The 142,732-nt window shown below is 34.1% G+C and overlaps 17 protein-coding genes across 24 annotated transcripts in view; 9 read left to right on the top strand and 8 right to left on the bottom strand.

Annotated features, from left to right (window-relative positions):
* Nucleotides 1–5,819: 5,819 nt before the first annotated feature.
* LOC109002635 (ubiquitin-conjugating enzyme E2 7) lies at nt 5,820–10,791 on the top strand. The gene is made up of 6 exons (XM_018980476.2): nt 5,820–6,003; nt 6,085–6,187; nt 6,935–7,032; nt 7,128–7,228; nt 9,579–9,656; nt 10,252–10,791. The coding sequence occupies exons 1-6, from the start codon at nt 5,961–5,963 to the stop codon at nt 10,327–10,329; spliced, it is 501 nt and encodes a 166-aa protein (XP_018836021.1). The 5' UTR covers nt 5,820–5,960; the 3' UTR covers nt 10,330–10,791.
* Nucleotides 10,792–14,636: 3,845 nt separating this feature from the next.
* Nucleotides 14,637–19,047, top strand: LOC109002604. The gene is made up of 3 exons (XM_018980432.1): nt 14,637–15,194; nt 17,016–17,183; nt 17,287–19,047. The coding sequence occupies exons 1-3, from the start codon at nt 14,637–14,639 to the stop codon at nt 19,045–19,047; spliced, it is 2,487 nt and encodes an 828-aa protein (XP_018835977.1).
* Nucleotides 19,048–22,683: 3,636 nt separating this feature from the next.
* Nucleotides 22,684–24,456, bottom strand: LOC109002634. 2 transcript variants are annotated; one of them, XR_001998031.2, is made up of 3 exons: nt 24,262–24,440; nt 24,113–24,155; nt 22,684–23,066 (listed from the first exon to the last, which is right to left on the bottom strand). XR_001998031.2 is itself a non-coding variant. In XM_018980475.2 (2 exons), the coding sequence occupies exons 1-2, from the start codon at nt 24,380–24,382 to the stop codon at nt 24,109–24,111; spliced, it is 168 nt and encodes a 55-aa protein (XP_018836020.1). In that variant the 5' UTR covers nt 24,383–24,456. The 2 variants fall into 2 exon arrangements, 1 of the variants encoding a protein (XP_018836020.1); XM_018980475.2 differs by lacking the exon at nt 22,684–23,066 and having other exon boundaries at nt 24,109–24,155; nt 24,262–24,456.
* Nucleotides 24,457–26,128: 1,672 nt separating this feature from the next.
* On the top strand, nt 26,129–31,368 carry LOC109002614 (putative 12-oxophytodienoate reductase 11). The gene is made up of 5 exons (XM_018980442.2): nt 26,129–26,310; nt 28,132–28,272; nt 28,461–28,591; nt 29,633–29,809; nt 30,669–31,368. The coding sequence occupies exons 1-5, from the start codon at nt 26,240–26,242 to the stop codon at nt 31,262–31,264; spliced, it is 1,116 nt and encodes a 371-aa protein (XP_018835987.1). The 5' UTR covers nt 26,129–26,239; the 3' UTR covers nt 31,265–31,368.
* Nucleotides 31,369–38,242: 6,874 nt separating this feature from the next.
* LOC109002633 (histone H4) lies at nt 38,243–38,998 on the top strand. The gene has a single exon (XM_018980474.2). The coding sequence runs from the start codon at nt 38,327–38,329 to the stop codon at nt 38,636–38,638; it is 312 nt and encodes a 103-aa protein (XP_018836019.1). The 5' UTR covers nt 38,243–38,326; the 3' UTR covers nt 38,639–38,998.
* A 9,059-nt stretch (nt 38,999–48,057) lies between these two features.
* On the top strand, nt 48,058–52,178 carry LOC109002632 (ACT domain-containing protein ACR9-like). The gene is made up of 6 exons (XM_018980473.2): nt 48,058–48,373; nt 48,878–49,096; nt 49,187–49,292; nt 49,985–50,336; nt 51,228–51,512; nt 51,875–52,178. Exons 1-6 carry the CDS (start codon nt 48,220–48,222, stop codon nt 52,019–52,021), a joined length of 1,263 nt encoding a protein of 420 aa, XP_018836018.1. The 5' UTR covers nt 48,058–48,219; the 3' UTR covers nt 52,022–52,178.
* A 3,221-nt stretch (nt 52,179–55,399) lies between these two features.
* LOC109002631 (THO complex subunit 4A-like) lies at nt 55,400–64,965 on the bottom strand. Its single transcript, XM_018980472.2, has 5 exons — nt 64,678–64,965; nt 64,370–64,498; nt 62,780–62,848; nt 62,514–62,695; nt 55,400–55,861 (listed from the first exon to the last, which is right to left on the bottom strand). The coding sequence occupies exons 1-5, from the start codon at nt 64,846–64,848 to the stop codon at nt 55,690–55,692; spliced, it is 723 nt and encodes a 240-aa protein (XP_018836017.1). The 5' UTR covers nt 64,849–64,965; the 3' UTR covers nt 55,400–55,689.
* Nucleotides 64,966–70,626: 5,661 nt separating this feature from the next.
* LOC109002627 (probable histone H2B.1) lies at nt 70,627–71,573 on the bottom strand. The gene has a single exon (XM_018980465.2). The coding sequence runs from the start codon at nt 71,484–71,486 to the stop codon at nt 71,040–71,042; it is 447 nt and encodes a 148-aa protein (XP_018836010.1). The 5' UTR covers nt 71,487–71,573; the 3' UTR covers nt 70,627–71,039.
* A 3,855-nt stretch (nt 71,574–75,428) lies between these two features.
* Nucleotides 75,429–79,083, top strand: LOC109002624 (putative pentatricopeptide repeat-containing protein At5g59900). The gene has a single exon (XM_018980460.2). The coding sequence runs from the start codon at nt 75,499–75,501 to the stop codon at nt 78,208–78,210; it is 2,712 nt and encodes a 903-aa protein (XP_018836005.1). The 5' UTR covers nt 75,429–75,498; the 3' UTR covers nt 78,211–79,083.
* A 1,112-nt stretch (nt 79,084–80,195) lies between these two features.
* LOC109002628 (actin-depolymerizing factor 1) lies at nt 80,196–83,027 on the bottom strand. 3 transcript variants are annotated; one of them, XM_035690165.1, is made up of 5 exons: nt 82,910–83,027; nt 82,727–82,801; nt 81,352–81,417; nt 80,880–81,145; nt 80,196–80,783 (listed from the first exon to the last, which is right to left on the bottom strand). In XM_035690165.1, exons 3-5 carry the CDS (start codon nt 81,367–81,369, stop codon nt 80,633–80,635), a joined length of 435 nt encoding a protein of 144 aa, XP_035546058.1. In that variant the 5' UTR covers nt 81,370–81,417; nt 82,727–82,801; nt 82,910–83,027; the 3' UTR covers nt 80,196–80,632. The 3 variants fall into 3 exon arrangements, with proteins under 3 accessions (XP_035546058.1, XP_018836013.1, XP_018836012.1); XM_018980468.2 differs by lacking the exon at nt 81,352–81,417 and having other exon boundaries at nt 82,910–83,026; XM_018980467.2 differs by lacking the exon at nt 81,352–81,417 and having other exon boundaries at nt 82,727–82,943.
* A 4,715-nt stretch (nt 83,028–87,742) lies between these two features.
* On the top strand, nt 87,743–88,696 carry LOC109002625 (probable histone H2A.4). The gene is made up of 2 exons (XM_018980463.2): nt 87,743–87,940; nt 88,430–88,696. Exons 1-2 carry the CDS (start codon nt 87,743–87,745, stop codon nt 88,694–88,696), a joined length of 465 nt encoding a protein of 154 aa, XP_018836008.2.
* Nucleotides 88,697–95,614: 6,918 nt separating this feature from the next.
* Nucleotides 95,615–98,584, bottom strand: LOC109002629 (protein yippee-like At4g27740). The gene is made up of 6 exons (XM_018980469.2): nt 98,473–98,584; nt 98,199–98,374; nt 97,347–97,375; nt 96,195–96,303; nt 96,067–96,122; nt 95,615–95,979 (listed from the first exon to the last, which is right to left on the bottom strand). The coding sequence occupies exons 2-6, from the start codon at nt 98,304–98,306 to the stop codon at nt 95,904–95,906; spliced, it is 378 nt and encodes a 125-aa protein (XP_018836014.1). The 5' UTR covers nt 98,307–98,374; nt 98,473–98,584; the 3' UTR covers nt 95,615–95,903.
* Nucleotides 98,585–106,750: 8,166 nt separating this feature from the next.
* LOC109002626 (probable histone H2B.1) lies at nt 106,751–107,484 on the bottom strand. Its single transcript, XM_018980464.2, has one exon. The coding sequence runs from the start codon at nt 107,405–107,407 to the stop codon at nt 106,958–106,960; it is 450 nt and encodes a 149-aa protein (XP_018836009.1). The 5' UTR covers nt 107,408–107,484; the 3' UTR covers nt 106,751–106,957.
* A 10,790-nt stretch (nt 107,485–118,274) lies between these two features.
* Nucleotides 118,275–120,231, top strand: LOC109002623 (40S ribosomal protein S15a-1). The gene is made up of 4 exons (XM_018980459.2): nt 118,275–118,385; nt 118,815–118,962; nt 119,053–119,213; nt 119,834–120,231. The coding sequence occupies exons 2-4, from the start codon at nt 118,830–118,832 to the stop codon at nt 119,930–119,932; spliced, it is 393 nt and encodes a 130-aa protein (XP_018836004.1). The 5' UTR covers nt 118,275–118,385; nt 118,815–118,829; the 3' UTR covers nt 119,933–120,231.
* An 8,560-nt stretch (nt 120,232–128,791) lies between these two features.
* Nucleotides 128,792–133,206, top strand: LOC109002622 (ras-related protein RABE1c). The gene is made up of 9 exons (XM_018980458.2): nt 128,792–128,999; nt 129,105–129,237; nt 130,448–130,520; nt 130,618–130,718; nt 131,970–132,035; nt 132,151–132,248; nt 132,475–132,537; nt 132,610–132,702; nt 132,816–133,206. Exons 2-9 carry the CDS (start codon nt 129,165–129,167, stop codon nt 132,897–132,899), a joined length of 651 nt encoding a protein of 216 aa, XP_018836003.1. The 5' UTR covers nt 128,792–128,999; nt 129,105–129,164; the 3' UTR covers nt 132,900–133,206.
* Nucleotides 133,207–134,122: 916 nt separating this feature from the next.
* LOC109002620 lies at nt 134,123–137,979 on the bottom strand. Of its 5 annotated transcripts, none has more exons than XM_018980456.2 (6): nt 137,840–137,979; nt 137,410–137,507; nt 134,977–136,044; nt 134,829–134,894; nt 134,541–134,739; nt 134,123–134,393 (listed from the first exon to the last, which is right to left on the bottom strand). In XM_018980456.2, exons 2-6 carry the CDS (start codon nt 137,410–137,412, stop codon nt 134,329–134,331), a joined length of 1,401 nt encoding a protein of 466 aa, XP_018836001.1. In that variant the 5' UTR covers nt 137,413–137,507; nt 137,840–137,979; the 3' UTR covers nt 134,123–134,328. The 5 variants fall into 5 exon arrangements, with proteins under 5 accessions (XP_018836001.1, XP_018836002.1, XP_018835999.1 ...); XM_018980457.2 differs by having other exon boundaries at nt 137,410–137,543; XM_018980454.2 differs by having other exon boundaries at nt 134,977–136,053; nt 137,840–137,978.
* A 4,057-nt stretch (nt 137,980–142,036) lies between these two features.
* Nucleotides 142,037–142,732, bottom strand: part of LOC109002613 (zinc finger protein ZAT11-like) — a 754-nt gene continuing 58 nt past the window's right edge. The window contains exon 1 of the mRNA XM_018980441.2: nt 142,037–142,732. This exon is cut by the window's right edge and continues 58 nt beyond it. Within this exon, the coding sequence (XP_018835986.1) occupies nt 142,104–142,595 (492 nt within the window). The 5' untranslated portion in view covers nt 142,596–142,732 and the 3' untranslated portion in view covers nt 142,037–142,103.

Genomic DNA, 142,732 nt, shown 5'->3' on the forward strand with positions numbered 1-142,732 from the left:
TTAATAATCATCAAGGGAGAAAGTCACCCACGACATGATTAGGTTATAACTTAACTCATTTCAAATCAATTATTAATAAAGTTCAGTACTTTTTTAACTTTACGTAAAAAAGTTAAACTCATCTCAATCTACTTCATACATTTTAATCTAAAAAATTAAAGTACTCATCTCAACTTAAAAAAGTTAAATTCATCTCAATAAAATTTACAAAATATTAATATTCACGACTTGACTCAACTCAACTCAACTCATATCAAAGTCTAAACGTAACTCAAAGTTTTTGTAATCAATTTGTTAACATAGATATGTTATGCAGAGATGGGACAGAGGCTGATCATCTTGGTAATGATGAACAGGAAGAGTGAGACAGCCGAACCACCATGGATTTGGTAATTTTACTTTTAAACTCTGATGATCTTCTTCTGAACTTGCCTTGACGGCATTACTTTAGCTAGGCCACAAACTGGTTTAGCATGTGCATGGGTCTGTGATAAATCTTTAGATGAGGAAAGAGTCTAGCTCTGTAATAAAACTTTGGAAAAATTGTAGAAAAATGCAAAATGTACTTAAAGAAAATTTTATAAAAAATTTATTTTTCTACGTGTCAGTTATTGATATGCTGAAAATTATAAAATTTAAAATTCAAAAAAAACTAACAAAATAAATCTTGTAAGTAAAATTATAAGTAAAAGTGCTCAAAATTGTATTATGCATCCAACTTTAACCTATTTTTAAAGCGAAGTGTTAAGTTTATATTGAGAATTTATGAAAATAAATTTATAAATTGACGTAATTTAATGTGAAACGTTAAATCTATTTTATAAAAAAAAAAAAAGTTTTACAATATAACCTCTCGTATCAAATAATATTAGTTTATAAATTCACATACTTCTTTGTAAACCAAGTATTTCTCATTCTCAATTTGCTATACCAAGCAAATCTACGAAGAAGAGGCATAGTGGCAGACGGAGATGGCTTGCGTGGATTAGGTAGAAAAGAACAAGAAGACCAGTCCTCACGTGCAACATAAGACTCCAAATTAAACAGCGGCGGCACTATGAAGGGGTCAACTTTTATAAAATAAAAAGAAATTAAAAATTATAAAAATATAATTATACATAAAATTAAATCTCACTAATTTGTTACATATACATAGAAATAAAATTCTAAAAAACATAATTTAATATATGTTTCAATTTTCTAACCATAATATTTCATAGAATAATATTAATTCATTATTATTTTTGTAATGAAATATTTAGAATTTATTTTCTTCATAAAAACTATCAAGTGATCTTTTAGAATATCATCTTTCAGTCTAATATATAAGTTAGTTTATTAAGTTTCATGCAAAATCTAGATATTTTCTTGTCACATTAAGCATATAATGATATAATTGAGACCTTAAATTTTTGTTTTTTACTAAATGAAGTGATCTACAGAATAAAATATCTCCAACTATTTTTCATGTAAATCATTAACCTTAAATGATTTTCATGTATTTTCACTTTGGATTCCAATATTCTTTTCTATATATTTTCCTTTTCAATGTTCTTTTGTGCCTTCAACTTTATATACATGCTTTTATAAAGAATAGCCACACATTTTAGACTTGAGGTTAAACAAAGCATGAGAAATGTTAATTTGGGAAGACAAGTAAAATCTCACGCCTAGGAATCATAGGCTTGCCTATTTGGTTGAAGCATGTTTTGTGAAAAGTAGACAAGTAATTAAACATAATCGAGTAAGAGAAATTTTATTTGTAATCTTTAAATAAAGACTGTATATCCTTCATTAAATAGAAAAAATTATTATTTTAATAAGAATATTATTGTAATTTTTAAAAAATTTAAAGATAAAATTAACTAGGCTTATAATGCAGTCCATATTTAAAGATTGTACGTAGCATTGCTCATCGAATAATGTTAAGTATAAATTTTAAATAGACAAGTCTCATATAAACTTTTTATAAAAAAAATAAATAGATCTAATTAAAAAATAATAGATATTTTTATACTTTTTAGATGGAGTCTATTATTTTAAAAAAAATTATGTAAAATTTATTTATTTAAAATTTATACAAATAAGTGTGGCTAGAATCTCTATAGAATATGGGATGTCTATAGCCTAATGAGAGAGCTGTCAAATTGCAAAGATTAGTCAGGAATCTATGGCTGTTTTTTCACCGTCGAAGACTCGAACGGGGAGTACGGTGTTTTAAGAACACTTCAAATTTAGAAAAATATTATATACCATATTTTTGTCATTATCCTTTCGTCGTTCTGTCATTAAATAATTGCAAAATTATTTTTTATTTATCATTTATTATTCAATCATTGACTACTAAATAAAATGATGTTAAGTTTAAGATAATTAAGAGAATAGTAGATAGAATTTTTATAAAAGAAATTTTATTTGTAGTTTTGAGTGGAGATTACATGGTCTCTACTCTCACGGATGAATGAAGATAAAAGAAAAAAAAAATCATTTTAAAAAGAATATTATTATAATTTTAAAATTTATTTAAACATAACTGTATAGATTTATATAAATGATCTTCATTTAAAGATTGTATATAAATTAATTATTTTCATAATCTATATATTAGATTATTAGGTGAAATTGGTGAGATTGGACTTTTTGCTTTAGTAATTGCAAGTTCATATTCTTATCCTCAACCATCTGTAGGCTACTATTGAAGATACTAGGCCCCAAAATAGTATAAAATGAATATAAACAATGAAAAAGAATATATGTAAGTTGGTGTGAACGATACATCTTCCAGATTATTAAAATTACAAAATTTTATTTATAAAAAAATTTAAATGGTACAGATCAAATTATATAATGTGAATAATAAAATAAATAAATCTAATTTACAAACAAAATAACTGCATATATCTAATTCTACTCTCCTTCTCATGAAGTTGCTTTTCCCAGCAATGCAATTGATTAATTTATTTGTTATAATGAATTCCAATGCATATGATATGATATGGCAATCACAAAACGTATTTTGGAAGGCAATCAAATATAATTGCACTCAACTGGAAAATCTTTACTTTGAGTATGAATGGGAAGATGGTATTTATACCTAGGCTTAACGTTAGAAATACTCAAGAATAACTTCAATTAAAAGCTGGGAATGATTAAAGAAAATCGTGATCATAGTACCAAATTATAGTAATTGTGAAAATAACAACAATAATACTTGCTTAAGATATAATGTATCTATGCACACACGGTGTGGCCTAATTGGCATAACCACAGCTTACAAAATAGAAGTCTGGAGTTCGAAACCTCCTCTCCCAATCAAAAGAGAAAAAAAAAGATATAATGTATTTGTAAAAAACATTCGTTTATACTTTAATATTTTAGAATACAGATGATATGATACTTCTAATAAGGAACACATTGTACAATACATTGTACAACAATATGTTAAATAAGGAATATATTTATAAAATCATCTTACTTTTAATTAAATGCTCGACAAGCTGTTCAAGATTAGTTCAATCAAACTTGAGTTTGACTTGAATTGTTTAGTACTAGATTAGTCGTTCATTAATTTAGAATTATGGGTAGTTATTAACTGATACGACTCATATAAAACTCGACTAAAATTGTTTATTAATTTTATAGTATCGTTTTTAAGTCTCTAATGAACTTATTTTTAATATTTAAAAGGTTTAATTGCAAAATTAGTACCTATATTTTTATGTGTGTGTACATCGAGACCTAGGTTTTCAACTTTTACATACAAAATTGATAATTGAATTTTAAAAAACTCTCAATTAGATATTTCTATCAATTCGACTGACATTTGTGAGAGCCAATCAAATACAGACATGTGTCATTTCGGTCTAGTTTGGTTATTCAGTTAAGATGAGATAAAATAAAATATTTTAAATAATAGTGAGATTTTTTAATTAAGATGAAATAAGATGGTTTGTAAAAAAATATATGTTTAGACAGTGATATGAGATGATATAAGATAGTTTTAACTTTTTGAAAATTTGATAAAGTGGTGGGTCTCACCAATTATTGAAAAGTATTTTTAATTGTTGGGTGGAAAATATTATAAATATATTAAAAATAAGTAATATCTATTATTAATTTAAAAACCCATAAATATTTTGACTTTTCCGAAATATATTTTTTTGTAGTTGGCACTAATTATTTCAATATTCTCAAATATAATCGCATTTCTTTGTTAAATAAAATTATTCTAATTATGACCTATTTATTATATTATATTTTATGAAATTCGAAATATATTTTTTTAATTATATATTAAAATAAAATAAAAAATTCTAACAGATAATTATATATATTAAAAATGTGGTACTTATTTTTTTTTCCCAAATTATTAGTTTCGAATTTTCAAATAAAACCCTATACTGCAGCCACCTTCAATACTCCCAAAAACATCAATAGCATTTGTTAATTTTTATTATTCTAATTATAACCAGGTCTAATTTTCTAACGAGAGACTAGTGGAGGTACCTAATTGTAAATTTTCTAAAGTTCCGAGTTGGTGGCTGATTGGATTTTTTCCTTGGATCAAATCACATCAGCTAACCTTCTAGTCCAGATATTAATTTTGCCAAAGTTAAAAAACCTAGGTTTTGATTTGTAAAACGTAAAATCACAGGTACTAAGTTTTCAATTAACCTTATTTAAAATGATTAAAGGTAATCATGTTCCTAATACGATAATCGTTGCTTGAATCCTTAATATAATCATTAATATATGGATATATACTATATAAGATTAATGATATATATAAGTTTCAAATATACAAATCTCGTATAATCATTAACTCACGAGCCGTTTCATATTAGAATAAACAAATTGTTCATGAATATAAAATATAAGTTAGAGATAACTTCAAATGGACTTGTTTGAAAAAAGTTTTTTATCTCAAAATTTTCATCTCATATCATCTAATCTCAGTCATAAACATTATTTAAATACAAAAAATTTCAAACTAATCATTACAATATTTTCAAACTAATTATTGTAATTTTTTCAAACTTTTAAATAAAAATAAAAAATAATTCAATTTTTTCAAATTTTTAAATAAAAATTATATTAAAAAATTATATTTTAATAATATTTTAACTTTATAATATTATTTATTCAAACTTTTTTTTAAAATTTTATAAAATATTAATTTAAACTATTTTATTACTATTTATAAATTATTTTATTACTATTCGTGAGATTCCAACGTCATCTCAGAAAATTCACAAAAAGTATTTGATAATAATTGAATCAACAAGAATTGACTACTTCCTATTCTTTTTAACTTCACTATACTTTTACATCCTAAATTCTGATATTAATAGGGCTGATATGGTGACTAGATATTTTCATACAGATACATAAAGACCAATGTTAGGTATAAATTTAAAATAAATAAATTTTGTATAATTTTTTTATAAAATAAATAATTTCATTAATAAAAAATAATTTTTTTATATATATTTTAAAATATAATTTATTATTTTATAAAAATTTACATAAGACTTGCTATAAAATATTTTTTGGTCACAAATCCAAATAGTAACGCATGAAGAGGTGATAGATTGCCACTCGGTCCCACTTGTAACGTGCGAGAGGACATAACCGACGGCGGTAGCTTTCCCTTAGCCGGACGTGGACCCCAGCCTGAAACGGAAAATGCACAGTAAAGCGTTAGAAGCCTATACGTGGCAAAGGGCTATTGGCCAACATACCGACTGTAACGAAACTGACTGTAGAAATCCGAATAGACTACCCACACACACACACACATAAAGCCTCAACCGCGCACGCATAGGTCATTTCGGCAGAGTCCGTAAATTCGTAATCCGAACCTTCTACTCATATCTCTCTCTCTCTCTCTCTCCCTCTCCCTCTCGACTAATAATAGGCTCTCTCGTTCCTCTTTCTCCGTCTCTGGCGCCGGCTCCCTCATGGCGTCCCAAGCTAGCCTCCTCCTTCAAAAGCAGCTCAAAGGTATAGAAATTTTATTTCTTTCATTTATTGGGGGATTAAGTATGAGCGGGGGGTATGATTTATCTTTTTTGTGCGGTGCAGATCTTTGCAAGAATCCGGTAGATGGGTTCTCGGCCGGCCTGGTCGATGAGACCAATATCTTTGAATGGAGTGTAACGATTATTGGACCTCCAGATACTCTTTAGTACGTTCTTTAAATTGTTTTCTAACCAAGAAATCTTCTTGTTTCCACTTTTGGGGATCACCGATTGGGTTTTAAGGTTGAGTTATTATGGGTGAAGTAGTAAATTTTTTGTGATATGATTGGATCAAGGGTTGCGATTGTTTCTTTGGGGAAAACTTATGTATTTATGCAATTATTGGGATTTGGTATTTGATTGCATTAGTCGGGTCTTTGGATGCCATGGATTCTTTTCTGTTTGTTGTATTGTCTAAGGGAGATAGGCTAATGCTTGAATTGACATATCTCTTCAAATTTTAACTCCAGGGAACAGAATTGAAACAGTTCTCAGCCTCTATTTTTGTTTCTGACAATTCTTTGTCGATCGGTTTGGGCCTATAATTGTTGAAAGTTGCATCTTTTGAAATTATCCTTCTGTTACGCATTGGTTCTTTTATTATTTTTATTATCTTCATTATTACCATTTGATAGTATGACTTAATGACAGAGCTCCTAACTCGAGGGATGTATCAAATGTTACCGTTTGGTCGTTTAACTTGTTTAGTTGGCTACTTTTGGCAATAAGACATACAGGGCCATGATCGGTCAAGGGTTTGGTTCCCTGGATGCTGCTTTTGAGATATTTGCCTAATGTTTGGTATCAAATAGAACAAATCGATGGGCAGTAGTCATCTTCTTCAGATTCAGCCTGGGGTTTAAAACAATGAATTGCTTTCTTATTATGATGTTTTGGGCATTATACAATTGCAGTGAGGGGGGATTTTTCAATGCCATTATGACCTTCCCATCCAACTACCCAAACAGCCCTCCGACAGTGAAGTTTACATCAGAGATATGGCATCCTAATGGTTGGTTATTTTTCTAAGTATAATCTGTTTGATATTTTTTCCATTGTTAGTGGCATGCTTTTTGAAACAGATTTTGGTTGCTGCATCAATTGCAGTTTATCCTGATGGCCGCGTATGCATATCAATTCTTCATCCTCCTGGTGAGGACCCAAATGGATATGAGCTTGCAAGTGAGCGCTGGACGCCGGTCCATACGGTATGTCATTAACACTTCAATTTTACTTTTTTTCTCTCATGTTTCCATCATATGTAGGTGAATTTGAAGTTAGAAGTCTTCACTTTCCAACTTCAGGGTCAGAAAAATGTAGGGTCAGGGAAGATTCTACTAAGTCGATATTCTGAAGTTAATGTTGAGCTTTGCCTTTTAATGAATTTTAAATTAATAAAAAAATATAATTTTGGAAAGTGGTTTAAATATGAAAAAAACTGTAAGGGGTTAAGTATGTTCTTCAATGAAGATGGGAATGCACTAGTCAAAGTCCCTTCTTTTTCCTTTTTCCTTTTCCTTTTTTGGTGGTTGGGGGGCAGGGGTTGTTTGGTTGGAGACACAAAGTATAAAGAGGAAAACTTATAATGTTAAATGCACTAGTCAAAGTCCCTTCTTTTTTCCTTTTTTCTTTTCTTTTTTTGGTGGTTGGGCTGTTGGGGGATGGGGGGTTGTTTGGTTGGAGACACAAAGTATAAAGAGGAAAAACTTATAACGTTCAATAAATTAATATAGCTATACTTAGTGTGACATATAATGTCATGCATTCCTGAGCCTTTGCCTATTCTTATGGTCAATAAAGTTTCGTTTACCGAGAAAAAAAATGTCACACCTCGGACTTGGAGGGTTAAGGTTTGTCATTGTATCAAAAATTAATAATAATAAAATGGAAACTAAATAAAATCCTCGGTAAGATGTAATCACTGTTTAATAAAATTCTTCCAAAGAAATGTAAACTAAACATTACTAAAATCCTCACAAGCTCATTGGTGCCCCCTGACACTTATTACACTACTGTCTTCTGTCCTCACCGTTGTGCTATCTTTTCCTAGTACTTGACATCTCCTCAGAACCATTTGAAAATAAGAATATAAACAGGTGAGTTCGACAAACAGGCCATACAACAACGTCAAGCAAAATCTATCGAAACTTAAACAAATTAGCACAATCTTTAAATTATAGAAATAGGCCAGCGCCCCTTAGAAATAAGACAAATCATATCAAATAATTCCATGTCAATCACTTGTGGCCCAAATGCATTAAAGACACTTAAAGGCCAAAATACATAGGGCCCAAATGTTATAAGACCCATATATCCTGTTCTATCTCTTCTGAATAATTTCAATTAAGCCAAAAGTGACACACTAGCAAAACCCAAAATGTCTCCCCCAGAACATGCAGGATAATATAGCTATGCAGAAGTCAACCTCGTCTGCATGAAAAGCTCTACACTGTTTTAACAGCAAACTGACAACCAAAGTATGCCCAATGTACTCAAACTCCAACTGCACTTAACATCCGGTAGAAACCAACCGCTAGGGTCAATGTTTTTACCTGATTGTGAAGTGCAGGTCCAGAGTTGAACTTCACTAGGCTTGGTATTGCATGGGTTATGCCTAGGAGGGTATTGGATTTATTGTCGTGTTGGAGAGAGATTAGTGGCCACCATCACATTGCAGCTGTTTGGAAGATGGTGCCCCTATGCTTAATGTGGTCCACATGGATTGAAAGAAATTATCGATGTTTTGAAAATAGGGAACGCTCTCCGGATAGTTTTAGGGCTTTTTTCTATAACACTTTGTTGCTTTGAGCTTCTTCTATTGTATGGAATGGAGTGAGTTTTAATTACTTTTATGCTACTTTCCGCAGCGTGTAGTTTGTAACTAGGCTTTTTCTTGTATACTTCATGTGTACTTGGACATTGCCTTTTTACGTGGATTAATAAAACTTCTTACTTATAAAAAAAAAAACATGTTGAAAAAAGCTTGTTGCCCGACTTCAAAGGTTTGAGGCATCCTTTCAATCTTACCTGGAAAATTATTAGATACTCCTAGAGTATGGATGACATGGTACTCCTATCCTATCACAACCTGCCATTATGCAAACATTAATTTTAATTGACATGGCATCCTATGATACGATGGGAGTACTACATGTCCGTACTCCAGGAGTACCATTGCTCCTCTTACCGTGAATGCCCTATAGTGCCAAGTTAGGCTCACCTGTGTTTGTTTCACTGAGAAAAAACTTAATGGTCCTTGTGGAATATAATTGTAGTTCCACAAAAATAGATGTTTATAAATATGCCTATTAATAAAATTTCTTTTACCTATAAAAAAATCATTTGATGCGTCTGGGGATTTTAAAAGGCTTATGAGTAACATTTCTCTTTTTATTAACTCAAAAAGTTAAGCCACTTAAAGTTTACCCTGGATTCAATAGACAGCCAAGGCTCTATTTACTGAGTCCCTACTCCCAGAAATCTATGGTTACTGCGAGTGATTGGTATTTACTATATTCTTGCATTTACAGATGTCTTTTTTTTTTTTGGTTGTTTCAGGTTGAAAGTATAGTTTTGAGTATAATATCAATGCTTTCCGGTCCTAATGACGAATCCCCTGCAAATGTTGAAGCAGCAGTGAGTGATCATTGGCTATTGAATTTTTTCTTTATATTGATAAATGAAAGAATAATGTGTAGCATGTGAATATCCAAATGTTGAAGTCAACGTATTTGTAACAGTAAATTAAGTTGACAGATTATAGGCATGGTTGCAGCATATGTAGTTATATTTTTTTGTTAGATAAATCTCTTCTATTCTTTTGGATCCATAATGTTGATAGCCTTGTGATTTATTACTTTTTGTGGAACAGCTAAAAAAAAAAAGAACATGCTAAATCTTGTCATACCTGAGTCAAAGAAGGGATTTATAGGAGTTTCATGGAAAATGGGGATAGAATCTAGTTGAGGGGACATGATTCTCTTCTGTAGATCTTACCCAATGCATAATGAATATCATTTATTGAATTAAGAATGCAATTGGGTCTCTCTCTCTCTCTCCCTCCTGGTCGATTGTTAGTAACTTGTTGCTGCTCTTTTGATCTGCATCTCCTGCACCCATTATTGGCAGAACATCATTTTGAAAGAGATACAGACAGCCAGAAGAATTTATTATAAGTGTTGTCATATTCAACCTGTGCTCTAAGATCCATGTTTGCATCTTGTATTTGCAGAAGGAATGGAGAGATAGGAGAGATGATTTCAAGAAGAAGGTCAGCAGGTGTGTAAGAAAATCACAAGAAATGTTATAATCCATCCGTCATGCCACCAATGCTGTTCTATCTGGCTTATGGGTGCCAGAGAGGTCCTAAGTTATTTTGTTGGGGGGAGGGGGCGGAACTGGTAACTGGTTCACCAATATGTCGGTCCCTGTCACATGCTGTTGAAGTTATCACACTCATTTCTTTATTTTTTTTTCTGCTCTCTCAGCATGGTCAATTGTATGAGTTGGAACATATGTGTATTCAAAATGCTTTGGTTGGTATTTGGTGACCAGCAGTCTGGGTGGGTACTTTTATGTCGTCATTTTGAGAAACTTGGGATTAATCCTAGGCATGGACTTCGATTTCTGATCAAATTTGGAGTGTGTTTTGGTTTAGTTGTGAATGTCCCCATGCAACATGGAAAAATTTGTAGACTAAGCTAACAGAAGTGAGTCGTCGGATGCCTCCTCCCTAATGTTTGAAGTATGGAATTTCTCAGTTTGATTCTTCTTTTTCCCTTTTGCCCTGATAATAATTGTTAGTTTGCAAACTGAGCAAATACTCCTCAACGTCATGGTGATTGGGTTGGAAATTTACAGGTTGAAAGGCCTCTACTCTCTCTACCTTATAAAGACATGCACGAGTTCATGAAACATAACGAATAATTTTTTTTCATGAGTAATTAATTTTATATATAATTGTGAAGCATGTAAATATTACGTAATTATTTAAAATATATATATAATTTATTGTTAAAAAAATATTTTTTTTTCAAGTGAATTTTATATTTAATTTATTTTTTTTTAAATAATTATACGACAGTTATATAATTACGATTGAAAATATATTTTATCTTTTTTTATCGAGGCAGCCACGGTCGAAGTTCGAACAATCTGAGCAATGGCTAGGTTGCACCCCAAGCAAGAAGATGCCTAGGTGGTTGTGGTGACTCAACTGCCGATGTGACCATTTTATTCTTAAAATAAATAAATAAAAATTATATTGATAAAAAAAAATAATATTTACAGTCTTAAATTGTATAAGTTTTACACATTCTTTTTAAAAATAAAATAAATAAATTTAAAATTTATATGAAAAAATTATTTTTATAATAATAAATTATTATTTTTTATACACTTTAATACTATAACTAGCCTTACTCATAAATTACGTTAGGTCTTCACGACTCTTTATGCACACAAGACAAAATCGCTATTCTTATGGGTATAGGGAAAGAGAAAATATTATAGTAAGCATATGATCATTTGACAGCGAGATTCCAACTTAATTGATCAAATTGAATAATTATTTTTTAAAATTTTTGTAATTATTTTTTTAATGAAAAATGACTTTCTACTTTCACAATTTTGAAAAAAAAAATGAAAAGATAAGTTTTATGTCGTTTTAAAAGAATCCATAAGATAGAAAATCAATAATAATTAAATCCATATATGGGTATGCTTTTTTTAGGTTTAATAATAATAATAATAATAATACTTTTACGGAAAGCTAGGGATCCATAGAGAAGCTGCAATAATAATATTAGTGACTTACATGAGTTAATGCACTCTTTCCACTACTTTTCTAGTGAGTGACCTTTCAGATTGTGAACAGCTAGAGGCTGCTTACAGTGGAATATGATAAAAAGCTGTGATCAGAGGGTTAAAAACTTATCATATCTTTGCAGCATGCGTGTTTAACATGTTCACGTACGTTGGTTGAATTCGGTCAATGTCGGGAGTCCGCCGTTTATCTTTGAATTAATTTAAATGAGCTTGCATATATACATATATATGCTTTTGCATGCAAGTCGGTGATCTAAATCCAACTATTCAGATGGCTGGCTGATCACTGATATTGATCAGGACGATATTATATATAGTTTGATCGAATAGGAAGCTGGTAAATAAGACTTTGGCTGCATGTGATGATGATCATGAATATCATGAGCTAAAACAACCAAGTTGATACGTACATATATATATATATATATATATATATTGCCATCTAAAATGCATATATGGCAGATTCAATGAAATTTGATTTATATATAGTAGAGTACTTGGTCATTTCAAATCGACTGTGTAATATTGTTTTGCTCCCACAAATCCATTGCATAAAGGCAAGCTAGACTATGTATGTAGAAGACGATCATGTAGTGTAATCATAAGTTTTTTAAATTTTAGTTGCATTACACCCATAAAAAAAGTTAAAAAAAAAAAAGAAAAAAAGAAAAGCCTTTTCTGAAATTTTGGGTTGTTGAGGCCGTGGTGGCCTCTTATCTAACAATTAGTTTCACCCTTTTTCAAAATGAGTATGCGGGACTTGCATACTAGAAGATTGAATCTGGCTTTGATGCAGTATATGTATAGTACTATTTGGATTAGAATAATACTACCTTGAGTCTCTTTTTCTATAAATATATCCTCCTACTTTACATAATATTTTCATCTAGAGAAATACTTTAGCTCCAAATAGATTATATAAAAATAATCTCACAAAATGATCATGTAGCTTTATGTGATTCTTTAAATTGTAAAATTATTTTTATTATAAAATTGATATAACAGATCACATGAAACTACGTCAATTTATAAAATTATTTTTATATAATCTCCTTATGACTATATATATAGCAGTCATTTTTCATCTATATATCGGTACTCTCTCATGCATATTCGAATATACCCATAATAAGATCCTCTATAAGTGAATTTTGAGTAGTACTACATATAATAAGCGATCATATACACAAGTCTATGCATGTCATGACCTGAATATATATTATTATTATATATAATATAGTGGCCAGACAAACTAAGGCCACGTCTTTCTTACATAGAATCCCACTATATATGGCCGTAGAACTAGGAGATTTAGTACTACGTACGTACTGAATATATTTTAATTTCGAGAAAGCCCTGTTCTTATGGTCAGCTTTTACAGAAAAAAAATGATTGTCAGTGCTTGTGCTTATGGTCCTTAATTCACTCAGATCCCCCATGGCATGATCAGCTGCTTTCAGCTTTGTTAATTGCATTAAGTACATGTAATCAAATTCGGTCATTGACGTACCCAAAGCCCCACCTGACCATTCCTTATCCTCAAGGGACATTCTAAATTAGAAGTGCAGTACTGTGACACCTATATCCATTCCTGTTTAATTAGTGGAAATCTAGAGAACCCCCACTTTTACTACTCTAGATCAATATGTATACGCAATACTTTATTACTAATAATTACTTGTTTGGAAAGTTAGTTCAAAACTGTGGCTTAAGTTTCCCTTTTCTCTTTTCTTTTTTCTATTTTCATCCCCAACTAATTTTAATTCCACTTTGGATAATGAGAAGTGCTCTTAACTTTAAAGATATTTCATAAAAATAAATTTATAAATTAATATATCATATTAAGTTATGTTAATTTGTGAATTTATTTTTATAGAATCTTTTAGAGCATTAATATTGGATTATGCATTTGCATAGGCATCTACATGTATATTTGTATAATATGACCTTAAATTAGTTAGGCTGCATATGTACATGCATGTCCAAAAATTTTCATAATTATGAACATTGTTTCTATAAATTTTAAGATGTAATGTTCATTCTCTAAATCTTATTTTATTATTTTTTTCTCTCTCCTCCCCCCTCTCTCTCTCTCTCTCCACCAACTGATAAAATTTTAGAAAAAAATTTTTAGTGAGAGTTAAATGATAGAATTTGCAATGGTGCTAATTGCAAAATATTAAAAAAAAATTAGAAAAAATTAGATATTTGACTCAAATATGCATGTATAATTTAATGTGAAATTTTTTTTTAATATTTAAAATTAATTTTTAAAAGATGTAATTTTACATATGCATATTGAGAAACCAATGTTAGCTGTGCTAAGTGACTAAACCATTTCTCTAATTAGAAATTTTTGCACTCGGCTAGCTTGTGATCATCAGCTCGATCGGCTTATAAAGTCATGTATTGATCATGTCTATATATATATATATATATATATATATATATATATATTGGCATTAATGCAGAGTACGTACTTGTCGATGAATTGGCTGGCCTTGTCAAGCTGAGCCACTGCTCTTGACTGATTGTCATCGTCATTACCCATTTTTTAGTTCCCAATAAAAATAAATAAATCCCCGGCCACCCCCCACTATATCAGCCATTAATTGGGTCCCATCATGGAGTATTCCACGTGCTCCATTAAATTGCTTAGATCTCCTTCCTCTACAAAACCCCAAGCCCCTCTGCAGTTCGTATCCTTAACAACGTTTTCATTCTCGATCGGTCTTTCTGATCAACATGTATACCAAACTATACAATAGCCTTTCGGCATTAATGCTTACCATGATTCCCCACCAATATTCCATTATTGTTAATGGAGCTGGCGCAAGGCAGCGGCGTGCGTGCCTCGCCTCCGCTTTTCGTACTGCATTCGCCTGCACTATTGTGGGCTGCACCACCCTCTACGGCCCTGCCTTCCTCCATCGCCAAATAGCCTTCCCAGCATTTTCCTACGTAACTGTAATTCTAATCATTGTCGCCGATGCAACATTAGGTGACGCATTGCGTGGCTGCTGGCTCGCGCTCTACGCCACGGTCCAGAGCCTCGGTCCAGCCATCTTCTGCCTGTGGGTGATCGGACCCGCCCGGTTGTCGAGCTTAACCACTGCTCTTGCGGTGGCGCTAGGCTCATTTGTGGTGGTCCTTCCCGAGTCCACTCACTTGGTAGCAAAGCGCATAGCGTTGGGTCAGATTGTGATTGTGTACGTGGTTGCTTTTATCAATGGGGAGCACACTCAGCCCGTCATGCATCCTGTCCATCTAGCGGCAAGTACGGCACTTGGAGTCTTGGCTTGTGTTCTGTCCTTGTTGCTTCCTTACCCACGGCTAGCCTGTTACGAGGTAAGCACCATCAATCCTATGTTTTGATGCAGACGCATGCATGTTTAGCACATTTTTAACATCATCCAGAAAAAAAAATAATATATTGGTCAAAAAAGAAAGTGATCATTTTGGAGCCAATCGCTATATATATATATATATATATATGCTGGAAATTTCTTGGTACGTGAAAATGGCGCACGTCGTGGCGCATATCTCATCATGATTCATGTGTATGCGAATATTAATGTGACATATATTGCAGTAGGGATCGAGCTAATCGTGGCCTCTTCTAGGAAAGCTCATGATCATTTCAACCCACTGTAATAAAATAATTTTAAAGAGATGTTTGGATTCAAAACTCACCTCAACCCACATCAATTCATCTCATCTCATCATTATAATTTTTTTAAATTTTCACACAAAATATAATAAACAATTCAACTTTTTCAAATTCTAAAACAACTTTTTCAAATTCTCACACTAAATATAATAAATAATTTAACTTTTATTCTATTATTCACAAACCATCTTAACTCATCTTTGATTTCAAAATAATTTTGGGTCGTATAGCACCGCTCCTTAAAACATGGGTGCACTTATTGCATCATGCACATGTGGCAGGAGAACGTACGACAGGTGATCGTACGTCTAGTACTTTATCTTGGTCTAAATCCACACGTTTGAGTGGTCAAATAATATCTATACTTATTATATAAGTGGCTATGAAACGGCCACTAAACGGAAATTCTTGTTTTCCGTTATCTCTCCGTTAACTCAACGTTAGATCACGGTAGCAGCTTTGAAAACAGTAACTTTCTTGTCTTTTGTGTGCTCTGAATTGAAATCGTAAGATCATTGTTCACGAATGTGGCCAGACTTGTAGAGCATCCTCACGTTTCTTCACTGCAGCATTACATATAGGGAGATGTTTTTCTTGGGTTGCGAGCAAACTAGCTGGCCATTAAAGCATGGTATATCTACGAGACACAGCACCACTACCAACATGGTTTTTTTTTTTTCCTTCAAGACCACCCTTATCAAGCACTTACATGAACATGCTCAAGCCTATAATGGCCAAAAAAGCAGTACGGGTCAAGAAAAAAAAAGAGAATATTTTAAGTCAATTAATTGTTTTACAAATACTTCTTTTTTAGCAATATTTTAAGGTAATTAGACTTTTAACTTCTTCATTACCAATATATATAATGACTAAATTATCAATTAATACGGATAATATGATTTCATAAAAATCTATCCAATAAAAAAACTCATGCAATATCTAGAAATACATAAATAATTAGTTAGTTATTAGCATAATTCTAAAATTATGAAATGTATGTTATAATAAGTATTGTTATTGTTATTGCTAAAAAATGTAAAATATATACTAAAAAATATAACAAGCTGGTCCTTGCTTATAATTTTTATTTGCCACTTGCTTTGAAGAACAAATAAATTTTAGTAAATATTTTATTTAAGAATTCTCATATGTGATGATATTTTTTGATTTGATAATTATTTTGTTATATTCGTTTCATTTTTATTTAAAGTATAGATAATTTGATTGCTTGTATTGTTCAGTGTAGAAATCAATGAAATTATTTATTGATTGTTTATTGAAATTAAAATTGTTTATTGATTAAAATTTATATTTTTTTTAAGAATTACATTATTTTTTAAAATTAACCATTTCAGTAAACTAGGCAAACGTGCTTAGCACGTTTCTCCTGCACTAGTATATTTATATATATTTACAGACACAATGAATAATAGCTATTAATATATGATAGATCAACATTTATCATGTAACTTATCGTATCTTTTCTTATGATATTGCAGGTGAAACAGAACTGCAAGCTACTCTCTGAGAATGCTTCAGAGAGGCTAAAGCTCTTTGTGAGAGCATTCTGTGCCGAGAACAGCACGTCCGCTCTTGCATCAATCTCTCAAGCTAAGTCCTTAGATGGGACAGGAACCAAACTTCTTTCAAGTATCAAAAGGCACCAGGTAATGATAAACTTTAGCATTATTATTTTTCCTAATGTTTAAATTAACATATCCCCGAGGGTTGGCTAATTAATCTTCCCTTGTTCGATCTTCATTATAACAGGGAAGCATGCAGTGGGAGGGACTTTCAGTCAAAGGTTTTGAACTCGGATGGCACATGATCAAGGCAGGAGACAGATTGCAAGATTTAGAGATACCTTTCAAAGGGATGGAAATGGCTTTAACAAGTATTTCGTCATATCCAGTTGAAATATTGCTGGATAGAGAGCTCAAAGATCATGGTTTGCTTCGACTAGAGGAAATCTTGAGTCTACTTATAAAACAAGGCGAGTGCTTTTTGCCCTACAGTCATCCACTAACCGTTCCCGAGTCCAGTGCAGAAGAGATAATGAAATCGCTTCAAACCCTTCAAACCATTCCAACAGCCCAAGAAGATTTACCCCCATATTTCTTCATATTCTGCATGAAATTCCTTCATAGCAAATTGTTGACTAAACCATCTGATTCCAAAAGAAACAACCCAGTTCAGAAAAATGAAAATTCTACTGATCCATGTCAAATAAATGTGTTCTCCTTAAAAGGGGTTTGGAACAATTGGCCCATGAAGGTAAGCAGAGAAAGGTTATTGGCAGCATTTAAATGTTCACTTTCTCTGGGCCTTGCAGTGCTATTTGGGTTGCTGTATAGCAAGGGGAATGGATACTGGTCAGGACTCCCTGTGGCGATCAGTCTGGCATCAGCCAGGGAGGCAATATTCATAGTTGCCAACGTTAAAGCACAGGGGACGGTCTTAGGAACCGTGTATGGAGTATTGGTTTGTTCTGTTTTTGGAAGGTTCTTGTCATTAAGATTCTTATCTCTTCTTCCATGGTTCGTGTTCGCGAGCTTTCTACAGCGTAGCCAAATGTATGGGCAGGCGGGAGGAATTTCTGCAGTTATTGGAGCAGTAATGATACTGGGAAGGAAAAATTATGGTCCTCCAAGTCAATTTGCGATAGCAAGAATTACCGAAACATTCATTGGATTGTCCTGTTCAATAATGGTTGAACTTATCTTGCAGCGCACTAGAGCTTCAACCCTAGCAAAAGCTCAACTCTCAAAAAGCCTCGGGTTATTGCACGAGTGTGTCACCTCAGTAAGCATTATTAATGAAGACAGCAAATCCAAATTGGAAAGGAATCAGAAGAGGCTGAAAATCCAAGTAAGCGAGCTAGGGAAGGTCATTACAGAAGCTGAGGTGGAACCCAATTTCTGGTTTTTACCTTTCCATAGTGCTAGCTATAGTAAGATATTAAATTCCTTGTCAAAAATGGAGGACCTCTTGCTTTTTAGTGCTCATGCAATTAGTTTCCTTCAAGAAGATCAATCACAAGGAGTGCTTGATCAGGATTCATGGAAGGAATTTGTCGACAAGCTAGAAGATGACCTTAAACTCATCAAGGAAATCATTGGCTCGTCAATAAAATGTTTTGAACAATTCATTTTGATGAAATCGCTGACATTACTTGAAAAGGAGCTAGCACAGAATAAGGTTTCTTGTGATCTTGAGCTGGGAAAATCACGAAACCCAAACATTATTTTGGATTCCAGTTTACATGAACATGAGATAGAGAAGATAATAGATTCATATCTCCAACATTCGAAAGAACTTGACAAAATATTACATATTGAAAGTGATCAGTACGAGCTGCTTAAGTGCCATAAGGTTCTAAGCTTGACTGCCCTAGGGTTTTGCATCAGTAGTTTAGTGAGAGAAACGGCTGAGATGGAAAAGAAAATCATAGAACTTGTTCGGTGGGAGAATCCTTCAAGCCACATCGATATGTATGAATTATCATGTAAGCTACGTTCTTTATACAAATAAATCACAGTACTGCATGTAACAATTCGCATTAATATATTTTATTAGAACACCCCAAGGCTGTCAAATCGTTTTCGGATCATGTGCATATCGTGAACATTTCACCATATAAGTCAACCTAAACCTGACATGCTAAGCTAAACATATCAAAACGTTCAAACCCTATTTCCTTGTATGGTGGGTGTAAATCAAGCCTTCGCTGGGAATCGGACGTGTGAGAATGCTTGATTTACACCCACCAATAAACGTATAACACATACGGGTTTTAGTCAAAAGATAAATGGAGCTGCAATTCTCCCATGTACCTCCTCTTCCTCCAATCTCTTTTCTCCTCTCTCTCTCTCTCTCTCTCTCTTTGGGTTTGAAGCTTTTCCCCTGAAACTAACACCAGAGAAAATGGTTTGAGAAAGTGGCTCTCATTGATGAAAAATCTCACCAAAGGATCAAAACAACGTCGAATGACATAAGATGGGTTTTCTTTGCCAGCTCTTAACATTCATTCTTTTTTTTTTTTTTTGGCAACGTGTTGAAAAGAAGGGGAGAAATGGGAGGAGGGAGAGGGGGGATGCGAGCAAAGCCTTGCAAGGTGTTCGAAATTGAAGTAATAATGAACTAAAAATCTTGTTCGCTCAGCATCAGGTGTTCGCAACTTCACAATTTCACTCTCTTCATTATAATGGGTATCTCAACAAAATCTAACAACGTTATCAGGCAATTGAGAATAAAAAGTACCAAGAGGAGTGTCAATATTCTGACTAAAATTGTTACTAAAAATAGTATTAAAAAAATTATATATTTTAATAATATTGTATTTAATTTTTAATTTTAATCTCAATTTATCTATAAAAATAAATCAGACGTAAATTTTACTCTAGAGACTGGGCATTGATCCCTTACGATTAGATCTAATCGTAAGGGATCAATGCCCAATCACTAATTAACGTAGAATATATATGATTCTCTTAATCTCAAGTATTCTTTATTATAAAATGTACGTAGATAGTATTTTAAATTTAGTGATCATCATCACTTCTCAACATAATATAAAATGAACAAATGATATTCAAATTTTACACTAAATTAAATATGATCTACTGTCCATTTTATTCTATTTTATAAATGGAGGGATAAATTCTTTCCTAGAATCATAATATCAAAATATATTAGTGGGCCGCGAGCAATTTTAGTCCACGTGGCAGCACCCCAGCCAGATTTGTAAAAGCCTATAAAGATAGGAAAAGTTTTATTCAGCACTACACTGTACATTCGTTGAGAAAAAAAAATTAAAAAAAAAAATTCTAAGTCAACATGTGTGTAGTATAGAGCTAGTAAGTAAAAGAACTCATGATATTTTATACATGACAACTTCAACTAGCTAGGCTAGTTTAGCCGTCATCTCGCTACAAAAAAAAAATAAATAAATAATATTTAAGATGAATTATTTATGATAAAAATTATAATTTATGATGATAATAAATTTATTTTAAAATAAAATAATAATTTTTATAAAAAATAAGTTACAGCAAATAAACAATTTTCTTAAACTAATCAGTTCCGCGATTCCCAATTTCACACATAGAATCATGATTCCCATATATAATTTGTAGTAGCTAGCTTTGTATGCGACGTCGACATTGATAATAAACGCGACCTGCCAAAGCGTCTCAATATTCTTATATATATATATTTTCTTGTTGGAGAAGATCGAACTGTTTTTATAAGTTAATCAACAAATTGACGTGATTTTATAAGATCCGTTAGATCTATTTAACAATAAAAATAACTTTATAATATGACGTATAACATCAAGAAAAATTCTAAACATAAACCTCACTCTGCACACCCATTTAAAAACATGTTATTTTATTTTTATGTAAAGTAATATTAAACTACGTCGATTTATAAATTTACTTTTATATAATCTCTTTGTAACTAAATTCTTTCTCACAAGTGTATACGAAGTTTTGTCTCGGGCCTTCTGACCATTTTGTAAGTACGTACATGCAATGTTCTTTCCACGTGTAGACTACGTACACGAGACATGTCAATATTCTAGTACTAGCCTTAACGCAAAGGGTCATCGAGGATCGTTTGCTTCATTTGTAGCAAGAGTGTGTGCATTGATCAGGCCGTGGTCCACGAAAATCACCTCTCCCTTGGAGAGGTGAGGATGGGGATCTTGGAGGGACGAGTCGGAATCTGGACATTGTAAAATAGGGCGACGCACGAGACTCGAGCGCCCATGTGTTAGAGCATGGGCCTCATGTGTGATGCGCCAAGAGTACTGGCTATTTGGCAGTCTTCTCACGTACAATAGATTGGGAGTCGGGAAGGACCAATGGAGGGGCACATGGTTGAAATGGATGGGATATAGCTTTTATAACTTTTCATGAAGAAGAAGAAGAAACAAAGATCACCGTATTTTTGTCATGAAGAAGATGCAAGGCTTATGGCCATAATAATAATACATTTGCCATGGTAGCTTATTTTGGATACTAGTTTACCTTACAAAATGTGGCACTTAGATCTCTCTATCCCAAAAATTCGATCAAAGAAGAAACAAAGATCACCCAAAATTGAAGAAAAATCATTATTTTGTTTTTGTTTAACGACCACTTCACCATTCACCCCGATCGTAAGATTCAAAAAATCATTATTAGAATGCTGGTCTTTATCCTAAATTTTGTCATTACATTGACTGATATGACACATTTTAAATGACTGTCAATTTATATGTTAGACATGAAATCACCCTAAATATAACATATTAGCAAAGATGACAAAATTGGAGAGGAAGACTAGCATTGCTCTAATTAACCTCTTCCTAACAATCAAGGGGATAACAAGGTTATTAACCATCAAAGAATTCGGTGATTCATTGACCCCTGCATGCAGTCCAATCTTAACGACAAACCTGCTGCACCGATCTTTGAACAGAATGCATTTTTAAATAAAACATGAGGTCCATATCAAAAAATCTAGTACTGGAGGTAATTCAACCAAAGGACAAGAATTAAGCTTGGTTGGTAAAGCATGTTTGAAGAGAGCCCGCTTAAAACTCACCCATTGTATTAAAGTAGACTTTATAGCTATATACAGTATGGCCTATATGCATGGCCAAAACAAAACATGTGGCATTATTCCTCCAAGTTCCACAGGTGTTCAAGCATACCTGTTCTGAACTGCTTTGCATGCACATCCACTCAACTTAGTGCACGATATTCCATTCTCCACAAGGAATGTACTGGAGACAGAAAAAGAATCAACATAATAGAGGAGAGGTGTCCCTTTTGTTGGCTTGGTGATTTGTTGCTCAGTTTTCTAACCCTAAGAACAGTGGTTTGGGGTCTGCATTAAAAACAAAAGGGTGGGGGTGGAGGGTGATCAACATTTTCCTCATTGTTACTCTTTCTTACTCCTTTTCTTCTTACTCTTTTTATTCATTTTAGCAGGAAGCTCAACATCTTCCCATATGTTGATGATAATAAAGAAAGCGTTAAGAAGCATCTATGCAAGTGGTAAATCAACAAACCAGGCACAACAGGATGATCGCAAGAAGATCGCTAAATGAGAGGATTCTGTCAGCACAAATCTATATGCTCTATAGAAATGCTAGGATGCTGCGACTCAAACCACAAATAAATTAACATCGATTATATATATATATATTCCCAAATGAGACAACTACAAATAGATTCTGCAGTTTTGACCCAAGCCAAACGGCCAAGTGAATCCAAATGAAATTTACCTCACAAAAAAACATATATATATGAAGCCACTCGAGTTTAATTTGACGTAAACAATAGTCAGTTCAAGTGCAAAGGGTGCATGACCATAGACCAATCAACAGGAGTCGTTCACTATTATTCATGCCAAAAACAACAGCTGATGAGAAAATAAAATTAGAGTATCCCGAACATCTCTAATCTGTTATTTAAACCCATGGAAACGAAAGCAAGAAAAACACCCTTCTCACAATATGACTGTCCTTCCTAGCAGCTGCGCTGTCATTCGTAGGTCACCTAAAGAATTTAGGAAAATTTTGAATCACGTTATTTACCATAATAATTGGGAATATTTCCAATCAATGCCCTTACACTGAACATTTAAAAAAAAATGCCATAAATAAATAATCCTACTTGACAACTATGACCCGATCCAATCGCATTAACGATAAGAATTATGTTGACAAAGAAAATAGATGACAAAGTGATTATTAAAAAGTATGGATCCCAAATTATACATGCCACTAGATCCCACATCAAGCTTTATGCCACTCAGACAGTTAATTATTCAGAGCTAATTATCTCAGAAAAGAGTTGTGCCATTGATCATGTTATTCAAAAAGAAACTCGTCATACCATCATAATAGCTGCGGATTGAAGTGGAGAGTTCAACATGAATAATCATTGAATCAATTTCCAACAATAGTCGACATTATTGTATACAAGCAAAAGACACAACTAAATGACATAAGTAGCAACATTTATAATTCAATCACTTGATGTCACCTGCATGTTTCCTATTTCAATCACTTGATGAATATGCGTAATGTTAAAACATAGCAAGCTGTAATGAGAGAGAGGGGAAGAAGCCAATGTGGGTGTCTGGCAACCATGGTTAATAATTGGTATGATTGGAAAATTAAAAACATCTCTTCTAGGGTAAGCCAGAATGAGCAACATAGAAAGTATTGATCAAATACTATGCTAAGATGTTCTCCTATGATAAGGTTCCTAAAATTTTTGTTTGATAACAAATATGTTTTACAAATTGGGAAACTATAACCCACTACTGCGTGGTTTTAATTTTCCAATTTCAATCTGTGTAGATGAAGATCATTATAATCAAACCTAATCTAAGCCTAAAACTCACTTGTAAGCAATATAAATTGAGCTACATGGCTAGTTCAATTTGTGTATATGAAGATCTTGGATTTCCAATACGTCATTTCAGTTTCAAATCATCACTGAGATTAGGTTTTCAAAATTAATGGGCAAAACAAACAGAAGCAAACAAACACGAGGATAGAAGATGGCATCTAGGGTTTGGTGATTAGAAAGGTTACCTCTTGTGCCTCTGAACGAAGGCAGAGTTCTTCGCATCTTCCTCTGCGGGTTATTAAATAAAAAATAAAAAATAAAAAAATCAAATCAGTGATTTAAAATAGGGAATGAGAAAAATGGAGGCGGAGAAAGATTGAGAGGAGGCTAGTACCAGTGAGACCAAGAGACAACTTGGTGATGATGGCTCCAGTAATGGCGAAACCCACCAGGAAAGGCCAGTTCCGATTCCACTCTCTCTTGAAGAACACCGGCCACGGATCGAACTTCGGCATCTTCTCTTCGCTCTCTCTTTCTCAAATTCTACTCTCTCTCTCTCTCTCTCTCCCTCTCTCTCCCCAGTGGTTGGCTATTTGTAGTCACGGTCCTGAGTAGAGCCCATGGGCGGAAAGCTCCTGCGAGCCGCATGAGACCGTCGGATTTGGCAAACAAATGAAATCCAGCGGTCATGACGGTCTGCTTTTAGTGGGCCTTAATTTCCCATTGCCCAAGCCATGACCCAGGGTTTAAGTGGCTACTTAAAGCAATCTCGAATTCGTTCTTAGCCCAATTCAATAGTGAAAGACTTTATTTTTAGACTTCGAGTTTCATGCCATTGGACTTTGGCCCAATGTCACGACTCAAATCTTGAGGATCAAATCCGAGAGTCCAGTCCTTCCTTTAGTTGTTTTCATGCAAGTTTTCTTTTCGACAAATGTTTTAGCCACAAGAAAATTTCATATATATAAACCCATAAATTAATGTGAGTTGATCTAATACGTTTGATTGTAAAATTATTTTATTATAAAATAAATTTAACATATCATATGAAATTATATCTATTTATAAGTTTACTTTTGTAATATCTTTTTGTGACTGTAATATTTTTTTTATTTTTTTTTTTAATTTTTCTAAGTAATTTGAGCCTAGTAGAAGAATTCCTCCTTGGGACAGAAGACATTTCTCATAATTGATTGATTATTTTTCAGTAATTCAATTTGTAATTTGACAGTCTTGGATCATGGATGAGCCAAATGAACTTGTGTCATTGCTGAATATACAATGTCACCTTTTTTTTTAGCATGAGTTTGCAGTAATTATAGAATATATAATATTGAGGATCGAAAATATAAGTTGATTAAATTATCTTGGTTCCCAAGAAGTCTCTGGTTAAGATGTAGAAAATGCTAGTATGCCACATGAGTTTGCCTCCTCACTTTGATCGCTCATATATTTAAAATTTTTTTAAATTTTTTTACTTAATAATTAAAGAAGCAGCTTTTAGTATATTGATGTATTTTTTTTCTTATTTTTAAAGATATTTAAATATATTAAAAAATATGAAAATAAAAAATAAAAATATAAATTTGTGCTACGTGGCACACCCAGCGGTCATTATTGGGCGGCAACCTAGCATGAGTCTTAAGATATATCCCTTTAGATAAATGAAAAATAAGTGACGCGTCATGATCACAACGGTCATATTTAATGTTGTATAAATAGATAATTAGTTTGTATATTTTTGCAGAACATATTTTTTAATATTATTTTTATTTTAGGATTTGAAAAAGTTGAATTGTTTATTTTATTTTTTGTGAAAATTAAAAAAAAATTATAATGATTAGATAAGTTGAGATAAATTATAAAAACAAACGAGGCTAAGTTTATTTAGGAATTGGTTTGAGATTTTTGTAACTTCCCAATTCTTTTTTTGTACATGGTATTCCTCCTTCAAAAAAAAAAGAAGACAAATTGCAATATAATATTTTTTAAATTGGAGATAAAGTGTACTTTTCTTAAGAAATAAATAAACTTTATATTTGGATAGATTGATATAGCAATAATACATAATATTGTTATAATTATTACTGTTAGCTGTTTCAATCAAATTAAAATATTTATTAAAGAAACAGAGCTAAGGAAGATTGATAAAAATAAACGCAAGTGGTTATAGGTGAAAATTAGGTAGAATTTCATTGTTGAAGTACTTGAAAGTTTTGTCTAAAATTAAAAACTTTTAAGCACGTGCCCTCGATCGCTTATTGAAGCCAATAAAGTCAACTCTTTGATACAGCCATTACTCCTGGACTAGAAAGTAGCAGACAAGAAAACAAGAAAAGAAGATCGTGGAAAGAGGAAGAAGAAGAAGAACAATGACTGCTCAGACTCCCATCATCCCTCTTCTTACTCCTTACAAGATGGGAAACTTCAATCTTTCTCACAGGTATTTATATGTTCGATCTTAAGCTTTTATTATAAGTCCGTATTTTATGAGTTTGAGAGTGCAGCTTAATTCCTAATTTGGCCTCCTCGTCAATCAAAGCCCAACCATGCTTGCATCTGTGTATATATAAATCATCACGCAAAATGAATGAATATACATGAGAAGCTTGTTTAGTGGCGCTTGATTCTGGAGTACTAGGAGGGACTTGACCAGTTTAACTTTTTTGTCTGTATTAAGCCAAGCTCGGACTCTAGTGAACCAAGTGCTAGCTAGCTCTTAGGCTCTTAGCCTCAGCTTCGTAATGGTTGAAAGAGGTCATTAATTTTCACTACTGTTAAAAAAGAGAGTCAAAACCAGCGTAGGCACTGAACTTGAAAAGAAATATATGCAAATTTGTATATCAATGGATTTGTTGATGTCTTGTTTCACAATATGAACAATTTTGTCGTTTTGGATTGGTCTGCTCTTGTGTACAGAGGAAGTAAAGGCTCAGGATCATGGGAGATATCTTTAATGCCTAAATTAGTTATATTTTGAACTTGTAATCTGTGTGAACTTTCAATCAATGTATATGTATGTTTTTGCCTCCAAGGGGAAGATCTTTATACCTGGTAGGGGCGATCCCTTGCCAAACTGATCGTGGTGGTGCCAATTCGTACCCAAGTCGCGTCCTCTACCAACTCGTTGCCACGTGATAGGCCATCCATGCCTAATCGTGGTGACCGCTGACAACTCTAGCTGCTTGTCGTGGCGTGCCCACTTCTGTCCTTCATTAAATGTGGCATAGCCTCGGTCAAGCACTCCCACCTTTCAGTCTTGTCCAACCGTCGACGCTCAAGGACTTGGGTTGTCCCTGACCTTGTGCATGCAACTTGTCAGTCAGTAGATGTGTCAGGCCTCCTGACTTAGTTCCCATGCCCCGCACATGTTGCCTTGCAGCTTTCTTGTGGGCTCCATGGGCCGACCTTGCCCTTCATGGCCCAACCTGGACCATCCTATTCTCTTACCGGGCTGTCCTTAGGCCTACCCATACCGTGTGGGCTAGGCTCGTTCGGTCGGACCCATCATTGGAAACAACTCCCCTCACAACAATAATAGGTTTGTATAAAGCAATATCATGAGAACTTAAAACATGATCTGCAATATTACTACTGCATCTTTGAAACTAAGAGCACTAGCATTAAATTATGCATCTACATATGCATTTATATATTTGTATAATATGACCTTAAATTAGACTGTATTAGATTATGCATATCTAAAAATTTGCATAGCTATCAACATTGTTTCTACAAATTTAAAGATGTATTATTCACTCATCAAATCTTATTATTACTTTTTCTCTCTCCTCCCCCTCTCTCTCAACACCAACAAAAACAAACACTCTTTCGAAACATTTCTTTTTCCTTTCTTTCTCTCGACACCAATGAAAAGAAATCCAAAAAAAAAATAGAAAAAAAAATAATTCAATATGAAAATTTTTAATATGCAAAATTAATCTCTAAAAAATATAATTCTGTATATGAGAAATCAATACTAATGATATAATATATATATATATATATATATATATGCTAAAAGTGCATCTTCGCTTACATATTGGTAAAGGCATTAATTATGTTACTGTACAAACTTTCTGTTTTTTTCTTTCTAGTTCTTATTATTTTTTGTTTTATATTGTTTTTCCTCTTCAGTTTCTCGAACCTTACACCTTTTCTTTTTTCTTTTTTTCCCACAACGAACCATATATGCATGTTAAATTTTGTGGATAAGAAATGGATCTATTTTTAGTAATATATCATTTTCTAAATCTGTTTTCAGAATAGTTTTGGCACCATTGACCAGAATGAGGTCGTATGGCCATATTCCCCAGCCACATGCTGCCATATATTATTCGCAGAGAGCCACCAATGGCGGTCTCCTAATAACTGAAGCGACTGGAGTTTCTGAAACTGCTCCTGGGTAATTGATTTTTTATGTCATTCTCATAGTATTTTTTCTTTTTTTTCCTTCTGCAAATGGTGGGGATGAAACCCCATTAATACAGACAACAAAGCAAAATACAAGAAAAAAATAGTCTTTGTCAGCCTCGATCAAGCTGATCAGGGTGTCGGCCTTCTTTGGTATGTATATCATGATGATTGCGAAAGGCTCCCTCACACGCCGGGGATATGGACAAAGGAGCAAGTTGAGTCGTGGAAACCAATCGTAGATGCTGTTCATGACAAGGGTGGAATCTTCTTTTGTCAACTTTGGCATGCAGGGAGGGTTTCATATCGAGGTAATTAATTTGTAATCTCCTTTATTTCTCGCTCTTTCCACTTCACATAAATTTGATTTTTATAAGTGGTTATTGAGTATAGATATTTTTAGAATATTTTATTATTATTTTTTACTACTATTTACAGAATATTTAAAAATACTTTATTTTCCAAACACAACTTATCTCCCATAAATTGGATCAAATAAAAAATAAAGGTGATTCTTTTTTTTTCAAAAAATAAGATGAGAAAATAAAAGTAGAGACTTTGTTGAAAATAATGGAGTTTGGGTATTTTTTAAATTTGATTTAATTTCTAGAAAAAAAAATCACTTATTGTGATCACCAAACAAACCAAAAAAAAAAAAAAGGCTATTCCTAGTCCTTTAAAACGATCATTTTGAGTACTTAAGTTTTTAGGATTGTGTCATGCTTATACTCTTCCTTCATCTTAACGGAGTAAATGAACTTTGATCGTCATTGGAAAATTACCTTTTACAGAAATGCTTCACTTACAAAGGAATTTCATAAAATAATCTCACAAATTGATGTAATTTGATGTGATACATCAGATTGTAAAAAAAATATATTATTATAAAGTAACTACAACATACTACATTAAGTTATATTAATTTATGAAATTAATATTTTTAGATTCCTTTGTAAATCTATAACTACCCTACCTATTAGATAGCAAATTATAAGTCTTATTTTTCTACTCTTGAGGTGGTGGGTGATGTTTTCATATAGAAAACATGAGATGGACGCTCTTGCATGCATTAAATATTAAAGAGCAGTGCTACAGTCACCGCACGAGACCCGTCTCGATAAGAGTAAAAATACTTTTTAATTTTTAATTTTAATTTTTTTCATTAATTTTTTTTTTATATTCTTAAACATTTTTAAAAAAAAAATTCACAACATCACTAAAAAATACTTTATTAATTACTAACTAAAAAAAAAAAATTATCGGGACCCAACATTCGATAAATCTAGCCTTTTTTAATATTAAAAATAATTGTTAATTTGGATCTTCTTGATCATATATAGTTTTGTTTACAGGCTTACAGCCAAATGAGCAAGCTCCAATCTCTTCTACCAACAAGCCTTTAACTGTTAAATATGAACCTGATGGAGTTGATGTTTCACAGTTCACCCCACCAAGGCAGCTAAGGGTAGATGAAATTCCTCAAATTGTTAATGACTTTAGAATTGCTGCGAGGAACGCTATTGAGGCTGGTAAGCTCTAGCTTCTCATAAATTAAACATGAATTTTGTGAGAAGTCAGAATTGGTCATGTTCAAGCAAAATAAAATGCAATTTAGGGAATGTTTGAAAATAATTTCAATCTCATTTTAGATCATCTCATATCATTTCCAATTAATATCATTTAAACACAAACACTTTAAAACTAATCATTACAAATTTTTCAAATTAATTATTACGACTTTCTCAATTTTCAAACAAAAAATAAGTCAACTTTTTCAAATCTCAAAACAAAAATAATATCAAAAATATATATATTCTTTCAAATTTTTCTCTCCTTTCCCAAAACTCAATAAATACTTAATTCAAACAATCTTACTGTTATTCACAAATCATTTTAGGAAAATGCTACTCTTCTTGCTTGTGGCTCCCGTGGAAGTTACTAATGAGAATTTTTTATTTTTTTTACTTAATGATTAAGTAAGTACTTTTTAACACTTTTAAATATTTTTTAAAAATAAAAAATTATAATATTATTAAAAAATACATGAAAAAAAAACTAAAAAAAAAATTAAAAAACAACTAACGGGAGCCCCCACCGGAGCTCCCAACGGTGGGAGTAGCACCGCCCATCATTTTATTCCTATTCACAATTTTCATTTCATTTCATTTTCCAAACATCCCTTAATTTAGTTGGTCAAAGTTACAAAGAAATCAATGCTGACAAAGGTTACTTGAGATAGAAAACTATTCACATCATGTCATGCGGAATTATTTATTTTTTCAAAAACAGAAATAATTAATATTCATCATCTTTTAATTTTAGTACTAGTACTTCGGGCTCTTTTTTGAACGATATATATAATTAATTAATTGTTTACTTTGTTTTTAGGTTTTGATGGAGTTGAGATCCATGGGGCTCATGGTTACCTAATTGACCAGTTTCTGAAAGATCATGTAAATGATCGAACAGACCAATATGGTGGATCCCTTAAAAATCGTTGCAAATTTGCATTGGAAGTAGTCGAAGCTGTTTCTAGTGAGATAGGAGCAGACAAGGTTGGAATAAGGTTGTCTCCTTTTATAGACTATATGGAATCTGGAGACTCAAACCCAACATCATTAGGCATATACATGGCTGAATCCTTAAATAAATATGGGATTGTTTACTGCCACATGGTTGAGCCTAGAATGAACACAGCTGAAGAAAAATATGAAGGTCCTTACAGTCTTCTACCAATGAAAAAAGCTTTTATGGGTACCTTTATGGCTGCCGGGGGCTATGACAGGGAAGGTGGGAACAATGCCATCACTGAAAATCACACAGATCTTGTTGCTTATGGTCGGTTATTTTTAGCCAATCCAGATTTACCCACAAGATTTCAACTCGATGCCTCTCTCAACAAATATAAGAGAGAGACATTCTACATTCCTGATTCTGTTGTTGGTTATACTGATTATCCGTTTCTTGATGAGAATGTTGCTTAGGTTGTCAAAGGATAATGGGAGAATCCAGATCGAGTTTGGAATCCAATGGTTTTTTAGTAATTCATTATAAATACAACAAAAAAAGAAAAATATATTGGAAGATATCTTATTAGAAAAAATATATTCATCATCCCATGATATGGCATTAAATGATAGATTCACGAGTAAAATATAATAAATAGTCTACAATCATCTAATGACACATCATGGAATGATGAGTAGCATTACTCATCTTATTATTTATTTATTTTTACCAAATTTCATATTCTATCTCTTGCAAATATTCATAATCCAAAAAATCTAACTGGGATTATGGGGATTTGATCATTGGACATCCTTCATGAGAGAGGAGCATATAGCATTAGACCATAAAAGGCAATAATTAACAAAATTAGTAAAAGTTTAATCAAATATTTATCTGGAACCACATAACATCATCATTATTGTATTTCAATTATCTAAGACTTTATTTACACCACTGGGAGTGAATTAGGGTGGGACTAGATGAATATTAAAATTAGATAACCTATTAAAATTTTGAATATTATATAACCTATTTAACATAAACCAGTATTACAAATCCAATAATAACGAATTTGAGAATAGGTTTAAAATTACAATCTTAATAATAAAAATATAAGTATATTGAGAAATACCATATTACTAATATTACAATTCAACAATAATAAGTTGTAATTTTGAAATAAAATTTAAACGGGTTATTGCCGGTTGATTTCGGATTAAGCGGGTTAACCCATTATTAACATGTATATTAATTGTGTCTTAATGGGTCAACTCGTTTTGACTTGAACTCATTCACATCAAACTCAATTCTGCGAATTTTGTGTCATGTTCATATTGAATTTATGGGTCGTGTCACATATTGACAACCCTACATGAATGGTTGCTCTTGCACTAAAGACATTAAGGTGCTTTTATTTGGTGAGATGATCAACCTGCTGATTAAGTTTTGTCGACAATTAATTAAGGTGTTACCTTTACATATGGTAAAACTTGTCTCAAATCAAATTGGGCGGATTAAGTTAATAGTTATTTTTTAGAACAAGACAATTTCATTCATAATAATGACAGAATCAGTTACAATGATAAAATCATAGAATTACAAATTAGCAACTAGTAAGACTCTAGACTGAATAAAATGTGGGCATTGAGACCACAACTGAACTGTATTATCCACAAGGCGAGCATGCTTTGCAAGCAAATTAACTGCTTCATTTCCTTGCCTCCCAATATAAAGTACATCAGATTTCTCAAAAGTAGAAATAAATCTTTGTATCTCAGATATTATATTTCCCTGCTCGAAAAAGTTAGGTTTCCTTAGAGCCAATAGCTTCAATCATAGACATGAAAGAATTCTCTTCCAATAACAAACTGGAAAAACCTAAATGCAAGATCATCTATAAACCCCTCAGAGCAGCCAAAGCCTCAATGTCATCCACCTTAAACAACCCAAACTCTTTCTAACATAGAGCAATATAAAACATATCATTTATCAATCCTTAAAATAGCCCCCACACCCCTAGAGTAAGAAGAATGGAATAAAGCACTATCAAAATTAAGCCTCACCGTACCCAAATCAGAATAATTACCAATAGACTCCTTAAAAAGTAGAACAAAATGAGAACATATAGTCAGCGACTTTTTCACATCTGGATAGCCCCAAAAAGTATGACAACAATTTTTCACTACCAATGTACAAAGAGGACAACCCACATTAGAAAGAACAACCATCTTTAGCAAATTTAATTTTGTAGGGGGTTATCTTTACAAGCACGCTACCCAAAATTTTTAACTTTATTAAGAAGATTTAGATTCGAGGATTGATGCCAAAAGGGAGAAGAATCATTAAAATAAGAACTTTCAGCACCAACAATAGAATCAAATAATGTCATAAACAATAGAATCAAATAATGTCATAGCAAGATGATATCCAGGCTTTACTAAATCTTAGTGTATATCCATACAAACTTATCTTCCAATCATCTTGAAAGTAAAGGAGTACAATAGCATTAGCAATAAAAGGAGGAATATAGATTGCATCAAATCCACATCCCAAGAGCCATTAAACTGATGTACAAACATATTAACTTTCGAATCATGTTGAATGACATAATTAGGTGGAAGAGATTGAGGTATCCAAAAAATTGGGACCCATATATCTTGATTTATCCTAACACTATCACCCTTCCCTATCCTCCAAATGCTCCCAGTTATCAAAAGAGATTTAGCGATACAAATACTCCTCCATACATATAAGGTCTTACTATCCAACTGTGAATATAGAAAATCTGTATTAGGAAAATACTTAGCTTTATAAATTCGAGATAGTAAGGAATCAGGATTTTGAATTAATCGATAACCTTGTTTTGCTAACAAAGCCAAATTAAAAAGTTCAAGATTCTTAAAATCCATACCATCTCGCATTTTTTAAGAACATATCTTTGACTAACTAAGCCAATATATATTTCGTTCAAATTGTTGTTGCCCCACCAGAATTTAGCAAACAATCATTCTACGTCTTTACAAAAGGATCTCAGTTATAGAAAATAGCTCATAGTGTAGGTAAGTAAAGCCTACACAACCACCTTTATTAATACTTCTCTACTTGCTTGGGAAAGCAATTGTTCCTTCCAACCTTGTAACTTGCTCCAAACTTTGTCTTTTAACTCCTTAAATGTATTACATTTCGACTATCCAATAAAAGAAGAAAGACCCAAATACCAATCATGATGTTATAGAGAATGCACATCCCAAATGGCCATAATTGCATCAACTTCCTCATTTTTTGTGTTAGGACTAATTAAAAGTTCAGATTTGTCCGTATTTATCTGTTGTCCCAAAGACAACCCATAAACTTGTAATAACTGTTTCAAACATTCATTTTGAGACCGAATGCCTGGCAAAATAATAAATTGTCATATGCAAAAAACAAATGAGTAATAATAGGAGATCTAGGACAAATTCTAACATCTCTCATTAATTTCTTGTGGTCAACAACCTTAAGAAGAGAAGATAACCCCTTAGCACATAGAACAAACAAGTAAGGAGATAATGGATCACCTTGATGCAAACCCCGAGATGCAGCATGTGAAGAAGTAGGCACCCCTTTAATAAGCATCTTATAAGAGACTGAATTAATGCAAAATAATACAAGAGTCGCCCCATCTTCGATCAAAACGAAGTTTCAACATAATTTTCTCAAAAAAACTTCATCCTACTTGATCATAGGCTTTACTCATATCCAATTTCAATGACATCACACCATTACGCCCTAAGTTTCAAACGCCACAAGAACATTATCCATTATAAGCCTACTCGGGACAAAAGCATTTCGACTATCTGACACCACTTGGGGCAAAATGGTTTTGAGCTTATTAATATTAACTTTTGCAATAATTTTGTAGATCATATTGCATAAGCTAAGATGCCTAAATTTTCTAATTGTTTTAGGCATTTTCTTCTTTGGTACAAGAATAATAAAAGTCTCATTTAGAGTAGGTGGAACTACACAATTGTTTAAAGAATTTAAAATTGTCTATGTAACCAAACTCCTTACAATGTGCCAATATTTTTGAAAAAAAATTAGACACAAACCATCTGGCCCCTGTGCCTTTATAGGGTGTATTTGAAATAAAACACGTCATACCTCTTCAGTTGAATAGGGCTTTAAAAGATCATCATTCGTTGTTGCCGTGACCTTTGAATTGATAGGCTCAAGCACAATCTCCATACATGTTGGATTAGAAGTTGCAAATAAGTGCTGAAAATATGATTATACCAGAATCCAATGCCCTACCTTCTGTCCCGCACCCAGAGTCATCTTGAAAGTGAGAAACAAAATTTCTTGACCGCCTTTGAGAAGCCTCTTGATGAAAGAACTTATAATTCTGATAACCTGAATGTAACCATAAAGCCTTAGACCTTTATGTCCACATCAACTCCTCATGTTCCAATAAAAGATTAATGCTATGTCTAAGGGAGTTCAAACAGATTTGGAAAATAAAGATGGAGGGCCCTCTAATAAGCGATTTAATTCATTTTACTTCGATCGTAATTGAGATTATCAAATTGACTACCTTGCCAAAGCTTTTAGTGTTGGTTACAGGAAGAGATAGCACTCCTCAATTCTGTAATCGAATCAACATGTTCTATTGATTGCCAAGAATTCTTAATAATGTCTTCAACCTTTAGCCCCTACCCATATAGCCTCAACCCAAAAATGTTTACTATCTCGTCTCCAATATTTAACTAAACCATTAGTACTGAGAATCAGACAATTATGGTCAGAATAAGTAGTAAAATTTTGAATCTTAAACTCCTGGAATAAAGATAGCCAATCTACATTAGCTAGAAATCAATCAACTCTTTCTTGGTTATGAGCTACCTTATCCTGCATATTAGACTAGGTAAACAAAGATCCATCAGTATCCAGGCCTTTAAAACCACAATAATCGACAACTTCTCTAAAAGTAGTAAATTGTTCATTTGCGCAATTACGACCTCCTTGATTTTTAGAGTGAATCAAAATTTCATTAAAGTCTCCAAAACATAACCATAGACCAGTAACGAGGCTTGAATAAATTTCAATAATTTCCACACATCATTTTAGGGATCATTCTAGGTATCATTTTCACGATTGGCCTTAGCCAAGTTCTTTTATGAAGATTAGAACCACCACCCGAAACCCTCAACCATGCACCAAAAGAAAATCCATTTTTCTCATATTCAAACTGATTAGGCCCCCACAAATCACAATCTTGATATCCATGACCAAATTTGCCACAATAATAGTAAAAATTAGACAACTTTTCATACTTGAACTAGACCCATATAATAGTAGAATCACCTAGTACCACTTGTTTTACTCTTGGCAAGGGCTTGTTAACGTCTAGAGAAACATGAACTCTCGAGAAAATCCCTTAACTTGGAGAATATTCCGGCAAGTCAATATCTTCAACAACGCCAATGGAAGCACCAATTCGTTTAACAATTTCACCGGTCATTCCTTTCAATGGTAAATGGTAAATCTGAACCCAAAATGAGGCAAAACTCATTTTAATATAAGATGGTTTAAGATCACCATCATAATTCTGGAGAAGTACTAAACTCTTATCAAAAGTCCACAGGCTATTGTGAAAAACCTTATATTTATCACCCGAATCAGAGAATTGTGCTAAGAAGAGATTATCACCCAAGTAAAAGGATTTGACCCCTCACACTGGATTCCAAACTTTACACATCATGAATTTAAAGGCTTTTTTTGTTGTAAATTTTTCGTGAACAGAGTTTAAACATGAGGCAATAATCACTAGGATTAATAGGGAACTCCAGACTAGAATCCTACATTAAGACCTCTGCATTCTCAACTTCAGATAGAGAAAAACGTTGCCACTGATCAAACAATTCCTCATCCATTGTAGGATGAAATCCCAAAACTACCCTATGAAAGGGATACACACTTGCAAGAAACAAGAAATTAGACTCCCAAGTAGCAAGTAATGGAATGCAAACTGAGAGAATCAGAATCTCCAAAATTCAAAAATAATTGTGTTTCCTTGATCGCCGAAGTAGAAATAACCATTTCAAAAATTCATAGCTTGGCTTTTGGTAATAAGTTTCTTAGTTTACTTCAATTTGGTAAACATATGGTTGATCTTTTACTTATCGTGCATGTATCTCTAGTCCCAGGCTTTAAGTTCTCTTCTTTTATTTCCATATGTACCCAGACTGTTTTGGGTTATTAATAATGGTGCTTTTATATTTTCAAATGAACTTGGTTTTGAGAATTTTTTATTGTAACCTCCAAGTCCAAGTTATATTTTATATAAAGTATTCTTCTAAGTGAAGGTTTATTAATTAAATTTATATATAGTTCTCTTCTAATATATATATATATATATATGAATAATTATTCTTATCAGCCATTATTCATCTCCACACCCCACACTCTATGGAGGAAAAAAAAAATTATCAAGTATGGAGTGTGAGGGTGAATAGTAGTTAATGCATAGTAAATCTATATATATATATAATATCTTTAAATTGAATCATCCAATTCTATAAAAATGTAAGGATATCTATTCTCTATTAAATCATTATAAAAGTTATTCTTATAAGAATAATTGTGTATGTTAAACAAAAGGAGCAATAATATTTGTGCCATCATTATATATAACATTCACAATTTTATATAAGAGAAAGGCTACATTTATTAAGAGATATTATAAAATTAAACTTATAAATTGACATGAATTTATTTGTTTTATAATTTGATTTATCATATCAAGACACATTAATTTATAAATTTATTTTTATTAAAGTTTTTAGTGATTAAAGCATTTCTCTTGTCATAATATGTTATAGTTCATATATGTCTGCCGTATCAATGGTACTACTTTGGTGGTATCATTGTCAAATTTACAAGGTAAGGCTTGATATAGATGCAAGAAGCGTTTTGCTTCATTTCATTTTATTATTATAATTTTTTTAATTAAAAAAATAATATTATTAAAAAATAATATTATAATAATATTTTATTTAATTTTGATCTCAACTTAACTCACCATCAAACAACACTTGAAAAAAAAAAGCTTCAAAAAATAGTTCGCAAAATAAAAACAAGCAATTTTCATGTTCTGCGCGCCTAATCTATAATTTCTCAAATTTTCATCTGGAACTGCAATTTCAAATTTGGAACTCAAATCCAAGGTTTTGATGTCGTTTTGGCTCCGCCTTGTCTGCATGCCGCCAAAAGAAACACAACTTATATTTAAGAAGCCACGCTCCCAGCACTCCCCCCCGTCGATTCACATCCTATCAACGGCTCTTATTTTATTCTACAAACGTCACGCGGATCGGTACTCTTAGCCGTCGATAAGATCCATTATCGAACGACTCGTATTAAGCCCCGCCAGAACTCCAATTACAAACCACCCTTTATAAATACCCCCACAATTTCTCCCAATTCTCATTGCAGTTTGATTCAATTTTTTACTTCGAGCTTGATTTTCCCTCTAATTTGTTCTTCTATTTTCCGGGAAAATGTCGGGACGTGGTAAGGGAGGTAAGGGTTTGGGCAAGGGAGGAGCAAAGCGTCACCGTAAGGTCCTCCGGGACAACATCCAAGGCATCACCAAGCCTGCGATACGCCGTTTAGCTCGTAGGGGTGGTGTGAAGCGTATCAGCGGACTGATCTACGAGGAGACTAGAGGTGTCCTCAAGATCTTCTTGGAGAACGTCATTCGTGATGCCGTGACATACACCGAGCACGCAAGGAGAAAGACTGTGACAGCCATGGACGTGGTTTACGCTTTGAAGAGGCAGGGAAGGACTCTCTATGGATTTGGTGGTTAGACTGTATAATTTGGGCCTTAAAATGTTAAGTTCGTACTAGTGGTTGTAGATCTTGGCTATAGATCTGGTTTGTGTTCGTTTTTGTTATTTCCTTGTGTTTCTGCAGACTGTAATTTGGACTCGCAGTTTGAAGTAATATAATTTTGTTTTAATTCAAGTTTAGAATCGTTGATTCTCTAATTTGCCCAAGTTGATTGTACGGTGATCTTCAGCAGATCTAGGTTGGGTAGGTCTTCATCTGTTTTCTGACGATGGTATTAGGAAGTGTTTTGAATCCATATGCTCTCATTAGTAATTTGCAGTGAGTGATTTCGAGATTTTACAGATAAATAAGAGAATCTTAGGTTGTCATTCTTCAAATTCAGATTTTGGAATGCTTACTGCGACAATGAACTTGTCCCTTTTGCAAGATTAATCTTGGGGTGTTTTATTTAATAATTAATTTTTTTTATTCAAAGATTGTCCGTAGTATCAATTCATTATTATTGATGGGTAGTGAATTAACTGTGAAATAAAGGCAAATTTAAAATAAAGCAACGGTATCTTAATATTCGATAATAGTTACTTTATTGTCCTAGGATGACGAATTCATTATCATATGATTGAAGATTGATTGTAAGTGGATTTATGTACCAATATGTACACTAATGCTAAGTGAAAATGTAGATTTTAATAAAATGATACGAATTTGAAAATGAATATTTGGCAAAATAGTTCATGTCAATATTGATATACAATTGGTCTATAAATTTGTTGATACATAAAAGAGCTCTTTATTTTAGGGTGGATGCTAACTGTTACTTGGAATTCTCTTCATGACTTGTATGATAGTGAATGCAATAAGAAGAAAAAGAGTGTATTTACGTAATTTGACACTAAAATTTAACTTTATGGACCTTTTAGGAACCTAATTTACTATGATCGAATTAGCTTTTCGAAAAGATGAAATTGCAAAGGGTAATGAGAATATTTTGAACAACAAACTCGACATAAGAGTTCTAGCTCGCTCACTCAGAGCAATTTCTCGAACGGGGAAAAGCGGCACTCGGCATCTATTAAACAAGAACAAAATCATACTATGCCCCCTCGTAAGTAGATTCACCCATGTTTACTTCCTACTCAGAAGTGTTTTGTCTACTTTTCATGCATTTTTTTTTTTGTGTTTTTAACCTAATGCCTGTAGAGATCATCTCAACCCTACAGGAAGCTCTATGTAGTGTGCAGAACGAGCTCATGACCTTAGAATGGTTTGCTACTTGGGATTGGGTACAAGCAAGAAAACGGATGTGCAAAGGAACAAGCAATAGTAGAAGAGGGGATGGAAAAGATGAATATAGCTTAGTGCTTGTTTGAGAAGTGAGATAATATAAGAATTTTGTGAATAATAACAAGATAGTTTATGAATAATAGTGACATTGTTTAAGTTGAGTATTTTTTAGATTTTTGAAAAGAATAGAGAAAAAGTTGAATAAAAATATTATAAAATTAAATATTATAATAATATTATTTTTGTTTGTTGATTTGAAAAAGTAAGAATTATTTTTTATTTAAAAATTTAAAAAATTATAACGATTAGTTTAAAAATTTTATATTTAAAAATAATATATAATAAGATAAAATGACATCAAAATTTTATATCTTATCTAAGGCTCCCAAACCTGCATAATTTTATTCAATTATTCAACAAAAGTCCCCTGTTGTTGTCGGCTTCTTCCTTCCTTTATATCAGTTTTATTCAATTATTGCTCTTGATTAGCTTTATGTCTAATTTTGAGATCTCGTTTGTCTCTTTCTTGTTCTCTGTTTGCTTGTTATGCACATTGATTGGCTGAACTTAATTTTTTTTTACCTTATGATTAAAAAAATTATGTTGAAATGAATGTGTAATTTTTTTTTAAAGATAAATAAATTATATTATTAGTACAATGCAAGAGTCACGAGTGGCCCTAGCATTGTCCTCGTTATAGACATTAATGTCGGTATAAAAGTGGTCTCTTTAAAGTGCTTTTTGAATAGTGAATGAGAATTGACAACTCCGCTTTGGTCGTAAAACATTGTAGGCCTTTTAAATTCTTTCTGAGAGGGCAATTTCATTCACATTCTTTATCTTAGATTCTTAATCTTTAAAATATATTATTAAAATATTTTTTTTTATTTTATATATTAATTAATTTATTTTTTATTTATATCATTTAAATATTATAATTTTTAATCTTTTTTATTTATTTCAAATATTATATTCTCTACACATCACATATTTTAAATATTTTTCTATACATTATATATTTTAGAATTTATAATATTTCTTTATATATAATGTAATATTTTAAATTACTTAAAAAAATAAAAAAACACATACTTAAAGTCAAAAGGACTGTAAATAGAGTGTTAGAGAGTAGATGAAATAAGACAGTAGGACCTGTGCAAAAGTAATAAAAGAATTAAAATAAAAATAAGATAAAAAGAAAAGAGGATGAAATGAAAGATAAATAATAAAAAATTATTTAGAGGAATGAATAGTAATCTCTATATGTAGATGATTTACTGTAGTTAAATAAAAATAAAAATATAATAGATGATCTAATGGAAAGAATTTTTGACCATCTTTCTTTATATTTTAAAAAAATATATATTTTACAAGAGTCATCGAGAGTGCTCTAAAGATTGGCCAATGAAGGGTGTGAGGTCTTGTTTATTTTTACTGATAAGATAAATTGAAATTAAAGTTAAAAATTAAATAAAATATTATTAAGATATATATTTTTAATATTATTTTTATTGATCAGATTTGAAAAAATTAAATTGTTTATTTTATTTTGTGAGGAGATTTGAAAAAATTATAATAATTAAATAAAATGAGATAAATTAAATTGAGAGGAGTTGTGAAAGCAAACGAATTAAATGTTTATTTGGAGCGCGAGATATAATTATTTATGAATACTAGTAAAATTTTGACTTAAAGATATTTTATTACAAGAAAAAAATAATTGAATAAAAAGATTATAAAATTAAATTATTATTAGAATATAATGTTTTAATATAATTTTTATTTTAAAATTTAAAAGAGTTTATTATTTTTTTGAGTATTGTTATTTATCAACTCCCACATCATACATCACACTTATTTTTATTCTATTTTTTTATTTTTTTATTTTATTCTTCCTAAACTAATCGAGTTTAAGAAGAAATAATTGAATAAAAAATTATAAAATTAAATTATTATTCGTCGTCCGTCCATCCCGCATGGGATCCCATTAATTTGCCCAGAAAACTTTGCTACTTCTGCAGCATTATTTTCATCTCCAAATCCAATCTATGAGACTCGCGTTTACGTAACCGTAAGTTGAGATTTCTTTACCAAAATTTTCTTTTCTGGAGTGGAGCAGAGGAAATTAAAAAAGAAGAAAGATATTTATAACTGTAAATTATGCAACCACTGCATAATCATTTTGAAAAAATTGAATAGAATATGAGACTCATATAAAAAAATTATTTTTTTAATAGTAAACCTCACACTTTTTTACAGCGAGTATGCGACGTTTATGTACTTTTCAATTGTATGTAGAATTACTATAAAAAAAATCTTAAAAGAAATAACAGATTTCCTGCTCAGAAAGAAATGACCATCTAATTTGGATTAATTTCATTATATAATCTTTTATTTTTTTATTTTTTGAATTAATTTATATTTTAATTTTACTTATAAATTTGAATTAATTTATAATAGAACATAATTATATAACATTGTACATGGGGAGAGCGTATCATTGATAGTTTAGAGAAAATATTTGAAATGAATAAAAAATATAATATTTAAATGATATGAAGAAAAAATAGATAAATTGATGTATGATATATTGTAAAAGTCATTATGTAAAATAGAAAAAGAGAGTTTTGATGATGTATTTTAAAGAATAGGATAAAGAATCCATTGGGAGTGCTCAGTGCCTTATTTTGCACAACAGGCCGAGAGGGAGGAAAAAATCATCATAAGCTCACGACAGTGATTCGGGCATCGATACAATGCTCTTCGCATTCATCCATATGATAAATAGGAAATAAGCGAATAAAAGTAAATAAAGAAAGACACATAGATTTACGTGGTTCGACATAATGTTTATGTTCACAAATTGTTTGGGAGGTGAAATCCACTATAATAGGTGATTTTATAATCTCTCATGACTCACACATCTCAAATTACAATTGAGGAATTTAGGAGTGATCTTTTGGAGTTGCTATGTGTGGTGGAGTTTGGGCGTAAGGAGCTTCTGTGGAAAGATTGTGTAGAAAGCTTCATTCGATTTGTGGGGGACCTGCACCTTATATAGAGATTTATTTCTTTGGAGTGATTGAGTCCAACTTCCCTTGTGAAACCTTTTTTTTTTAGAAGTCTGGGTCTCTTTCATTTTAGGAGTCTGTGTGTCTTTCCTCTTATGTGTCTGGGTCAACTTGTCATATCTCTAATTGGTTTTATCTCTTAACTTGATTTTTATCCTTATCTCGAGACTAAATTATAGGCTGCTGATTTGACCCATACAGATGCCCATAATTCTTAAGGTCGATTTGCTAGACAAGAAGGCCTCGAGAATCTTCAAGTCAATAATATGCAAAATAAGTTTTGAAAATTGGTCACTAGTTTCCTATTTTATCTCTGATTTTCTATTTGTTTTGTGCTAAGTGGTGAAGAACTCAGCTTGGAGAGATAGTCGAAAGATGTACACGACTTCATTAGGTGCGAGCACAGAGCTCTGCTTTGGCAATTGACGTGAGATGTAACAGACCATATTAACTCTACGTGGGCATGAGGTGTACTCGACCACATTAGGTGTGAGAGTAGAGCTGGATTTTGAGTTTGTTTATTTGTGTAGATGTTTGCCATGTGAGATTGTTTATTGTCGTCAAAGAGTGCATATTTCCATGATTGGTTTTTTGTGTACATTTTGGTGATCATTTTTGCTTTTGTTGGTAGTAGTGGATTTTCTGCCCCTTGGTATAAATTATTGTTGGTGTTCTCATTTTGTTGTTTATTGGTAGTAATTTGCACTTAAGTGGTCAGGGAGCCCGTCCACTCCCTAGGTCCACATTAGGCGATTGCCGAGCTCATCGACTTGTTCCCGATGAAACTCACACGATGCGATTGTGGAGGTCAGTGGCTCGTTCTTGAAGGTAACCGGCTGGTGGCGGTTGTGGCGTGACCATAAACACTCAGCGTATGCTAGAAAAGATTATGTGCTTGTATTGCTATCCATGTGAGAGAGGTCGGGCAGTCCAGAAATTTCTCTGCCTATTAAGCTCCTGGGAGATTAGGCGGTCCTTGACCTTTCCCACCTGATGGCTCGTCACGAGGGAGGTCGAGCAGTTTGATAACTTGTCCTGTCTGTTGACCCTCGACGAGAGATGAGTAGGATCGGGTGGTCCCTGACCTTTCCCTTTTTCGTGGGCACAGCGAGTTTTTTGACTCATCATTGGTGTTTAAGGATCGTGAGGTCTCTTGACTTCCATGCCATTTTTCATGGGCACAATGAGTATTTTGATTTGTCATTGGTGTTCAAGAGTTGGGTGGTCTTCTGATCTCTACGCCCTTTTCCTTGGGCACCGTGAGTCTTTTAACTCGTCATTGGTGTTTAAAGGTTGCATAGTCTCATGACTTTCGTGCCCTTTTTCGTGGGCATCGCGAGTTTTTAAACACTTCATTAGTGTTTAAGGGTCGCATGATCTGTACATCATTTTTCCTAGGCACTACAAGTTTTTGGACTTGTCATTAGTGTTTAAGGGTCTCTTGGCCATCACGCCTTTTTTCCTAGGCACCGCGAGTTTTTGGACTCGTCATTGGTGTATGGGGGGATGTTTGAACGCACTGTTGTGGCAGGAGGTTGAGTTCGACTGCCTTGAAAGGTTTTCACCAAAAACCAAATAGGTTAGTGTAATACAAATTACAAGTTTGAGATTTGTAAACTTACGCCATTCTGCTAGAGTGCGGTGAAGGTTGGTGCCACACGGGCGATGCCCGCAGATAGCCATGCTATAGCATTAATGAAGGCCCGGGATGCTTGCGATATTGAACTATCTATTCTGTTGACGACAAATTGAGATGCCCAAGATGGGCTTCGTAGTTGGTGTTCTGTGCCACGCGGGTGATTTCTAATTAAGTATATTCCCAGGGCATGTAGCTACTGGGCTTCTTTTGAAACCACGATGAGTTTTGTAAGGCAATCTCCCTGCTTTCCATTTTTCCCAACTAGAATTGTTCATTGATGAATAATTTTTTCCTATGGAAGTTGTCTGTTCTTGAGCAGTTTTGTAGCAAAGGACATTGTCTGTTTCTGTGTGTGGCGAGAGGGACTATTGTGGTCGGGTAGAATACTTTGGGTGAGGAAACATAATGGGACCAAGGTGTCACGAGCAAGCACCATATGACTGGAGTAGCGACTTGGTGCCACTGTTGTCATTGCTCGGGAAGACCTGGCGACAGTTTCTCAAAGGCAGAGTGTGGCTTCTCGACGATAACTATACTTGCGATAAATGCGTGAGGCACAATTGAAGAGCTCACTTGGACTGGATGAGGTACACGGTGACAGCATGGTTTGGCAATGGTGAAACTACTTTTATTGCATGCTAAGAAGTGTTGCCCGCCATGTATGTAGCTAACAGCCGGGAGATGCTATCTGCACTTGTGTGAGTCTGGTAAGGTGTTGCCCGCCATGGGGGTGGCGAGATACTACCCCTGAGCAACGCTGGTGAGACATTGGCGAGGCTGGGAGATATTGTCAGCACGATCGGTTGCTCGCCATATTTGCTCGCCACAATCAGTTGCCTGTCATGGAATGGTTGTCCACCCGTTCGTTGCTCGCCATGCTCCATCACATAATAAATCTTGCATCTGAACACTTTCTCGCCAAGGTTGTCTACTCGCCACCTTTGCTCGCCATGGAGCTAGTGGTATGTCCCAATATGCGTATATTGTTGCTTGCCACATTCAGTTGTGTGGTCTATCAGTGTGTTTTTGTTCGCCTCCTTTTGGTTGACCACCCCCATGGGTTGCTTGAGGTTGTCTTCGTGGGCGATGAAGCATCCAGGATGTGCTAAGTTTCTGCGATGTTGGCGAAGAGCTTCTTCAGCGGGTAAAGCGTCCATGTTGTTGGCGAGGGACAACATCATGGTCGGGAGCCATCATGCCAATGGTAAAAGAAGCTGGCGAGCTAGGTGATGACTATCGTTTACCTCATCAGCTCACAATCATCACAGGTCTCGTATAGAACTGTGCTTGGTGACTAGGGAATGGCGAGGAACATCCTGTGGGGCAAGTATTGGGGGTGAGGAACTTCGATGGCGAGTACGTGCTTGGGGACAACCTTGCCTGCAACAGAATAAGTTGGCAAGCTGGGTGTGCTCGAGCTGGTTCTCTTAGGGTGCTCGCACCGTGCATAGTGCGCTATTGCAGCGAGTATCGGTGGCGAGGAACGCCGCTGCGGTCAGGAACCATGTTGACAATAGAAGAAGCCGACGTCTCAGGTGGTGGCTGGCGACGGTTCTGCTAGCACACAGACACTTGGCTTCTGGCTTTCATCATCGTACATGGTGCGGTCGATGACAACTTGTGGGGTGACACGGCGGGCAGAGCTACGGGGAAGAGGGCCACTGTGCTAGAGACAGAAGTTTTCGGTGAGCCATGTGGTAGTTTGCTGACTGGCTCTCTGGCTAGCGAGTTGCCAGCGATTGGCGCTGCCTGTAGCATGTGCTGATCCATGCCTCCATTCGTCGAATCCGACCGTGCCACTGGGCGTGAAGCACCTCTCCAATGACATAAAACACCGGTGGGCTCAGTCGTGGCCACTAGCACTCTTGAAATTCCTTGGGCAACTGATGAGTGGTTTACCGCATGCTCCTGGGTTCCTGGAGGCGAGATACCGATGGGGAGACCCCCGTCAACTTTGTTCTGATGCTCGGCCTAGTGGCCAGGACTGTGGCGCACCACTCACGAGGCCATGCACATTACTTGCCTGTGCATGGCGTACATCACAGATGTACCCAGTGCTTGGTGCACATTCACAGTGCATGCCCCCCTTTTCTTGGGTCCCTCGTAAATATATATATCCGATCTGTTCTAAAAGTACTTTCGAAATCAAATAATAAATGAAAGGTAGAGGAACTTATCTGATATTTTCGAGAGACGATCTCATGAGTCGGAGAATCATCCTCCTACCGTTATTAGAAATAATGAAAAGTTAGATCCTATAGATAGCGTCAACTGTTAGTGCCTTATTTTGCACAACAAACCAGAAGAGAGGAAATAATCATCCCCGGCTCACGACTTACGACTATGATTCGGGAGTCAATACGATGCTCTTCACGTTCATGCATATGATAAATAATAAATAAGCGAATAAAAATAAATAAATAGAGACACAATGATTTACGTGGTTCGGCATAATGCCTATATACACAGGTTGTTTGGTGGTGAAATCCACTATTATAGGTGATTTTACAATCTCTCATGGCTTACACATCTCACAATACAATTGAGAAATTTATGAGAGATCATTTGGAGTTGCTATGTTTGGTGGAGTTTGGACGTAGAAAGCTTTTGTGTAGAGAACTTCGTTAGATTTGTGGGAAATCTGCTCCTTATATAGATGTCTATTTCTTTAGAATAATTGAGTCCAACTTGTCTTGTGAAATCTTTTCATTTTAGAAGTCTGAGTCTCTTTCCTTTTAAAAGTCTATGTGTATTTTTCTTAAGAGTTTGAGTCAACTTGTCCTATTTATTCTTGGTTTTATCTCTTAAATTGATTTTCAATCTTATCTCGAAGTTAAATTATAGGCTGTTGATTGAATCCATACACTAACATTTGGTTAAACAATTAAAAGAAATGAATAATGCTAAGTATAAGCTTAAATAAATAAGCCTACTTCATTAATAGATAATCCTACTTCGTACAAATCTTTTATATTTCAAATATATATATATATATATATATATTTTTACATTTTTACAAAGTAGGATACACTTTTTATAAAAATTTACACAAATTTTAAATAATAATATTAGATACAAGTTTTAAATAAAGAAATTTTATATAAATTTTTTATAAAATAATAGATATTATTAATAAAAAATAATTTTTTATATATATTTTAAAAATAAAATCTATTATTTTATAAAAAAATTATATGAAATTTATACAAATCATTACACAAATTCAAATCATTCAACTTTAGCTCTGGATTTCACAAAGAAAGGGAGACTCGACAAGCTTAATGACAGCAGGATGGCGACATCTGTACTACCCGCAGGGAAAAAGCGATAACTCTAATCAACCAACACTGTTCTGAAACCTGTGTGTCTCTCATGCTGACGTGGATTTCTCCACCGCTTCCATCCACAACTAATATATAGCTAGCGTTTTCACCTTGTCGGTCTCCACTCTCCAGTCCCACCCTCTCTCGATGATGGTACATCCTTAACCACCGCCTCAACCACACCTCGCCTATCCATTCTGATTCACAGCTGACCCCAGGCTTGATTGAGCTCTCTGCTTTAGGATTGCTGCATTTCCGGCTCTCTTTCTCCGCTTTCCAGTATGGGAGCCCCGTGCGACGACGTTGTTGTTATCCAGAAGGGTAAGAATCCAGGCGAGCCCTGCGTCATCACCATCAATTGCCCCGATAAAACCGGACTCGGATGTGATATTTGCAGAGTCATTCTCGAATTCGGTCTCTACATAAGTAAAGCAGGTATGGTAATATATGCTATAATCTCGACTTTCGGACTCAAGTCGCTTACATTCTTTTCTGGCAAAACTCATGATTTTAATATTTGCTGTACTTTTTAAGGCTTTATGTGTTGGATATCTGAGAATTGACTATCTTTTTCTTATCGTTTGATTTATTTCTATTCCCAATTGATTGATTTTAATGCATTTGTTTTTTTCCCGCAATTTCGTTAATTTGTTCAATTTTTGTTTTCTAAAATCTAACCTTTTCTATTTCCTGAACCAGTAATTAATTCATGACTTTTTTTCGTTGCTGTTTTTGGTAACTGACCAACTCCAACCAGCACTGACTTGTTCAGTTCTAACATTTTCATCCATTTATTTTCACGCAACTCTTTTTCTGGGAAATCTAATAGAACTTTTAAGGTTCTGCTTTTGCCATGTGGTGGCTCGGAAGATCTTTTCAATGAATGAGGTTGTTGAGAGCGTAAATTGTTGTAAATTTGATATGATGTAATGGTTTTAGATGTTTCCACTGATGGGAGATGGTGCTACATAGTATTATGGGTAGTTCCTCGTTCCAGCTCGCTCATCCTGCGATGGTCGAATATAAAAAACCGCCTCCAATCCATAAGCCCATCATGTTCACCGTCCTTTTACTTTAACCAACCGTCTACGCATTCGATGTCTCCTGCGGTTTACCTATTGAAGTTTTTCTGCCTTGACCGAAAAGGATTACTACACGGTAATAGCTACTCTCTTCAGTTCTGGAGTGTTCTCTGGTTACTTTATGTCCGTGTGTCAGGTTCTAATGCAGCTCTAAAAACTTCATCAGATGTTACGCATGTTCTCTCCGAGCTTGAGCTTTCAATTCAGAGGGTAAAAGTGACGACAACTCCAGATGATCGAGTCCTCGACCTCTTCTTCATAACAGATAACATGTGAGTTTTCTAGTTGATCTTTTCGATTGATAACTCGTGAAATTTTGCTTTGATATGCATTTGGATTTTAATGTACTTGACTGCATTTGCAGCCTCGTATCACATGGTAAAACAAGATGTCTTGCTTCTTGAATTTTCTTGCTTTGGACCATTTAATAAGTAATCCCCTTCTAGCCACAGGAAAATAAGTGTCACCTGGTTTGTTATTTTAATTTGTCTTTTACATTTAACTCATCTGACTTGCCTCAACTTGGATTTTTTAAATTTTGTTGTATGCTCACTTTTCTGATTCTCATTTTCTTACATGCTTCTTATGTAAGCGTACCAGCATTTTCTTAATAAATAGTAATAATTACTCCTATATAAGCATGCAAACATTTGTTTTATTAAATGGTATTAATTGTTTTCCCATTTCACATCTATAGATTAGACCCAAGTACCCTCATGTTGGTGGAATTCCAATTTTGGTTACCGAGGGGTTCTGTTATCAGGGAACCAGAGGTTATTTTTTCTTTTTTCTGGGTAAGGCAACTGGAAACTGATAGGTCATCATATCTATCAGTGAAACTATGGAACAAAGAAGAACTGACTGGACCTTTCTAGTAATCATGAGGTTTTTATTTATAGATGTTACCAGTTGGTTAGGGTGGAACTGGTTATCTATTTATTATATCTTCAGCAACTCATTTCAGGGAGCTTCTACACACAAAGGCACGACAAGATGAGACGTTGGAACAATTGCATTCTGTCTTGGGTGAATCATGTATCAGCTGTGAACTCCAGTTGGCAGGCCCCGAGTATGAATGCCATCAGGGAATTTCTTCTCTTTCTCCTGTAGTAGCCGAGGAACTATTTAGAACTGAGTTATCAGACAAGGAAATCCGCTCTCAAGCACTGAGTCCAGATATGACAATATTGAAGAAAGCTAGTGTGACCATAGACAATTCATTGAGTCCAGCTCATACATTACTTCAAATACACTCTGTTGATCATAAGGGTCTATTGTATGACATCTTGAGAACTTTGAAAGACTACAATATCCAGGTAGACATTTAATATTATATTAATCATGATTACTTTGACAGGCAACTTTTATTAATTCAAATCTGTTTTGGGGTTTCTTAATGTCTTGGCTCATTTTTTTATAGAATTCTAGCTGTCTTGGAATGGGAGTCCTCCCATGTTGTATTTGCGTTTTTCTGAACAACTACAACATCACTTGTTTTGATCTTTTCCAAGTTGGGTGGTTTCCCAATGTGGTTTGGGACCCCTTCCGCTCCAAAATGATATTCTATCAATTTTTGATGGAGAGCAAATTATGCTGCTCATCTCCTTAACCAGTTATTGCCTAATTGCTACCATTAGTTTTGTGATCTCACAGTCATTGTCTCTGAAAGATTAGGTCACCCTGCTTTGCCAACTAAGGTTGGCTACAAATGCAGGTATTCCATGTGGCTTTAGCATTCCATGAATGAATTATGATGGTTCCGCACTTGTTCTCATGAGCCAGCTTGCTGCCCCTCTTGCCTCTAGGGGTCACTATTCTTAGACAAATTAACGGAAAAAAAAAATCTTGCCTCTAGGAGTCACTATTCTCAGACAAATTAACGGGGAAAAAAAAAAACCCATTATGTTCTGATTCTGAAAATATCTTTGATGGCTGAGAGGATGAGGTCCACAAGTTGTAGGGGACTCCTCGGTGGTTTCTTTTCTTGACCTTAACACAAATCGATCATATACAATATAACTTATAGACCTTAATACACATCAGTGGTAGATTGAAATTGAATGACCAAAGAATTCAAATGCTGGACCGATTTATATTCTCTGACTACGACCACAATATATCTATGCATGTCAATGTGTTCTGACAAATAATAACATGTTTTCAGTTGTCTGATATCTGTTGTGTTGGGATTGTTTCTGATTATTTAGATAGCTTATGGTCGATTCTCACCAAATACAAAGGGTCATCGTGACTTGGACTTATTTATTCAGCAAAAGGATGGGAAAAAGATTCTGGATCCTGAGAAGCAGAGTGCATTGTGTTCTCGGTTGAAGGTGGAAATGCTTCATCCATTGCGTGTCATCATTGCAAACCGAGGGCCAGACACTGAATTGCTGGTTGCTAATCCAGTTGAGTTATCTGGAAAGGGAAGACCTCTTGTTTTCTATGATGTTACTCTTGCTCTGAAATCACTTGGGATCTGCATTTTCTCGGTAAGAACACTTGGCATCGGAAATTAAATGATTAAAAATAAAAATTGCCACACTCCGACTTCCCTGATTTCACCCTTTAGGATGAAAGGGCTTTTTTTTAAGGATTGCGGTGCTAGACTAGAGGTCGATTTGAATCTCCAAGTTATGGTATTTGGGTGCTGTCTTTTCTATGTTTCTAATTCTCTTTCCTTACACAGTGGGATGGAAATTGACTGTCCCCAACCTTCACTAGGGTAATAGTTTTTATCCTTCAACTAAGGCAGTGCAGATGGGATTCTTGAATCATTTCTCAAATCATAAATTTTAAACTCATATCTTGATGTACTCATCAGTTCATGACACTTTCCTGTCTTGATTTGTAGGCTGAAATAGGAAGGCATTTAACATCCGATCGTGAATGGGAGGTCTACAGTTTTCTTTTGGATGAGAACTGCAAATTTCAGTTGTCTAATATGGCAGCTAGGAGTCAGATTGTAGACAGAGTAAGAAGAACATTGATGGGTTGGTGAGTAGGTTTATTTTCCTCTTATGCCGGGATCCTGAGTCTCACTCATCTTTGTGCTCTCTCTCTCTTGACCCATGTCTATGGTGTATTAGTTGCCCAACATCTAATGCGTATAGCTGTATTCTCGAATCTCCAAGTCATGACTGTCTGTTGAGCTTGCATTTTCCAGCATTCAGATTGAGTCATTGACCATGTATTTATTAGGGCTGTACAAAAACCCGGGGAAACCAGAGCCGACTCAGACCGGCCGCCGGAGCAAGGAACTGGCCGAAACCGGTAGGGAACCGGTTGGCGGGCGGCAGTATTTTATCAAAACCAGTTCGACGCCGGTTTGAACTAGGGATAAACTGTTGTTGGCCAGTTCAGCGATTTTCCTTTTTTTTTTTTTAATACCTATACAAAAATGATGTCGTTTCAATTAAATGAGTGAAACAACGTCGTTTAAGGACTTGGAAACAAAGGGGGAAAAAAAAAATTTAATGGAACGGCGTCGTTTCAAAATGGGATTAATAAAACACCCCCTCCCCCTTTTTCTTCTTCTTCTTCCCTATCTTCTTCTTCCCCATTCCTCTGTTTTCTCCTTTGCAACTCTTCTTCCCAAACTTATGACAGACGACACGGCTTCCCTCTTCCATCACAAAGACGCCGATGGCAGACCAAAGAACCGCACCGATGCACGTCAAGACCAAGACTATCAGTCTTCTCTCTCCCAAGCAATTGTTTTTGACTAGTTCTGAGTATAACCCAACAATGTTGGTCCGGTGTTAGTTTGGCACCAAAACCGCATCGATCCCATTGGTTTTCACCCCTAGTATTTGTGCATAGCACTTTCTTTTGTTGGCTTGTGAGGTTATCAACTTTACGTTCAACATACAAAGTAAGGGTTCTCTTAATAATTTGTAGTCGGAATAATGCACTCAGAATGACTTTTTACCTAATCGTGCACTCTTGGAAGCATTTTGATGTCCATTCGTCCTGGTTTTGCTCCAAAAAATATCTTTAATTCTAAAAACAAATGAATAAAGATCTGTACTAATCTTTAAAATTTTTAGAAAAATGGTCATTCCATTGTATTTCCCGTCAAGAACCCTAACGTAGCTGTTTGTGGTATGACATCATATAGTATAGTAGAGTTATACATCACACACTTGTTGAAGAAAAAAAATAAAAAATAAAAGTATGTTGGGGTAGAGATATTGACTAGAATTTTTCTATGGTAGTGATTGACACGTAGCATACCTATACTCTATTTGCTTGATTTTCTCTTATTTCCTCTAGTGATCAAGGCTTTACCTTAATCAATCAAATGAATAGATGTGTTGTTATTTCAATTGCGAAAAAGAAAAGGGAAAAATGTATTGAAGACGTTTTGGTTCTGGATTGTGACACGGGCATGCATAATAATTCCCAAGTCGAATTAGAGAGTTTTTGGGTCCAGCCATAAAACTGTGTAATATATGTACCTATGGCTTTGGGATGAATTAGAGGAAACGGCCTAATGCAGTGGGTTCATCGGTTTCACGGTTTCGACTGAAAAATATTCGGAGCCGAGATTCAATTTAATTTTGAACCGATGAAACCGACTTTTGTGGGATGGGACAAATCGGGTTGAGCGGGTCATCCGGCTTCTTGTACAGGCTTAAGCGCAATAGCGAGACAGATGTCTGGCTGTCTTTGGCTCTCACAGGAAATGGAGATAAAAGAGTAATGATAAGTTATAGTATAAGTACTGCACATTCATTTTGAAAAAGATTGAAATGTGTGGCACTTGCAAATATCATTCTTCAACAAATAAATAAGCTGGGACCTGCAAATGGTGCAATTACTATGTAGTGCAGCAGCCTGCCATTGTGATAAACATAATCTCCAGACGCACAGAAGCCCACCGGACAATTCAAACTCTATGGTTGTAGAACCTGCAAACAATCCATATGATATGGACAACTTAATTTTAAAAAGCGACTCTTTAGAGATCATCTGAGCTATCCTCAATTGATAAGAATCACTCCCATTGTAAAGACATCAATATATGGAAGGGAAATGCTTCTCCCACGGCTAATGTCCGGCACCGAAATCATTTTCGGAAAATCAACGGGAGGATGACATATCATATGGCATCAGTGGTTCTGTTTGTTTTCAGATAATTGGACACAGACAAGAAGTTTTATGGTCTATGACAACAACTAAACGAAAACAAACTAAAACTGATGTCATTTAAAAAAAAAAAAAAAAAAAAAGGAGGTTTAACATAGCAGGCAATTGAACTCAATCAATCATCCGATAATTAAACTAAAGTCAAACCGATGTAGCCGACACAACAAAGCTTGCAGCCTCACCGTGCAGCCGCAATCCCCCCAAAATTCCCAGAACTACAATATGATGCCAAAAATATGCAGCAATTAGAGGGGGAGATGAAGCCGGGATCAAGCAGCAGCAGAGAAACAACTAAGCAGGCCCATGCTGTCATCTGAGTCTGGAATCATCAACAAGAGGAGATTTGTACAATGCTCTAATATTTGCACAATAATTGGACTCCCTCCACCAAAAAGCAATATTAATATGCATATATTTCACTGAGATTTCACTATCAAACAGCAAATTATTGACTCTTGCTTAGAGAAACAGAGCTGACTCTGATCCCTGATATCAATGTAAACAGAGCTGGTTTCTTGAGAACTATTTACTTTCACAAAGTAGACATGCACACCTTCAGTCCAGAAGGAATATAAGAAACTCCTTCCACAGACAAAGCAGCCTTAGGGCTTGTTTGTTTTCCAAAAACATCTCATCTCATCTCACCTCATTATTACAACTTTCTCAAATCCCCACACAAAATAAAATAAACAATTCAACTTTTTCAAATTCAAAAACAACAATAATATTAAAAAATATATTTTAACAATATTTTATTCAACTTTTTAACTTTAATCTCAACTCATCTCATCTCATCTCATCTCTGAAAACAAACGGGCCCTTAGTGTAGCGAATTATTCTGATGATCAATGTAATTCATACATGTAAACCTCACAACTTAACCCAGGTTCCCTACAGATGCCAAACCTGCTTGTGTTGACACCCATGTCTCCCACCAACAAGGCATCAAAGATCCATACTAATAAACAGGGGAACTAACATTTCCCTGGGCAAAGTTTAGAGAAGACATAACTCAACCAAACCAAAACCCAAAACAGCTAAATCTACAGCATCATAAGAACATGGGATAAAACTTTAACATTATAAGAGTGCACAAAAAGGAGAAAATAGAAAGAGATCTACCTCAATTGAAGTCTCCCAAGTTTTACGAGCAATTGCAAGGAAAAGACGTTGCAGCCACAGTTTTCTTTTAACTGGAGAGAAAATAGTTCCTGCTTGCAAACCCCGATTTGTTGGATGAAGAAAAAGAAGGCGCTAAAGAAGTGAATAAAGTATTGGTTCTGAATACATACTGACAACTATCCATCAACCCACGTATAATTGTATCGAGTCAAAGGAAAAACTCACAATAAACACCCACACCCCTTAGATTCCAACAGCTCTCTACGGGTAGTTGGCGTCTTTTCTCTATGCATGATTTTTAAGAGATACACAAGATAGATGAGGTTGCTGCATAACCATACAGGAAATTGACACAGGAGATTGTATAGTCCAAGCAATAAAACATGATAAATGGCTTCAATTATTCTGCTTTGCTTCCTCATGATACTTCTCCAAATCAGCATCAAGATCTTCTTGAGATAACTTTTCACCACGGCCTCTTCCCTGACTGTGTCCACGACCCCTTCCAAAACCACGTCCACCTCTGCTGCCACGTGGCCGTCCTGGTGCACCAGCTCGACCTTGTCCACTGTTCATTAATTGAAAAAAATCAATCAAGGCTGCCACATATATTCCATAAGCGGCACAGTAGACATACTCGAAGTAGATGTAAATAATCATTTTGAAGTGTAGCTTAACCCTTTAAAAAATTGGTGTATGCCACAATTTTTTTTTAATGACGAGGAATCCCAGAGACTGCAAATGCAAGTCTTCTACCCTGCTAATCTCCGACCCATGTAAGCCACAAAAACTTATTATGTAATTGCTTTATAGTTAATAAACAGTACTTTGATATAATTACTTCAAATTTCATACATTTTCCATCAAGTTCGTACATAGGCAAAACTCATGCTCAACTACCTAAAATAAAACTCTTGTACACCAACCACAGAATCTAAATTTTATATAAGCAACAGCAGAATCCAAATAATGAATACTTTAAAAAATTAAAAGATGCTGCTAAAAAAATTATCATAATAATTTTCGTCCATAATGACAGTCTTGGTCACAATCATACTGCACATGCCACCCTGGGAATGCTTTTTCAATATAAGTAAACAAGTACTATTAATTAAAAATGGGCACCAACTGCCAGTTACAGAAATTATGCCCTATCTACGTAGGCGCATTAGAAACTAAAAAATCATGAAGATTCATGCCATTAAAGTCCACAGCAATTGCCAAAGTACAAAGAGTCCTAAAAAAGAAAATTTTAAGCTCCACCATATAGATCTCTCTGTCTTCAAATGTCCGCTCATTGCGCTCCTGCCACAAGCACCACATGATACAAATCGGAATCATTTTCCAAACCGCTTTAATCTATTGTACCCCTCGAATGGAGGTCCAGCACGCCAACATCTCCACCACAGATTCTGGCATCACCCATTCTAGATCCATTCTTTGAAACATCTCATGCCAGAGAGACCTAGCAACCTCACAATGTAAAAGTAGATGATTCACCAACTCTCCCCCACTTTTACACATGCAACACCAGTCTGTAATGATTATCCTCCTCTTTGACAGATTATCCGTAGTGAAAATCTTGTCTAAGGCAGCTGTCCACACAAAGAAAGAAGCTTTGGGTGGAGTCTTGTTCTTCCAAAACCTTCTTCAAGGAAACTGTGTCTCAGGTTCTTGTGAGAGAACCTTATAAAAGGAACGAACTGTGAAAACCCCTCCCTACAGGAGTCCACCACAAACCATCTTCATGCTGAATATCCGGATGCCACGAATACAACAGACTATACAAATCTACAAGACACTCCACCTCCCAATCTTGTGCCGCCCGGATGAAATTGATATTCCAGTGTATACTCCCACCCGAGATGCACATAACCTCTGCCACTATGGCATCTTTGTCTCTAGCGATCAGGAACAGTATAGGAAACAAATCTTGAAGCGCACTATTACCACACCAAGCATCCTTCCAAAATCTGATCCTGGACCCAGTTCCCAACTGAAAGCGAGTATGAAGATGGAAAGCCTCCCACCCTCTTCTTATATGTTTCCATAGCCCCACTCCATTGGTACCTCTTAACTTCTCTAGTACACCAACCCTCCCCTACACCACCATATTTGTTCTCGATCACAACTTTCTATAAGGCTTCTGGTTCCTTAATATATCGCCACAACCATTTTCCAAGTAACGCCCGATTAAACAATCTCAAATTTCTAATACCCAACCCTCCACTAGAGATAGGACGGCAAACATTCTCCCACTTGACTAAATGAAATTTAAATTCCTCTTTGTAACTTCTCAAGTCTTCCTGCCACACTTGCCGATATAGGAAATAAGGATAAGAAATAAGTAGGTAGATTAGAAAGTGTACTCTTGATCAACGTAATCCGGTCCCCTTTCGACAAATACATTCTCTTCCAGCCTGCCAGTCTCATCTCTATTTTTTCAACTACCGTATCCCAAATCGAGCACGACCTCGAATTTGTACCCAACGGGAGTCCCAGGTACGTCATAGGAAGAGATACTATCTTACACCCCAATATCCCAACCAACTCTTGGGCATTCTGGACTCCCCCAATCAGCATCAACTCAGATTTATCATAGTTCACTTTTAAGCTAGAAACCACTTCAAAACAAAGAAGCAACGCCTTCACAGCACGCAACTGATCTAAATTAGCCTCACACATAATAAGCATATCATCTGCAAACACCAAATGAGAAATAGTAGTAATACCCCTACTCGAGGATCCCACCTGAAAACCTCCTACAAAACCATTAGCCACCAACGCCAAGATCATCCTGCTTAATGCCTCCATAACAATAACAAAAAGTAAATGAGATAACGGATCCCCTTGTCTCAAACCTTGAGAACTCGGAAAGTAACCCTCTAGACTGCCATTGATCAACATAGAGAATCTTGCCGTGGAAATACACCAACTGATCCAAGACCTTCACCTCTCCCCAAAACCACACCTACCGAGTAGATATAGGAGAAAATCCCAATTAACATGATCATACGCCTCCCTGTACTCCCAGCCTTCAATCTATTGTTCAGACATTCATTAGCAATTAGAACCGCATCAAGAATCTGTCTACCCTTTACAAATGCATTTTGAGGCTTAGTTACAATCTTCCTCAACACCACACTTAACCGATTAGCAAGTACTTTAGAAATAATCATGTAAACTCCATTCACCAAGCTAATAGGCCAATAATCCATAATCTCACTAGCTCCCACTTTTTTAGGTATCAAGGCAAAGAAAGTAGTGTTAAGACTTTTCTCAAATTTTCCAACCGAGTACAACTCCTGAAACACCTTCATAAGATCTTCTTTTATCACCTCTCAACATTCCTGAAAAAAATCCCATAGAGAAACCATCGGGTCCGGGAGCCTTGTCTTTTACCATATTTCTTACTACCTCATACACATCTTCCTCCTCAAAAACCCTCTCCAACCTATTTACATCCCCCGTCTCAATAGTGTCAAAAACCATACCATCAAGAGTAGGCCTCCACCCCACTTGCTCAGTAAGGAGCTTCTTAAAGAAATCAACAACATGATCTTTAATAATCTCCTCTTCCCTGCACTCCACCCCCTCAATTTTCAGACCTCAACGTTATTGTTTCTTCTATGCGAGTTTGCGATTTGATGGAAGAACTTCGTACTCCAATCTCCTTCCCTTAACCATAGTGCTCTCGACTTTTGTCGCCAAGAAATTTCTTCTTGTAAAATAATCCTCTCAAGATCTGCAACCAATACAGCCCGTTGTGATTGCTCCTCCTCAGAAAGTGATCTCCCTACTTGGAGTCTTTCTAATTCCTGAATTTCCATCCACTTGGAATTTTTGTTCTCCCTTACGTTTCCAAAAAACTGTTTATTCCACTCCTTTAGGTTCCTTTTTAAGGCTTTCAATTTGTTGGCAAAAATGAAACTGGGCGTACCATTGAACTGATAAGAAATCCACCATTGTTTAACCCTATCCACAAAGCCTTCTGATTTCAGCCACATATTTTCGAATTTAAAGTAACGTCTACCACTATGAATGCCTCCACAATCTAGCAGAGGCCAATGATCCGAATTTAATCGTACCAAACGCTTTTGCCAAATCTTCGGAAAATGACTTTCCCAATCAGGGGAAATTAGAAAGCGACCCAAGCAAACCAAGTCTGGTTATTAGACCATGTGGTTGGGCTCCCTACGAGAGGAAGGTCAACCAAATTCATATCAAAGATACACTCTGAGAACTCCACACTTGCAGGCCTCAATCTTCTTCTTCCTCCTAAGCTTTCACTTGGGAATCTCACAACATTAAACCCCCCCCCCCCCAATACACCATGGAAGATCCCACCAGCTATGCACCCTGCTAATTCATCCCACAATAGTCTTCTGTCAACGTCTAGATTTGGTCCATATACACCTGCAAAAGCCTATAAGAAATCATCGGACACATTTTTTAAAGAACACGCTATCATATATCTCCCTATATATTCCTCCACTTTCTCCACTACCCGCCTATCCCACATCACCACAATTCCTCCCGATGCCCCTATTGATGCCAAATATACCCAATCCACATGAATACCGCTCCATAAACTTCGCACAATCTTCCTATTTATCATTTTCATCTTCATCTCCTGTAAACAAACAATGTCTGCTTTCTACTCACGAAGCAAGTTCTGAACTCAGTGGCACTTATCTACCTCGTTAAGCCCACGCACATTCCAAGACACAATCTTAGGCTTCATTTGGGAACAGCTAGCCCCTTCCCTTTTACCCTACTCCTACTAGAGCTTCCCTCTGAATTCATCGACCATGCCAATTTTTTGAGCTCCCGAATTTTCTTCAAATCCCCCTTTCTTTTTTGTTGATGTCCAGCATCCATAGCAGCTAATAATGCTATGAACTGCTCTTCATACCCCTCACAATTAATCCCCAAATAATGTTCAATTTCTTTCACCTTATTAATGACCCAATTTGATGCTTGGTTTGAATAACAGTAGTTCAAAGGAATAGGAATCCCCCTCCTGTTAATATGATAATTTTGAAACTCCTCACCCACCGAAATCCCATCCTAGCCCACCTGATCTCTTGCCTCAGAGATAAAAAATTCATCCTCCACCAAATGCATAAGCATCTGATCACAAGCCTCAGGGAGAAAAAACTCATCCTCCACCAAGTGCATAAAGTCGACCGAATCATCATCCTCCCCAGCCACCTCGAAATCCATGTTTTTAATTTCGTACCGTACCGGCCGGTACGGCCGAAATTTTTCGTTTCGGCCGTCCGGCCGGTACAGGTACTAGATATATACCGTACCGGCCAAAATACCGGCCGATACCTGCCGTTTCGGCTTAAATTTCGGCCTGTACCAGCCTATATTTCGGCCGGTACCGGCCGATATTTCGGCCTGTGTTTTTTTTTTTTCGTTTTTTCAAACTACAAGTTTATTTTTTGACCCCCAATTTAGATTAGACTATTTATAATTTATATGTATGTATGTATTTATATATAATTTATTCATATATAAACTATTATTTTAGAATATAATTGTTATATATATTTATATATATAATTTATTCATATATCGACTATCCCGAAACGGTACCGGTACCGAAATATTTCGTTCCAGTGTCTTGACCGGTACGCCATCCGGTACGGTATTCAAAACATTGCTCGAAATCCTCATACAACTTGACAGACAAGTTCGCCGAAGCCACACCCACATCTCCTCTAGTCATCAGCGACGTCTGAGCTTCCTTCAGGGGAGAGAAACGCGTTCCAAACTCCACCATCGCCTTTTGTGCTCAGTACACCGGCGGACCATCATCAGCGACCTCCATCACATCCGTCAGCGACGTCTGTGCCCCCTCCCCTTGGGCCTCCGCCGAGGCAAGCTTTCCGCCACGAAGCCTAGACTGTGCAACTCGGCGGAACACGTTGGGTTAGGGTTCACAAAGCAACTTGAATTTGCCATGGGCTGAGGCAAGCTTGACCCGATCCCAAGCCCATCACAACGGGCCCTGGGCTTAGACGACCCAGCCCCTGACGCTTGCTGCTTGGCCTTAGATTGAATAGGCCCACCCTTTTGACGCCACACAGCCCTTCCCAAGCTTAATTTTCTGCCAGGCCTCCCTCTGGGCTCTTCTAAGCCCATCTCCCGTTGCCTTCTTCTTTTCATTTAAGTCCCCATTTTCATCCCTTACCTTAAACAGACCGACAACATCGAGTATTTTAGCCATACCCCTCTGCAGAAGCCATAACTGCCCTTGCACCTCCAACAGCATCCTACGGACCTCCCATGCCTCCTGACATGCCACAGGACTTCTGCCATTGGAATGGCTCATCGCACCATATGGCTCGCAACGCCCATGTCCCCTAACAGAGCCCCTCACACCTTCGTCTCCTTTCCTCGCCACCTTCGGCAGTGACAACACCTCCTTATGCGACTGAGATTGGAGCCTCATCTCCCCTTTAAAAACATTCGACTGACCTCCAACAGAATACTCCTTTCTCTGTTCTAACAAAGCCTCCCTCATCTTCCTCTATCCCCACTCATTCTCACCCTCTAGAATGCATAAGACATTTCTTCTCCCCCCCCCTGGTTGTACTCTGCAACCTCAAGGTATCTCCCTCTACGATTTGAGCATCGCTGAGCAATAAGACTACAATAACCTTCTCTTGTTGCTTGATACACCTCCTTTCTTCCTCCTTACAAGCTCTCCTCTAACACCATCCCCAACCACTGCAATGAAGATGGACCTAAAAGAACCGCATGTTCTGTCTTCCATTTTCTTTCGGTAAGTCGCAGCAGTCCACCCCCAACCTTTGACAGAATAAAACGTTTGGATTCAATCACCACCTCTTCATGACCACCCATTTTAGTCACCACAAGAACTCAAAGATAAAGCAACACCATCAACGGAAAAAAAAACGATGTAGTACTTAGCACGAAAAAAAATCCATGTGTACGGAGAGAGAATTTTAGGTGAGAGAAAATGGTTGAAGCTACTCACCACCCTGGGAATGCTACGAAACTAATAATCATCACAAGTAAGCATAGACCCAAAGCATTGCAAACACAACCAAAAAAAAAAACTTCTTTTTATTAGCACCACTGGGACAAAGTCCTAACTAACCCAGGGACATGACCAAAAAACACTCGCACCATTAAAATAAAATTTATGAGCAAAACAGTTCACAAATTTGTCAGATGGTGCATACCCTCTGGGGATTGCATTTGAATTTCCAAAAGTCCCATTAGTTGCTGGAGGTGCAGCAGGTGTTGCAATGTTTGTTCCCACAATCTCTATCTTCATCGGTTTCCCATCAAGCTGTACATTGTTGTATCTCTTGACAGCAGCCACAGCATCTCCTCGTCTCGAGAATACTACTTCAGCAGTTCCCTAAGAAAAAGAGTTTTTCTAAACTACAGCGGGACGAAAAGAATCCATCATCAGGACCTACTTATGCCAAACTTGACTAGATACCTTCGATCTCCCGCTTCTATCATAATGGATTGAATACCGTTTAAGGTCACCAACTTCAGCAAACAGTTCCTGCACAAGTTTAAATTACACATAAATGTCAAGAGACTCGGAACATATAAAAAACAGGAGGCAACTCCCACTACCTCAAATAAATAATTAGAAATAAAATTATAACATTTAGGATGAGAGTAATTCCCCTGGAGGGATAAAGACCTGCTAGATTTCATAGGGCAATGTACTGGGCGGATTTCTCTACCATAATAATCATATTAAATTAGAATTTGAAAGCAATAAAATGCTGATGAGATTTTATGAACATCTCATTTAAGAAAATGTTTAAAATGTTTAATGAGTGGCTTTATCTGTTTTTATTCTATTGCACAATTTTATGAATATGCAGAAACAGACATACAAATTCCATGAAGAAATAAACAAATGAGAAGTTAAAAAAAACAAAACATAGGCGGCATCTCGCAAGGGTCAAAACCTTGAGAGATCTACCTCCAGTGCAAACATTGACCCACTAAATATTGCCAACAAAATCTGTCCTAAAAGATGTCCACCGAAGCAGGACACTTAAACGAGAAATGTGAACCCAAGAAAGAAAAGAATTAAATAAGTGCGAAAGGTTGGCTCAGATATGCAGGATAAATTTGAGGACACCATAGAAACAAAATTTGGTATCCAGTCCAAATTCTATCAAGAATGATCATCTTGATTCTTAACAGACATTGATACCAAACCAAAAACCTTCTTTAACATGTACGATGCACGCAAGAATGAGGTTTATAGAACCAAACAAAAATAAAGTTTTCTGCCAATCCTTCCAAAATAAAAATACCACAGAATACCCTATGCCCATGTTTCTGACATAATAAACAACATCATTAGAAGGAAGCTTTCCTAAAAACCAAACCGTCCAACTATGACTTAAAATTCTCGCCACTAACTGTTGCCCAACTAAACAAAATGTCAAACACAAACAATAGAATCACAAGTAGTTAAATTATACTCTGTCAACTATTAAGTCATATGATAAACCAAATCATCCACCTGGACAGCACGCTCCCACACAACATAAACACACAAGTACTGCTATTTTTGTATTAAGTAACGCCAAAAGATATTGAACAAACACAAATTAAAAACAGAACTCTGTGTCTCTATATTACACCTTCATTCAATCAATCTCCTAAGCAAACATTTCTTTTGGATAGTTACGCTAGCCAGTTTTCGGTTCGGGGTGAGTTTTGTTTGCCAACCTATGGCAACATAATGGCATTTTAATCACCTGAGACTCGGTGAAAATTACCCGCTTAGCACATCTATCGAAATCTGCCGTCAAATACGTGGAGAAAAAGTTGAGATTTTTACTTCTTAGGGATTTGTAAAAATTATAACGGATGTAAATAGATCGGATGGTATTACTATTAACATACCACAGGTATGAAAAAAAGCGCAAGTTACCATTTTTTTTTCGATTGAACCAATCAAACAGACAAGACTACGAAAGAGAAAACTGAAGGAGAGCAAGAGCACATTTTAGCACCAACAATTGAAATTCCAAATTAAAAAATAAATAAAAGATACCTTAAGGTCCTCGTTCGAAACACCGTAATCAAGATTGGATAAAAAGAGCTTGGTCCCAGTCTCTATAGCAGAAGATCGACCCAAATTCTCTTCCCTATACAAATCGTGCTGCCACGTCGTCTCAGGTGCCTAATTTCACCAAAGGAAGAATCTTAAGAACAAGTCGTAGCGACGACGGAATGAAAGAAAAAATCAAATTTTATGAAAATTCAGATATATGGGAAGAAACTATGAGCAAATTACAGGCAGAGGAATCGAAGCATGAGAAGAGAGAAATAAAGGGAACAGATCGGAACCCTAAGTCACACCTTAACGGCGGCATAAGGAGCCGTACGGTTGGCAACGCGGTTAGGGAAGCGGCGGGCGGGTCCAGGACCAGGACTGGATGCTCGGTTACGGCCTCTGCCGCTGCCGCTGCCGGACTTTTTGTTGGTCTTGATGATGTCGTCAAGGGCCATGTCTAAAGCTGTCGACGACATTTTTCCACAGAGAGAGAGAGAGAGAGAGAGGTAACGAAGAAGTGGAAAGATTGGAGGAGAGATGATGGAGTCGATGGACACTCAAAAATCAAAATGTATACAATCTAGTATTAGGTCGTCGCAGTAAAGTCTTCGCTGTAACAAAATTGTTTCGTGGGGATGAGGCTGAGCCTTCGACAACAAGCTGTTGCCGTTTTGTAGTTGGGTACTTTGATTTTACATTTAATTAATGAAATTGGGCTGTGCTGCGCATAAGCCGGAAGCCGCAGCACACCACAGCTAAATTTTTTTTTTTTTTTTTTTTCACTCAATACATTGAGTGTGCGGTGGCTGATGTATACAGTAGGCTGATATTTATATTTTCTCAATAAAATTATACCATAATATTAAAAATATCTTTCTATTACTTAAAAGTTTCTATGTTTATTATTATTTATTACTGTTCATAAACAGTAATATACTGTTCATCAACAGTAATAAACAATAAAGCAGATTTTTTTTTCTTCGTATATTTTTTTCATATATCTTATTACTGTTCATCATACTGTTTATGAACAGTAAAGAATTTTTTTTTCTGTTTTTTTTTTGTTTGTCTATGTAAATGCCAATGTGTGACGTAATACCGCAATCGTGCGTAGGGAATGAGAGAGAGGAAGAAAGAAAAAATGGAAAAAAAATAATGATTTTTGAGTTTTAAATGAATAGTAAATAAGTTATTTTTTTTTTCTTCGCATGTTTTTTTTCGCATATCCTATTACTGTTTATTACTGTTTATCAACAGTATGATAAACAGTAATGAACACAAATTTTTTTTTTTTTTTGTTCGTGTGAATGCCAATGTGCGACGTAATACTACAATCGTGCGTGGGGAATGAGAGAGAAGGAAAAAGAAAAAGTGGGGAAAAATATTAGTTTTTGAGTTTTAAATTCCAATCCTTCATCTAATCTTTAGATTTAATCTAACGGTAAAAGTTTAAATATCGATTTAAACTAACATAAAATAGATAATTAAAATATAAATATTCTATCATACATTTAAAATTAATTTCAATTTATAAAATATTAATTTTTCATTATTAAATAAAAGATAAAATTTTACTGAATATTTTTAAGAGAATAATATTATATCATACACTAAAAATCAATTTTAATTTATAAAATACTAATTTTTCATCATTAAATAAATGATGAAATTTTATTGTATATTTTGAAGAGAAATTAACAATAAAGCAGCTTTTTTTTTTTCTTCGCATGTTTTTTTCGCATATCTTATTATTGTTCATCAATAGTATGATGAACAGTAAAGAGATTTTTTTTTTTGTTTTTTTTGTTTATCCGTGTGAATGTCAATGTGCGACATAATACAGCAATCGTGCGTAGGGAATGAGAGAGAGGAAGAAAGAAAAAGTATGAAAAAATATTAATTTTTGAGTTTTAAATGAACAGTAAAGAAGCTTTTTTTTTTCTTCGCATGTTTTTTTCCGTATATTATATTACTGTTCATCAATAAGTATGATGAACAATAATAAACAGTAATTTTTTTTTTTTTTTGGTTTGTCCGTGTGAATGTCAATGTGCGACGTAATACCACAATCGTGCGTGGGGATAAGAGAGAGAGAAAAAAAAGAAAAGTGAGGAAAAATATTGGTTTATGAGTTTTAAATTTCAACACTTCATTTTTAATCTTCAGATTTAATCTAACGGTAGAAGTTTAAATATCGATTTAAACTAACATAAAATTGATAATTAAAATATAAATATTCTATCATACACTAAAAATCAACTTTAATTTATAAAATACTAATTTTTCATCATTAAATAAATGATGAAATTTTACTATATATTTTTAAGAGAAAAAAACTATCTAATTAATTTGAATTTTTAATATAATTTAAATTTCATAATAAATGATGAACATAAATAAATAATAATTTGATTCTTATACATTAGACTATTTTAATATTCGAAATTACACTTTATTTTTTTCTTCAATTTGACAGATGTGGCAACCGTGTTTTTTTTTATCAATTAGAAAATCCTACGTCATATAGGATTTTACACAAGTACCACTAATTTCAAAGTAACCAAGTCCATTCTAAAGATCAGCGCAATCACTGAATCAAATAAATAGCAAAAACAGAAAAAAAAAATATATATGAACTAATTAATTACTGTCGTCTGGCTGATCTGACGCTTCTGTCATTGCTGATCTTACTATACTAGGATGCCAATTAACCTTTTATATATGTGTACGTATATATATCTCTTTATATTTAAAAGTATGTATTGTCTGATGAATAGTAAGATGAACAGTAATAAACAATGATAAACAATATTTTTATTTTACGCTTCCCTTCTTCGTCCATCTCTACATCTTCAAAGCAATCCTCTTTACAAAATCACCACAAAATATCACAAAAATTATTACAAGAGAACTGCTAGAGCTACCGAAAAAGTAGTCCGAAAATATGTCCTGAATGTGTATTTCACTTTTTTATTTTTATTTTTATTTTTATTTTTTTTCATGTATTTTTTTAATCATCATAAACATTTTTAAAAAAAATAAAAAATTCACAACATCATTAAAAAACAATTCTTTAATCACTAGGTAAAAAAAAAATGTGAGAGAGGGAGAAAGAGAAAGTGAGACCAAAATGAAACTTTTGAGGATTTAAATCTAATCCTTCATCATAACTCTCCAAATTTGATCAAATGGTAAAAATTTAAATACTGATTTAAATTAATTTAAAATAGATAATTAACATATAAATATCATATCGTAAATAAATTATCAAATTTAATTTATAAAATACTAATATTTCATCATTAAATAAATGATGAAATTTTGTTAAATATTTTTTAAAAAATATAACTATATAAATAATTAGAGTTTTAACATAATTTAAATATAATAATATTCCTAATTAACTAAATAGAACTGCTATAACTAAATAAAAATTAGCCTGAAAATATATCCTGAATGTGTATTTCATTTTTTTATTTTTATTTTTTTTCATGTATTTTTTTAATCATCATAAACATTTTTAAAAAAATAAAAAATTTACAACATCATTAAAAAAATATTTCCTCAATCACTAGATTAAAAAAGATTAAAAAAGATTTTTCAAATCTAAAAATAAAAATAATATGAAAAAAATATATTCTAACAATATTTTATTCAATATTTAATTTTTATCTCAATTTATCTTATTTTATCTTAATTCAAATTATCTTACTATTATTTACAAATTTTATTAATATTATTCTCAAAATTTTTATTCCATCTCAACTCTCGAGCTTATCCTTAAATAGATAAGTTTCACCTAAAACACAGTAAGCTTTTTATATACTCAGCTAGCCTCGTATAATCTCCTGGTGCTCACCTACATGGCCATCACTTTAATAACCTCACCAAGACGGTAAATTATAAATTTATTATTTTAAAATTTTTTTAAAATGAAAAGGTAATTAAGTAAAATTTATGGAAAAATAAAAATAAACCTACAACACTTTTTTCAATAGTTAAGTTATTAGGATCGGGTGACGGGTGGCCCTCCTCAATAGGACGGTCGAACGCGAAAGATTGCCAGCCGAAGGTTGCTGAGGGAAATCCTTACGAGATTAACTTCAAACGGGGGTGTAAAAGTAAAACTCCTTTTTACACCATCCAATACAAAACTGCGTCATAACTCCACCAAAAAGAATTTCCAGGCCTGCCTCTCACAATCTTACCTCCCGTCCCCTTTACAGTAATTCTTTGCTTGGATTTGAGAATCTGGAGTAGGAGGTAGGAATTATTTAGACAGTGAGGTGATATGAGATAATTTTAGATAAATTGAAAAAAATATTATTATAATATTATTATTTTTTTAAGATTTAAAAAAAATTATTTATTATATTTTATATAAAAATTTAAAAAAATTATAATAATGATATGAATTAAGATAATTTCTGTATCCAAACGAGTTAAATTTCAAAAAACCGGTCTACTCTTATTTGAGAGAGGGAGAGAGAGGGAGATTTGGCTTCATGGATTTTTCTTTATTAGCTACATGGTTTTAGTGATTGATCTTATTTAGATCTCGTTTGAATAGTGAGATGAAATAAAATAATTTTAAATTAAAATTAAAAATTAAATAAAATATTATTAAAATATTTTTATTTAGATATTTAAAAAAATTAAATTATTTATTATATTTTACATGAAATTTTAAAAAAATTATAATGAAACCTTCTGTTCAAACCCTAATCTCATTGTTTCTTTGGATTGGCTGTCAACTGATGATCTCTAAGAAAATATGTGCATTAATTATTTTGCAGTTTCCAAGATGAAAACCAGATCTAGAACCACTTTGGCTGTTCTTCTTCTCTTGTTCCTTCCGGCTTGCTGGACAAATTGACTCAAAGGAACGGCGATCTACTGTCAGAAAATATTATCTCCATGGTAACTCTGAGTTAAGGACACCAGTAATAGTATTGTCGCACTAAAGAACTACATGGATGCTCATTAGTATTTTGGTGAGATTGGAATCGGTACTCCTTCTCAAAAGTTCACTTTGATATTCAACGCTGGAAGTTCTTATCTTTGGGTGCCCTCTTCCAAGTGTTATTTCTCAGTAAGCATCTTTAATATTTTTTCTCAATGGATTTTCATTGCGATTGGTTGGGAAGGACCAAAGTTGACACTATTGTGTTTTGGTCCAGGTTGCTTGCTTTTTTCACTCAAGCATTGCATGTAAGCATCTTTGGTGCTTTTTTCACACGCTCTTGAAAATGGATACCTCATGGAGCAGTTCATAGCCTTGCATTTTCTATAAACATCATCAGTACGTGCCACAAATATAATTTTGCTTTCATCTACACTTAAAACATTTTTTTACTTTTACTTGGAAGAGTCAGAGAGAGAGAGCCTCCAGATTCAGTAGAGCAACTTTCTGTGGGTGTGGGTATTGAAAATTTGGCTCTCAAGTGTCCAACATAACTAAGACATGAAGGAGAAGAGATGATGAGCAACAGAAGGAAACAAAGCATATCCAAGCATTGCAGTTTGAAGGAGTAACACAAAACACATTTTTGGCTGAAAATCTGAAACCACTCCATCCTGCATTACTTTCAAGAACATTCGTGGAAGATGCTATAGACATGAGAAACATACGTTCAATTGCAAACATAATCCAGAATGTGATAAAGAAGCCCAGCACAACCTTCACCTGTCTTACGACTTAGGTTTTGTTTCCAACGCCACGCAGATCATAGAATTTGGACCAAAACTGCTTCTTTTAACCTAGGAGCGACAGAAACTTCACAAACAAGAAAGAAAGTGGCTTTCAAAAAGACATTTAAGTTCATTGTGATCCCAGAATGAAATACCAACTAGAAAAGTACAGCATACAAAGTATCCATTTTGGGCCATATCTATGGCTCTCATCATAACTCTCATCATAAATTACTAAATATCATTTGTAAAAATGCATCATCCTCATCCAACTGAACAAAAAACACAGATTCCGGAGTATTATTCTAGAGTTCTACTCTGCACGATGCCCTACTTCAACACCATTATTTATCCTTAAACCTGAGGAAGCAAATGGCGTCCACAATTCACCTACTCATCAAAGTATTGCACATTCCGACTGCTGTGGTAACTCAGAGAACTTTGTAAATATATATATACACATATAGTCACTTCAACACATCTCATAGAAACTCCATTCATCATTCCCCGAAACCCCATCATGGACATCCAAACAATGTTTCCAGAAAGATTAACAAAAGCCAAAAATCAAACGAACAATGCTTACATTGAACAGCACCGATAGAACGATACAATTATGACATTGTCCCCCGCTCAAACAAACCAAGCTTACAATGATATCCCGATTAGTCCCCGCTTACGAGAAAAACACACAGCGGGAGAATTTTAGAGAAGTTATAGTCTCACTGAAATTACCATAAAAAATAAATAAACTAAAAGAAAAACAGATAATTTGGTAAAAACATAAGCTTTTCCATTCCATCTTAAAGCATATAAGGTACTTACATCCCCACGTACATCTTCTACTTCAAAGCAAAAGATTAAAAGAAAAAAAAAAAGGGGGATGAAGGCATAGAGAATAATGCGAAACCCTATCCCTAACCCTAACTTTCACCCCCCAATTTCGCCACAAACCCTAACCTTACAACCGTACAATTCAAGAGCTAGTGAATTTGGTGACGGCCTTGGTCCCTTCAGAGACGGCGTGCTTAGCCAACTCACCAGGCAGCACGAGGCGCACTGCGGTCTGGATCTCCCGGGAGGTGATCGTAGGCTTCTTGTTGTATCTGGCCAGCCGCGAAGCCTCCTGGGCGAGCTTCTCGAAGATGTCGTTAATGAAACTGTTCATGATCCCCATAGCCTTGCTTGAGATCCCAATGTCGGGATGGACCTGCTTGAGCACCTTGAATATGTAGATCTTATACGTCTCAACGCTCTTCTTGGTCCGCTTCTTCTTTTTATCACCGGCAACGGCTCCGCCTTCCTTCGGGAGCTTCTTTCCGGCTTTTGGCTTCTTCTCGGCCGGAGCCTTCTCCGCAACCGTGGATTTCTTCTCCTCCGCTGGCTTCTTCTCCGCTGGCTTCTTGTCGGCTTTAGGGGCCATCGGAAATTTCCTTCTTTTTTCTCTTGAAACAAACCAAAACTTCAAACTTCAGAGAGGGGAGAGCGAGTTAGTTGAGATACGTGAGATGGAAATGACTGTAAGTTGTTCTTTCGTATTTATAAAGATGTAAGGTCGGTTCTGAATGGACAATTGGAGAAGCCACGGATCGATGACATGGCAAGACGAGGAATGTCGATTTATATCCGTACAAATTGGGAATCGACGGTTGAAATGAGATGTGCGAAGCGGTTTATTGTTGTTCTGATTGGGGGAGAGCTAACTGCGCAGATAGATGACGTGGTACATATTGGCCGTCCGATTCGCTGAAATAGAAATGTGGATCGGCGGTTAGGAAAGATCATAGTCTTCATTTCGATCACCATCCTTCTAGTTTGTTTCACATACTCATTGATAAATTTTACGAAGGCTACATTGTTAGAAAAAAAAATATATATTACATTAAAGTTTAGATTCAGATATAAGATAATATAGTTTAAGATTAAAGATAAAATTTTAAAAAAATATTATTTTAATATTATTTTAAAATTTAAAAAAATTGAATTGTTTATTAAATTTTTTGTAAAATTTTAATAAAATTATAATAACGAGATAAAATGAGATAAAATATTTTTTGAATTCAAACAGAGTCTAAGATTATTGTCATAAAAAATGAATTTTACATTAAAAAAAATGATCGGATAAAGTAATAGATAAGATTGAAAGTTGAGACTTTTGAATATGTAAAACAAAAAATAATAAAAATACTATTTGAATGGTTTAACCAAACTTATAGATAATCTAATGTATGAGAACTAGATAAATTAAATTAATTAATATATATATAATGACGAGACGAGATGAAATGAAATATTTAAATATTTTTTCAAGTTAAATTTTAACCAGAAAAAATACATAAACCGATGTAATGTTATTTGCCCCTTCCTACGCGCCATGCTTTTCCAAGTTGCAACACATGCTTTGCTTCAGAAATAATAGGATGGGCAAGACCCTAAAGTAGAATGCAAAAAATCTGATTTTGAAAGATATTTGGCATATTTTGAGGTTGCGTTTGGATGTTGAAGTGAGTTGAGTTGAGTTGAGATGATAAAATATTGTTAAAATATTATTTTTTAATATTATTATTATTTTGAGATTTGAAAAAATTGAATTATTTATTATATTTTATGTTGGGATTTAAAAAAATTATAATGATGAATTGAGAGATATTTAGTAACCAAACGAAGCCTGAATTCTCATGATTCTCATCCCCCCATGAAATTTTGAAGTGCACATTTTTTGAAAATTACACCAATGCACTTTACGTTCCGCACCACGTTGATCGCGCCAAAACCTTGCAAACATACCTCCAAGCTCTTTACAAATAAACTTGGGTAGTTGAAAATAATTCTTACGGTGAGTTTGAATGTTGAAGTGAGTTGAGTTGAATTGAGTTGAGATAATAAAATATTATTATAATATTATTTTTTAATATTATTATTATTTTGAGATTTAAAAAAGTTGAATTGTTTATTATATTTTATATTAGAATTTGAAAAAGTTATAATGATGAGTTGAGATGAATTGAGAGTAGTTTATGTTCCAAACGCACCCTTAGTATATGTTGGCAAGGCCTAAGCTACAACTTTTATCAAGACCTCTCGATTAGCCTGATGTAATAATTTTTCCTTCCATCCTTGTGATTTTTCCCAAGCCCTTTCTTTGACTTCTTGAAAAGTACTCATTTCGAATTTATCCAAAAAAAAAAAAAAAAAAGAGAGAGTCCCAAATCATGATGTTGTAAAAAATGAACATTCCATAGTGATTTTATATCTTGAAGTTTGAACCACCCCGTCTTCAACATTCTTACTTAATAACAATTCAGTTTTATCCATATTAATCTTCTAGCCTGAAGCAGACTCATAAACATGAAGTAAGTGTTTGAGATATTCATTTGCTACATGTGTGGCTTGACAGAAAATTAAGCTATCATCTGCAAATAACAAGTGAGTAACTGTAGGAGCTCCATTACACACCTTAACACATTTTATCAATAGAAAAATATTTGCATCAGCCCCACACCAGCACACACTCAACCTATTGAGTGTAAAAAAAAAAAAAAAAGTGATGTGAAGTGTGTGCTGGTGTGGGGCTGATGCATAGCATTTCCCTTTATCAATTGACACATTTCAGCATTTTGAACAAAAGTAGATAATCCCTTAGCACATAACACAAACAAATATAGGGAAAGTGGGTTATCTTGGCATAAGCCTCTAGATGCAGCAAAGGATGAAGTAGAACACCCACTAAAAAGTACCTTATATGTAGCTAAATTTAAGCAAGACACAACTAGCGCCACCCATGTGGAGTCAAAACTCAATTTCAACATAATCTTTTGTGAAAAACCTCATTCCACTCAGTCATATGCTTTATTCATATCCAGTTTCACTGACATAACACCTTGTTTACCTCATCTTTGCTTCCGGATAGCATGAATAGTCTCAAAAGTAACAAGTACATTAACACTGGCTATCAAATATCACATATGGCAAAATGGATTTAAGCCAACAACTTTAGCAATTATCTTATATACCACGTTGCACAAACTTATGGAGCGGTATTCTATAATCCTCTTAGGCTGCTTCTTTTTAGAATAAAAACTAGAAAAGTTTCATCCAATTAAGCAGAAACTACATCATGGTCAAGAGAGTAAGGTATTGCCTTTGTGACTAAATCACCCACTATATGCCAATATTTATTAAAGAAAAAAGGAGGCATACCATTAAGGTTTGGTGCTTTCATGGGTTGCATATGAAAGAATGCAATTTTGACCTCCTCACTAGCATACAGCCTGAGAAGAGTATCATTCATATTAGATAAGAAAATGTAAAAGAAGATTGGGTCCCCATTTGCTTCTTTTTGTGAAATGATTTATGCATAATAGTGAAATGATTTAAGTTAAGGCCTCACATAGATAATCAGATGAAATGAAAAATCTGTAAATAGTAGTGAGATGATTTGTAAATAGTAATGAATAGTTTAAGTTAAGATTTTTATTGAGTTTTGAAAACTGAGAAAAAAAAGTTGAATATGAATATTATAAAGTTAAAATATTGTTATAATGTGATTTTTTAATATTATTTTTATTTTGAGATTTGAAAAAATTGAATTATTTTTTGTGTTGTATATGAAAGTTTGAGAAAGTTGTAATGATTAGTAATGATTAGATGAAACAGTATAAAAGAGAAATTAAAAAGTATTTGTGTCTGAGTAGTGTTTAGATGTTGAAATGAGATGAAATGAGACCAATTGTTTATCCAAACGTCGCGTAAGTTGTTTTGTTAGGTTTTGGGAAAAAAGAAAAAAAGTTAAATAAAAATATTATATTGTCATAATATAATTTTTGCTTTGAGATTTGAAAAAAATGAATTATTTTTTTATTTTTTTTTTAAGTTTGAGAAAGTAGTAATTAGATAATGATTAAATGAAAAAATTAAAAATTTTAAATTGAAAAATGTTTATATTTGAATGATATTTAGAAAGAAAATTATGAGATTAGATGATATGTGTTTTCCAAACAACCCCTTAATCTTTTAAACTGAAGAGGCAAATATTATTTTTTAATTTTTATTATGAATTCATAATGATTGTTAAGAAATGAAGACAAAAATATTTTCACATTAATTAATATGAGAAACTTTCACATAAATAATATATTCATTATAAATAAGAATATATATCAAGAAGTCTTTTACAATTTGTTCCGTTTGAATAAATAAGTCTCTTATAAAATAATGATATTATTGAGAAAGAGTTGTAAAATGGTTATAAATATTAAAAACATAGTTTATTTATGCCAAAAAAAAAAAAATTTGTTTTAGCTTTAACGTGGGCTAGCCTAACATTGGCCTCAGCCCAATCCATTCACTCCCTCACTTAGCTCGAACCTCTGCAAGCTGCAACTTCAAATGGCTCACAGCCGAAATGATTCTCATTTTCGAACCCAAAATCGAAAATGAAGCTAATTCGTCCTCATCGACCCCTCACAAATTCTACCATTTACAGAAAGCAAAGAAATTTGTGTACCTCCAAATTTAAATCCCAAGATAATGAAGAAAACGAGTCGCACTTCGTGTCGATCCTCCGAGACATAGTACGAGGAAGTCAGAGCTGGAAAATCGCGCTCAACAACACCTACATGTCAGGCACTTTGAGGCCCCACCACGTCGAGAAGGTCCTGATCCAAACCATCGACGATTCCAGGTTAGCCTTGAGGTTCTTCAATTTCTTGGGCTTGCACATAAACTTCAACCACTCCACGACTTCGTTTTGCATCTTGGTCCATGCTCTGGTCCAGTCCAATCACTTTTGGCCAGCTTCTTCGCTCCTGCAAACGCTTTTCGTTCGTGGGTTAGACTCAGAAGAGGTTTTTGAACATTTTTTGAATTCCTACGAGAAATGTAATTTTTCTTCGAGTTTGGGTTTTGATTTGTTAGTTCAGAATTATGTGCAAAATAAAAGATTTTTGGATGGAGTGGTGATCGTGAGGCTCATGAGAGAAAATAAATTGTTGCCCGAAGTTAGAACTTTGAGTGCCCTTTTAAACGGGCTAGTGAGAATTAGGCAATTTCATGTAGTTTTGGAATTGTTTGATGAGGAGGTTACGAATGCCGGTCTTAGGCCTGATGTGTATACATACACTGTGGTGGTTAGGAGTTTGTGCGAATTGCGGGATTTTGTAAGAGCCAAGGAAATGATTTTGCAGGCGGAGTTGAATGGATGCAGTTTAAGTGTTGTAACGTATAACGTGTTGATTCATGGGCTCTGCAAAAACCAACGAGCTTGGGAGGCTATTGAGATAAAAAATTTGTTGAGTGAAAAGGGACTGAAAGCAGATGTGGTTACATATTGCACATTAGTACTTGGTTTGTGCAGAGTGAAAGAACACGAGGCTGGGATGGAGCTGATGGATGAAATGATTGAGTTGGGGTTTGTTCCAAGTGAAGCCGCTGTCTCAGGAGTTGTAGAGGGATTGAGGAGGTCAGGGAAGATTGAAGAGTCTTATAATGTGGTGAAGCGGGTGGAGAGAGTAGGGGTGCTGCCTAGTTTGTTTGTTTATAACGCGCTGATCAATTCTCTGTGCAAAGACGGGAAATTGGATGAAGCGGAGTTACTTTTTTATAATATGGGTGAGAAGGGTCTGTTTGCAAACGATGTCACTTATTCTATTTTGATTGATTCGTTCAGCAGAAGAGGGAAATTGGACGCTGCATATTTTTATTTTGGTAAAATGTCGGAGTCCAGGATTAGAGCTACTGTGTATTCGTACAATTCTTTGATAAGTGGGCAATGCAAGTTTGGCAAATTGAGTGAAGCGGAGTTTCTTTTTGGTGAGATGATCGATAAAGGATTGGTGCCAACGGTTGCAACCTATACATCACTGATCAGTGGATACTGCAAGGAAGGAGAACTGCACAAGGCATTTAGGCTGTATCATGAGATGACCGGGAAGGGAATTGCACCAAATACTTACACCTATACTGCACTTATATCTGGTTTCTGTCGTGCAAATATGATGGCTGAAGCAAGTAAGTTGTTTGGCGAAATGGTTGAGCAAAACATTCTGCCAAATGAGGTGACTTATAATGTTATGATAGAGGGTCACTGTATGGATGGTAACACAGTAAAAGCCTTTGAATTGTTGGATGAAATGGTTGAGAAAGGTCTTAAACCAGACACATATACATATAGGCCTCTAATTAGTGGTCTTTGTTCTTCAGGTAAAGTTTCTGAAGCCAAAAAATTCATAGATGACCTCCACAAAGAGTATCAGAAGTTAAATGTGATATGTTATAGTGCACTTCTACATGGCTACTGCAAAGAGGGGAAATTAGATGATGCATTGAATGCTTGCCGTCAGATGGTTGGAAGAGGAATAGACATGGATCTTGTGTGTTTTGCAGTACTCATTTGTGGAACTCTAAAGCAGTATGACACGAGAAAAGTATTGGGTCTCTTGAAGGAGATGCATGATCAAGGGCTGAAGCCTGATGAAGTAATATATACAAGTATGATAGATGCATACAGCAAAGCAGGAAGGCTTAAGGAAGCTTTTGGGTTTTGGGATTTGATGGTTGCTGAGAGATGTTTTCCTAATGTGGTGACATATACTGCCTTGATCAATGGCTTATGCAAGGCAGGACATATGGATAAAGCAGAACTTCTTTTAAAGGAAATGTTAATTGGCAATGCCCTTCCCAATCAGATCACTTATGGTTGTTTCCTTGACCACCTTACGAAGGAAGGAAGTATGGAGGAAGCTGTACAGCTGCACTCTGCAATGCTAAAAGGGTTTCTAGCAAACACTGTGACATACAATATACTTATCCGGGGCTTCTGTAAATTGGGAAAGATTCAAGAAGCTATTGAGCTCCTTGTTGGAATGACTGACAATGGTATTTTTCCAGATTGTATTACCTATTCGACTTTTATCTATGAGTATTGTAGAAGAGGTAATTTACAGGAAGCTGTTGAGTTGTGGAACACCATGCTAAATAAGGGTCTAAAGCCTGATACATTAGCATATAATTTTATGATATATGGTTGCTGCATAACTGGAGAACTCACCAAGGCATTTGAATTGCGCGACGATATGATGAGAAGGGGGGTGACCCTGAATCGGGTAACATATAATGCTCTTCTTCATGGAACTTGCTTGAAAAGTTAAGTCCACTCTACCTAAACATGTTGGAGAAGAATTTTTGTTATTTAATGTCAACAGTCTGCGATGTTATACCAGAGACCCTTCTATTTGCCATTGAAGAACCATTTTTGGGGATTACAGCTTTTGTGTTATATCAACTTGTAGCATTTTTTTAGGACTGACGGTTGAAGATGACAAGATTCTTTTCTGTACATAATTAAGCTTGCAAACCTGAAGGACCAGGAGGGTACTAAATTGAGGCTGATTAACATATGGATGAAAGAATCTTTAACTGTCTTTCTGTTAGCAACAGATTGTTGTGAGCATTGTTATTTGAACGTTGATAATGTTGGAATACTGATCTTACAAATAAGATTTGCTCCCATCGGTAGAGTTGGCCAAACAGAACATGTGAACAGTGAAAATTCATCTTTTGGTGTGGGTCTGTAGATGTATCCTTGTATATTTCATAGGTGCATCTCATGCTACAGAATTCTGTGTCTAGAAGTTCAAAATGTGGTGGTTCCTGGCCTACTGTTTTGCTGCACTTTTGGTTCTTATCAGAGCATTACTTATCAGTCGATACCAACCCCCCCACCCCCTTCTTCCTCCCACCGTTTTATTTTTGCTGGGTCAAAGCTGTCTGCTGGTCCTTCTGTAGTTGAGGAAGAATAAGGATCTGTGCAAATTTGGTTGCTCGTGAAGTTAAATTATCACTTGAAATCAAGGTATGAAGTGATGGTTCAATTCAGCTGATTCAAGTTTCAGCTTGAATTGATAACAAGTTAGGAATCAATTGATAGACATTTTGATTGGGGAAGAGAATTCCGATGTTGAACTCTTTCAATGGCTATCAGGATTCATAATGAATAGAATCAGAAAGTCTAGGAACTTGAATGGTATGCGTAAGAATTGCCCTTCGATTTATTCACATTATCAGAAAGTCTAGGAACTTGAATGGTATGCGTAAGAATTGCCCTTCGATTTATTCACATTGATGATTGGAATCAACACAAATTAAACAGATGAAGTTTCCAATAAATTTTTTTTTGTTCATGCTTATCTCTACTGTTTTTCCAAATTAAACCTACGGATAAATCTATCTTTTGTCGAACAAAATAATAGGTCATAATAATTAACAAGATAGGATCATAAATGAACGACGTGCTTTGTTCAAGCCTACACGCTCTATGCTTTTCCCCAGCTTTCCCTCCAATAAAAGATTAGCTCATTCCCCTCGTGTCTATGGATTCCTGGGGCATGAGAACTATTATAGATATAAAAAGATTATATAAAAGTAAACTTATAGACTGATGTGGCTTCATGTGATGCATTAGATCTACTTTACATAAAAAGTAACTTTACAATCTGATGTACTGCATCAAGTCACGTCAATATGATGTACTGCATCAAGTCACGTCAGTTTGTAGATTTCCTTTTGTGTAATTCTTTTGTGGTTAAAGTATTTCAAATTGCTTTAATTCTTTTCATATTTATGGTATTTTTTTAATATTTATTTTTTTATCATTGTATTCTGGAAGAAATGTTAAAGAACTAAATGAAAAGATATGGCGTTCATCAGGCTCAAATTCTACCCGCCCTACAGTCTAAGATTGCTACCCACCCATTTTCGGGCGGGTAACCTTCCGTGCCTCTGCCTGGCGGGGTGGCCATTTAGGGCAAGGGCAGCAGAGGGTGCCACTTGCTTGTATAGACCCTTTGATTCCCACAATGCCAAGAAGTTATTGACATTAGATCTTGCTACTTAACCAGATTCTCAAGCCTGTCTGGCACGCTTGTGTTCTACTCAGATTAGGATCCTTTACAATTTTTTACAATTTCACATTAAATAATGTGGTCCATGGATAATATGAACTCCGGCATTCATTATAGAGGAGCTCACGTAGCGTTCTTTTCAAGTTGTAAAAAATGTTTGGATTAGAACTATAATCCTATATACTTGCTGCCATCAATGTCTGACAAGAAATCAACTGCTGAAATCTAGCACAAGCCAAAGAAAAAACTAGTCTCAGATATACTTGATAACAAATCTTACATGAGTTCCAAATCGACTACACCAGCAATCTAGACAGTATTGAACCGCAGTCCACCTCCTGCAGGGCTAGACGGGTCAAAAATCCATTTCAGAGGTCTCAAAAAACAAGCAAGAGTGCTTCTCTAATCCCAAGATGATATACATCTTGGCTTGTAGATATAACAACTACAAGGACACATTCATTGCTTCAGTTCCACACAACAAATCATACACGATATTGATTGGAATCATTGAAATTTGGTTCTAGTTGAAGGCCAGACCGTAAGGTAAAACTTGAACAACAAACCAATATGATAACTCAGGTTCATGGCCCCACATACTATTAACATTTTCACTTAAAAAGAAAACCGAGAGCAGAGACAAATCGCCATGCGAGACTCAAGACAAATCTTAGTTGGCACGGCTTCTAAAAACATCAAGACCCATCTCAGTTGGATCGGTGGCCTGCAGCTCTATTTGAATACCATCCAGTTCTCTCTTGAACCTGTCCTTGGAGCTTGCATAGATCATTTTGCTCCTCACCCTTGATGTATCAGGGGACCTAAGTGAACAGTAAACATGCACAAACAGCAATGATTAAAAGGGGATAGCTTATACACGAGGAAAGAGATAGCTAGCTTTTAGCACATTATATTACCATGCAATGAAGAAAATCCTGCTTTTTTGGCAGTTTTCTGCAGTGACAAAGTCAAAATCAAAAACAGCATATCGACACTCATCAGCTGGAAGACTTGCAGCAAAATCCTCGTAGCTTTGAGTTGGCTCCCCAACTTTTTCTACCACCACCTGCTTTTGCTTCTCCTCAATCTTAAATACAATGAAACGGTGAGTCCTTTTAGCCTTCAACTCCAAAAACTTCAGCTTGCAGTCATCATGCACAGCCATCCCCGATGCTGCATTAGCCTGTACATAGAATGAAAAATATATTTGTGTTAACAAAAAATATTGAATTGGAAGAAACCATAGAACAAGAGCAACCATAGACCAACATTTCCAAAAGGCTCATCTGCATGTTTTGTAATTAGACATGTATTTGAATGCAGATATTTAAGTTAGTTATGCTATACTCCAAACATACTAAGCCATGACGACTGATATTAAATTTTAACCTCATTGGTGTAAACCATTTGGACCTTTGAGTCTCTAGGAAAGCAGAACGCCACCACCTTTCCTTACTTTCGAACAATAATCATGTATGTCAAAGAATTAGTGGCTAAACACGTCATCTGTTCAAAATATGAACTTAAAACAAAGACACTGGCTGGGATGGAAAGAGCTTAAAGCAAAATGTAACAAAGTCTGAACAATTTATGAGTGAATCAACTATAGTCCATGATGGAGCAGCTAACAATTGATAAACAAGACAAACAATAAATACATCATATCTTCTACTAACTAAAAACAAATAGGAATAACATTCAAGTGCTTGTGATGTGTGCTTCTAGTGGGACTTATCTCATCTGTTTGTTTTCACAACTCATCTTATCTAATAATTACAACTTTTTCAAATTCTCACACAAAATAAAATAAACAATTCAATTTTTTTAAATCCCAAAACAAAAATAATATTAAAAAAATATATTCTAACAATATTTTATTCAACTTTTAACTTTAATCTCAACTCATTTCATTTCATCTGCAAAAACAAACAAGGCTTAGAATATAACAAATTATGTTTTATAATTTATTATGTTGAGGGGAAGGCTTGATAGATAGGGTTTGCACCAACAATTTGGGTTGGAAAGATTGATCTCACATAGAAAAAATGCCACTACTTTTAATAATCAAAAAGTGACCTTGGAATTGAAACGGCGCTTGCAACAATCAGTCTCATGTAACCTCTATAAGATGACATGTCAACTTTGGAAATGACACCGAAACCACAGTTAAAATATTCACAATTGCCACCCGATATAGTAAATGTTACTCTCCGTAATACAAGCCAAAATCACCAAACCCAAGTATCTTCATGAAAGCAGTTAAGTCCCATCAACAGAAGCATGCGCTATAAAGATGATCTAACTAATGCATGACCTTCTCATAGTTGTATCGCCCTTTACAGATTTCAACAAACACCACCAGAACTTTCTTCTGGGTATTTACATTTATAACAACAATTTTTTTTAAAAGTACATTTATGACAACAATTTACTAAAAGTAAATACAAAACGCACAAATCAAAGCGGCAGCATCTACCGAAGGATCCATTAAACCAACAACCCAAATGCAAAAAACCTTCTTTGTTTTTCCTCTCCTAGCATACATCATTCACTAACAACATCAAACCCAGTAGCCAAAGCACGCAACAACCTTAATCAACATCGAAGTTCAAAGATCAAAAGAAATCCAACGTCAGATCCAAAGTAACTGAGCCCAAAATAAGCACATCTACGGTCAGTCAGACATCACAGATCAAACATAAAAACAGACATAAAATTCCTAAAGACCGCCAAACTAAAAATATATAGTCCAAAAGAGACATACCATGGCTAGATATCAAGGTTACGAGACAGAAATGGGTTCAGAAAATCTAGCGCAGACGAGAAATGGGGAGTGAACCTGCGGAGGAAAAATAGAGAGATTGAACTCAGAAAGACACCACAGTCTCAGATAATAAAACGGAAGACCTTTTTCTTTGCTTCTCTTTCAGAAGAACTCAGACACCACCTTGGTATTCGGTGGCTCCAGTCGTCTCCAAATATCAATGATACTGGGCATGCGTGACAACAGGCAAAAAGTAGGTCTGTCCAATGATGTTGCGACGCGTTTGACAAAAGCAGAATGACGGTTCGGCCCTGCAGCTACGTTGCTTCGTCGGTCGGTCTCCGTACGAGATTGGATAACGACTGGGCTGAACATTCTTGAATGCCGCACTTAATCCGAATCTCCCCAATGATTCTGGCCCAATGGACCTCCCATTTTTCCGTAGACAATTTTTATTCGTTTAGTTGTTTTTTTGGATATCTTCAACACATCAATAAAGCAAATCATATAATATATAAAGAATTATTAATATTTTATTTTATTTTATATTATAATTTAATGTGTCTTCCAGCAAATTTGTTAACTCACCAAACTTATAGGTAATAAAAGTTAGGTAATGATAACCTTACATTTTATCAAGAACTCGGCTACAATTTAGTCTAACTTTTTCTTCTTTTTTGTTTTGTGCCATTTTTCTTTGAAATTAAAAAATAATTTTAGAAGTGACTAAAAAATATCAGAAGACCCCCTCGCGTAGCGCCCATCGCCCCTCCCGCTATGTGGCCACGGTCGAAAGACACTAACCCCTCACCATCGCCTCTTTCCCACTCTCTCTCTCTCTCTCTCACACACACACACACATAAAAGCCCTTGCATCGCGTCTAGGCCGACTCCTCTTCATGTCACACCTCCTGCGGTGTGGCTACGATTCAACGACACTGTCCTAGGTGAGGATATCCATCGATCCCTCTCCTTCAACTCTCTCCCACATTAACTCTATTTGTCTCGAATTTTGTAGGTGTTGTCACTATCGCCACTAAGCATTGCCGGAGATGCCCTTCTTGAGGCTCCAGGTAAGCCCCCACATTTTCCCCCTCTATGATTTTCCACCATTAATCATGTTATTCAATTTATTTTGGGCTTGTTCGGTTTATTCCAAAGCACCAGTCATAAAAGGATTAGCAAAATCTATTGGGTGCCCTAACTATGGAGAATGAGTCATGACCTTGACCTTGTTTTGGATCTAGTAGGCTCATGAATAGGAATTCTTTTAATCTTAGTTGTTGGTGGGTTTATCAACCACTGTTGCAAGTAAGTTCACTGTTCTTTGTATAGAACTGAATGAACTCTGGAGTCATGAGATAATTTTATGAAAATTGTGGACTATGTCTTTGTTACTTGCTGCTTTGTTAGGCAACTTGAAATGTGCATGGATTTTTATTCCTTTTAGTAATAAATGTTGTATACATGCAGGTTTACTCTTCCAGTTTGGTAGATATGGAGAGAGATTATTTGTCGATTAACTATTTAGACTGTTGCGAATTGGCCAAAGGAGAATCTTAAACTTCCAATCGATTCATCTGTCAAAATAGATTTTGAGGCCTAAGATGATAACTTAAAATGGGACCTTTTCTTGCATGTGTTAAATTGACTAGTTTATATCTAAAATATATTTTCATTTAAAAACTATTCTTCTTGCTTTTTGATATGCAAAATCGTTATTAAATTTTTACATTCAAGTTTTTATAATATTTCATTTTCAATTGATAATATGGTCAGTCTTTTTAATCTTTTCTGCAACATTGTTGATCGTAGATAAGATTTTATCAATTTTAATTATGAAAAACTTATTTATGCAAAAGCAATAGTAATATGTATTGCCAATAAGATTCTATAAGCTATGCATGCATTTGGAAAAAGAATCAAACCTTTTTATATTTTTTTAATATGCCAATCGGAGTGCTTTCTTCTAGGGGTGGAAATATGTGACATGACCCGTGAATCAAACACGAATACAACATGAAATTAGAAGGGTATAGGTTTGATATAAATGGTTTCGGATCAAAATGGGTTGCCTAGTTAAGACACGATTAATAAACGGGTCAACAATGAGTCAACTTGTTTAACCCGAAATTACTCATTTAAATCTTATTTCAAAATTAAAATTTTGTTATTAAGTTGTAATATTAGTATTTCTCAATATGCTTATGTTTTATTGTCATAAGTGTAATTCTAGACTTATGCATATTTGTTATTATTGTGTTTGTAATATTGATTTTATTATAGGTTAAAATTATCTGAAAAATATTGATATTTTTTATTTGTGAGTGGTCTTATTGGTTTATATATGTGTATATATATAAAAATATATAGATATTGTGGCCATTAATAAATATAGATTCTAACTTTTATTTAAAATTATGTTAATCAAGTTAAATAGGTTATGCGGGTTAGTTCAACTCATTTACATGAAACAAATTAAAATAAGTCATGTTGAGTGTACTCATTTTTAATAAATTATTAAATGGGTCAAAATAAGTGACACAACACAACCTATTGTTTAAATGAATCGTGTTAGGATTAAAGATCTTATTCGTTTAGCTTGACATATCGGGTCGGATCGGGTTTGGGTTGACCCTTATAGTTGAATATCCATGACTTGATACGACATGAAAACGAGCCGTGGATATGAATTGTCACCCATACTTTCTTCTATTTGTAAAATTTATTTGAAAACTTTTAGTTCTGAAAATAAATCTAAACCATTAATATCATATTTCAGAAAGATTTCAAAGACTAAGACAATCTTTTTGCAAACTACAATTATCAAGTAATTTCAATTTCTTGAAATTAAATAAAAAATAAAAAATATTTTCATTTATTTGAAATTGGTCAAACTTGTTTTGAATTGAAGAAATTGTTTGATCTACTATAAATAAAAAATAATTAATTCTAAAAGATTTTTCAACAAAATGTGTTCTCTTTGTTGACATTTATACCAAATTGTATTTTCTTTGAATCATTCCATTTTCTCTCAATATAGGTTATATTTCCATACTAATTGCAATATCTTTTGATGAAATCATAGCAAATTTAAATCCATTTTTTCTATAATGTTGAAAAAAATAAAACTCTTAACTAATCAATGACAACATTTATATGCATATATTTGAATTCCAAACTTACTTACAGAATTGACAGCAAATAAAATATCATATCATATCATATCATATGCATATGGTCATGCCTAATATGAATTCAAAGTTCTCGATTTTATATGCTACTAAATAATTATTGTCACTTTTTGTTTTAAGATTTTCAGTTGTTTTTGCTAGTTGCAATAAAACTTCTCTTATCTATGGAGTTTGGAATTTTATCGCTTTGATACTTTTAATTTAACTTTCCCAACATGTGTTGTAAGAGTGGCTTAAGAGTTAAACTTGACACATTATCTTGTGAAATGCTTTAGGATTTATATCAACTAGTCTTCTTTGCATCCCTTGCTCTTTACCTTTCATATTAGACCCATTATCATAACATTGTTCTCGAATATCATTAATATCAAGTTCAAAACTTTTTATTACATCTAATAATTCATTGCGAAAACATTTTCCACTAGCATCATCTACTTTAATAAATTCAAGAAAATATTCTTCTATTTTTATTGGACTTGTTGAAATATTAACACATTTTTTAGTACGAGAGACATTTGTTTCTAATGATTTACATTGGGATACAATCAAATATAATTGAAAATTATTTGCTTTCTTGATTTACTATCTATGACCTCGATACAGAATTAGCGAATTAAAATTAAATAGTTTGATTCATTTAGTTAGATGTCATTATTTTTATTGTCAATAAAAATAATTTATAGCCCTCATTTAAAAAATAATCTTTATCATTTTAAAACTTACGGTTCTTTATTTAGTTCTCATTTTCAAGCAAACCTTGATATAAATTAGGAAAAGAATGTCAAGGCATGGAATTTTTGTTTTTTTTTTTAAATATTGGATTCATAGTTGATCTCAATTCATCTCATCATATCTAATTATTACAACTTTTTCAAATTCTCACACAAAATATAATAAATAATTCAATTTTTTCTAATTTTAAAATAATAATAATATTAAAAATAATATTTTATTCAACTTTTAACTTTCATCTCATCTCAACACACTATCCAAACTTCACCTTATATTCTAAATTTAAGATTTTTTTTTTTTTACAAAGAAATCAGTGTGTTAGCACATCACTTTTACTGGGACCTATTATAACTTTAAAAAAATCAAAACACTAATCATTGAGTAACGATATATACAATCTTAAGGTATGCAAATCCTGTGTACTCTATTTGAAAATTGGTGGGATCCAACATTAAAAAATAATAATTTTTTTTATGTGAGTTCTAGAGTTGTACACTTTTTTCAAAAGAAGTATACGAAACTTGCACGCCATAAGATTACAAATATCAATTCTCATTCTAAATAGCTTTTATCTAAGGCATTATTTGTTTTCGCAGATAAGATGAGATAAGTTGATATTAAAGTTAAAAGTTGAATAAAATATTGTTAGAATATATTTTTTTAATGTTATTTTTGTTTTGAGATTTGAAAAAGTTGAATTGTTTATTTTATTTTGTGTGAAAATTTGAAAAAATTGTAATGATTAGATGAGATGAATTGAATTGAGAGAAATTGTGAAAACAAACGGGTTTAAATTTAAAGATTCCCAAAAATTCAAACTCGCTCCCCATTGGTTGATATCAAAAGACACCATCGTGGAAGAAAACCAACTATTCCTCCACAGCCGTCGATAAGGTCTTAAATCCAACAGTCACGACGCTCTGACTTTCTGATCCACGCACCCACATGGTTTGCACTTGTCACCCCACGGCCTCTATAAAATTGTCTGCCAACTAAACTCAGCCCATTCCTTTCATTGATTCCAGTTCCATTTTCCGGTCAAAGTGCTCCACTGGTTGGACTTGTGGCGTTTCGATCTTTTAGGTTTATGATGGAGAAGAAGGGCGCTGAAGGAAGGAGAGGCGGTGGAGGGCCCAAGAAAAAGCCTGTTTTCTGTTCCGTCAATGTCGGTTTGCAGTTTCCAGTTGGGAGGAAAGGTCAGTACCTGAAGAAAGGGAGGTACTCGCAGCGTGTTGGGACCGGTGCTCCAGTTTATATGGCAGTTGTGCTCGAGTACCTAGCTGCCAAAGTATGCCACATTTGCACTCTCTCTCTCTCTCTCTCTCTCTCTCTCTCTCTCTCTCTCTCTCTCTGCGTGGCTATAAATTTTTATTTAATTTTTTTTTAAATTTCTTATCGTCAACATAGTACTATTTCCATGTCGCTCAAATCTATCATTTTGCTTGATCATATGCGGTTAGTGTTTAGCTCGGTAGTTGCTATTCTTGTTTTGCCATGAATGCATTTCTTAGCGCAATTCAGTATTCATTTCAAAATTTATCTAAGAAAAACCGGGTAAAGGGTTGAGAGGTCAGATGTTCTTTTGTTTTGATGTATTTTCTTAGCAATCAAACAGTGGGCTCCATCATTCCTGAATTTCAGAAGACTACAAAGTGTAGAGATACTGCCATTTATGTTCTTTTTTATGTGTTTGTTATTAGTTTCTTAGGGATTCCTTGTATCTTCTGTTTTCTCTCTCTGGGTTTTGAAGTAATTGAGTGTAAATGTGCGTGTGAAGGTTCTAGAGTTGGCCGAAAATGCAGCTCGCGATAACAAGAAGAATAGGATAATCCCATGGCATGTTCTGTCGACAGTGAGGAACAACGAAGAGCTAGGGAAGTTGCTTTCTGGTGTTACCATTGCTCATGGCGGTGCTCTTCCGAACATCAACCCGATTCTATTGCCTAAGAAGACTGACAAGGCTTCGAAAGAGCCCAAATCTCCGGCTAAGGCCACCAAATCCCCGAGAAGGCTTAGCTGCTTTGTCATTGATTGCCAATTTTAACGCCGCTTTTTCCATCTGTATGTAGCATTCTGATTTTAGGATCGTTCATTTTTTTCTTATTTTTGGATTTGTGTTGTTGCTTTTGTAGGTGTAAAATGATGTATTTGAAATATCTCTTGTCATATGGAAATTAATGGATGAAACCTCTCGTTTCAATTTATAATTTGTGTTTTGCATCAATTTATAAATTTATTTTTTTTTCTTTTTAAATATAATGTCATACATTCTTTGAAATGATAACAATATATATGCTAATGGGGCTGAAAGTTAAAAGTGATGAGCATATTTTCCTTTGTAAGGCAATCACTGCTTCCATGTGCTTTATTATTTCTTTTGTCCCCTTTTTCACAGGATACAAATTCTTTCTTTCCTTTTATCTTTTTGGCAATCTTGTACTTTACTTGCATATGGGTTTATGTATAAAATCCCCCAAAAAAAAAAACCTTTTCAAATCTTGTTTGAATTTTTATGATATTGTTCTATTTGGATAATGAAATTGTTTTATTTTATCTCATCATTATAATTTTTTCAAATTTTTATAGAAAATTTAATAAAAATTTAAATTTTGTAAATTTTAAAATAATATTAATATTAATAAATAATATTTTATTTAATTTTTAATTTTCATCTAAAACTATCTCATCTCATTTCACTATCTATATATTTATAATGCAACTTTAGTGCTTTCTTGGACGTGGAAGGGTGGTAATTTCTTTTGATATCCAACAGGGTTGAAATTGATCCTGGGTTCAGTCATCAATGTGAGGATATCAAATTGGGCTATTGGGAGTCGAGAGGACTACATTGAGCGATTTTTCCATTCGAAACTTGAGAACCCCAAATAAATTTCCAATCTTTTTACAGGGAAAGAACTTCAAATTTTCCTAACAATGCAAGTAAGGAGATGTTTGAAGAATGAGATGAGATAGAAATTTTATGAATAATAGTAAGATGATTTATGAATAGTAGTGATATAGTTTAAGTTAAATATTTATTGGATTATGAGAAATGAGAGAAAAAAAAATTGAACAAAATATTATAAAGTTGAAGAGAAACGCTAGGGGTTGAATATGGTGTCGAGTGGAGAAAAAAATAGAACCAACTACAGGTAAGGGTCTCTCATACTCCTCCCCCTTCACTCCCTCTCTCTCTCTCTCTCTCTTACGTTAGAATGAGATGCTTCGCTTCAATGTTACAAGAGAATCGAGATGGAAAATGACATGAAAGAAGAGGAAGAGGTAGAGGAAGAGAAATGGATCAAATCACTAAAAATGGGAGTCTTTAGTTTTGAATTCTAAGTAAACATGCACAAACTTGTTCATTGACAACAATCCCTCCGATTGATCACGATTGGTAAGTTTCTACCTCCGACACACACACACACACACACACACACACACACACACACACACACACACACACACACACACACACACACACACACACACACACACACACACACTCACTCTCACTCTCACTCTCTCTCTCTCTCTCTCTCAAGCCGGTTGCTTTGAGAGAATGCGCTCTCGAATTCGTATGTAACTCTATCATCATCAATATTCCATTGGTGAATCCTGAGCTAGATCTCGAAAACCCTAACCTTAATCATTTTGGGTCTCTGTTTGTGCTTCTCTAAGGTTTTTATAACTAGGATTTTGGTCTAGATTTTGGAAACAAATTTGTAAAATTAGTGAGCTTACCATTTGATTCTACAACTATGTTTTATGCCTTATATTTTCTTTGATTACTAGTTTTAGGTGATTTTGTCCCAATTTCCACTGTCACTTTGATAAGTTTTTGTAAACTCAAGCTCATACTTGAATTTGTGCAATTTTCATTGTCACTGTGATTACTGGCTTTGCATGATTTGAGTAAGCTTAGACCTAAACTTGCTTTGTCATTGTTGTGATATTTGGGTCGTCAGTTGCTGTGATATTTGGTTTGCACAGTTGTGATTTGTGATTTGTTGATTAATGTGTTTTGTACTGTTGGGTCTCTGGTTTTTGTTGTTCATTAGTTATTTGCTTTGTTGTTGAATTATAACTTTGTCTAGCAGCTTTTGGCGTTGATATGCACGGGGTTGTCGTTAGGGCTGTATGTGTAATGTAATGAGACTTTGATCGTGGTTAAATTGAATATTGGAAGTCTACAATCACAAGTGTTGTGCATGGGACTCGATCGATATGACAGGGTAACCCGAATTTCTATCTTTCTTGTGAAAGTTTCACAGAGGCAACCATTTTGCAGTCATTCGAGCTTGTGCAGCACAAGAAAATATTTGTTGTGCTTTGCATGATTTGAGTAAGAAAATGCAAGTTGTGCTCCTTTCCTACGCCTGAAAGATAAAATCACTCAGAGCCCCATGAGAAAATACTTGTAATACTTGGTTGTTATGTGCTTATCTCCTATTTACTTGTCCCCAAAAAAATTACATTGTAGTTTTTCTATTCCTTCTGAAGCTGCTTTTCATTTATTTTGATTGCAGTATTTTTAAAATAAGTGTTTCTGAGTTTGTGTTTACAAAACATTTTTTTATAGGTAAAAGTAAGAATGAATGAAACTTTGAGCATTCTTAGTGTTAGACAAATAACAAAAAATATTTTTTTTTAATATATTTGGGGGAGGGCGGTTTCAAACTCCAGACCTCCATTTTGGAGGTTGAGGGTTATGTCAATCAAGCCACATGCATTTGACAAAGGACAAAAAATATTATAGTTAGAGAATAGACAAAAACCATTACATTTTAAAATTTAACTAGTACAAAATAATACCGTTGGAAAAGACAAATTTTGATAAAAAAAAAAATCGTAATAATTTTGAAAATATTATCGTATCCGCAAAAAAAAAAAAAAGGCTTTGTGTTTAAAATATTTGCTAGAAAGTGATAGTTCAAAACATAAGAAAAAAACAAAAGAGTGAGTAGTTACTATTGTAAAAGTTAGTGAGAGAAAAAGATAATAAAAAAAGAATAGAGAAAAATTATTTTAATAGGATAGAGAAAAAATAAAGAATGAAACGTAGGAGGAGGTTTTTAAAAGAAGAGTAATATTTAAGAGAAAATTAGAAAAAAAAAAAAGAGGATGATTTTTAGCCAAAATTTAGGAAAAATGATGGGGAATCAGATGTGATTGCTCTAACAAACAAATTTACAATTTTTTTTTTCTTTCTCTACATTCTTATTTGAACATTCTAACTTCCCACCTTTAGTCGGTAAACTTGTGTCATTACCTTCCATCAATAAATTTCTTATATTGGTTGATGCTTTTATATATTCAATTGTTTACAAGAGGGAAACACTTGCATGGAAAATATGCTATGCAAATCACCCAATCAACTATACCTTAATTGAAGTACCAAAATACTATTGAGAGAATGATGATTTAAGGGATAATAAATAGAAAAATGCTATATCGCACAACTATTATAAAACACGAAACGCACGAAATAGGAAATGTCCAATTTATCCTTCTTTAAAACAGAACCTTAGTCTGCTCGTTTTTCATTTGGAATAGGACTTCTCGTAGAAGCAAAGGTATATTATACATGTACCTTCATCATTCTCGAGTGTTTTTGGATAACTTTCTAGTTACATATTAATTATGGATGATACTGGGACCGATGTCCCTGACAACAATCCAACGATAAGTGAATTATTTTTTTCTTTTTTTTTTTAATTATTTTCAGTCTCCCCACCTCTATGGTTTCGTGCTCTCCTTATTAAATTACAATGTAGTAGAAGAGCTTCAGACTAGTTTGGATCTCAAAGCCATCTCAATTCATTTCAACCTTTTCAAATTTTAAAATAATAATAATATTAAAAAATAATATTCTAACAATATTTTATCTTCTCAACTCAGTTCAATATTCAAACGCAGTCGTTAAGACTCAAATGGTTCATTTGTTGAAACCATTCATTGGTCTAAACTGGTATCCCCAATTCCGAATGTAATACCAGCAAAAAAAAAAAGGTTGTTTAGTTAAATGACGTGAACAAATTATAAAAACATATACTACTCATCAGAGTAGAAGGAAGTTGGAAAACTGATATAGAATCTGAGTATACTCTAGCTTGCCAAGGCCCCAATAGCACAGTCAATTCATATTGGCTATGGATGGATTAAATGAGTGTTTCTAGAAAAATGTCATAAATTTATGCATTCTCTGACTAAAATAAAACAATAATCAAGAAAGAAGAAAGGCCTAAGAAAGACTTGCATAAACTATTTCGTCACACCCCATCATGCTTAAATAATGTTCAATACAAATTCTAGTTCTTAAAGCACATCAAATAACAAATTTTTTATTGTTCAATAGAAATTTCAGTGGGACAACCAAAAACCATCTAAGTGATGGAAAAAATATCCCTTGCTATTGAGAGGAAAACCTCCACCATGTCTTGATAGCCTCCCACATACAATTTCAAAAACTTGATGTCTTAGTCATCAGCAAGAGTTTGACCCTTAGAGGTAGGCACAACCTAAAAAAAAGAAAATTTCTTTCAAGTCAACAATGTAGAACAATCCATGCAATTATGTGCTCAATTTATGAACTAAAAATCCAGCACAACTGTGAAAAAGAAGCATTTTCTACTAATTGAAGGAAAAAATATAGAACCTACTCCACTAGGCACCAGTGGGTGTTGAACATTCTTCCTGCACAGTTGAAGGAAAAAATTTATTAGTAAGGATTACAGAAGCATAAAAAGACATAATAAAAAATCATACCTTATAAACTGCGCTAACTTGAGTTGGAGGGGTTGGTTGTATTTCATTTGATTCACTTAATTGGATGGGCTGGTAGAAATTAAAAGTGTTGATATAACAAAATCTATACACTAGTAACAAAGTGAATTAAAAACTATAAAGAGAGCTTCAGACCTTTTGTTTCTTACTGTTATTTTTCTTTTTTCTTACATTTAACTCACCAATTTGAATAGTGCAATCAACTTGCTCAATATCATACTCGTTTGAGTGCACACTTTCATTAATTGTTTTTGAAGTCTTATCATGCCCACTTTTAGTAATTTCCTCAACATCTCTTGATGTACCCGTGCTATATGACCCAAATGGTTGGATAATTGGGGGTTACAAAATGAGCGGATATAAAAGAAGGTATTATAATAAATTAATTAACTTTATACATAATATATGATATAAAAGAATGTATTATATTCACCTGACAACTCCATATATAGGGGTAATGTGTGCTTTTGGAAGGAGCATTATGCTTTGTAGGAGTAGCACATGGAGGGGAAGGATAGGGATTTGGATGGGCATTAGGGGTTGGTGGAGCATATAGAGGTTGTGTCCTAACAAATGGTGGAACAAATTGTGTTGACATGACATCATAATAAGTCTAAATAAAAAGTACAAGAAAAAGCATTAGTTTCAATTTTCCAACAATAACAAAAAAAAGGTTCATTAAGTAAATCTAAACTAAACCATCACCTTCATCAGCTTCAACAAGCCATCAAGGATATATTTGACAGGTCATCCTCTTCGTCCATCAAACTATTCAACCAAAAGTACTCATCCTCACTACTCTAGCCATTTATTTCATACAATTAGATAATCAACAATGCTACAAGTCAGAGCCCAAATCCATAAAACACATTTTCTCAATCCAAAATCAAACTAAAATCATATATGTTTTTATCTAATCTATTGGTCTAAGATCTGATTTTTACCCTTCCTTCCAATTTCACATCAAACCCACACAACTAGAAACCATCAAGTCAACTTTAAAATTCAAGGATGTACATAAAAATGATTTCTTTAAGAAAAAAACACTGCAAATCTTGGCCATGGCTGCTTGTATATTTTTTTTCAAATTTTTTAAGTTGTAGGAGGCCTAAAGTAAACACATACAAATAAGATAAAATGGATGCTATCAATTTAGTTAAAAATCACTAAGTACACATATAAATGAAGATAAAATGTAAAGAGAGTAATCTCACATTGTTCAAAAATTTACAGATCATTTACACACGTATTTTACCCAAAAAAATATGTTTACACATTCATTCCCTTACACACATATTACACAGACAGGGAGAGAGAGGTGATTAACTTCTCTTGGACGCGTGAAATGCTGTAGAGGATGAACAATTCGTCAGTGCAGGAGAAAAATATTTCCTTGTTTTCGTTGTTTCATGATCTGGGCAGGAGGATGAGAGACTATACATACGAGGGAGAAAATATAAAAAGTAAAAAGAAGCTTCTTATTTAACTTTTTGTTATTTTGTTATGTATTTTTATTTTATTTTTCCTTTACTTATCCACGTGCGTTTTGTGTAACAAAATGGACTTCCCTGGAGCAGCTCTCTAATAAATATCATCTTTCTTGTTTTATTAAGATCGATAGCAATTCTTGTTTTATTTGGACTAAGTCAAGCTCGATAGCAATTTGCAAATATGTCTGAAGCAGAGTGCAGGATTGTGCTAACCACAGACACTTTCTTCCATATACAGAGTGAGTCAGGTCCTTGGAAGCCACTGGAGATAAGGGCTGGAAGAACCAAACAAAGTTTACCTCAATTTACTGACGAGAAATGATATTATTGAGTGCATAAATACTACACAATTTCTTTGAAAAATATGAGCAAATACGAAATCTATTTGAAAAAAAAAAAAAAAAAACTTAATTTATTAATAATGGACCTCACTTTTTTTTAAAAATGATTACACGGCGTTTGCGCTCTCCACGACTGTATGTAGATTTACTCGATAAGTGAAAAGCTACTAGTCCACTTCGTTTGGCTCTAAACTCTTTTACAAGTAACCATGCATATTCTCATACATATATATTTTTCAGAAGATAAATTAAATTATTAAATTCATTTCTTTTTTCGTATAAGCTTAAGCATTTGAGACATTTGAGACAAATAATGATTTAAAATGATATCAGAGTAAAGGTACTAAGTTTCACCTCCATTTAATTAATATTTCACCTGGCATATGCTTACTAGTCTTGACCTGCATACTGTGTTAGAAAGATGCTAACATATGAAAAGGACAGACACCTCACCACTTAATATTCTACAACCACCCAATCTGTCACCATTTTTTACAGAACTAACGACACACAAAGTGAGAACAATCGACCAACTGCCATTCTTGACATCTCATCCAATTATGCAGAGTGCTGAGAGAATCAAACTTAAACACAAACTGAAAACCCGCGGTATTGACTGCACCTTCAATGAATTCTAGACAAAGGCTTCAGATTGTGGGATTGGGAGTTCATCAACTAGCACTTTTCCATTCCAAAACAGGAGCTTTTTCCTACTCACAAATTCTAGGATCAGACCTCAAATGTGTCTATGCCTCTTACAGAATACATAAATTGTCAGGGTGATGCTTAGAACTTACTGTTCCATTCGAATTGTTCCTTCCCTTATTTCCAGGGTGGGTTCTTCAACTTCGACCTGAACACAAAGAATCCAGTCAGAATATCATGAAATCGAAACAATCTCGAAAGAAAAATAATTGAGATTTACATATTTTCTTCCCAAAAGTATGTTGCATTTGATACAAAGGACATTTGCCACTGTTCTATCCTTCAAATCTCTCCAATAATGTACTGGATCATCAATCACCACGTTGACACTACATATCAAACAAGAAATTCATGACTATTAATTCGAAGGCCTACCATAGAAAAGGTGAGCCATCCTTCAGAAAGATTTGGCTTGGTAGTCAATGCCATTAGAGTCGAGTTTGAACGAGTCCTTGATCAAAAGAAGTTTGATCAAGAGTCCATCTTATTAGAGTTAGGTTTAGCTTTCAAATATAGGTAGAGAAGTTTTATAAATATGGATTTTGTTTACATCAATAGAAAATGCAAACCAAGACAAACAATTATAACATTTTTCAAGGTTCTTATTCTTTTTTCATTTTTTGCCAAGTAAAAAGGGTAAGTGGACGAGACCAGAGTTTGATAGAGGTAAGTCTCATCTCTATCTTGACTGACCATTGTAGCACCCTATATCTATAGAAAATGGTTTCTGTTCATGCTGTTAGAATACTCGCAATACGGTTTACAATAGTTTTTACAGTGTCATAATCATATTCAATATTTGGATTCCTGTTTGTTGCTATAAAAACGTCTGCGTGTCACCTTCTACAATATATTTTGGGTCAAGCTTCTGTCCCATGTCGATTTTGATATTGGAGGTTGTGTCAGGCTTCCTGCTTTTCTTACATATATTTGTGTTGAAAGTTGTATTGATCTTCCTTTAACCCCTGCTAATTTCCAGGATTTTGTTTTCCTCTAAAAAATAAGTTTTGCAGTTATTACATCTGTGGCTAAGATTTTAGGACAGCTTAAAGGATATTGTTTGCTACCGGCCTCACAGAATTGTGACACATTGACCTATTTCAATATCCTGAACTGAATAATTAACCACAGACCAAATATGCAACTTCCAATGCTTGTGCTGAATTAGAACTAAACCCTAGGATGGCAGCGATTCAATCTACATATAAGTCTTCTCAGCAAACAAGAATTAGTCATTAAATCAAAGAATGTATATAGACTGAAGGAGGCTCTCAGATTTCGTTCCAATGCATATATGTCAAGGTGAACAAACAGCAGTGTGGTGAACAAAATGCAAAGATTAATTGCATTGAATGAAGTTTGAATATCTTACACTTTTTCGAAGAAGATGTTCACAAGAGTCTGCAAAATAGAATGCGAACGACAGTAAGTCAAAAGAAGTCCTTGTCAAAATAGTGTAATAAACAAAGATACATGATCATAGTGAACAAGTCACAAACACACTGCTTGATGGAAGTGAAAAAAGAAATTTGCTACTTATCATCATTTCAAAATCCCTTGATGCTATTACTTTGATGTCACTTCAGGAGATGACAAAATAATAATAAAAGTTAAAAGGATGATAGATAGCATTTTCATTAAAATTATACCGATAACGATTGTGTTAATAATATTAAGTTCTTTCACAGTCCAGGACAAGAAATAACTGATACCAAAAGGTTTCACTAGTTCCATAACAAACAGTATTTTCTAGTTCTTTTCTTTCCCTTTTCTATAATTGAAAAAAAAAAATTAAACAAAATAATTCCACTGTTATCTATATCTTTTATTCTAAAAATGTGAGTATTAGTTTTTAAGTTAGATTTCAATTTTGATCAACTCTGAGAAATCGAAGTTAGATTACACATAGTCAGTATGTGCTTTAAAGTTAGATAACAAACTTGATAAGTTGCATTTCAAAACACTATTTCTAAATTATGCACAAAAAAGACCATCAATTTAAAAAAAAAAGGGAAAAAAGAAAGAAAGAAAGAATCCATCAATGGTACAAAGTCTCATTTCCAAAGACCTTTCTTTGAATGTATATCACTATGAAAGAAAACCCTGAAGAAATAAGAACTGTAACAGACTTTCTCAGAAGTTCAGAGACATTGCATGAGACAGATACGAAAAAGTGGCCAACAAATCAACACAAACACAAGAGGGAGAGAAGAGATTTTTTTACACTAGAAAGAAAATCTTGGGCCGATGCAATGTGCGTTTGGCATGAACGGCACAAGTAGAACCTCTTATCAGGAGTTTGATCGTATTCAATGAGATAGAGCCTCCCCATCTGGAACCTGTTTGCTCAAAGAGCTCTGAAACTGCAAGTTTTCTGAGTACTTAAAGAAAATGCTGCAGCTGCAAACAAAGAAACAAGGTCATATTTCTCTGCAAATATTGAAGCCAGAAATAGAGGTAAGAAAGAATTCAAGATTGTGATTGAGTACTATACTTACCAGTCTATGTTGTTCAGAAGTGTTCACCCAATTGCAACCTTCCAACTCTCGTACTTGCAGAATTGGACAAAGGCCAACGCACAACTTCCACACTAAGAAAACAGGGTAAAAGTTCTAGACTGTAAATGATCAGGAAAGTATGCTTTTTATTTTTTTATTTTTCGAAATCATATTTGCAATCACTGAATACGCAAGTATCGTATAATTTTTTTTGAAAAAAATAAGTAAATATAATATCTATATAAAAAAAATAGTAAATCTTATTCTTTTTTAAAATAATTATATAGTATTATACACTCTACGACTGTATGTAACATTATTCTATTTTTCCTATGTCCATACAGAATGGAGCAAGTTGTCCTAGAAATGGGAAGACTTATATAAGGATATTTGGAAATAATTTTCATATCATTTAATCTCATTTCATTATCAAATATTATTCAAACACAAATACTTTCAAACTAATCATTACAACATTTTCAATCTAATTATTTCAACTTTATCAAATTTTCAAACAAAAAAAATCCAAAATTTTCAAATTCCAAAATACTCATTTTATTCTCAAATATTATTCAAACACAAATACTTTCAAACTAATTATTACAACATTTTCAAACTAATTATTTCAACTTTATTAAATTTTCAAACAAAAGAAATCCAAAATTTTCAAATTCCAAAATAAAAATACTATTTTAATAATATTTTAACTTTCTAATATTTTTTATTATTTAACTTTTTCTCTCATTTTCTAAAATCTAATAAATATTTAACTCAAAACTATCTTACTACTATTTACAAATCATCTTAATACTATTTATAAAATTATCATCTCATCTCATTCCTCAACCATTCATAGTTGGGATAAAACAGACCGGTCTAGCTCATTGGGAGTCTATCACCAAGAACAAATGAGGTAAATTGACTCCCTCACGTAAAAGGAAAAAACATCATAAGGAAGAATGACTCAATTGTTCTAAAAAATTTAAGACCTCTATCCCTTACCAAAAACCACCCACCAGTTTCATTAAAGACCAAGTTTAACATTCCTGGCAATTTCTTCTTCTCGAGAACATTGTTTCAAACACCAACACCTCAAGCAAATAGGATTTACTAATCAGAAATTATCAATTGGGAAAAAACATCATTCAAGTCACAAAATTCACGCTAAAACTGAACAGAACACTAAAATGTTGGGGAAAGAGCTATTCGATCTCATTTATACCGTATACAAACCGGATTGAGCAGATGCAACTTCATCATATCCAAAACAGTGTAAGTCTTATGGTATGGTTTAAGAGAAGGCAAAGGAAAGCAAAATTAAAGAACATTCACTAGCCACAACCCAGATTCAAATCTGTACAAAGCATTCTGGTATGAGAGTTTCACACCAACTGGAAAGCCACCCACCACCAATGAAAACCTTGACTTCACGTATACTTTCTTTAGATTACTGGAGAATCAAACTTCATTACCAAACCAGAATAAGAGCGGGGGGAAATAGAAGGAGAGAAAGAAAAAAGAAACAGAGGAGAAGAACCCATGCAGTAACTGCATGTTCAATGACTTGTAGATGAAGTCTTCATACAATGTTCTTGTAATCTGTGTAATCTGCCCATTCAAATGTCATTGGGTGGTTACAGCTTCTCTTCATCCACTAGCTGATATCCATTCCAATGCAGGAGCTTGTCCCTGCTCAAAAATTCTTGGATCAGACCCCCAAATATATTAATGCCTTCTATAGACCCCCAAATGTTCATATCATTCGGAGAACTTACATATCAAGCACAATTCTTGCTTCTCTCATATCCGTGGTGGGCTCATCAACCTGAACCTGAAAATAAAGAATTGGTTAGGAGCATAGTCACATCAAGAAATCAAAAGAATAACAAAATAAAATAAATATTAATTTACATATTTCCAGCCCAATTCCGCATTGCATTTCGTACAAAAGACATCTGTCGTTGTGCAATTCAGAGACCTATCGTGATGTACTGGGCCCGTCAATCAGCATGTTGACACTACATCTCAAATATACGTCGTAAATTTGACATTAATACAAATAAGATAAAATTTTATGAAGCTATGCCGTTGTTTGTAATTCAAGGTATAAAAGGTGTAAAATGCAGGATATGCCCTTCCTACTGGCCTAGCATCTATTAATTTTTGGAGAAAGTTGTAGCTTGTCCTTGCACACCCTTGCCAGTTTTCAAAAACTTTTTCGCTCTAAAATGAAGTGTTGCAGTTGTTACCAATGAATCCAAGATTTTAGCACAGCTTAGAGGACATTGTCTGCATTCAATTTCACAGGATTGTGTCATACATAGACCTATTTCAATACCCCTAAACTTAATAATTAATCTTGGACAAAACAAAACTCCAGAGATGACAGGGTCAAGACCAACATTTTCAACATGTAGCAAGATTCTTAACCTTGTTGCTCTCGTGATGCAAAAATATAGTTCTTCTACAAAAACTAATGCTATATATTATAGCTAAGGTTGTAAATTGACTGAAGAAGATTTGTTGTTTTTTTATAGGTAGATTTGTTGAAGCTATTAACACTGTATCTTAGATTTTAGGACAGCTTTATTTGCATCTGGTAAGATTTTTTGAGCTTTTGCGTTTGTAACAGAAAATATAATTCTTCCAAACGAATGACAAATCTTAATTAAAGCAAATATAGACAGCAGAAGACTAGTTGTATATTAAAGCATGTGCAAAGATGAATGAACAGCACAGTGGTGATCGAAATACATAGATTAATTGCATTGAACGATTTATGAATATCTTACACTTTTTCAAAGACGCCAAATTTTGTCATAATAGTCTGCAAAATTCACAGCAAACATGGGTAAGAAAAAAGGATCTGCTTTTCAAAACATGGTTTTTTTAAATAAGCAATAATTCATGCGTGGTGAGGAAAACAAGAAACAGGATTATAGCAAACAAATCAAAAAGAGGCAAACTACTCGTGGGCTAGAAAATAATAATTATTACATTATAACCCAATAACAGGATTATCTCTCTTGGTAATTTCAGAACAAATTTATTTTCTAGTTTTTTCAGTCTTCTGGATGTTAAATACCATTGGATGGGTTACTTTTTATCACCAGAGTTCCCCTGACATTAGCACCATTTTCGAGTCAATTTAATCTCAAATAATTTTGATCTTTTACATGCTATCCACTCCAAAAATTATCCAAATGTCAAATTCTCACTATGGATTTTCCAAGTTGAACATTGTCACTGATTTTTTTTTTTGCTGTGCTATTAACAACAAATTACGTGCATATCCCCTGTTGTTTTTCTTTATCATAATTTCATCTATGATAGACTTCTTTCTCAGAGGAAGATCAAAACACAAAGTGTGTTCACCTCGTATTCTAAGAATGCTAGAAAAGTCGAGGATCAAAAAAACTAGAAAAGTAATTTATACCTTTTCTATACACAAACAAAAGAAAAGAGAACCATACTCCTTTACAAATATATAGTATTCTAGAGAAACACTATCAAGGAAGTTATTAATGAGCAGAACAGAAGGGTCACAGGAGATCTAGAGATTGAAAGAGCATTCAGCCTCTATTTTGGAAATCTGTTTTGTTCTACTAACCCATCCAGTGACGAGATAGAAGAATGTTTGAGATGCATAGAGCCAAAGGTGACAAAGGAGATGAATGAAATGCTGTCCAAAAGGTTCACTAGTATGGAGATTGAGGAGGCTTCGAAACAAATGTCCCCTTTGAAGTCACCTGGTCCTGGAAGAATAATTTCTTATCCCAGGCTGGCAAAGAAGTTCTGATCAAGGCTGTGCTCCAAGCCATACCTTCTAATGCCATGAGTGTGTTCAAGCTGCCGCTCAAACTCTGCAGTGAGATTAATACTTTGTTTTCCAAATTCTGGTGGGGGAAGCAACAGATGGAAGGGGGGATTCAATGGAGGAAATGGGAAAAGATGGTTGGGCAAAAAGAGAAGGGAGGCTTAGGCTTTAGGGACTTGAGCAGTTTTAATCTAGCTCTATTAGCAAAACAAGGATGGAGGCTCCTACAGTTCCATAACTCCCTGGCATCAGTAGTGTTTCGAGAGAAGTATCTAAAAAATGCTAATTTTCTAAATGTCAGGGTTGGAGAAGTATATGAAGTGCAAGAGACCTTATTAAGGAGGGTTGGAGATGGAAAGAAAATCAAAATTTGGGGTGATAAATGGTTGAACTCCACTCTTTCACTCTCAATTCAGCCACCAAATACAGTGCTCATGAAAGATTCAAAAGCAGCTGAACTGCTGTTAGAAGACAGAAAAGAATGGAATGAAGATTTGATTAATGTTGTTCCTATTGGGTGGAATGAGAGAGGAGAAGAAATTCCATTTGGTTAGATGGGAGACTGTATGCGCTCCAGATGTGAATGGGGGGTTGAGTGTTTGTAATTTGAGAATTTTCAATAAAACTTTATTGGGAAAATGGCTATGGAGATATCATCTGGAGGGGGGTCATTGTGGAGGGATACTATTGATGCTAGATATGGGGTAGATTGGGGTGGGTGGTGCTCTAAGGAAGTAAACGGGAACTATGGGGTGGGTTTATGGAAGTATATAAGGAAGGGGTGGCCATGTTTTGTAAATCAAGTTTGCTTTGTAGTTGGTGAGGGCAGTTGTATCAGATTTTAGAGGGATGTGTGGTGTGGAGTCCAGGCTTTGGAAAGGGTTTTTCCGACCTTATACTGTATTGCAGCTGATAGGGAAGCTTCAGTGGCTGATGTAAAAAGGGATCTACATGATTGGGAATTATCTATTGTTTCAGAATTTTTCAGCTTATTATATTCCACGGAGATCCCAGTGACATAGCGAGATAGTTTGAAATGGAGGTCTAATAACCATAAGTTATGTACAGTCAAGGTGTATTATAGCATCTTGACAACACAACTTGAGATTACTCCGTTCCCTTGGAAGAATATTTGGAGGGCTCGTGTGCCCCTTAGAGTAGCTTTCTTCGTTTGGAGTGCAGCTCTTGGGAAGATACTGACCACGAATAACTTGAGGGAGAGAGGATGTGTAGTATTGGACTGGTGCTATTTGTGTAAGAAGAATGGAGAATCTGTGGACCATCTATTACTACATTGTGAGGTAACAAGGGTGTTGTGGGATGAAATCTTTCTGAGGGTTGATATTGCCTGAGTTATGCCTATGTGGGTGGTGGATTTGTTGGGATGTTGGTCAAAGCTGCAAGGTTGCAATCAAGTGGTATCAGTGTGGAAGATGATTCTGTTGTGTATTATGTGGGTATTTGGACGGAAAGGAATGTCCGTTGTTTTGAAGATAAGGAACGCACAAGTACTAAGTTGAAGAATTTTTTTCTCCACACTCTAATGTGTTGGTTTTCCAATATTGTATTAAATGGGGACAAGGATTTATCGCCTTTAGAATGTCTTTAGGAGTTCCTTTGTATACGTCCCGTGTACAAGGATTACGTTTATTTCATTCATATATATAATATCTCTCTTTTTTACTGATCAAAAAAAGAAAGAAAATCAAAATTTGGGGTGATAAATGGTTGAACTCCACTCTTTCACTCTCAATGCAGCCACCAAATACAATGCTCATGAAAGATTCAAAAGTAGTTGAACTGCTGTTAGAAGACAGAAAAGAATGGAATGAAGATTTGATTAATGCTGTTTTTGAGAAAGAGGAAGCAGAGCAGGTCCTGAGCATTCCACTTGGCAGAGGTTGGACAGAGGACAAGGCAACATGGGGGCCTTCAAAGAAAGGGGTTTTTACTGTCAGAAGTGCATATTTCTTGCAACTTGAAATGAAAAGAAGGTGCAAAGGAGAATACTCTATGGAGAAACAGGTGGACAGCAGGTGGAAGTGTATTTGGAATCTAGAAGTACCAAATATGGTTAAGATTTTCCTATGGAAGGCAGCAAACTAGTTATTACCTACTAAGAGGAATCTGTTTCTTAGAAAGATTGTCAAGAATCCTTTATGTCCAATCTGTTTTAGATATGAAGAATCGGTTATACATGCACTTTGGGAATGTCCAGCAGCAAATGATGTATGGGCAAATGGCTTGAGTGGTGTAACAAGTGGAAGAGGGAGGGTGGTGATTTTCTGATGTAACGGGGAAAGATGATGGAAGTTTTCGAGAAAGCTAAGTTAGAGGAGGCCACTGTTATCCTTAGGAAATTCTGGCTGAGAAGAAACACCTTTGTTTTTTATAATTGACTCACATGCCCAAGAAGACTGTTATCCACAGCTATTAAGACACTGGAGGAGTTAAAGAAAGAGAATATAAGGATATTACTGAAGATCAGCAAGCTGTAGTGCCTTTTACTAAGTCTAAATGGGTTTGACCTACAGTAGACTTTGTGAAGGTTAATTGGGATGCATCCTTGAATTTGAAGAAGAGGAGAATGGGGATGGGGATAATCATTAGAAATGAAGATGGAAAGGCACTGCTTGCTGTGTGTGATAGTATAAGGAATGTGCAGACACCGGAAGTTGCATAAAGCATAGCTCTGTGGAAGGCAATGCAGATTTGCAATGAACTCAATATACATAAAGTTATCTTTGAAGGGGATGCGAAGGCAGTCATCATGGCTGTGAAAAGTGAAGAAGAAATTTTGTCTCTTGTTGGTCCGTTGATTGATGATATTAGAAACGTTTTTAAGCATAGGAAGGACTGGTTTTTACAGTTTGATTATAGGGAAAAAAAATTTGTTGCTCACAATTTGGCTAAGGCTGCTTTTCACTTAGTTCAGGAAAAAGTTTGGATAGAAGAAGTTCCAGACTTCTTAGTTAATAGTTTGGAATTTGATAGAAGATGTATACATGAAACACAATTATAATAACTGAGGTTTCTTTAAAAATAAAATATATATATATATATATATAGTATTCTAAGAATGCAAGTATTTGGTTTTCAAAGTTCAATGAACTCCTAGAAACCGAAGTTAGATTACAGATATTCAGGATTGGTTTTCAAGGCTAGATTACAATTTGACCAACTCGTTGAAAAGTAGATCAAGATAACACAAACTACGTCCAGTATAAAGACGCCAGATTGGCATCCTCAAACGCTGGTTCGAAACTATGAGGCATTTCCAAAACGCAAGTCATATCTTGGAAGCATGTCCCGAAGAATAAAATTCACAGAAAGAATCCCAACAAGGGTTTAAATCTAATTTCCAATAACCTTTCTTGGTACGCATAACACTATCCAAGAAACCCTGAGGCCTGAAGAATTAGGAAAGATAACAATGCCTATATTGTCAACCAAAAAGCAGGTCATAAAGAATCCCAACGAGAGAGAGAGAGAGAGAGAGAGGGAGATAGGTTACCTTACAAAGAACATCTTGGGCCACTGCAAGGTGGGTTTGGCATAAACGGCACACGTAGAACATCTTGCCAGGAATCTGATCGTATTCAATGAGAAAGGGCCTCCCCATTTGAAATTTTTCTGTTCAAAGAGCTCTGGAACTTCAAGTGGTATGAAAAGTACATGAAAATATTGCAGCGGCACTAAACATGAAGAGCGGGGATGTGAGGAACCAGAAAGATAGCCAAGAAAGAATTCAAGAGGTTGGGTAAGAAACATACCAGTCGACGTAGTTCGGCCGCGGGTTTAGAGAGGTTATGGGTTGAGTTGTGAGTTGGGAAGAAAATATATAGCAGTGTTTATCAATCGTTTAACAGAGTTCACAGCTGATTTTTAAACCAATCCCATATAATAAGGTCTAAGGATTCAGAAATTAGTAAATGACTCTGCACCCCGTGATTGTGCATGAACCCCAAGCAATCAACAAATAATTGAAAAATAAAAAGGAATCCCAAAATCTTTGTTTTTTAATTATTGATAAGAGGTTTAGAAATTAGAATGAAGGAAAATATAAAAATATAATTTACACACGAAGTTCTCGTTCTTCCACTTCCTCGAATATTACATAATTTTCGAACTTAGTTTTCTTAACAAACAAATGAAATTCAGAAACTCAAAACAAACCCAAAAACAGCTTTGAATCATTACACAGTTGCTTTTATGAGCCAAGAACTTCAATGACAGCAGATTACCCACAAAGCCACCAAATTGCCATCTCAGAAAAGATGTACAATTTCTACTTTACAAGAACACCTAAACAGAATGGTGGTCTATGGACTGCGACGATTGGGATTTACGTTGTTAATACTCAAAACCAAAAGCGATGGTTTTCAAATCACATAATCGATAAGAACTCAGAATTTATCAATTGGGGGTAAAATCATTCAAATCACTGCATTGGTCCTGAAATGGAAGGAAAAACTTATGCGTGGAGCCAAAAAGCTATTGAATTCATTTCTGCCTTACAGATAAACGGGATCGAGTAGATCCAACTTCTGCACAAAAAACCAAAACAAAAGAAGACAAAAGATACAGCAATTAAATTAATTAATCTACGAACCCTAACCCTAAACACAAACAACCAGCAAGTCCATCATCAACCAACACCACCTACGTCTAAGAGCTAGTAAACTTGGTGACCGCCTTGGTCCCCTCAGAAACGGCGTGCTTGGCGAGTTCACCAGGCAGCACGAGACGCACCGCCGTCTGGATCTCCCGAGAGGTGATGGTGGGCTTCTTGTTGTACCTCGCAAGCCGAGAAGACTCTTGGGCGAGCTTCTCAAAGATATCATTAATGAAGCTGTTCATGATCCCCATGGCCTTGCTGGAGATCCCAATATCAGGGTGGACCTGTTTTAGCACCTTAAAGATGTAGATCTTGTAGGTCTCAACACTCTTCTTGGTCCGCTTCTTCTTCTTGTCCGAGGCGCCGGCTCCTCCTTCCTTCGGGAGCTTCTTTCCGGCCTTGGGCTTCTTCTCGGCTGGAGCCTTCTCCGCAACCGTCGATTTCTTCTCCTCGGCGGGCTTCTTCTCGGCGGGTTTCTTCTCTGCTGCTTTGGGAGCCATAATGATTTAACGGGAAATGAGATGATAAACGTAGAAGAAAAGAAATCAGGGGAAGCTCTCACGATTGAGGTTGTGTGTAAATTAAATGGTCCATGAATGAGAGTTTATATAGAGAGGATAAGTGGATTTTATTGGATAAGATTGGTTCTCACGGATCGATGATTTGGCATCTGTTTGGGCCGTTGAATAGAAATTCTTTAAGGAACGATTGACTTGACGGCCGAGAATCGTTGAAACTTGCGGAGCTCGAATTTGGTGACGTGGCTCAGTTGCGGATCAGCGAGCTGGCAATTGTTTTGGCCGTAAATGGCTATCGAGCGGACTCACAAATCAACGATCAATATTCTTTTAGCTTTGCGAAAATTTTCAGATTCGTTTCGTGTTTCGCTCGCGCGGCAACCTTGAAAAATGACTCGGGGAAGCGCCTTCTTAAATTGTTTTCGTTCTTTGTTTTTCTACTCATTTCGCACTCAAATTAGCCATTTGAGAGCATTATTATTGGATTAGTTAAAAATTAAATTTAATGAGAATTGAACTATTAAGTCAGTAAATTATTCATATTGAATTAGTTATATTCCAAATATAGCTACAATAATATCAAAATTAATTTTTAAATTTGGAATACACTATTCATTCATCAAATTTCTTTTATATTATTTATTTCTCTCCTTTTAATATCAATTATGTATCTCTCTATTTTAAATGATAATTAAAAAAATATAATTAGAATATAATTACTAATTAATATATAATATTATGAATAGTAAAATATGATAAAATAAAATAAATTCATAATTAAAAAAATTAAAAAATTTTCAAAATTATTAATTACTCATTACTATATAATGAATAAATGGATAATCTAATTTAGAAATTTGATGTGAATAGTCAAAGTTAAATTCATCTTATATTATTTTATTGTCATATAATAAAAAAATGACTATTCCAATGTAGAAACTTATGTAAATGTAATAGCTAAATACTAAATTCATCTTGCATTCATAAAAAATGTACTTTAACTTTAGCTAATCTAATGAAAGTGCTCTGAGTTATCGAACAGAAATTTAAGGCTGACTTATAGAGTTAGATGAGATGAAAATTTTGTAAGTAGTAGTGAGATAATTTAAATTGAGTATTTTTTGAGTTTTAAGAAATGAGAAAGAAAAATTGAATAAAAAATATTATAAAGTTAAAATATTATTAGAAAATAGTTTTATAATATTATTTTGTTTGGAGATTTTATAAAGTTAGAATTATTTTTTATTTTTTATTTAAAAATTTGAAAAATTTGCAATGATTATTTTGAAACTTAGGATTGTTTGAGGTTGCATCAAAGTCATAAAAAGTTCTTAAATAATCTTAAAAACTCTTTAATAAACAAATTAAGTTGTTTGGATGTTATATATTAAAAATTTTATTTAAACATTAATTTTAAATAAGTTAATTTTGATATTTTTCTACAAACATATTTTTACAATTCAAATTTTAAAAAAATTGTGAACGGCAAAAATACTCATAACTTTAAGGTAATTATAATTTTCAAACTTTTAAATATATAGTCATAATTTTAAAAGAAATAAAAAAAAACTTAATAATCGTTATTTCTATCTGAGAAATCACTTTTTTAAGAATTTTAAAAAGGTCAAAAATCCATTTTTTAAAAATACACCAAATTGAATTTTTTATTGAGAAGAAGAAGTTCCTGCAAATAATGTTACATTTAAAAAATATATATACCGTAACTAACTTTAAAAGCATTTTAAGTACATATTTACCAAAGAGTCGCTAACTTTTTTTATAGGACTACAATTAAAAACGCTATTATGAAATCCGAAACAAGCACTAAACTAAAAAATTATGCAAATTTTGCATATAGAGCACTCCTAATGGCTCTTATAAAATATACATTTCTTTAAAATATAAAAAAATATGGTTAAAGTCTCTTTCATTAAATCATTTATTCTATTTCTATTTTATATTCAACTGTGTAAATCTTCTACATGTAAAGGTTACTGCTCATTATTTTAAATAATTTTTTTATTATTTTTCTCTCATTTCATCTTCTTTTATTTTTATCTTATTTTCATTTTAACCTTTTTATCACTTTTGCATAGGCCACACTCTCTTATTTCTCATTTACTCTCTAGCACTCCGTTTATAGTCTCTTCGACTTTTATGCATGCAAAAGTTTTGATATTGTTAATAATAAAGACATGTATTTTTTTATCATTTTACTATTTTTTAAAATAATTTAAAATATTACATTATCATAAAGAAATATTATAAATGTCAAAATATATGATGTATAGAGAAATATTTGAAATATATGATGCGTAGATAATATAATATTTGAAATAAATAAAAAATATTAAAAAGTATAATATTTAAATGATATAAAGAAAAAATAAATAAGCTGATGTATGACGTGTTGTAAAGCTAGTATGTAAAATTAAAAAAAAAAGTGAGTTTTGAATCATTTTACACCTTCAAAATGATTTCAGGTATGTCTTTGGAAGAACATCTTGATGAGTTCAACAAAATCATCTTGGATCTTACAAATATAGACATAAGTATAGATGATGAGGATCAAACTATTCTGTTATTGAGTTCTTTAGATTTTTCTTATGCAAACCTCAAAGAAACCATGATGTATGGTTGAGAGAGTCTGTCATTTGAAGAAGTACAATATGTTTTGCACTCAAGAGAGCTGCAAAATAAAACTGAGGTAAAAACAAAACTGGAGAAGGTTTGAATATAAGGGGTAGGTTTGAAAAACCAAGTCACAAGAGAAAGAACAACAAAACAAGATCAAAATCTAAAGGAAAGCAACTAAAGTGTTTCATTTGTCACAAGGAGAAGCATTTTAAAAGAGACTATCTTGAAAGGAAACAACAAATCCAAGGATGAGGGCAAGTCAGCTGTTGTTTTAGATGGTTATGACAGTGCAGAAGTTTTAAAGGTCTCAGAAGTAGATTATGGAAATGAATGGATCCTAGACTTAGGGTGCTCATTTCACATGTGCCCCTCTAGGTCCTAGTTTGAGACTTTTAGAGTTTTGGATGGAGGTCAGGTGATTCTAGGAAATAACAAATCTTGTAAAATTCTAGGAATTGGGTCAGTGAGATTGAAACTGCATGATGGTATGAAAATAGTGCTTAGATAAGTAAGATACATACCTGAGTTAAATAGGAACTTAATCTCTTTAGGAATGCTTGACCAATCTTGTTGCACCTTTAAATCAGAATCTGGTACACTAAAGGTTTCGAGGGGAGCTCTTGTAGTGATGAAGGGGGTAATTAAGAATAGACTCTACACACTAATAGGCAAGACAATAAGTGGTGAAGAATTCCCAGTCTAACACAGAATGGGAGACAAGGTTCTCTTATGGCATAGAAGGTTGGGTCATGTCAGTCAACAGGGTCTACAAGAACTTGAAAAGCAAGGTTTATTGGGGGAAGGAAAACTTGGGAAGTCTAATAGAGTCAATTTCAAAACAGCAACACACCTAACAAAGCAGACTTTGGACTACATTCACTCAAATTTATGGGGTCCAGCAAAGGTAAACTCTATGGAAGTGCCAAGTATTTTCTGACTATTATTGATGACTACTCAAGGAATGTATGGTTATATACTCTGAAAAATAAAATTGACACATTTGCTAAGTTCAAAGACTAGAAAACACTAGTTGAGAATTAGGTTGGCAGGAAGGTTAAGAAGTTGAGAACTGATAATGGGTTAGAATATCTATAAAATGACTTTAAGGAATTATGTAAAAGGGAGGGGGTGGCTAGGCACAAAACAGTGAGGGAAACCCCTCGACAAAATGGCTTGGCTGAGAGGATGAATAGAATCATTTTGGAAAAAGTTAGGTGCATGCTATCAACATCTGGGTTGCTTAAAACTTTATGGGTTGAGGCAGCTGTTACAGCAGTATACCTCATCAATAGATGTTCATCCTCAACCTTATGTTTCAAAACCCCACAAGAGATGTGGTCTGGAAAACCATATGGATATGCCCACTTAAAAGTATTTGGATGTGTTGATATGCACACTCCAAAACTGACAAGTTGGAACCATGTGCACTCAAGTGCATCTTTGTGGGATATCTAGAGGGTGTTAAAGGCTATAAATTGTGGATTAATGAACCTGGAGGGCAGAAATGTATAATTAATAGAGATGTAACATTCAACGAGAAGCAAATGGCTGGAAAGAAAGAAAATTCAGAATGTCAAGAGGAGTTACCTACCACTGCTGATATGCATCTTGAGGTGGAGCAATCAATGAACTCACCTTGTAATCATGAAACTTGGGTTAGAAAAAATGAGGACTCAAGTTCAGAGGTTTGAAATCGAGGTGGATAGAATACTTATCAACTAGCTCGAGACAGAGAAATGAGAGTTATAAGAACCCCACAGAGGTATGGACAGGCTGAATTAACTACTTTTGCTCTTATTGTTGCTGAGCAGGAAACTGAAATGGAACGTGGATCCTTTAAGGAAGCCATGGCTAGCAAAGAGGCAGACATATGTATGTTTGCAATGCAAGAAGAAATGGAGTCTCTAAATAAAAATAAAACATGATAAATGGTTCCAAAACTCAACTCAATAGGGCATACCAAGGGTTGAACTACCTAGGCACAAAGCTAGGTTAGTAGCTAAAGGATTTACACAAAGAGAATGAGTGGATTACAATGAAATCTTCTCCCCTGTAGTTAAACATAGCTCAATAAGATTGTTACTCTCTTTTGTGGCTTACCAAGACATGCATTTGGAACAACTAGATGTTAAGACAGCCTTCTTGCATAGTGAACTTGAAGAAGTCATATACATGCAACCACCTTAAGGCTTCACTATAGAAACCACAAGGAATCAAGTGTGCTTGCTAAAGTTATCACTTTATGGAGCTAAACATTCCACGAGATAGTGGTATAAAAGGTTTGATTCCTACATGATTAAAAATGGTTCAAACATAAGCAGCTATGACAATTGTGTATATTACAAGCCACATGAAGGAAATCCAATATATCTAGTACTATATGTGGATGGCATGCTCATTGCTTGTAAGGATAAAAACAAAATTGATGAAGTCAAGAACATACTGAAATCAGAATTCGAGATGAATGATATGGCCCCAACAAAGAGGGTTTTGGGAATGGAGAGAGTAAGGAAAAGGGAGAAAAGGCTTATCTACCTATCTCGAAAATCATACATTTCAAAAGTTATCAACAGGTTTGAAATGGATCAACTAAAAACAATCAACACTCATATTGGACAACATGCTAAACTGTCAGTTACTCAAATGTCAGAAACAGATGAGGACAGAGAATTTATGAAGAAAGTTCATTATGCTAGCATGGTGGGAAGCATCATGTATGCCATGGTATGCACTAGGCCTGATCTAACTTATGCAATTGGCTTAGTTAGCAGGTTTATGAGCAATCCAGGAAAGCCACATTGACATGCTATCAAAATTCTTTTTCAATACTTATCTGGTACAAGATGTTTGGGACTGAAGTTTGGAGAAAACAAGCAAGTAGGATTTGAATTACAAGGTTTTGTGGATTCAAATTATGCAAGAAATTTGGACTCAAGGAAATCCTTAATTGGTTTTGTGTTCATTGTTTTTGGAGGAGTAGTCAGTTGGAAGGCAAACCTACAAACAGTGGTAGCCTTATCAACAAATGAAGCTGAATATATTATTATGACCGAGACAATAAAAGAGGCTATATGGTTAAAAGGAATATCTCATGAATTAGGCATGGTTAATGGTAGTGTCACAGTCTACTGTGATAATCAGAGCACTATACATCTAGCCAATAATAATGTCTATCATGAGAGATCCAAATATATAGATGTTAGATTATATTTCATGAGAGACATCATATCTGCTGGGAAGATTGGGGTGGAAAAGGTTCCTACATAAGACAACCCTTCTAATATGATGACAAAATCATTACCTACAATCAAGTTTAGGCATTGCCTAAACTTGATTAACAAGGGAAATTGTTAAGTACCCATTAGGGGGAACTTGCAGGAACAACCAAGATGAAGAAGTTAGCTTACAAGGACTAAATGCTTGCCAAGGTCGAGATTTGTTAAATGAGATGTCAACTAGTTAGATCCTTACACATGTCAAATGAAATGAAGTTTGCAACCAAATGTAAAACTCGAGTAAACAATTTGCTCTAAGGTGGAAGACTGCATGGTCATTATGTGTAAATAGGGGTGCTACCCGCATGGTGCGGGGCAGGGGCACCCCCTCCCCATCCCCGCCCCGCACCATGCCGGTGAAGGGGTTTCATACCCCGCCACGCTACCAGGGGGTAGGGTAGAAACCGCATCCCGCCCAGCCCCCGCTCAACCCATTGTCTAAAATTTTTTTTTTTAGTCTAAAAATATTTTTAGAATCAAATTATAATATAATTTAAAATATAAATTGAAATTTATACATTAAAAAAATACAAACTCATTAAAGTTATATTTTGGATTGTCTTGACCTAGGAGGCCAAGGTAATACATTAACTTGAAGTTAAATTCAAGTTTTTAACAAATTGTATATATTTATATAAATTACTTATATAAATATTATAAATTATAAATTTTTACATTAAAAATGGAAGTAGTGCGGGGCGGGAGGCAGGGCCCCACTAGGGTCAATCCTCCCCTTGCCCCCGCATGGGCGGTGCGGGGTAGCCCGCCCGCCCTCCCTTGCCGGGGCGGGGCCCAGCTGCTCACCCCTATGTGTAAAGTCTATATAAGAGGTTCTCTGTGATTCATTTATACACAATGTAATGCAGCAAGTGAGACAGGGAGGGAAAAGAGAGAAAACACGAGTGATTAGACTTTCTGTCAAGAAAGGTTTCATGAGAGGTGTTATCTTGTAATACTAATATATGTACTTGAATGATTTGCAATAATGAAAAGCTCATAGCTGTTCTTATCGTGGATGTAGATCATTAGGATCTACATGCATTTTTCTATTGTTTTCAATTATTTAAGTTTTTTGTGGAGTTCTTGGCAATCTTGGCAAGTCAGTTCAATTCTGCAGACCAACTAAGGTGATAGAATTGTAACAAAAAGAGAGCATAAAGCTCTTGGAAAAGTAAGACGCAAAGGCAAAATAAGGTCTTGCAAATGGATGTGGTGGATATGGATGCAAATCTACACTATGGAAGTCTTGTAGAATTTGGGGATAAAAAACAAAGAGAAAAATATATAAATTATTAAATAGAACATGTTTAGCGGAGGGCTCGGTGTAGGAGGTGTACTGGGGGCGACCATAGTCGAAGTCATTGGAAGGTGACCGACGTCGATTCGTGGGGATTTCCTTCGCATTGAGCTTCGACTTCGGGTTAAGCTTCGACGAATGGGGTGCTCGGGTTGAGCTTCGACCTAGGGGATGCGATTTAGGGTTGCGAACGTGGGTGTGGGTGTGATTCGACAAAGGGGGTACTCAAGTTGTGCTTCGACCTTGGGGATGTGATTCGGGGGTGCGGGTGCGATTCGGGGTTGGGAAGAGGAATCAGGGGTGCATATGTGAGGGACGAAGGCCTGTGCAAGGGATTTCCTTCGAAGGGGGTGCGCGTGATTTTTGCAAACAAATTGGTTTTTTGATGTTTGATGGTTTAGGATAGATACGTGGAAGGATTATGTGTAAGTTTATAAGTGGCAGGCTGTTTTTGTTTGAAAATCAGCCGGACCGACTGTAAGGATTTCTCTTGTAATAATTAGTGTTAAAGTCGTGTTTCGCACGCGCCAAGGGTAAATAAATTGTTACAAATAGAGAATGAAAGAATCCAGAAGGAAAAGCCACCCCTTTTGGGGTAGGGGAGGATGAAAGAAGCAGAAATGGTTCGTGTTTCATTGACAGTGGCCGATTTATGGTTGATGGGCCCGTTTGGGAACGCAACTGTAATTAGATATTTTAAAATTATTTTTCTACTATTTACAAATTATTTCATTATTATTCGTAGATATTTTGATATAAATTTTTAATATTCAAAGAGTCCTAAGGCACTTGCCTAAGACCCCCACTCCATTAGCCCCACAAAAAATGACCCTAAGGGATGTTTGGTAATATTTTCCATCTCATTCTATCTCATTTATTTTCCAAACATCACTCAAATATAAACATTTTCAAACTAATTGTAAGAGAGTTTTTCCCCCTATCGGCCCATACAACAAGTCCACGAAGGACCACGAAAGAAGCAACTTAGAGAGTCTAGCCAAGCCTAGCCAAACCCAACAACCATCAATTAAGAAATGTCAGTGGACCCCTGCAGAGTACTCGGCTCACAAGCAAAATTCACCTCCAAAGCAACTCATGCATGGGGAAAGCGGACAGTAGGGGCAGATGAGACTCCCCACCTTAACACCTCTTTGATGACACCTTACCCTCAAGAACCTGAGCATGCAGGTAGGCGGAAAATACGAGGAACCTTTGATCTCCTGACAGCAGGTAGAAAAGGGCTTAACAGGGAGCATCCGTAGGGAAAAGTGAATTAGAGAGCCACGCCGCATTAATGGCACTACTCCCCAGACTCTATACCGCATTAATGACATCGCCCATAAGCCACGCAGCATGAAATGATTCTAATAGAACGAATGGTGGAAAGAACATAGGCTCCTCAAAGCCAGGTACGAGTTGTCCCCATCAGAAACCTAATATAAAAGTCGATCCCCATGTATGAAGAATTCTCTTTGATTACTCTAAGTTTACGCACAAACTATTAATGAGATATACTGACTTTAGCATCGGAGACTCCCCGACCACCACCAAGGCCCCCATTCTCCGTGTTTGCTTAAAGTGTGCAAGTGACAAGCTCAACCTAAAGGGCCATATAGAGACTTTCTGGAGTGCTAGACGGCTCTTTTAATAAACCACATTAGAGCATCCACATCCGCCTCCTCATAATTGCTACTTAGCCAAATTATTGGCAAAAGAAAAAGAAAAATGGGTTACATCCTACTCCCCAAACTAACTTTTGATTCTATGATTGTTATAGTTGCTACCCAAATTTAGGAAGCAATTATAGCAAGCCTAAATCATTTTTTTTTTCAAGTTTAATAATATATTTAGATATATTTGTCATTCCTACTCTTTTTTCAAAACTAGAAACAATATCATATAAAGGAAATTTTCTTATATTTGTTAATGTGAGGCAAATTATATTTTTATATCTTTCAATAATATTAAATATAGTTATTTTTACTAAAAGTTTAACTAATTTTTATTAACAAACACTTGTTTCCATATTGCTATATACTATTTGGATTCCCTAATAATTACATATCTTTAGATTTTTTTAATTCCGAATTTAACTAAATATTTCAATTCCCTACTAATTTTTAAAATTTAACCGTTACAAATATTATTGTTGTAAAAAGAAGATTTTGACAAAAAGTTATATTATTCTTAAAACAGTAATAATTTTGAAAATATTTTCATACCCGCAAAAAAGAAATTTAAATTTTTTTTAAAATTTTTCGCTAGAGAGTAATAGTTCAAAATAGAAGGAAAAAGATAAAAATAATTAGTAGTTAAGATTGTAAAGGAAAGTGAGAGAATAATAATAATAATAATAATAATTAAATAATAGAAAAATATTATTTTAATATAATAGAGAAAAAATAGGGAGTGAGATATACTAGGTTTTGGAAAGATGTGTAAAATTTAGGGAAAAAAATTAGGAAAATATGATTTTTGGTGAAAATTTAGGAGGAAATTTGCTCATCCAAATGTGGATGTTTGGAGAATGAGATAAGATGAGAAATCTGTGAATAATAATGAAATGATTTATGAATAGTAGTAAAATAATTTGAGTTATGATGTTTTATGGGGTTTTGGAAAAATAGAGAAAAAAAATAGAAAAAAATATTATAAAGTTAAAATGTTGTTAGAATATAATTTTTTAATATTATATTTGTTTTTAAGATTTGAAAAAATTGAATTGTTTTTTGTATTTTGTTTGAAAGTTTTGGAGAGTTGTAATAACAAAACCGCTTCACACCAGTTGGGCTGGTTTTCCCACAAAAACAGTCATTCATTCATCTCAAGCCACTTCGGATAAAACACTCTAAGAGAAATACACTCCACTACAAACAATCACCTCTTATCTTCCTCGGCATTGTCCTCCATTCTTTTCCTCGCTGGTCTCTTTGCCCTTAGAAAGAGGGGGAAGATGTTGTGAATTTTTTTTTCTCATGCATGCATGCGTAGAATAGAGTTTCCTACACCTCTTATATGGCAGAGCGTCATTGGTGAGTGTAAAAATGGGATAGGCATCCGACTGGCCTGTAGCTTCTCTTTTTTTTTTTTTTTTTTATTTATATATATATATATATATATATATAAATTTTGAGTAATGCTACTTATCATCTATTTTATCATAATTCTCTAATCATTTCATGATGTGGTATTAATTGATTGAAGACTATTTATTATGTTTTACTTGTGAATCTATCATTTAATATCAAATCAATAAATATTGAAAGAATGATAATAAAAAAGATGATAAATATATTTATTTATAAATTTTATGTAAGTGTGTGAAAATTCAAATATTGATTTTGTTGGTAATATTTATTTTGAGTAATGCTACATACAGTTATAGAGTGTGCAAGCATTGTGCAGTTGCTTTAAAAAAGAGTGAAATTCAATATTAAAAAATTAACTTCTTTTTATGTGAATCTCATATTTATTCACTTTTTTTAAATTAATTACACGATACTTGTACATTCATAACTGTAACTATCATTTTTTATTTATTTTATACAGATTTTTTGGGTTCATTATCAAACTCCCGGCCCGGTTTTAACTAAGCCTGGCCCGAGTATATAAAACATAGAAGGGCCCAAAACGCTAAGACAATTTCCTAAAACAATAACCTCCATATCAAGCCAAAACCCTAGTCCCATTTGTTCTGTACCATCACTCCCGCTCTCGAGCTCCCAGACGCGGCCGCCATCTCTGCTCTCAGGTAAACCTATCTCACACAACCGTTAAACAGCTAGTCTGACTCTCTCTCTGATCTTGATTTGACCCCTTATAAAATGAATCCTATAAGAATTGCTTGATTACTTCGATGTGTAACGTATTTATTAGCTTCATGGTAGAGCTTGATTCGCTCAACAACAATATTATAGACAAAGAATACCGCTGTTTGTCTTTTGGCTTTGATATTTTGCATCAATTGACTGATTAATGTGCGAGTAACAACTACCATTGATGGAGATGTTTTCGTTTTCGATTTGGTTTTCATTCGACGGGTTTTGTTACTTGATCCCGGTAACATTTCGTCGTAGTCTTTGTATGCCGATTACGAGAATACCCACCTATTCATTTATAACGTAATAGTAAGTGTTAGTTTTGTTAATGATTGGATGTTTGCTGTAACCCTTTTGACCAGCTTGAATTCGGGAGGATGGTGAGAGTTAGCGTGTTGAATGATGCTCTCAAGAGCATGTACAATGCAGAGAAGAGGGGAAAGCGACAGGTCATGATCAGGCCGTCCTCGAAAGTGATCATCAAGTTTCTTCTAGTCATGCAGAAGCATGGTTTGTCCGCTTGCACGAATTTATCCCCTAATCCCCCTTCGCTTGTGCACAATGAGTTATAATGTTTTTAATCGTTCTGGGTTTTTACAGGCTATATTGGGGAGTTTGAGTATGTTGATGATCACAGATCTGGCAAGATTGTGGTTGAATTAAATGGAAGGCTGAACAAGTGTGGGGTTATAAGTCCACGCTTTGATGTTGGTGTCAAAGAGATTGAGGGCTGGACTGCCAGGCTGCTTCCTTCAAGACAGGTTAGCCTTAGAATTTTTGTATCTAATTGATTTATTTTTTGTATGACTTGGTTTGAACTAAAAGACTTATCGTTAACACAATGGTTTGCTATCTGTGATTAAGGAGAATTACACACTAGAAATCATGGAAAATGAGTTTGGATGAAAGAGATGAAAATCAAACATAAGATCATACTTTTGGCATCTACATTTGGTGGCATGATTTTGCAAATGTTTGTTGCAAAATTGAAAACTTATTGTAAATACATGGATTACCTAGAGACTGTATGTGCAATTATAGTATATTGAAAGCTATTGTGCAAGAAATTAGAAGTTTTGAGAGCTCTGATAAAGTGATATGGAGTCATAAACGAGGGACCCCTCTCTTATGGCATGGGTTTGTGTGGGGTTGGACAAGGGAAGTGATTTTGGGCGGATGTTTGATTAGCTGAGAACATGTGATGATGAGACCGTTTAGCTAAAATGATGGATCATTATACTATATACTTAGGCCCTATATATCATGGGATGTGATAATGTTTGTACTAGATGAACTTGTTAAATTCTGATCTGTTTTTAACCAAGTGTCATTTTTTGGGAAGTAATTATGTGTTTGCTCATATATGCTATGACTTTGGCAGTTTGGGTATATTGTACTGACCACTTCTGCGGGAATCATGGATCATGAAGAAGCAAGGAGAAAGAATGTTGGTGGCAAAGTACTTGGGTTCTTTTATTAAACGGAGTATTAAAGATCCATTTTGGAATTTTGGATTATTGGCTGAGCGGTATCTTTAATTTCCTGGAAAATAGAAAGTAACTTAAAATGTCGTGATTTCTTCCAAATTATCATTTCAGTTTTGTACTTGCATTTTTTTTTTATTTTGGTTTAATGTGATGTTGCTGCAAGTTTGATATGTTTAGTTGATGGAACTGATAGTTCTGTCGTATTGTTTTTGGAGTTTTTGTCACACCGCCAAGTACTTTTACTCAATACTTTTCTGCCCCTTAGTATCATAAATATATGATGTTGCTTTTAGTTTCAAATTGAAAAAATCAGTGATGGTTGATGAGAAGCTTTCTGTATGCTCCAAGCAGTGTATCTGGTCTTTATTGATGGAGTATTTGTCGGATTTTGAGAGGTGGAAGATTTTAGTTGCCAATATAAGTTTAAAGCTTTCAGTTTGATCGTGCCCCTGGTCACAGAATAGGGTTGAGAAACTATCTCATCTCGTATGCTTTGGTGACAAATTGTTATCTGCATGAATGCAAAATCTCATTTAGATACCAATTATAATTGAGATCTGTTAAAGATTTTATAAAAGTTAATTTACAAATTGATGTGGTTTAATGCTATGCATTAGATTGTAAAGCCCCTTTACTCTTGTAGATTTGATGTATCGTATCATGTCACAACAATTTGTGAGGATCTAGCATTTTCATTATAATTTCCTCTAGTCATTTATGGGACATAACAATTTGCGTCCCCAACCTGTCATTTTCTATTAAAAAAAACACAATTACAACTCAAAATCTTTATAATTTTCTTGTTTGTTTTTTTTTAAATATGAGATGAGTTGAGATAAAAATTGAAAGTTAAATAAAATAATATTAAAATATTTTTTTTTTAATATTATTTTTATTTTGAGATTTGAAAAAATTAAATTATTTATTTTATTTTATGTAGAAATTTGATAAAATTGTAATGATTATATGAGAATGATTATAAAAACAAATTAGCCTTGTACAATCTTGTCGAAAAGATGGTACACAAATTAGGATTGATGGTGCAAATTGAGAAAGGTGTGAGTTTGAGGAAAATTAGGATTGGTGGTGCAAATTGAGAAAGGTGTGAGTTTGAGGTGCAAAATATATTTACATATAATAGTCTTGAATATATACATGATGATGATGCCTTTGTAGTTTTGTCCGTTGGTACAATCTTGTCGGCAGGTAAATGCATCAGCGTCTCATTATTTTATCACAGCTCCTTTTCAACTCTCTTCACTATTTTGAGTTTTAAGTTGAATCCTTACAGACGTTATGTTTTTTCTTTTCCCTTTTGCTAAAGAGTAGTGCCGTAGTTATAAAGAAATTACATAAAAGTAATTTTATAAACTGATATAGTTTTATGTGAGATTATTTTTATATAATCATTAGGTATTTGTCTTTGGTAAGAGCTTGTCCTCGCTTATCCAATGTCTAACTTCCCCTAGATTCATTTTTCAGAGTTTTAGTAGCAAATTTCTCAAATATTGTACTAACTCCTCTCCCTTGGAAGAAGGTCATCGTGCGTCACCAGAACTTTTGCTACTTTCGGCAGCATTCACTCCAAGCTTGGTTTGGGTCTTGGTCTTCATAGAAATACCTTGCGTTTTCAAAACGATTACGTGATATTTATGTTTATAGTTATATATAAAATTACTCTTTTTGAAAAGCAAAAGAGATAAATATATACATCCGACTTATTTTATTTATCATTTAAAATATGTTACGTCAACCCACGAAAAGTATAATTTTTCACAAACAGAAAAAACATGACTGAACAAGTAATAGTTGAAAAACAATCATTTTAATATAATTAAGAGATGACTTTAAAATTGAATATTTTTAAAGTAGAAATGTATTTTGTTATCGTATTAAGATTAAAAATCTCGTTATTGTCATCTTATGCGTCAACTTATATTGATTCGTTCTCCTGTCTCGATCACCTGTTCACGCACTAGAATATCTCTATCAAGATAAACAATACTAATTCAATGCGTTTAAATTGGCAGACAGAGACAATTGACTGCAGTGGAGTAAACATGAAAAGACTCATTGGAGTCATTATAGACAAAGAGTAACGATACATATACAACCCTTTTTTACATCCATGTTTTAAAATGAAGATATTTATATAAAGTGATATTACTTTTACAAGTTAGTTTATAAAAATACTCATAATTTAAAACATAGTTATATAAAAAGTTATAAAAAATATTGTATGTCTATCATTTTTCATACCCCGCACTGACGATGTGGGAGAGAGAGCCACCATCGATCAGTGGTTGGATGTGGACTGTATTGTTTTGTGCAGACCATGTAGCTTTGTGGTGGTCGACCTGACTTACTCTAGATCATTGTTTCCATTGTCTATAGGATCATTTCTTCAAAGATTTTAAGTGACCTTTCGGTTTTGGATTATTTTCAATGTGGTGGTAGATAATGATTTTGATTAGCATTTTCTTCTAGTAATTGAACAAGAACATGATATTTCCTATAAGAGATAACATATATCAATACATATATAGATCGAGCGAACCAAGTCGCCATGGAACATTAAACTTAAAAGATCATATATAGCCAACTCCCAACAAACAAAGAACACAAACAACATAGCTGATCAGGAGCTAATTAACCCTAGTACTAGTAATTAATTATAGTCTTAGAATTAGATAAAATGTTTCTCACAAAAGCAGCTTGATATGAGACGAAGCTTAATTACTTGGAGCCACAAATGATCTCTCATTGATCTAGAGATGCACTGCCAAAGGGTCCTTAGTTGCCCAAACTTGATCAAACATGTCCCACAAACTTCAACGGCGACGATTCATCTTCCCATAATCATCATCATCTTCTTCTTCTTCTTCCTCCTCCTCCTCCTCGTCTTCATTGTTGCTGCTGCCGTTGATGGTCTCACCACCACATGTCCTTGACGCCATGTACGTACGTAGGAGGAACTGCAATGGACACGTAGCTAGCTAGATAAGGCCATGGAAGATGTTCTCACAAAGAGGGTGAGTGCAGAGGAGTTTTCTGAGCTTTAAAGGGAGTATTTGTGTTTTGTGGGGGGAGAGGATCTTCTTAGCATATGCTTGGAGCATTCACTTTCTGGCCCAATATTCTTTTTCCTTCTACTTTTCGATTACAATTATAATGGGTACGTGGATGTAACTAAACTGTTGTCGTTTCAATGATGCTTTCTTTAGGTATGTTAATTATGCTAGAATTAGGAATCACTATATATATAAAAAAATTATTTGTAACAATTTATTTGCGATGCGAATTTACTTATTTTAATAAGAAATTGTCATTTTCTTAATAAATAACTGACAGCAAATAACCGTTTTTCTTTGATAGAAGGGAACAATTGAATTTTAGGTTCCGTTTAGATTGTAAGATGGTCTCATTTCATCTCATCGTATCTCATCTTAACATCCAAACATTATAAACATAAACACTTTCAATTTCAAATCTTCAACCTTTTCATTTAATCATTACAAAATTTCTAAATCTTCAAACAAAACATAAAAAAAAAAAAAAAAATTCAATTTTTTTCAAATCCCAAAACAATAATTATATTAAAAATTTATATTATAAAAATATTTTAACTTTATAATATTTTTATTCATTTTTTTTCTCTTATTTCCTAAAACCCCTTATAAGATCTTAATTCAAACTATTTAATCACTATTCACAAACAATTTTACTACTATACAAAAAATTTTCATCTCATCTCAACATCTAAGCGAGACTTGTGTGTGCATGTGTGTGTGTGTGTGTGTGTATATATATATATATATTGTGTACAAATTACTTGAGTTTTGTATAAATGCTAATGACTTTGATATTTTCTCTTGTTAAAGAAAGAGTATTTCAAATTCAATCTTTTTATGAATATGAGATTTGAGGATATGTAAGTGATTCCATTTATCCAAAACTTAGAATCACCTTACATTTAATTTTGTGCAGCTCGTAATTATCGTGTATATATGAAAAAAATGAAATCTCTAATATCCTCATAAAAAGAGAGAGATAAAATTTTAAAATTATTGTAAAATGATAAATATATTAGACACATTCTCAAAATGTTTTGATCATAGAGTAATGTTACATATAACAACACCTCATCCCGTTATCATTTTACTATATAAAATGTGGTATTTTTATCATCTTTGGATAAACCTTTATTTAAAGAAAAATTTTTAAGACCGGCAATACCACCTCATCATAGTGAAATGAGAGCATTAAGTTATTCCAAAATTATGTATTTTTTTATAGTGCTAGTGTGCCGCCCAACTTTGATCACTGGCTGTGTCCACTAGTACAAATTTTACTTTTTATTTATTTATTTATATTTTTTTAACATATTTAAATATTTTTAAAAATATATACTAATAATTAATTCTTTAATCAGTATGTAAAATAAAAAAATTAAATGAATAAGCGATCAAAATGAGAGAGAAAATGAAATGGTATAGTAGTATTATTTTTTTTTTTTCCTCATTTTTTCACATAAGATTGGCATCTTAGCCTTACCAATCCGAAAAAAATAATTTAGAAGATGTTGTAAATAATGTGAATAACCAGTTTTGAAATGAACCCATAAAAAGGTCCAGTCCTCTGAATTAAGCTCCGACAGCACACAAGCCCATCGGTCTGACACCTCACTGCCAAAAGTGTGATGTCATGCTCAATGCTCTAATTTTAAAATTACACTTTTTTTTTAATTCAAATACTAATTAGGACATAAGAAAATTACGTATATGGCCTTTTAAACTGGTCAACTTTTGTTTGCCATTGGTGGGGTTGTGATCATCTTACGTCCGTCCATTTAAATTTGCGTTGAGAAAGTACCTACGGAAATATGGATATAAAGTACTATTATGATCAAGTCTAAATTGAAAATATTTGTCCTTTTGTCGAGAACTAATTTTTAAAAAAGAAAATCCACAAAAAAATTATAAAAGAGAAAAAGTCACAAAGTAGGAGTGCTACCCTAAGTTTTAAAAATCGTGCCGTACTGATCGGTATTTATTGTGTCGAAATAATAGTTGGTATAAGAGAAATATATATTTTGTACTGGGTTAAATATAGGTCATTTCAGTATGTTTCGATCAATACCAGCAAGTTTTTGGTGTACTGGCCGATTTTCAATATACAGGTCAAAATTTTGTATTTTCAGTATATTTTTGTAATTTTCACTCTAATTCTCACATCTGAAAACTATTTTCTTAACTTTTTTTAATCACATTTTCTCGAAAACTGAAAATCAAATCCCTACTCCCCTTTCGTGATGAAAAATGAGTAATTATTTTTTTTAATAGTTGGATCGAGAACTTAGAAGTATTATTAAGTTTTATAAATATGTGTTTTAATTTTTTAAGACTTGGATTGATATTATTTTGAAATATAATTTATACATATAATTAATTTATCTATATATAGACTATTTCGAAATGGTACCGCGAAATATTTCGTTTCAGTGCCTTAACTAAAACGGTCACTGAAATGATATTCAAAACTTTGGTGCTACCCGCACCTCCCTGGCGGGTAGGCCCCACCCTGACCCCCTGTGAGCGGGTATCCTTTGGATGTTGCCCACTGCCCACGACAAGGCCGAGAGAGAGAGAGAGAGAGAGAGAGAGGATAGTATTCTTCGTTCGGTTTGGATACAAAAGTCTCACAACTCATCTTATCTAATTATTACAATTTTATCAAATTTTTACACAAAATATAATAAAAAATTTAAAATTTTCAAATTTCATAACAATAATAATATTAAAAAATAATATTCTAATAATATTTTATTCAATTTTTAACTTTTATCTCAACTTATTCTATCTTAATTCGCTATCCAAACCTCTTATTATATGAACAGAGGGAACATATATTCGTAGTTTAGACCTCGTTTGTATTCGTAATTCATTTCAACCTATCTCAACTCATCTCATCATTATAATTTTATTAAATTCATACACAAAATATAATAAACAATTCAATTTTTTCAAATTTCAAAACAACTTTCTCAAATGTCTACACAAAATATAATAAATAATTCAATTTTTATTCTACTATTTACAAACTATCTCAACTCATCTCTAAATCCAAACCACTACTAAGATATAAATATGATAATTACTGATCAGCACGCGGGTATGCTACAAAACTGCTGCTTTTTTCTTCTTTATTTTGTTGGGAGAAATCAATGTGGTAATAATGAAGGACTTGATGATGGTCGTGGAGACACGTTTACTCCAAGAGCTAATGAGTTAAATTTAGAACAAATGTGGCTCTTTTTTTTTTTTTTTTTTTTTTATTGTTGAGTCCTCCCGTTGTTCTCTTTTCTTTTGTCTCATTTTACAAAGGGATTACTGATTATCCCAATCGAAAACTTATCACAAAGTTGCCATGCTTCCTCCACTCAGCAACCATAATGATGGATCAGCGAGACAAAGGCCCACAATCAGCGTTCCGTCAATGGATAGAATGATACCTTTAGCCTCCTCCTGCCTAGCATGTTTATGTTTCTCGTAATGTTAGACACAGTTTTAAAATAAACACTAATCGTAAAATTAATTTAAATTTTTTATTTATTTATGTGATAAGATATAAACTCGTTTTGTAAAAATGTGGACTACATTAAGGAGATATTTAGATTTAAAGATGAGTTGATATAGGTTGAGATGGTTTGTGAATAATAAAATAAAAATTGAATTATTTATTATATTTAATGTGTGAATTTAGAAAAGTTATTTTGAGATTTGAAAAAGTTGAATTGTTTATTATATTTTGTATGGAAATTTGAAAAATTGTAATAATGAGATGAGATGAGATGAGTTAAAGTGAATTTTGAATCCAAACATGTCCTAAGAAAAAAGAAGAGTTTTCACATTTTTTTATAAAAAATTTTCGTGAAACACATAAAGCAAGATAAACTGGTTTCAAACTAACTGACTTGGTGTACCTCGGACCACGTCCAAGTAGTTTTGTCCCAGTCTCTGGCCAACCTGGTCGCAGTTGTCCCAGTCTTTGAAATTGTTTCCAGTAACATTTTCCCATCTCAACTTGGGGTATCAAGTCATGTGTATACGACGAATATGACATTTTTAATTACACGGATCGGATGATATCATCCATTTAATTTTTAAATAACGTGTGATTTCATGATATGATTTGATGTTTTATAAACAAAACATGTTTGGTTGACTCAAGCACCACTCGTTTATTTTGTTACATATAAATCGATGTGTTAATACATCACTTGTCGTGAAATCCATTTAATTTAAAAAAAAAAAAAATCAAAACACTGATAATTTCTTAAAAACTCTTATCTTGAATGCTTAATCAGCAGTGTGCAAAAAAAAAAAAAAAAGGGCTATATATATATATTTTAAAAATATTGGCCTAAATATTTAACATAACCTAATTAATACTATTTTATATTTTAAAGCATAAATTATTAATGAAAATATATTTTAGAAGCATACATCTTCACAATACGAGTAATGTTAGAGAGAATCCAGTATAATAGTATATATTTTACACTCATTGCGTGGCTGCTTCTAGTTGATTATTCCCAACACTCACTTGAAGAGATGTGTGGTCTAGATGATGCCACATCATGTATACAAAATGAATGCTTCCAATAGTAATTTCTATCAATATTTATTCATTTCCTCTATACACTATCACGGTGTGAGAGTCAGTTTTATGTGGCCTCTTCCTTCACGGGTTTCTCACGACACTCTCCCAAACACGTTCTTCCTTAATTTATGTTTTCTCACATAAATTCTATTACTTACAAACTATTGTATAAATATACTGCTTATTGCAATACTAGAAGAATCATATCAAAATTCAATACATAAATACATCTTTATGTTAGTTAATGCAGCAGATTTTCATACCAATGATGTGTTTGTTTGATGTGTCAATAAGCAGATTTTACAAATCAATTTTTTTTAAAATATATCTTTTATGTTTATTTATCTACATTTTAATATAGAATTTGAAAATTCTAAAGTGATATTTATAATTTTGAAGTTTGCAAGTCTCGCGTATTCCATTTGAAAAAAATGGATAAATATGAAATCTGCATGAAAAATTAATTTTACACATATTAAAATTGTATCTAGCTTTACTTTTCTCAGAGCTCGTTTGAAATTTGAATTGAACTTCTCTTTAATTTTAAACTGAGTCTAATATCTAAACACCCAACTCTCAAATTACTAAACTAATTTCAATTCAAAACTTTTTTACAATTTACAATATTTTTCAACTCAATATCTATTTACGCACAAGATTCATAACTTTTTTAACTTTTTATAAATACATTTAAATTCATTTTAATATTTAAATACATTATAATAACTTATAAAATTCAATCTATCATTTCAATCTATTATTATTTATAAAAAAATTCAATTTATCTCTTCTCAAATCAATATCCGAATATCCGAAACGGTGGCTCAATTTATTAGTAAACAATGAAAATTGATTGACTGATTAAAAAAAAAAGTTAGGATGGTTGTGATTACATGGGAACCAAACAAGACTTTTCTATGCAGCCTATTCTCATATGACAGTTGTAACTTGACGCTTTGACAAAGCGGGGTACCAATTGGGCGATGATTGGGATGCCAGCACATACACCCAAGCTCCGATCTTTTACATGCATCCCCCCACCTGATATTTTTTTAGCACATCTACCCAGCCACTTGACCATTGACACCTGGATAAAAGTAGAAAAACTCGCTTTGTTAACACGTGGCAGGATCTAATTAGTTGAAATCCAGTTTATTGAAGGCAAGTATTAACGTGCGCAAGAGCAGAAGTGCGGCAAAAGGGAAGAACAGGTGCGCATTTTAGCGAACCTCACCATAGCCGGAGCAGCTCTTATAATTAGCCAAAACACAACGAAAATTACCTCAAAACTCTCTCTCTGTCTCTCTCAAATCTTTTTGCGCTATCACTTCGGACCTCTCCGGGATCACTCTCCCCCACTTTATATCGCTAAAGCTCTCTCAATTCGTTTCCGATCTGGTATTTCTTCTTTCTGATTTTGATGCTTTTTTCTCTTTCTCATCGGATTTTCTATGCATTCGACTTAGAATTTTGGTTTTTAAAATCCTTTTTGTTTGCTTTCAGAGGGTAAATTGCTGGCTGGGATTTGTATTTCATATTAAAAATAAACTAATAATTAATTCAATGGCTGCTCCACCGGCAAGGGCTCGGGCCGATTACGATTACCTCATAAAGCTCCTATTGATCGGCGACAGTGGTACGTTTATTGGAGCCTGTTTCTTTTGTTTTCCCTCTTATTTTTAACGAGAAGTAAACAAACCATTATGTGCCAGGGACATAGATAGTGGTACAGAGTTTGGAAAATTCTAAATTTATTCTGCATTTGAGCTTGCCTGTGCTTTGGTTTGGCTTGATTTGTCGTGTTTAATATTTTTACTTTTTATTTTTGGATTTGAAATTTTTCTTATTGTTGGGGCTTAATGGACATTGTGATGTGGTCTTTGTATAGATCTAATTTGATTCCTGTTTAAACTCGTCCTGACCTGATTTTTGAGCTTTTAGGTGTTAAATATTGAGAGTCTCCATAATGTTTCATCTTGAAAAATAGCCAATGATGTCGTGTATTCAAGTTTTGATGGATTCTGAGACTTTGTGTATTGCTATGTTGTTTCAATTAACAAAACCTTGCCCTAGTTACTTGTGATTGGTCGTTAGAATTTTTGAACTCCTCTTCTAGCCTTTGATATATACTTAGGACTTTTTGTTGTTGTTTTTTTTATTGCCCTCTTCTCTCTCTCTGTTTGTGTGTGTGTGTGTGTAGCAATAGAAATTTTGGCACACAGTTACCCATGATATTTGGACAAATCAGTGATGTTAAATTTCTTGATTGGGTTATACTGCTCAGTTTTCAGTGTGTTTGGAAATACGAATGTTCTTGAGCATATTAAACGTATGAATGGATTCGGATATTCTTGTGTTTAATAAGAACTCTTTTCTTTTTATTGAGCATATTAAACGTATGAATGTTGCTACTTAGGGTTGGTCACTCCCCTTCAGAGAGGTAGGGTAGCTAGCATTTATGATCATCCTCATCATTCAAATATGATTCGTAGTTGATCATAAGATTGTGCACTCATACGAAAAACTTACATTTCCATGGAGACACTTATGCTATTTAGTTGAGTTGGTGCTGGATCTGCCAATGGGTTTGACTTGTTGATAATACAGTAAAATTCTCATTGGGCTAGCCTCATCGGAGTTTCTCAGTTTTTATTCCTGTACTTCTGGAGAGCATATCAGTAAAGTTTTAGTTTTTTAGGATTTACCAGTCATAACGAAGGACTACTTTTTGGGCAATGTAAAACTATTGATCTCATTAAGTTAATTTGTAGACTAGTAAATAGTAATGCCAGCACCTAAGCTTTGACCAAGGGAGTTTTGATGATTCTTGTTGTTTCCCTTCATAGGTGTGGGTAAGAGTTGCCTTCTTTTACGCTTCTCAGATGGCTCCTTCACCACTAGTTTCATCACCACCATCGGGTACGTATTCTTGGGATTTTGGAGTTGCACTGCTGCAATAAGTGTTGGGTTCTTGAAAAGTTTTACCAATCTCACTATGTCACTCTTCTCTACACAGCATTGACTTTAAGATAAGAACCATTGAGCTAGATGGAAAACGAATCAAGCTGCAAATATGGGATACAGCTGGCCAGGAGCGGTTCCGAACAATCACAACTGGTAAACTTCCTTTTTTTCCTGTAAATATCTGTAGACAGGCATTTTATATCAGAAAAACTCAGATAGTATGGTACTTATTAAAAAAAAAAAAAAAAAACTTAGACTTGACTCTGGCCATTACCTTCTGTTGCTCAAATCGTTCAATGAGGAAAATTGACAGGTGGGAGATATCTTATACTTCCATTGTTCACCTTGTAGAGTTTCCATGCTGTCGGATGAGCTTGTTTCACTTGCAATTTGACAAGGGAAACTTAAAGAACATATTTATTGTTTGGGTGGTAGAATGGGGTTCCAGGTATAAAGTAGTCACCTCAGATGAGCTAAGCTACTTGCAGGGTTGCAATTATCTTGGGTTTGGCTTCAGAGAAAGCTTCACTTGGCTCATTTGTTATGAAATGAAGCCCAGTTTAAAGTCTTGTTATACTTACTTCGAAAAACAGGTCTAAACATATTAAAGTTAGCTTACATGCTTGTGAACTAGCTCAATGTAGGTCAGTTATAAGCAATCTACAGGTGAAAAAAAGTTGCTCTTAAATACTAATGTCTCATTGCTTTCTAATGTGGAACTCTAGTAATCCCATCGATTTTAACACTGTTTTACTCAATCAAATAATCAAAAGATCGATACCTAAATCCCATACGGTATAAATACCAGAGAGGCTCTGTGTAAACTTGGGCCCACTGATGGGCTTGTCCGTTCCTGTTGTTAATATTATAATACAATAAAATCATTGGAGTCCCAGACTGGCTCACTAACCCCTGTGTCAAATGCAAGGCTTTTCAACTAAGCTCAAGTTAATACTGTGGAGTTTGTTTCAACTTGAGCCAAGCTATATCATCTTGATGGCCAACCTGAGCTCAGGCGGATTGATTATCTCTTGGGTTGTCCGAATCTCTGAAAAGAGGAACCAAACAAAATGTCAGAATAAAATCCCTCATTTTCTTTTTTAATTTGAAAATTCTAGATTTTAACAAGCAGCCCCAAGGAACCTTCCAAGGGTTTCCAGTGGTCTCCACCAAGTGACTGTTACATGAAATTTCTAGAATTGTCCCAGTGCTCTATAGTTAGATATCATTAACTTGATTATTTTGATCTTAAAACTGGGAGGTCAGCTGATAAATTGTTGTATTTCTGTCTTCTTGTCTTTGGTTTTGTCTTCATTGTTTTGTATTGCCACAATAACCTAGAACACTCTTTTTTCACTATATTACTCTAGTTTTGTTTTCTTATTATTGTATGTTCATTTCCAGCTTACTATCGTGGAGCCATGGGAATTTTACTGGTCTATGATGTGACTGATGAATCATCTTTCAACAGTATGTTTCCCCCCCTGCCCCCTCCTGCTCTTTCTGATTTCCTTGCTTGGATTGACAAAACTTCATTTATGGATTTCTACTGCTTTATTAAGACCTGGCTTCTCACTTTTTGCAGACATTAGGAACTGGATTCGCAACATCGAACAGCATGCTTCAGATAATGTGAACAAGATACTGGTTGGGAACAAGGCTGACATGGATGAAAGCAAGAGGGTATGTTTCTTTATGTTGGTATTTCTATCGAATTAAATCTAATTTGCTTTAGGTTTAAAAAAGAAAGCCTACTACGACCTAGTTTTGTCCATGCTTTGAGCTCCTTCATTGTGCCTTTTTGGGGACTTCTAATTGTTGACTACTGCACTATCTCTCCTCCTCGTGCATTTGTAGATCAGTGTTCGCACCCAGTTAAATATCATTTACTTTTTTTTTTTTTTTGTAGGCTGTGCCTACCTCCAAGGGCCAAGCACTTGCTGACGAGTATGGTATCAAATTCTTTGAGACTGTAAGTAATGCTACTGATTATGGAAGCTGGTTAATCGGTATAGTAAGTACTAAAATATACTGTTCATTGCAGAGCGCAAAGACAAATCTAAATGTGGAGCAAGTTTTCTTTTCAATAGCAAGGGATATAAAGCAAAGGCTTGCAGACACTGACTCTAGGGCTGAGGTACAAAATTCCTATCTTGTCTTAAATAAGAATGAAGAAGTGCAATGATATTATTAGAGATCACCCTCGGGTTTCTGTTTTTGAAAATATTGGTATGGTTCTTGTCATTGCAGCCTTCGACGATTAAGATCAATCAACCAGACCAGGCAGCTGGAGGCGGCCAAGCTGCCCAAAGATCAGCTTGCTGTGGTTCTTAGGAGCCAATTATTTGATCACACATAATGAAGGCGACACTTCTCTGCAAAAGAGGCAAACAAAAGCAAAAAACTAATTTGTGATAACAATATAATGGGTGCTTGTAATTTTTCTGACTCAATTCTTTTTTAACTTTGTTTTAGTGTGTGAAGGGTAGTTTCTTATATTTGAGAATTCTATTTTGTTGCCAACTTTGGATTCGTATATTGTGGCAAACAATAGCTTTATTTTCTTATCTACCCCGTTCCTATCTTCATCTTGGGACATGAACAGATTTACTTTTTAAATGCAATTTCCAATGTAGAATTATGTCTTTGTTTTCTCGATTACAAAAATTTGCCACATGAAACTAATATATAGAATCATAGATTAGAAAGTAGAAACAATAGTGGTTATAAATTTATCAGCTGTTACCATATATAGATTTCAAATGAGATGGAGGGGATCTTATTATAGTTTTCAATTCCGATTTGCTTCGGCTGGAAAAGCTGGAATTTTCCGTTTCGGTGTAGTCTCCAGTATACCATACATCTTCGTTTTGTTTTGTTCTAAATTTCAGCCTGTTCCAATCAATTCTGGACCATTCCAGATTGTTTTAATAGAAAATTTTTAATTTTTTTTGAGTTTGGATGACATTTTTATAAATTTTAAATCTAGATGACGTTCTATGGAATTTTAAAATCTAAAATTCATTTATATAATTTTAATTTTTTTGTAACTTTAAATATGTGCTGTTATTCTCTCTTTTTTTTTAATCTAATTTTTTTAATAATTTCTCGGTTATTTTATTTTTTAATTACTTTTTCTATATTTCAACTCAAATTTGTGATTTTTTAATATTATCTTTTAACACCATACCTCCATTTTTTTTTTAATGTTTTCAACATATATTCATTATATAGATCTCTAATTCTTCCACACACACACATATGACTAATCCCGAAACTATACATTAAAACATATCGATACTGAAATATTCTGTTCCAGTGGATAAACAGAAGTTCAAACATCGGAGCTTATTCCAAACAACGAATACAAACTCGTTTGAGTTGTCAGTGTGTTGGTACAGAAGCATCTTGAAAATAATTAATCTCTCTATCTCGTATTTGGCGAGGTAAGACTGAAGGAAATGTATACAGATTAAAACATGAAATTAAGGCTGATTTAATGAGTTCCTCTTTAAGATAGGAAAAAAGTGAACGCTCGAATGATACGAACATGAGAATTTGGGGAAGTCTAGCTGCCATCTTTACAACTGAAATTCTTTTGTGCACCAAAATAACAAAGAAACCATCCACTCTTCAATACAAGTTATACAACGGAAAGAGAGAACATAATTAATTTACCAAATAAAAAAAAAGGTGTTACTCGTTTCTATACACATGAGTTGACACTATCTTACAATTTGATTATGGTTCATCTCGAATACCGCTATATGTTCAGTTCCTCCTTCCCATATATACGCTGAAGCTCACGAGTTGCTGCTTGAAATGATTCTAGAAAAACAGAAGAAACAAAGAATATCAAAACTCAGCAATTCAGCAGGTGAAAAAAGAACCCAAAATGGGACAGTTCATGCAAGTTAAATCCCCAGCCCGGCAGGGAGGGAGAGAATGACAATTGAAAGTAACTAGTCTTGTCACCTTTCCAAATTCGGAAGGATTTCTGATTAATTGGGGCACCGAAAACAGTTTGAATCGCATCAAACAATAAACTCTCAGGTGTGCTTCTTAATTCTTGTACAATCTGATAAATAGTCTTTCCATTCTCAAAGTATATGTGATTGTTAGGGTGCTTTGTTTTACAGCCAGCATGGCGCTCAAACTCGTATGCATTCAGCACCTTAACAAAAAAAATAAAAAGACAAAAATCATCGGTTAGCTCAAAAGAAATTTATTGTTAAATACCAGGAACACCAATGGATGGCTTACCTTAGAATAGTCACATGACTGACACCCACAAAGATAGCCAGAACCTTTTATAATCCCACGAAGCTCCTTGTTAAATGCAGGAATGTAATTGTATGTCATTCAAGTGAAACAGTAAAGCCTGAAGAAATCAAGAAAAACTCGAATTTACCTCCCGTGCCAAGGAAACGTACTTCACAGGGACCCCATCAAGCATACCAGTTGATATCAAGCTTCTAACATTTGAGGGAAAGCTATTTGGAGCTTCTTTCTTTGATGTTCTGAATTCTGGCTTATTCTTAGAAACAAATTCAGGTCTTGATTTAGTTGCCCTAGTGGCACTCAGAACTGCACTAGCATTTGTTGTGTCCAAAACTTTCTCACAGGATGTTTCTGATGTTTGAACTGACGGCTGATTGAAAAATAGATCATAGCTGCTTCCAGGCCTGCCCACAGGGATGATATCTTGTTCATCAGGGAATCCACTAAAAGATAAAACATTAGCTTCCCCCTTACCATATGTATCACTGATTGAAATGGAAGTGCCATCTCCATTGCCATATGTGGGAGTTATCGACCTGATATTGGCATCTCCCCTGTTGTAGGTGTGACCCATTAAAGTGACACTGTCATCTTGGTTATAGGACTGCCCTATTGATGTAAAAGCGGCTTCACTTTCTCTGTCATAAGTGTGACCTGGAGACAGGTGACTGATATTTTCCCCACTAGAACAATGTCCCTTTTGAATATGCATACTAGGGTCACTATCCTTAACTTGATTGACTTTGACTTTTCTTATTCCACCATAGGTAAGACATGTTTCAGGATCTTCCATACTATGAGATATGGACAAACCAATGGATGCATCTTCTCCAAATTGGTCATCCATACCCTTTCTTCTCACATTCAAATTCTCTGTTCCAGCAGAAGATATATTCCTTTCAGCAAAGTTGACAGACCTTGCTGTATCAGATCCAAATAAACGACTGACATATTGATTTGGAACTGAATTAAAACTGGAAGCATTTTCCCAAGAAGGGATATTTGCAATTGACATTCCGGAACTTAATTTGCTGTTCGGAGCGTGCACTGCTTGCTTCTTGTTAGGGAACAGCTCTGTTTCAGCAGCATCTACAAACCATTGATGAGATCGTTTTGGTTCAGTTCTGGAAGTATTATCAAACGTTGAGTCTCCGTCATGTACTTGTCCAGCACCTTTTTCCGTCCAAAAACCCTTGTTCTGAAAAGACTTCGAAAAAAAAATTATTCAACCTTTATGGACTCTAACATGAACCCTGCACACACTTCCTCATGGTAGACATGAAAGAAAGGTAAAGGGTTTAATGCCTTAATTCAAGGATCTGATTTGTGACTTGTCACAGTCATTTTCCTTACTCTTAACCACTCTCCATGTAAGTACTATTTTCCTTTTCAAGGAATTGACATAATTTTACTTGTCTTTTAAAAAATCCAAAAGTGATATTTGCAGGTTCCAAGGTAAAGAAATAATAAATCATCAAAGAATACAGAAGGAGCCTGACAGCACATGTTTACTCAGACGTGAATTGGAAGAATAGTCTTATTATTCCACAGCGCATCAAATACAAAACCACAAAAATTATTTCTTGTTCCTCTGCAAAAAATAAGCACCATTTAACATAACAAAATCTCCAGCATTAAGCAATAGCCTCCCACATCACTTGTTCCACTATTTAGCATAAAGCACTATCGTGGTCCATAATCACGAAGAGCAATGGACCAGCATTATCATACTTTTCTCTATGGATATCTCTTTCCTAACTCCAATTCATTAAGCCCATGCCCTTCGCTTTTTTCTTTAGTAAAGCCCTCTTAGTAATCACCACAAAAAGTATAGAATTCACAAGGGAGTTCTAACCAAACACAAAGCACAGTGCAAACTGAAGTCCAGAATACTTTCACATGAAATCCAGAAGGTTCAACCCCTGTATATTCACTTAATTAAGCTTTCCCGCACTAGCACAAATATTCTTTAATATTTTTGGGGCTCGCAAGGGATTGGATTAAGCTAACCATTTTCCTATGCGTTCACTTAAGCCAGTATAAGCTACCAAAATTCAGAAGAATGCCAGAAACAGGAAGAAAATATGGAATTTGAAAGGATGGCTTAACAAAGACAAATAATAAAAATCTAGCGAGAAAAAGTGAAAGCGTGAACCACTCCTAGAAGATCACCCTCTCACTGGCCATAAAACATAGTTTTCCATGCATTCTGTGCAGTTGTTTCAAGTTTTAACCATAGCTCATCTCAAGATTTAAAAGGCCTTCGAAAGAACAGCCGCCAATCACCTTTCTCACCTCAACCATGAAAAGGTTTTAATTTCTGTTCACAAAATCACCAATATGCATATCATAGTAATCTCTAACACATGTGATGAACAATTAACAAAACTGGATTCAATCATGTAAGTTCGAGTACATATTAAATAACAACCGGAAAAACCCAAAACTCTAACTTAGTCCACTATTCACCATTTTGAACCCCCCTAACGAATGAAATAAAAAGCACAAAAAAAAAAAAAAAAACGATAGAGTAAGTTGCAACATAAGAATCTAGAATGGTTACCATTTTGCTTCTTCTACTTCCAAGGTGAAAAGGAAAGTATTTGATTCAACTTTCGCTTTCGCTGCTCGTTCCTTGCGTCTCAATGAAGTATGTACGGACTGAGACACATCAGTTGTAGTCAGTCAAATAAACTTCTGAAAAGGCATAAACGCCTTTAGCGTACGGATAAACACCTTTGTCGTCCATAAATCCAAACCACCGCGCATAAACAAACAAACAAAAAAAGAACTAAAATAAAAAACATCGAAAATGTCCCTTGTACCAAAATCTCCGACAGTTCATCGTCATGACTCAAAATCAAACCCCGAAACTCACCAAAAAAAAAAAAGCTTCCAATTGAAAAGGTTTCAACGCGAATTTTCAACCTCATTCAATACGAGTAAGAGAAATTCTATAACCCTAAAAAAACGGAGAATCTGAAAATCGATACCTTGAACGGAAGCTGACCAGAAGTTTAATCTCCGGTCTGGAAGGCGATGAGTTTTCCGGCGAAGCCACACTGGCAGCGAGTTTTTCAGAGAAGAGCCATTGGTTCTGGCTATGGTGTATGAGGAGCACTCGATCTTTTCTCCGAAAGCAATATAAAAAATTGGGTGAATCCGCATGACCAGAAGTTACGGTTACACTCATCTCGATCATACACGTGTGGATGGGAAAAAAATCTCGACCGTCAAATTAGTAGGAGCCACTTGATTGAGGTGCTTTTTCGTCTTTTTCGGTTTCATAGGAGGTAGGGAATCTGAAACGGGTGGTGCGTAGGTGGAGTTGAGCTCTCTGTACGCATGGCTAGATTCCGGTGGCTTATATTTATTTATGAAAGCAAATAAAAGAAAAAGTCAATGTAATAGGGAACCAACCCACTCTCGACACGTTGTACATTTTGTAAAATAAATTGATATTCTCAAATATTTTATAAATAAATAAAAATAATAATATTAAATAATAATAAATAATAGGTAAAAAATAATAATAAAATTATAAATAATTGATACTTGTGATATTTTCAGTACCCAAATTAGATTTTTTTTTTTTAATCAAGCATATGATATATAAAAAAAAAATTACAGTGTTTGAAAAGAGTCCTTTCCAAATTAGATCTTAGCCACTGTTATGTGATTTTTCAGTAATGCATTTTTTTCATAAAAAAAGTTGATCCATCGTTAAAAAAAAAAAAAAAAAAAGTCTTACTTTTTGGTTGTAGAGTTTACATTTTTATAAAACTATTGAACGAGATTTGTATATTTTAGATCCGTATATATCACTATTTATAATTTTTTTATGATTGTATTATTTAAATTATATAAAAAATTACTAGATTTTAATAATTACAAATATTATATAAATTATGAAAATATTATATGCTCATATTTAAAGAATATATAATAGGAAATATTTTACTTATCATCTTTTAGTAGGGCGTTTGAATATTAAACTGAATTGAGTTGAGTTGAGATGATAAAATATTATTAGAATATTATAATTTATTATTATTATTATTATTTTAGGATTTAAAAAAGTTTAATTGTTTATTATATTTTATGTTGAAATTTAAAAAAGTTATAATGATGAGTTAAGATGAGTTGAGATGATTTTAGATTCCAAACGAAGCCTAAACACTAACATGTAATTTATTATTTTTATCATTTTATACGTAAAATGAATAGAATTTTACATTAAAAAAAAACGTTAACATGTAATAAATAGAATTTTATACGTAAAAAAACGCTAACATGTAATAAATAAAATTTTTCTTATATGTAAATATAAATATTTACAGATCAATATGTGTTGTATTTCTCATATAATAAATACGAATAATTATTATGGTGAAATAAGTTGGCATAGGTCCAAAAGGACGTGAAAGTCCAAAGAGAGCCCAACGAGGCAGGTGAGGCCCATGACAAGACGAAGAGTCGCAATCAATCGCTGAGGATATCGGTCTATTAGATACGTTTGAGTTTGAGATTCTCAAGAGAGTAATGATATAATATAATTTTTTTTATATAATTATGTTCTAAATTGAAAGAATTTCTGTAAAATGATGTTACTTTAGTTACACAAAATGATTGTATCTTTGTCATTATTCTTAGATAAATAATACTACTTGGTCATAAAAAAATTTACCGTTCAAATGATCCTTTTAACGTGACACTACCATGTGATGCCACGTAGCTTATTAAAAAAAATTAAAAACACAAATACAAAAGGGTAGTTGCAGTCTCTTACTTTTTGTATTTATTGATGCCTTTTTGGTTTGAATATACATTTTTGTGTTTTTCTTATTAATAAACCACGTGACACTACGTGGTGGTGCCTCTTCAAGAGAACTATCTGAACTGTAAGTTTCAGATGACCCAATAGCAATACAGTACTTAATTAGTAGATATCCGAGTCATGTTCCAACGTGTGTAAGCAAGACAAACGGAATTATTGACAAATCATCAAAGAGTTTCTCGTTGGGAAATCATTGTACTCCAAAAGACAAGCCAACAACTATATATCAACGCAAGTAAATTTGGTGAGAAATGAATGAATCACACAATTTGAAGCTAACCTAGCTGTTGGGGTGCTCTCAGTACATGATTCACATGCACCACTTTGATCTAAACTTGTCATGATCACTATGGATGTATGACACATTGACATTTGGGGAGAGTTTACATTATGATCGAGATATTGTGAGTTCAAATAATTTTGACAAATATTCATAAAACAATATTATTTTAGACATATATATATATATATACACACACACACACATATATGTGTTCTCGTAGAAAATAATACAATGACGAGATTTGCTACTCATCGTCCCTACATACCATATGCTATATTTTTTTTAATTTAATTTTATTCTTCTTAAACTTATTAAATTCTTCTACTCATCATTCATGTACTACACATTTGATAAGAGAAAAAAAATAAAAAAAAATAAAAAAAGTGTGGTGTATAATATGTGAGGATGATGAAAATAAATTTTCTACAATGATTACTATATTTTCTCACTCTTTTGTTACTGGCAAAAACAGTAATATAATCATGTGGTTGTTTGAGAGAGAGTAGTTATAATTAAATAAGGAGGAGAAATGATGAGTGCACATGAACATTGAAAAGTTTTTTGCTTAGCCCGCATTGATCTATTCTCAAGTCGATATGTACAATATATCATTCACTTCATTTAAATGATTTGTAAGATTCAAGGTTCAAAATTTATATTTCAAATAAAATTATGTCAAGTAAGCTTGAATTTACTAAATATATATGCTCTACATACTGATTTGAGAATATAATTTTTTTTTTCCTCTCGTAAAAACTCCATTACCTGTACGTAGTAAAACTCAATAAGGAGATACGTGGCATCGGGTTAATTTGAAAACTTAAAAAAAAAACATCTTTAGATGTGATCATATCTTGAAAAATTTATCTTCATCTCCAAATCTTTCTAAAACATGATGAAGTATATAATAAAATTGATGGCTTATTTTTTCAAAATTAGAAATGCATAAGAAAACAAAAAGCTAGGATGCCAATAAAAACATTAAATTATATCAAATTAGATTCTTTTCCAAATGAATCTCATGGATAATATCCATTACATCAGCTAGCTCTTAGTTGCATAGACTTTTTTGCCAAAACTAAAATTAATAAAGTTGTATCGAGATATTATGTGACAAAGACTCATAACAAATAAGGGTAGTGATAGGCTTACTATCCTATTATTATCCATCTACTACCAAAAGATATTTTAAGTTTTTTTTATATTTTTATCATTTTCTTTTAAGTATTTTTTTAACATCCTTAATCACTAAGAAAAAATTAAAAAATATATATATACTTACTAATATACACTTCCTTAATCATTAAGTAAAATAAAAAAATTAAAAAAAAATCAAATATAAAAATAGTAGTAAATGAGTAGTAGTAGGGTAGTAACCCTATCATTATTCAACAAATAATTAGTTAAAGATGGTGTGTATTATATCATACCTTGTATACAAGGCAAAATTTGATTTATAAAAATAAGTTTAATTTTAATTTGTTTTTCAAATAAGATTTTATGATATTAACAATGTAAAAATAATCAACGTTGACTTATAAATAGAATAATATCGTATACCTCATCAATAATTTTGTATTATATAAAATTAAGAATATTATTTTTAAATATATAGATCTTTACATAAGTGAAATCAGAGGAGATTACTTCTTGAAAGTTGAAAGAAGATGAGAAGCGGGCGTTGATCCGCCCCGTTCTCGTCCATTTGAAAGTGCATGGTATTCTCTCTCTCAAATTATTGTAATTTGTTATTAATACGAAATGAGAGATGGTTTTAAATAAAAGTTGAAAGTCGAATAAAAAATAATTTTTTAATATTATTATTTTAAGATTTAAAAAAATTGAATTGTTTATTATATTTTGTGTAGAAATTTAAAAAAATTATAATAATAAGATGAGATAAAATGAAAATGTTTATAGATCCAAATGATGCCTAAGACGTTATTTTGCGGTAACTTTTTTTTTTTTTTAATTTAATAAAATAACAAAATTAAAAAAAGTTCAAAGTAAAAACAAATTCTATATGAACAAGAATTAAAAAAAAAAAAAAAAGGTGGCTACAATCCCAACTCAACTAAATTAACCGTATATATGTATCGAAAAGTTTCAACAAAAACAATCTGATCTATACCCATCATCACCAACTGGACAACTTGAGATCATTTTCCACCGGCGTCAAGTTCAAATCCAAGCACAAAACCCTTTTACTACTTGATTTCTTCATGACCGGCTTGGCCTGCACGGCGTGTTTGATCACCATGCCTTCATGACTTATGGCTGCCCTGTGCCTCCTCATGTGCCCGCCCAGCGCCTGTCCGATCGCGAACTCGAGCCCACATACGGAGCACTCGTGACTCTTCGGCCTCACCGGCGATGTCGGGATGCGGTGAAATAGGTCTCCGGCCATCAGCCTCGGCTTCTTGTGGCTCGCCCTGTGCCCTCCCAGTGCCTGGAACGACGGGAACTGCCGGTTGCACGTCTTGCAGACAAAAGCACGAGCAGTACTAGAAGTACTATTGCGTGTATTTCTGGTGGCGTCAATTTCGCCGACTCTGGAGAGTAGAATCAAGAAATTGGCCGCCATATCTGCCGTCTCTAGCTCATTTCCGTCCTCTCTCCCTCTCTTCATGGATCTAAGAAATTCAATGCCAAGATAGATAAATCTGCTAAGCTAATTGGTGACGAAGTAGGATTTGCGGTGGGTGGTTGCATATATATAATAGTACGATTTAACTGATGAGTAGGTGGGATGACAGATCTGCCCTT

Source organism: Juglans regia, chromosome 5 (assembly GCF_001411555.2).
Source record: "Juglans regia cultivar Chandler chromosome 5, Walnut 2.0, whole genome shotgun sequence".
Classification (NCBI taxonomy): domain Eukaryota; kingdom Viridiplantae; phylum Streptophyta; class Magnoliopsida; order Fagales; family Juglandaceae; genus Juglans; species Juglans regia.

Excerpts from the sequence above, each read along its gene's own strand:
- LOC109002628 (XM_035690165.1), bottom strand. Across the intron at positions 80,784-80,879 it reads AGGATTTTCTTCATTGCATG|GTCCCCTGATACATCAAGGG; the intron begins GTAATATAATGT and ends CTGTTCACTTAG.
- LOC109002627 (XM_018980465.2), bottom strand. The coding sequence starts at position 71,486 with ATGGCCCCTAAAGCCGACAAGAAGCCAGCGGAGAAGAAGCCAGCGGAG.
- LOC109002622 (XM_018980458.2), top strand. The coding sequence starts at position 129,165 with ATGGCTGCTCCACCGGCAAGGGCTCGGGCCGATTACGATTACCTCATA. Across the intron at positions 129,238-130,447 it reads CCTATTGATCGGCGACAGTG|GTGTGGGTAAGAGTTGCCTT; the intron begins GTACGTTTATTG and ends TTCCCTTCATAG. Across the intron at positions 132,036-132,150 it reads TGATGAATCATCTTTCAACA|ACATTAGGAACTGGATTCGC; the intron begins GTATGTTTCCCC and ends CACTTTTTGCAG.
- LOC109002633 (XM_018980474.2), top strand. The coding sequence starts at position 38,327 with ATGTCGGGACGTGGTAAGGGAGGTAAGGGTTTGGGCAAGGGAGGAGCA.
- LOC109002635 (XM_018980476.2), top strand. The coding sequence starts at position 5,961 with ATGGCGTCCCAAGCTAGCCTCCTCCTTCAAAAGCAGCTCAAAG. Across the intron at positions 6,188-6,934 it reads GGACCTCCAGATACTCTTTA|TGAGGGGGGATTTTTCAATG; the intron begins GTACGTTCTTTA and ends ATACAATTGCAG. Across the intron at positions 7,033-7,127 it reads AGAGATATGGCATCCTAATG|TTTATCCTGATGGCCGCGTA; the intron begins GTTGGTTATTTT and ends CATCAATTGCAG.
- LOC109002634 (XM_018980475.2), bottom strand. The coding sequence starts at position 24,382 with ATGCCGAAGTTCGATCCGTGGCCGGTGTTCTTCAAGAGAGAGTGGAAT. Across the intron at positions 24,156-24,261 it reads GTTGTCTCTTGGTCTCACTG|AGGAAGATGCGAAGAACTCT; the intron begins GTACTAGCCTCC and ends AATAACCCGCAG.
- LOC109002625 (XM_018980463.2), top strand. The coding sequence starts at position 87,743 with ATGGAGAAGAAGGGCGCTGAAGGAAGGAGAGGCGGTGGAGGGCCCAAG. Across the intron at positions 87,941-88,429 it reads TCGAGTACCTAGCTGCCAAA|GTTCTAGAGTTGGCCGAAAA; the intron begins GTATGCCACATT and ends GTGCGTGTGAAG.
- LOC109002604 (XM_018980432.1), top strand. The coding sequence starts at position 14,637 with ATGATTCCCCACCAATATTCCATTATTGTTAATGGAGCTGGCGCAAGG. Across the intron at positions 15,195-17,015 it reads CACGGCTAGCCTGTTACGAG|GTGAAACAGAACTGCAAGCT; the intron begins GTAAGCACCATC and ends ATGATATTGCAG. Across the intron at positions 17,184-17,286 it reads CAAGTATCAAAAGGCACCAG|GGAAGCATGCAGTGGGAGGG; the intron begins GTAATGATAAAC and ends TCATTATAACAG.
- LOC109002624 (XM_018980460.2), top strand. The coding sequence starts at position 75,499 with ATGAAGCTAATTCGTCCTCATCGACCCCTCACAAATTCTACCATTTAC.
- LOC109002614 (XM_018980442.2), top strand. The coding sequence starts at position 26,240 with ATGACTGCTCAGACTCCCATCATCCCTCTTCTTACTCCTTACAAGATG. Across the intron at positions 26,311-28,131 it reads AACTTCAATCTTTCTCACAG|AATAGTTTTGGCACCATTGA; the intron begins GTATTTATATGT and ends ATCTGTTTTCAG. Across the intron at positions 28,273-28,460 it reads GTTTCTGAAACTGCTCCTGG|GCTCCCTCACACGCCGGGGA; the intron begins GTAATTGATTTT and ends TGATTGCGAAAG.
- LOC109002629 (XM_018980469.2), bottom strand. The coding sequence starts at position 98,306 with ATGGGGAGGCTCTATCTCATTGAATACGATCAAACTCCTGATAAGAGG. Across the intron at positions 96,304-97,346 it reads AACATCTTCTTCGAAAAAGT|TGTCAACGTGGTGATTGATG; the intron begins GTAAGATATTCA and ends TTTGATATGTAG. Across the intron at positions 95,980-96,066 it reads GGAACAATTCGAATGGAACA|GAAAAAGCTCCTGTTTTGGA; the intron begins GTAAGTTCTAAG and ends ATTTGTGAGTAG.
- LOC109002626 (XM_018980464.2), bottom strand. The coding sequence starts at position 107,407 with ATGGCTCCCAAAGCAGCAGAGAAGAAACCCGCCGAGAAGAAGCCCGCC.
- LOC109002632 (XM_018980473.2), top strand. The coding sequence starts at position 48,220 with ATGGGAGCCCCGTGCGACGACGTTGTTGTTATCCAGAAGGGTAAGAAT. Across the intron at positions 48,374-48,877 it reads TCTCTACATAAGTAAAGCAG|ATGTTTCCACTGATGGGAGA; the intron begins GTATGGTAATAT and ends TAATGGTTTTAG. Across the intron at positions 50,337-51,227 it reads TGAAAGACTACAATATCCAG|ATAGCTTATGGTCGATTCTC; the intron begins GTAGACATTTAA and ends CTGATTATTTAG.
- LOC109002631 (XM_018980472.2), bottom strand. The coding sequence starts at position 64,848 with ATGTCGTCGACAGCTTTAGACATGGCCCTTGACGACATCATCAAGACC. Across the intron at positions 64,499-64,677 it reads CTCCTTATGCCGCCGTTAAG|GCACCTGAGACGACGTGGCA; the intron begins GTGTGACTTAGG and ends TGGTGAAATTAG. Across the intron at positions 55,862-62,513 it reads TCAAATGCAATCCCCAGAGG|TGGACAAGGTCGAGCTGGTG; the intron begins GTATGCACCATC and ends ATTAATGAACAG.
- LOC109002623 (XM_018980459.2), top strand. The coding sequence starts at position 118,830 with ATGGTGAGAGTTAGCGTGTTGAATGATGCTCTCAAGAGCATGTACAAT. Across the intron at positions 118,963-119,052 it reads TCTAGTCATGCAGAAGCATG|GCTATATTGGGGAGTTTGAG; the intron begins GTTTGTCCGCTT and ends GGGTTTTTACAG. Across the intron at positions 119,214-119,833 it reads GGCTGCTTCCTTCAAGACAG|TTTGGGTATATTGTACTGAC; the intron begins GTTAGCCTTAGA and ends TGACTTTGGCAG.
- LOC109002620 (XM_018980454.2), bottom strand. Across the intron at positions 134,895-134,976 it reads ACGTTTCCTTGGCACGGGAG|GAGCTTCGTGGGATTATAAA; the intron begins GTAAATTCGAGT and ends GCATTTAACAAG. Across the intron at positions 134,394-134,540 it reads ATCCTTCCGAATTTGGAAAG|AATCATTTCAAGCAGCAACT; the intron begins GTGACAAGACTA and ends CTGTTTTTCTAG.